This window comes from Moschus berezovskii, chromosome 27 (assembly GCF_049115385.1).
Source record: "Moschus berezovskii isolate FMDL1 chromosome 27, NW_MosBer_1.0, whole genome shotgun sequence".
Classification (NCBI taxonomy): Eukaryota; Metazoa; Chordata; class Mammalia; order Artiodactyla; family Moschidae; genus Moschus; species Moschus berezovskii.
Genome location: NC_142486.1, coordinates 24048097 through 24154022, shown reverse-complemented (window position 1 = coordinate 24154022; position 105926 = coordinate 24048097). Strand labels below are relative to the sequence as shown.

At 43.9% G+C, this 105926-nt stretch overlaps 1 protein-coding gene across 1 annotated transcript; it reads left to right on the top strand.

Annotated features, from left to right (window-relative positions):
* Window positions 1–27968: 27968 nt before the first annotated feature.
* LOC148773674 (acyl-coenzyme A synthetase ACSM5, mitochondrial-like) lies at window positions 27969–59425 on the top strand. The gene is made up of 14 exons (XM_088832919.1): window positions 27969–28102; window positions 30706–30921; window positions 36496–36706; window positions 39608–39815; window positions 43651–43794; window positions 45238–45391; window positions 48005–48084; window positions 50350–50473; window positions 51341–51421; window positions 51557–51658; window positions 55253–55380; window positions 55466–55565; window positions 58180–58299; window positions 58703–59425. The coding sequence occupies exons 2-14, from the start codon at window positions 30718–30720 to the stop codon at window positions 58817–58819; spliced, it is 1773 nt and encodes a 590-aa protein (XP_088689045.1). The 5' UTR covers window positions 27969–28102; window positions 30706–30717; the 3' UTR covers window positions 58820–59425.
* Window positions 59426–105926: the final 46501 nt, after the last annotated feature.

The window sequence follows — 105926 nt, the reverse complement described above, 5'->3', positions numbered from 1 at the left end:
ATTAGGGGAAAAAAAAACACTTCAGCCAGTTTGAACAGGCCCTCACATGGTCATCCTGGCAACCCCTACTGCTGTTAAAGTTATAGGTGTCATCCCTTGGATCCCCCCTACCAGAGTCAAGAAGGCAACTACTTCCTGTGATGAGGATACCTGGAAAGCAGTTTGGGACCCCAAAAACCTCAAGTTCTGGTTCCAAAGACAATGGTCCTCATACAGGAAAGATACTGAGCCCTACTCTAGTCACTCTGGAAGCTGACTAGTCAAAGCACGGCAGAAGCTTGAGGATTCTTCAGTCTTGCTCCAGCCACACTCTGGCAGCTGGCTGGCTAAGGCACGGTGGAAGCTTGAGGATCTGGCTATCAAAATATCGATGGATTTTCATTGTCAACTCTGATCTCTATCCCTAATCAGTATTATTGCTGTGCTTTTCATTACAGGACCAACTAGACTCCCTGGCTGAGGTGGTTTTACAGAATAGGAGAGTGGTAGACCTGCTGACTAAGATCATGGCATCTGGTCCCATCACTTCATGGGAAATAGATGGGGAAACAGTGGAAACAGTGCCAGACTTTATTTTGGGGGCTCCAAAATCACTGCAGATGCTGATTGCAGCCAGGAAATTAAAAGACACTTACTCCTTGGAAGGAAAGTTATGACCAAGCTAGACAACATATTAAAAAGCAGAGACACTACTTACCAACCAAGGTCCGTCTAGTCAAGGCTATGGTTTTTCCCGTGGTCATGTATGGATGTGAGAGTTGGACTGTGAAGAAAGCTGAGTGCTGAAGAATTGATGCTTTTGAAGTGTGGTGCTGGAGAAGACTCTTGAGAGTCCCTTGGACTGCAAGGAGATCCAACCAGTCCATCCTAAAGGAGATCAGTCCTGGGTGTTCATTGGAAGGACTGATGCTGAAGCTGAAACGCCAATACTTCGGCTACCTCATGCAAAGAGAGAGTTGACTCATTGAATAAGACCCTGATGCTGGGAGGGATTGGGGGCAGGAAGAGAAGGGGACAACAGAGAATGAGATGGCTGGATGGCATCACCAACTCAATGGACATGAGTTTGAGTGAACTCTGGGAGTTGGTGATGGACAGGGAGGCCTGGCGTGCTGTGATTCATGGGGTCGCAAAGAGTCATGCGACATGACTGAGCAACTGAACTGAACTGGACTCTGCATATAAGTTAAATAAGCAGGGTGACTATATACAGCCTTGACATACTCTTCTCCCAATTTGGAACCAGTCTGTTGTTCCATGCTCGGTTCTAACTGTTGCTTCTTTTGACCTGCATACAGATTTGTAAGATAGTCTGTTACTCCCATCTCTAAGAATTTTCCACAGTTTGCTGTGATCCACACAGTTGAAGTAGATGTTTTTCTGTAACTCTCTTGCTTTTTCAATGATCTAACAGATGTTTGCAATTGGATCTCTGTTTCCTCTGCCTTTTCTAAATCTAGCTTGAACATCTGGAAGTTCACGTTCATGTATTGTTGAAACCTGGCTTGGAGAATTTTCAGCATTACTTCATTAGCATGTGAGATGAGGGCAATTGTGCAGTAGCTTGAACATTCTTTGCCATTGCTTTTCTTTGGGATTGGAATGAAAACTGACCTTTTCCAGTACTGTTTCCAGGCCACTGCTGAGTTTTCCAAATTTGCTGGCATATTGAATGCAGCACTTTCACAGCATCATCTTTTAGGATTTGAAATAGCTCAACTGCAATTCCATCACTTCCATTAGCTTTGTTCATAGTGATGCTTCCTAAAGCCCACTTGACTTCGCGTTCCAGGATGTCTGGCTCTAGGTGAGTGATCACTCCATAGTGGTTATCTGGGTCATGAAGATCTTTTTTATATAGTTATTCTGTGTGTTCTTGCCATTTCTTACTATCTTCTGCTTCTGGTAGATCCATATAGTTTCTGTCCTTTATTGTGCCCATCTTTGCACAAAATCTTCCCTTGGTGCCTCTAATTTTCTTGAAGAGATTTCTAGTCTTTCCCATTCTGTTTTTTCCCTCTGTTTCTTTGCTTTTTTCACTTAGGAAGGCTTTCTTGTTTCTCCTTGCTATTCTTTGGAACTCTGCATTCAAATGGATATATCTTTCCTTTTTTCCCCTTTACCTTTAGCTTCTCCATATACTTAACACTTTTTAAAAATTAAGACCTACTATGTGTCACACTGAGGCACAAAATTCTTCAAAATTCCCCAACATTAAGATAGGGCTTGAGGGATTTCCCAGATGGTCCAGTGGCTAAGACTCTGTGCTCCTAATGCAGGGAGCCTGGGTTCAATCCCTGGTCAGGGAACTAGATTCCACATGCCACAACTAAGACCCAATGCAGCCAAATAAATAAAAATAAATGAATATTTTTAAAAGATGGGGCTTGACACATGTTCAGTTCAGTTCAGTCGCTCAGTCGTGTCTGACTCTTTGCGACCCCATGAATCACAGCACACCAGGCCTCCCTGTACATCACCAACTCCCGGAGTTCACTCAAACACACCTCCATCGAGTCGTGATGCCATCCAGCCATCTCATTCTCTGTCGTCCCCTTCTCCTCCTGCCCCCAATCCCTCCCAGCACCAGAGTCTTTTCCAGTGAGTCAACTCTTTGCATGAGGTGGCCAAAGTATTGGAGTTTCAGCTTTAGCATCAGTCCTTCCAATGAACACCCAGGACTGATCTCCTTTAGAATGGTCTGGTGTTAGGTTCTTAATAAAAAAGTATGGAATAAGTAGGTGAATGAGTTAATGAAATGGATGGTGACAGAAGCTTTAGCTTCTAGTTTAGTAGTCACCCTGTCCCATACTCATCTTGTTCTAGCACCTCCCAGTCTCCCTTTTGATCAGTCAATGCTTCCTTGGCCTGAGACCCCACCAAGATCATTCTAAAGTGGAAGAGTGCAGTGGGAGTGGGCAGTTAGGTAAGCTGGGAACTCATTCTCTGGTCTTTTTAGTTTAGAAACCATGAACCTCACCGTGCCACCTCGTGTGCCTCCAGGGCCCACCAGCTCAGATATGGTGGAAGTAATTACATGTCCACCAAAATCTATGAAAAAACATCATGATCGTAGAGCAGGGCCATATTTCCCAGCCTTTCAGTTGGGTGGAGCCACACAACAGAACTCAGGTCAATAGGATGAGAATAGAAGTGATATCCACCACCTCCAGGTCTGGGCTATGGACTCCACTGGTGGCACTCCTCTGCCTCCCAGCACTGACTTCTGGCCAGATGCAGAGGGAACACCCAGAGAATCAGAGGTCCTAGGGGAGGACAGTGCCACAGGCTGAAAGGGACTTGGGCCCTTGAAAGATTGTGTGGACCAGGAGTCCCACATCCAACCTTGGTTACAGCTGGGTTCGGTGCAAGCAAGACATAAGCTTATAATTCTGTTAAGACACTGAAGTGCGGATTTTTGTGCTTCCATAGTTAGCATTCCTTTGATTGACACACAAATACCATTACCTTGGCAGCTGATGGGCTGTGATCTGTTGCCCTCAAAAAACAGCTTCAACTCTGGGGCCTTCTTGACATCAAACTCCTTCTGAAGTTCCTTCTCAACTGTGATGTCCACTTTGCCAAAGCCAATCCCATTCTTGCCTTTGCCCATGATCTCCACGGCTTTGCCCAGCTCCTCAGCTAAGCTCCTGGATTGCTTTGAGGATGGGTTATCTGAAAGAGCCAATAAGAAGACAGAACTCACTAGAACCTCTCCTCCATCCCATCTCCCAAGGAGGAGGCTTTGTTTAGTTTAAGCCTTTGTTAAGGCTTTTTTTGAAAGTTAAGGAATGCTTAACTCCTGGGTTTTTCTCATGCTCCACTGCTAATGGGTAGATTCAGAAATGAAATGTGACAGGATATCACAGTTCATGAAACTGATCAGTTTGGGAGATAGGCATCAGGTTTTGGGGGGGTTCAGCAACACTGGAACAATGTAACTTTGGGCAATTTAATTTCTCAAAGACCTACATGCCTCCTCAATAAAGTGGGGAAATAGTGGCGGCCTTGTGAAGCTGAGTCAAAAGATTTAACAATCAATTATATAGTGCTTATTACTTTCAAAGAGGTTTATGTGGATTAAGCCACTGAATCCTCCTAGTACCCCTATGGGTGTGTATGTGTGTGTGTTAGTTGCGCTCAGTTATGTCTGACTCTTTGCAACCCCATGGACTGTAGCCCCCTCTGTCCATGTAATTTTCCAGGCAAGAATACTGGGGTGGGTTGCCATTTCCTTCTCCAGGGGATCTTCCCAACCCAGGGATCAAACCTGGGTCTCTCACATTCTTCGCAGATTCCTTACCATCTGAGCCACCAGAGAAGCCCCTATGGGGTAGGTATGGCTATTATTATCTCACTGTGATAAAGGAGGAAACTGTTGCATAATTGAAATGACTTATTTGCCCAAAGCTACATGGCAATAGGACGTGTAGCAGGATAGGACTCACTCACTCTGGCTTGGGTGCTTGCTCTCTAACCTCCACTGGGCCTTTGCATCAGGCCTGGCACTTGGTCAGTATATAATGCCTTCTTATTAATACTGTTATTATGGTAAAATTTCTATCAGAAATCATAGTAGAGGGAGAGAGAGAGTGAGAGGGAGGTGAGAGAGAAAGAGAGAGAGAAGTGAGTGGGGGGGCATGGAGAGAGAGGGAGAATGAGCACCATCTGCTGGAAATTCCTGGATCTAACAGGACAGGTTCTGCACCTTCATTTGCCCTGTATCTGCATGTAATATGGCAGGGGACATGCTTATGAAAAGGAGGCCAGATGTGAGAAGGGTAAGGGGGTGAGGGGAGGTTATGATGACCCCCTACCCATCCAGCTCATCTCCTTGGTCCAGACCGTTGAAGAGACCTGACACTATTGACCAAGATTCCTTGGCCTCTCACATTGCCAGGCTGGAAGTAGACGTGAGGGGCCCTTTTCCGGAAAGAGCCCCAGGGGACTAGCATGCAATCCCAGCAGCAGTAGAAGACTTCCTGGCCTAAATGGGAGGGGCTAAAAGGCAATCACATTTGTCTCCCTTCCTCCTGATAAGTCGTGAGACTGTAGGCCCCTCACTGGTTCTCACAGCCCAGTGTCTGCAGCAGATGGGTTGAGTCAGGGTAGGGGGTCATTGATTCCCTTTTAAGCCAGAATGCTTTATCTTTCTCAAACTCCCTTGTCCATCTGGAGCACTTGAAACCAGGGCAAGTCATTTCCACTGCCATGGGCAAGTTCCAAGCATAAGACAGAGGGCTTTTGTAAAGCAAAACCCAGAAAACCAGGCCTGGGACAACTGGCATATGCCCCATTGCCAGCCAGTACACTGCTCTGGTGATGGAACCCAAATGTGAATGATCACTTTAACTAAACTCTCAATCAATGGACACAATGTGTGACTTTTCACCTCCCTTGTAGATCAGTGCCTCTCCACTGCCTGCTTTGTCACCAGCATTGCCTTCAATACCCCATCCCTCACCGCCAGCAGGGGTTGGCCTGCTGCCAGCAGCTCTGGCCTGCAGACCTCTCCTCTGGCTTCCTCACAGATTTGGCCATGCCTGGCTCAGGGCTGCTGATTGACGTAGCATCCGAATCTGAGTTTCTAAGCTTGGGACAAGAGAAACACTTGGAATGATTGTCCAAACAGTGGAGTTTTTGAGGTTCCACACATAGCCCAGTGCTTTTTGGTTTCTAACATGGAAGTGAGAGAAAAAGACTGTGACAGCTGGGGCCTGAGAGTTGGATGGATGGGACCTACTAGTTACAGTAATGGGATCCATTCATTCACGCGTCTGACAAATCTTTTTTAGAATCTCCGATGTGCCAGGAAGTATGTTAGGTATTGAGGACTTAACGATGAGCAGACTGAAAAAAATCACTGCTCTCATTGAAAAAGGCAGATAATAAAGTAAAGAAACAGGCTATATTCTATGTTAGATGCTAAGTGCTATGGAGAAAAAAGAAGCAGACATGGAAGTTGGGAGTGTCCGGGAACGGAGTTTAAGTAGGGAGGTACAAGGAGGTCTCACTGAGAAGAGGATAGAACATTTTAATGAAGACTGAAGATGAAGGAACAAGCTGTGTGCTCACTCACAGGAGGGATAGAGTTCCAGGCAAAGAAGCCATATGAGCAAAGGCCTTGAAGTAAGAGAACATGCAACATGTCTGAGGGATGACAAGAAGTCCATGGGTCTGGAGCACAGTGAGCTGGGATGAGGTCAGTTGATACAGGCCTTGTAGACCACTGAATAGACTTTGGTCTTTGCTCTGAAGCTTGTGGAAATGTACTAGAGGATTTGGAGCGGTGTTAGATGTGATGACTCACGTTTTTACTGGATTGTTTTGAATGTTACATGGAGATTAGACCACAGAGGAAAAAGGAGGTCAGCTGGAGGCCACTGTGATAATCCAGGCAAGAAATGTTAATGGCTTGAATCAAGGGAGTGGCAAAGGAGGGGGTGAGAAGTGGTCAGAGCCTCGAGGGGTCTTGAAGGAGGAATTGACAAAGTTCATTGATGGATTGGAGGTGGAATGTAAATGAAAGAAATCAAGGATGACTGACATTTTGACCTGAGCAACCAGAAGGAAGCTAGTGGTGGTGATGGAATTCCAGTTGAGCTATTTCAAGTCTTGAAAGATGATGCTGTGAAACTGCTGCACTCAATATGCCAGCAGATTTGGAAAACTCAGCAGTGGCCACAGGACTGGAAGAGGTCAGTCTTCATTCCAATCCCAAAGAAAGGCAATGCCAAAGAATGCTCAAACTACCGCACAATTGCACTCATCTCACACGCTAGCAAAGTCATGCTCAAAATTCTCCAAGCCAGGCTTCAGCAGTATGTAAACCATGAACTCCCAGATGTTCTAGCAGGTTTTAGAAAAGGCAGAGGCACCAGAGATCAAATTGCCAACATCCGCTGGATCATGGAGAAAGCAAGAGAGTTTCAGAAAAACATCTATTTCTGCTTCATTGACTATGCCAAAGCCTTTGACTGTGTGGATCACAACAAACTGTGGAACATTCTGAAAGAGATGGGAATCCCAGACCACCTGACCTACCTCTTGAGAAACCTGTATGCAGGTCAGGAAGCAACAGTTAGAACTGGACATGGAACAACAGACTGGTTCCAAATAGGAAAAGGTGTATGTCAAGGTTGTATATTGTCACCTTGCTTATTTAACTTATATGCAGAGTACATCATGAGGAACGGTGGGCTGGAAGAAGCACAAGCTGGAATCAAGATTGCTGGGAGAAATATCAATAACCTCAGATATGCAGATGACACCACCCTTATGGCAGAAAGTGAAGAGGAACTCAAAAGCCTCTTGATGAAAGTGAAAGAGGAGAGTGAAAAGGTTGGCTTGAAGCTCAACATTCAGAAAACAAAGATCATGGCATCTGGTCCCATCACTTCATGGGAAATAGATGGAAAAACAGTGGAAACAGTGTCAGACTTTATTTTTTTGGGCTCCAAAATCACTGCAGATGCTGATTGCAGCCATGAAATTAAAAGACGCTTACTCCTTGGAAGGAAAGTTATGACCAACCTAGATAGTATATTAAAAAGCAGAGACATTACTTTGCCAACCAAGGTCCGTCTAGTCAAGGCAATGGTTTTTCCCGTGGTCATGTATGGATGTGAGAGTTGGACTGTGAAGAAAGCTGATCGCCGAAGAATTGATGCTTTTGAAGTGTGGTGCTGGAGAAGACTCTTGAGAGTCCCTTATACTGCAAGGAGATCCAACCAGTCCATTCTAGAGGAGATCAATCCTGGATGTTCATTGAAGGGACTGATGCTAAAGCTGAAGCTGCAATACTTTGGCCACCTCATGCGACGAGTTGACTCACTGGAAAAGACTCTGATGCTGGGAAAGGTTGGGGACGGGAGGAGAAGGGGACGACGGAGAATGAGATGGCTGGATGGCATCACCGACTCTGTGGACATGAGTTTGAGTGAACTCTGGGAGTTGGTGATGGACAGGGAGGCCTGGCGTGCTGTGATTCATGGGGTCGCGGAGAGTCGGACACGACTGAGTGACTGAACTGAACTGAACTGAACTGAACCAGAAGGATGATGATAGTGATGATGATGGTAATGATTGTGATGATGGTGGTAGTATTGATAACAAGATAACATTTATTGGACACTTACTATGCCAAGTACTTTGCTAAGTGCTACGTGCATAATCTTGATTAGTCCTCAGAATAAGCCTAGGAGTCATCTACTATTGTAGATAGTCATCTACTATTACAGGTGAGAAAAGTTAGACAAAGAAACAGAAACCCAGAAGTCTCACAGCTAGTAAGATTTAGGCCAAGACAGCTCCAAGGCTGCTGCTGCTGCTAAGTCGCTTTGGTCGTGTCTGACTCTGTGCAACCCGGTAGACAGCAGCCCACCAGGATCCCCTGTCCCTGAGATTCTCCAGTCAAGAACACTGGAGCGGGTTGCCAGTGAAAGTGAAGTCGCTCAGTCGTTTCCGACTGTTAGCAACCCCATGCACTGCAGCCTACCAGGCTCCTCCGCCCATGGGATTTTCCAGGCAAGAGTACTGGAGTGGGGTGCCATTGCTTTCTCCGGCTCCAAGGCTCGCTGACTCCAAACTCCATGTTCTAACTGACCTTGTAGGCAAGCCAGACTGAAAAAATGCTCTTTTGCCCTGGAGGGGTGAGTTTCCAATCTCCCCTGCTCTGGGTGATTCATATCAGAGTAGATAGACACATTTTATGTCCAGTTATGTTTACTACTTTCTTTTTAAAATTTGCAAATCAGTGTTTACCTCTGGAGCCTTGAATGCCAAGCATGTAAAGGTGAAATAAATGCATATACCCTCAGGTCTTGGTGACTTTGTCTCATGGGGCATGGAGTCAATTCAGCTGTACATTGGAACCTGGGCAAAGCAGTGCCTAGTGGACTGTGGATGGGCAGGGAGCCCTTTGCTGGGAGCTCCTTCAGTTTTAGCCCTCCTTGGGTTCTAACTAGGGTCCATTGCCTGGCACATACTAGATACTCAACAAACATGATTTCCTTAGGTTGCTTCATAAATCAGACAGTTATGGTGGCTTACAGCACCTATGGTCCAGGAAAGGTGTTTTTTAAATATCTCTGAAACTTAGCTTCTTCACCTATAGAATGGGGATAGTGATAGATTCCATACCTTAGAACAAGCCTACATAGTAAGCCAAGGTATGCAAAGCTCTGATACAGAAGTGCCCAATAAACATTAAGCATTATGACATGGGAGAAATTAATGGTCTTGCTCTGACCAGACGTTCTCTGAGGAGGAAGGATCCTATGTAGTTATCAGGATCTTCAGGAAATCTTCTGGTTCCTGGGGAAAGGAAGACAAGGGTGACAAGCTTCCAAAACATGGCTGAGGCCTATTCTGTGGCTCTCTCATGGGTTTGGGGGCTGAGCAAATGGCACCCAGGATCCTATTAGAGTCGGCAGTGGCTCTCAGTGTGCCTAGTGTGTAAATGTGTTAATGGCTAATGGACCTAGAATCAGTGTTTGCCTGGGTCTTTAGTAGGTAACCCCATGCTCCCTTTTCGGAGTAGACAGTGTGGGTCAGGGGAGGGGCTGATGGACGGGGGAGGTGTGAGTGTAGGGACTGGAGATTAGCTCCCAGCACAGGGAGCTGGAGTCTGCCTTTCTTTAGGCTGTGGTTCTCAACCAGGCACATTTGGCCCTATCTGGAGACGTTACTGGTTGTCACATCCGGAATACTACTGGCATCTAGTTGGTAAAAGCAAGGGATGCTACTAAATATCCCACAGTGCACAAGACACCCTTCTCCCCATCTCACACACACACACATGCACACACACACACACACATACATAGAGAGACAGTGCTAAGAATTAGCCAGCAGAAATGTCAACAGTACTAAGGATGAGAAACCCCACTTTAGACCAAGTTCAAGATCAAGCATGGAAAAGGCTTATGAGTACAATACTCTCACCATTCCTTCGGATGCTTTAGGTGCTCATAGGTGATAAGGACTTCAGGATGGTCTCCAGCTCCCAGCTCCTCAGGGTCCAGCCAACAAGGTTCTTTGACCATTGAAAAGGCCTACAAAACTCTACAGATCTGCTCCTTACCCTTCTGATCTTATTTCCCACTACTTTTCTCTTCACAACTCAGCTTAGCCACCTTGCACATTCCCACCTCAGGGCCTTCGCACTCGCTGTTCCTTCTGCCTGAAATTTTCTCAGGTTGCTGTTTTACTGCCATCAGGTCTTTGTTCAATTTCCATCTTCACGGGAAAGCCTTCTCTGGCTACCCTGTACATAACCACAGCCCCACTTGCACCACTCCTTGAACTTCCTAAGGGCTCTGCTCTGTTTTTCTCCATAGTACTTCTACCTATAAGATATGCTACATTTTTCGCTTCTCCATCATTTTATTTTGAGTTTCCTCTCTCCGAGCTTCCCTTGTGGCTCAGCTGGTAAAGAATCCGCCTGCAATGCGGAAGGACCTGGATTTGATTCCTGGGTTGGAAAGATCCCCTGGAGAAGGGAAAGGCTACCCACTCCAGTGTTCTGGCCTGGAGAATTCCAAGGACTGTATAGTCCATGGGGTCCCAGAGTCGGAGACGACTCAGCAATTTTCACTTTCATTTTCACTCACCTCTCCAGGATGAAAGACCTGTAAAGCAAGGGTGTCTGTCTGTTTTGCTTACCACTCAGTGCCTAGAATAGATCTGGCATATAATAAATATTCAATAAGTGTTTAATGAGTGAATGTTTCAATTATCAGCACAGTTTAAGAAGAATTGAGTGTTAGACCTGGTCTGAAATCCTCATCACTTACCATTTGTATAATTTTGGGCAAATCCTAAACCTTCCTGAGACTTTATTTGCCTTATAATATAAGACAGGGACAATGAGAACAAGCCTGGTGCCTGGAATACAGGTCTGAGTAAATGGTCTTCCTTATTTTCATCATGACGATTGTCCACATCATCACCATCATCATCACCATCTCATCTACTATACCATCTACATCATCTAATCTGCTCCCAGGGCAGACTCTTGCCACCTCTGCCTTAGGGATGATTACTAATTAATGAACCTAGAAACAGCTCCTAGTAAGTCTCATTTTGGCCTCCTCCACTAAATGTAGCTTTCCCTTTTCTCTTGTCTCATTTATGGAGAACACTGTGGGCCAAAGGAAAGCTCATTTGTTTACCAACATCTCCAAATGCCTACTGTGCTCCACAATCCTAGATGTTAGCAATCAAGAGATGAATCTGTTTTGACCCCTGTCCCCTGTGGAACTCACAAGTTTAAAAGCAGTTTCAAAGCGGTGTGGCAAATGTTGTAAAAAGCAGGGTGCAGAGGGCTGAGTGAGTATGCCAGAGCCTAGGTGGGAGGGAGGTGAACACAGCCTCTTGACAAGGCAGCTTCATGAACTTAAACTTCACAATCCAGCTGAAGAAATTCAGGAAGGACACTACAGGTAGAGGGAGCCTCAAGTGTAAAGGCCAAAAGGCCCGTGCCAGCGTGACCTACCTGGTAGCAACAGTCAGGTTGTAGAGCACAGACTTCAACTGGAGTGGAAAAGTAGGCCTGGGTTGAATCAAGTGAAAGACACTGTAGCTATATTAAGGAGTTTGGAAACTTCGGGATTTTCAATCAGAAAGCGATCCGATCAGATGTGAGTTTTAGCCTCTAAGAATGATGCTGTCAGTGTAGACATGTTTGATGGTGTGGTGGCCTTCAAAAATTGCTTCTGTTCTTCCTGTTAACATTTTTTCTTTTGAAAAGCTCCAAAGGCTTGCCTTTAAATGCAGGGTGCTAGATCTCTGTGTGGCAAAGCGGTTTTGAAGATTTCATGGTTTTGTTGGACAGCTGGTCACCATATAAAGTGAGCTTAGAGAATATAAATCACCTGTTGCAATGAGCCTGTAACTTAAGTCTCTTGATATTTTCTTGTAAATGTGGCTTCCTTTTTGTTGGCAGTCTTAGAATATTCTGCTATCTCATAATTTAGTCTTTTCCCCTTTGCAAAGAAGCTCCCCAGTGACACTCATTTTTTACTCATTTTGGCTAGAGTTAGCTTGTGAGTTTGCCAAAACTGTGACTGAGACAAGTGCACAGTGTGGAAAAGCAGCAGAGACAGAAGTGGTAAATAAAACATGGGCAGGCCATGCACAGACTAAAATAAGTGTCAGATTCTGACTTAAAGCCTGCCACCAAGATCCAACTGTACAATTGAAGAAATTTACCTAACTTGCCACTATAAAGTCTGCCCCCAGATGCAGCTTAATTGTCTCTTGCCACTCACTGATAGGGTTTTGATGAGTCTGCAAGCAATAGATTTATTACGATCTCTGCCTCAGCTCCACATCAGATCATCAGGCATTAGAGTCTCAGAAGGAACACACACTCTAGACCTCTTGCACGTGCAAGTCACAGTAAGGTTTGTGCTCCTATGAGAATCTAATGCCATCAGTGAGATGACAGAAGGCAGAGCTCAGGCAGTAATGCAAATAACGAGGAGTGGCTGTAAATACAGATGAAGCTTTGCTTGCTCACCCACCGCTCGCCTCCTGCTGTGTGGCCCAGTTCTTACCCCTGATCTAGAAGATGCCACAGTGGTTCAGGGAGAGAATGATGAGGCCATAATGACGGCAGTGGTGGGGGGAATGGGGAGGACTGGAGATTGCAGAGGGCTTTGGGAGGTAGTTTCAATAGGTCTGAGTGAGAGATTAGAGATGAGACTAGAAAGGAGTCAGGAATGATCTGGGATTTCTGACTTTGACATTATAAAGATAGCCATGCTGTCAATCAAGACAGGATGTAAGAAAAAGCAAATCAAGTAAAGATGCTTAGGTCTATTTTGGACACATGTGGCATTGAGATATGTGAGAAATAAAAGAGAAAAGATGCCTCTGAGTGTTGAACCTGGACTTCAACCTGGAGTTCTTGGAGAAATGAGAAACTGGGCAGCAGCTAAGGATTTGATAGTACCAGGACAGTATTTCCCTGGGACAATATTGGAAAGACCTTTTTGTAAAGAGCCATTTACTCCTGGAAAAAATAAAAAACTTTTATAATGCTCGTCCTAAGTGATTCGTTTTTCCAAAGGTCATTTTAAAGGGTCTGCCAGCTTTTGAGAATTCATTTTTATTTAAACTGCGTATTTGAAGGAATCAAATTTTCAAATGAAATGAGTTTGAGTGTCTTTTTAGATAGCATCTCTGCCGGTGTTCACCAAATTGAAATACCTGCTGGTGGGAAGACTTTGAAGTATTCAAATTGGTTGTTATAATTAAAGAATGTAAAATGGATTGACTCCCTTCATAGCCCCAGGTTCAATGTCAATCCCTAAGTTATAAAAAGTCAACATCCCAAAGAACCATGAACTTGCCCTTCTGCCCTGATTAAAGCAGAGTACTCGTGGACAGAGTCTTGCATTCTCACACAGATAGGATAGGTTACCCAGGCTTGTCCATCTGCCGTGTCGTTTTGGAAGCATAAATGAGTGTTGTGGTGTGTGGTGTGTCATGCAAACTGTGTGGCTCTAAATCCTTCAATATCTCCACTGAGGGTCCAGGATTCAGGGATTAAGCCTGCAGCAAAAAAGAGAAGATGGCTTAGATGGCTGACCTGTGCAAACCATTAACTCACAAGCCACAGCAGGTAGAGCAGCTGCAGAGTTCTCAATTCTTCCCTGAGAAAAGAACCGTGAACCAAATGTTCAAGTAGTGACCCAAGTCTAGATGTGGATGAGGGAGGTAGGGAACCAGCTGGAGGAGCAGTTCAGTAAGGTGGAAATCATGTCCTGCTCACAGGCTCCTATGAAGAAAATGGCCTAAACTGGATCTCACCTAGGTCTTGCTCCATGGGCTTGAACCAAAATCAGGTGTGCATTCTGACACTTTGAAGGAAACAAACCATTAACAGCCTGAACTGGATGGAGGTCAGAGGCTTGGAATTATTTTGATAGAACTTTACACAATAGGCACACTTCATGTTCAGTTCAGTTCAGTCGCTCAGTCGTGTCCGACTCTCCGCGACTCCATGAACCGCAGCACGCCAGGCCTCCCTGTCCATCACCAACTCTCAGAGTTTACCCAAACTCATGTCCGTTGAGTCACTGATGCCATCCAACCATCTCGCCCTCTGTCGTCCCCTTCTCCTCCTGCCTTCAATCTTTCACAGTATCAGGGTCTTTTCAAATGAGTCAGCCCTTCGCATCAGGTGGCCAAAGTATTGGAGTTTCAGCTTCAGCATCAGTCCTTCCAATGAACACCCAGGATTGATCTCCTTTAGGATGGACTGGTTGGATCTCCTTGCAGTTCAAGGGACTCTCAAGAGTCTTCTCCAACACCACAGTTCAAAAGCATCAATTCTTCGGCGCTCAGCTTTCTTTATAGTCCAACTCTCACATCCATACATGACTACTGGAAAAACCATAGCTTTGACTAGATGGACCTTTGTTGACAAAGTAATGTCTCTGCTTTTTAATATGCTGTCTAGATTGGTCATAACTTTCTTTCCAAGGAGTAAGCGTCTTTTAATTTCATGGCTGCAATCACCATCTGCAGTGATTTTGGAGCCCCCCAAAATAAAGTCTGACACTGTTTGTGCTGTTTCCCCATCTATTTGCCATGAAGTGATGGGACCTGATGTCATGATCTTAGTTTTCTGAATGTTGAGCTTTAAGGCAACTTTTTAACTCTCCTCTTTCACTTTCATCAAGAAGCTCTTTAGTTCTTCACTTTCTGCCATAAGGATGAAAGTTGGAAGGAGGCAAAATGACCAAATTAAATTTTCTCTCCTGGGAACTACCAAGGTTAAAGGCAAGGTTAAGGTTAAGGTTGTTGTATGTTGCTATGAAGTGGCTGCACAAGTCAGCTGAGGAAGCAATGGGATCCGTGGTAACTGAGCCACTGATACTGTCACAATATGCGGGCTGATGCAAAGACCACCCCGCTGAAGTGGTGCAACTCGGAGAGAATGCATCCAGTGAGGAGAGGCAAGAACTGAGGAAGGAGCCAGGAGGCCTGCATTTCAGGCAGCAGACACAAACGCAAATGCTAGAGGGGTGAGGCTGGGGTATGACTGTTGGGGCTGGCTGACCAGGAATGTGGCAAACTGACAAGTGTGCGGCTTTCTGATCACAAGGGGGAAATTGTCACTTAGCTCCAGACAACTGTCACATTATAGGAATGTAAGCCAGGGCTTCCGGATCTTTCGGTTTTTCAAGAGCAGATGTAAACTGAATTTCAATTATGAAATGTCCCAAATAGGGAGACAAATAGTGGCAGCACACCGGGTGGTTATGAGGAGTATGTGAAAACATTTAGTGGGGCTGTAAGGACAGTTCCCGGCACAGAGTAAGTGCTTGTTATGTGAAAGTTGTTATGAACATCCCTCTCACCCTGTCTCAAAGCACAGATATGGGTCTGTGTCAATGTCTCATGAAAAAGAAGTCTGTTTCCTCCATCAAAATGCCTGCTGATGCAAAATCTGAAGAATAAAAGTGGGCATGCAAAATTCAGATGAAAAAGCTGATGATCTAAAAATCTTCCTTGAGACGGTGCCCATAACTGTGTCCCAGCAACTTATAATATTATTTGGCAACTTAACAACTTATTTTATCTTCACAATACTCCAGTGTGGCACTTGTGTTTATACCCATTTTACAGAGGAGAAAACTAAGGTTCAGAATGGTAAAGACACCTGAAAGTAAATCCTGGCTTCTTGCCTTCAGTGGAACAGAGGCTGCTGCTGCTAAGTCGCTTCAGTCATGTCTGACTCTTTGCGACCCGAGACGGCGGCCCACCAGGCTCCCCCGTCCCTGGGATTCTCCAGGCAAGAACACTGGAGTGGGTTGCCATTTCCTTCTCCAATGCATGAAAGTGAAAAGTGAAAGTGGAGCCAGGTACAAATCAAGACCAAAGAGGCAACATGGTATCTTGCGAATGACTTAGTTTCCCTGGACCTCAGTACTCTCATCTGGGAATTAAGGATGATGCTACTTTTAAAATTATTATTGAAATGTGTTCTCAGGTATTTGTGTTAAGTTGCTTCAATTGTGTCCCACTCTTTGCAGACCCCATGGACTGTAGCCCGCCAGGCTCTTCGACCCATGGGATTTTTCAGGCAAGAATACTGGAGTGGGTTGCCATTTCCTTCTCCAGGGGATCTTCCCAATCCAGGGATCGAACACACCTCTCTTGCGTCTTCTGCCCAGGCAGGCAGGTTCTTTTCCACAATTCCTCTGGCTGCCAGAAGAAAGGGGGCAGGTCTCAGGCCACCCATCACCCATTGCTCAGGAGTGGGGGACACTCACGGAAAAGCACCATCAGGAAGCGCGTCTCGTTGAGCATCTGGGTCAGGCCGGCAGGTGTTAGCACCATCAAGTTTTCCTCCACAAGGATATGCAAGGGCTGGGACATGTCGATGCTCTCCTTCTTGCCATTCATCTCTGGTGAGCCCTGGACAGGGCCGACACGAGAGGCTACTAGCAGCAGAGACATACAGAGCAGCTCCATGGCTGTCCTTCAAGGGCAGAAGAAAGAACAACTCTTATCAACATGGGTGGTGGAGACCCATGCCATCACTCCGTCCCCATCTACTTTCCTAAAAGGTCAGTCCTGATGTGGAGAATATGGCCTCAGCATGCTCCACTGGCTTCCTAGCTATGCCCAGAGCTCAGCAAAGCAAGCTGGTAAAGGAGAGGCAAACTTTGCCAGTGAGGTTAACCTCGGGGCCCATTGAAACTGCACGGGATTGGCTCAGAGCAGCAGGGTCCCACTCGGAGCAACAGAAAGCCAAATCACCAACCAACACTCAAGCCCACTGGCTCCTCAGACACTAGGTAAGAATATTTTTAGATATGAAACTCAGTCCAGAATCCCAAGGTGAGCCTCTGGGTCTCAGAGATGACTAATCCAATCCCTATCACCACCTCTGCTTCATGCTCCCCCAATCCCTGCTTGAATACCTCTTTCGATGGGAAGCTTACTGCTGGCAGTGTACCCCATTTGATTTTTGAGCAAATTTTCTCAAGTGTAAATATTTCTTTCAAAAATAATCGCCATAATGCACACGTGCAAAAATTCCAAGCAACACAATAAAAAAATGTTAAGTAGAAAACAAAAATTTCTCCCATAACCCCACCTCTGAGAAATTGACTCAGTTTGGAATGAATCTTTACCAATGTTGAAAATGCCAGTATGAATGTATATTTAAATGTACATATGTAAACATATTAATAAATGGAATTAGATAGGCAATACTGTTCATTGTCCAACTGTCTTACTCAATGATGTAAAATGTATTCCAGATACCTTTCTGATAAGAGTACATATTAGGTCTATAACATGATTTCCTTTCCTCTTTTCTTTCCCCTCATTTTTTTTCTTTTCCTTTTAATCTTTTCTTTTATAATTCTTATCTGTTCAGGTGGTTTGGGTCAGCAGTTGTCTCTCTTTAAGTGCCACTCTTCCCAATAAGGTTTTCCCTAATAATTTAGAGCATAGGATCACTGTCACGGATCTTTGCGTGTTGTCCTTAAGCACAGAGCCATATTCCTATGTAATGTACAGACTACTCAAGTGTTTTGAACACGGCAAATAGCTGGTCCAGATTAAATTTATAAGGACCTCAATTTCTTTGAATGCTGTATTCCTAGCACTTGGTATTTATGATAGGCAAATAAACAAGAATGAATGAGTGGATATTTGATATCTACCTGGTAAATATGTTTGACACACTATCTGAGGATTCTTTAGAAGTAGATCTTCTAATGTAATTTTTTGGTCTAATACCAGAATAATTGATATTAGATAGTTGGTCACAAGTGTTAAATTTTATAAATACCTGTAGCTACTTGTTAAATTATGTATCAAGTATTAAATTTTTATAAATACCTGTAGCTAAATATACTTGTCATGTATGGCTGTCCTTTGCATTCCATGCCATCATCTCTCCTATGACAATTCTATAAGATAGTAATATTATAATCCCCATTTAGTGAATACAAAATGAGGTGCATTGAGGTTAAATGATTTGTCCAAGGCCATACAGCTAACATGTGACAGCGACAGGATTTAAAACAAGGCAATCTAGCTACAGAATCCGTGTCCTTAACCAGAATGATGTACTGTCTCTCTAGTGCCTCCTGTAAAACTGGTGTAGTGAACAGTGTTTTGAGACAGTAACTGAGGCTCCCTGACTCCAACCACCATCTCTGGTATCCACCATCTAATCACGCTCTGTCTCAGAAGGGGAAGACTAAGGCTGGCAATAGAACAGAATCAAATTTTTGGTTTGGGGTTACAAAACAAGCCTTTAAAACTCAGGAGGGGCTTGCAAGTCAGGGTTCTAATTGCAAGAACTAGGCTTTTCAGGAAAATAAAAAAGGGTTTTTGATTACTCCAAGGTTTATGCTATAAACTCTAGGTAAGGAAGAACACATTGACAGAAGGAACATTTACCTTCCCCAAAGGTGATAAAAGTGAGCCTTCTTATTAGGAGGGAAGAGAGCAGGGAGGAATGGCAAGAGCTTTGATGCTTCCAGGGTCCTGAGAAAGAGTTCTGACCCTCTGTCCCTTCTCTTTTTGCTCACCACTAAGATGCTAAAGCTGAAACTGCAATACTTTGGCCACCTCATGCGACGAGTTGACTCACTGGAAAAGACTCTGATGCTGGGAAAGGTTGGGGGTGGGAGGAGAAGGGGACGACAGAGAATGAGATGGCTGGATGGCATCACCGACTCTGTGGACATGAGTTTGAGTGTACTCCGGGAGTTGGTGATGGACAGGGAGGCCTGGCGTGCTGTGATTCATGGGGTCGCGGAGAGTCGGACACGACTGAGCAACTGAACTGAACTGAACTGAACTACAGTCCCCATCCCCAGTCCCACTCTGGTCACAGTAATAAATCAATCACTGTGTATTAAGCTAACATTTGAGCTTTACACACATCGCCTCATTAATCCTCACAGTAGGTCCATGAGGTAAGTACAATGATGATGCCCAACTTACAAAGGTGGAGACCCACCCTAGAAAAAGGAGCAAGACTTGAGCTCAGGTATATCTAAGCCTAATGCATATGGGTCTAAACCAGGACTCGCAATCTACAGCCCGCTGCCTTTCTTGTAAATACCATGTTAGAGGATTCACAGCTACACCCATTCCATCACTATTGCCTATGGTTGCCTTTATCACAACTACTAGGTTAAGTAGTTGTAATAGACACCCTATGTGGCCAGCACAGCCAAAAATATTTTATTATCTGGCCCTCTTTAGGAAAAGTTTGCTAACCTCGGGTCTAAATCACCATAGCACACTGCCCTCGGGCCACACCTCAGAGTTTGTACTTGGGAAGTGGTCACAGATTCTCAGATTTGCAAAGTCCACTATGCACAGCGCACACAGAGCACAGCGCCTCCCTCTGCAGAATGGGTGAGCAGCCTTTCATCCCAGAGTAGTTGTGGAGATTCATAATGAGCGTGTGCTTGATTAGCACAATGCAGGAGACCCAGTTTCGATTGCTGGGTTGAGAAAATTCCTTGGAGGAGGAGATGGCATCCCCACTCCAGTATTCTTGCCTGGAAAATCCCATGGACAGAGGAACCTGGCAGGCTATAGTCCATAGGGTCGCAGCAAGTTGGACACGACTGAATGGCTAACATGAACTAAGAACCTGGATTCACATTAAAATTCTCTAGGGAGTTTTTAAGGTGATACTGATGCTCCTCTGACCCTTTATTAATTCAAAATTGCTCAAGGTGGGGTCCAGATATCTGTATGTTTTAAAAGCTCTCCAGGTGATTATTTTAACTTTCTATTTGGAAAATTTTGAACATAAAAACAGAATGGTATGGTACAACATACCCCCAAGGTAACTCACCACTCAACCTCAGTTGTCACCCCCAATCATATCTTTTATACTCCTGTCAACCCCCCACCCTGGATTATTTTGAAGCCAGTCCCATGCATCATATTATTTCATCCATAGATATTTCATCATGAATCTCTAAAAGATGAAACTCTGATAATAAAACATAACTACAATGCCATTATCACACAACAAAATTCACTCTAATCCCTCATATCATCAAATATCTAGACAATAAACTACTCTGATTATTTCATAAGTTTTCGGTTTATTTGAATCAGAATCCAACTGAGATTCATATATTGTCATTAACTTTTGAATCTCTTAAGCCTTCCAGGTAATTCTATCCTGCAGCCTGTAGGTTGAGAACTACATGGTCAAATAAAATCAATAAAGGAGAGCTGAGATAAGGATGAAGGCAGAGTGGAGAGCCTGGTTTTCTGGAAAGCTGTGATGCATATCATTCAAATCTACATTTCAGCCAAAGGGCTCATTACTACCACCCAGCCTGAAGGGTACTTAATGATCCCCAGAATCCCAGGACCCACAGATAACATGCCACTTGTTAGTCCTGGGGAAGTCTGGTACAGGGTGATGACTATTAGATGGAGTTTTGTTTTCAGTATTAATTCATCTTTGTTGACTTGGGAAAAAACACATAACATAAGAGCTGTGAGTTGAAGTTAGTGTCCCGTTGAAGACTATAGCCCGGGGAGCCAGCCTCTCAGATGGTCCTGAGAAACTGCTCAGAAGATGAAGGGAAGAGGTCAGTGTGTATATAATTCTGGTGAAGGGGTAACATGTAATCAAACACACTTCTCAGTAGAAGGTTGCTATTGGTCACAAGGAACCAATGTCCTAGTTATTGGTTTTAGTGCTTTTCTAAACATGAGAAAATGCAAGAAATTGGGTTCATAAAAATTTCTCCTAAAAATATCTAACTATTTTGAAGACCTATTCTGCCAGTTATCCCAAAGCACAGAGTACTTCATTCTTCATCTTTGCCCTGAACTCCTTTCAGGGTGTATTGAAGGTCAGCGACTTGCAATGACTAATGACTTAATTCTTATAAAACCAGGTGGTGAGTTCTATTCTTTCATTGGCACCTGTTTGCTTATTTGTTCATTGATTAATTTACTTGCAAGAGAAACTCTCATCTAAATTTCTTTGTCTAGATGGAGGCATTAAAGTGCTAGAGAGTTAACTTTTATTTTACAGACAATCACCAGAATAACCCCTTATCTATTATGTAAACGAAGACAGTGAGAGCCACCCAGAGCCTTTCTGTGACTGACCATTGGTGACCCCTTCCAAACCCCTTGGCACCCAAAATCTCTTGTTTGGCAGGGGTGGGAGGGATTTGCCAAAGTACCAATGGGTCTTCTGGAAAGAAATCTCAAGATTCGAGGTTGTTAGACTCTGAGAGATCCGGATGGCTCTTGTCAGAGGGAAGGGAAGCCTGGGCCAGTGGTCCCACCTCACTCACTCGGGAGAACTGTGCCGTGATAGGAAATTTTTATTAATAAGAACAAGAATAGCTACCACGGAGGGGCTTCCTACCCGCCGTCCGGTGTGCTGAGCACTGTGTGTGTGTTGTCTCCACCAGCATTCCCAGAGAGGCCCCTTGTCCCCGTACTGTCGGCCCTCGTCCAGTTTGAGCAGTGGCCTCCTGTCTGATCCCTCTCCTTATTCCCTTTACTTCCCCTCATCCAGTCCCCTCCCAGCAGTTATCAATTTTCTTTCTAAGCATAATGTAGATCACATTGCTCTCTTACTAAAAGGTCCACGGCTTGCTGTCCTGGACAATCCCACCGCACGTCTGTCCTCTCAGGCCCCTCAGGCCAACTCCGGCCTTCGTGGGTCTTTTCCCCTCTGACACCTGCCCTCCATTCTCCACCCCTATTCACAGGGCACCAGCCACATTGCTTTCCTTTCCTCTCCTCAAAGACACCCTGTCTCCGGGCCTTTGCCTTGGCCTGGTATCCCTCATCCTGATCTTCATTCAGCCTTTTCTGAAGGGTCCGGGTGCAAACACCAGCAACTCAGAAGGGTCTCCACAGGCCACACTGTCTCCCCAAACCCCGACTTTGAGCACTCTCGGTCACATCACAACAGTTTGCTTCAAATTTTGTATTTTTACTTCCCACTGTGTCTTGTTTATAGTTCTAACTTTTTGGAGAAGGAAATGGCAACCCACTCCAGTGTTCTTGCCTGGAGAATCCCAGGGACGGGGGAGCCTGGTGGGCTTCCGTCTATGGGGTCACACAGAGTCGGACACGACTGAAGTGACTTAGCAGCAGCAGCAGCAGCAGCAGTAGCAGCAGTCCTTGTTCATGGCTGTGTCTGTTTCCCCTCCTCCTAGAATGGTGTCCAGACCAGATTTGGAGCTCAAGGACTTTGAATGAATGAATAAATAAATAAGCTAATTTAATTCTCATGTTGACCCCACATGTCTGTCTCAGTGGTTCTCAGCCATGACTCTGCATTTCAGTCTCCCAGAGCACTTAAAAAGAACACTGATGCTTGAACTCAATTACACTGGATTCAATTCCATTGATCTGGAGTGGGATGAGTCTGGGCATCTTTTCTTTTTAAGCCCTCTTGGTCATCTTAATGTGTAACCATTTATGCTGAAATTCACACTTAAATTCGTAACCACCTTGGCAGTAGGAAGGCTGTCAGGGCAGGGCCCTTTAGTCAGAGTTGCCATTTTCACTCAAGTTCATACCTGCAAGAAGCCTGGTTTCTCTCTGGCCTCCTGGGGCTGAGCCAGGGCTGGGGCAACAAACTCTTCTGGCCCTTGAGGAGGGCAGTCGTGGGCTGAAGAGCAGGTTCCTGACTTCTCTTTGTGACCAGAGCAGGAATCAAAAGCAGCTGAGTGTTCGAAAGAAATCTAGAGGCAGAAATGGAGTCCCTTCCTGGACACACTGAGGCCACAGCAGCCGTAGCCTCAGTGTTCTGAGTTCTGGGGTTCTGGAGGACCAGGGTTGGCCTGGGAGAAGAATAGGCCATTGTTGAGTAACAGGGGATCCTCCCCTGCCCATGCTGTGTTGGGGGAGCGGGGCTGAAGGTCACAAAAAGGGCCGGAAACAAAACACACTATGGGGTACTGGGTGTCCATCAAAGGTGCCTGTAGATTGGATCCCAACTCTGTTCCTAAGCATCTGTGTGATCTCAGGAGTGTCACTTAGGCTTTCTGAGGCTAAGTTTTCTCAACAGTAAAATTGAAACTGTTTACTTTAGATTGGGACTTGAACTCACATGACCAGCACTCAAACCCAGCCAAAGCCCACAGTAATGAAGCTCAGGTTCTTGATATCTCATCACAGAAAGAATTCAGTGAGAGACAAAGTGATAGTTAAGAAGTGGCTTTATTCAGAGAGAAACATACTCCATAGACAAAGTGTGGGGGCATTGCTGAGGGTGAAAACGGTGGCCCCAGAATGTGGGGTGGTTAGCTATTATGGGCTGGGCAATTTCATAGGCTAAAGAGTGGGAGGATTATTCTAACTACTTTGGGGAGGGGGTGGAGATTTCCAGGAGTTGGACCACTGACCACTTTTTGGTTTTGATGGTGCCTTGGAACTGTCATGGCACCTCTGGGGGTGTCATTTAGCTTGCTGATTGAGGATCAAAGTTTAGTCAAAGTTGACTTGTCTGCCATCTTGGGCCCATTTGATTCTAATTGGTTTATGTTATATCCATGGGCTATGTCATTCTTTCAAAAGTTGTGCCCTGCCCCCTTTCTTGTTTCAAAATGACATACAACACCTAGAAGGGTTGTAAGTGTTAGATGAGACGATACCTACAGGTAGTATCTAGAAGGCAGGAAACCCTGCCCTGGTAATCACGTACATGTGTATCAAGTCATCACACTGCATACCTAAGTATAAACAATTTCATTTGTCAGTCATACTGAAAACTCCAGGCTGGACATTTAGAATCAGTCAGCCTCCTGAGAGAAGGACAGGTGGGGTCCAGCTGAGGAATTTACAACCAGCCCCCTGTTGACTGGTAAATAGCCAGCCTTAGTCTCTTGTAACAAGAGACTTCCCTGTAGCTCAAATGGTAAAGAATCTGCCTCCATGCAGGAGACCAGGGTTGCATCCCTGGGTCGGGAAGATCCTCTGGCAAAGGGAATGGCAATCCACTCCAGCACTCTTGCCTGGAGAATCCTATAGACAGAGGAGTCTGGTGGGCTACAGTCCACGGGGTTGCAAAAAGTCAGACACAACTGAGCAACTAACACACAGGGAGCTAACATCCAGCATGCCTTGTAGAGCTATATTAAAAAGCAGAGACGTTATTTGCCAACAAAGTTCCATCTAGTCAAAGCTATGGTTTTTTCAGTGTATAGATATGAGAGTTGGGCCTTAAAGAAAGCTGAGCACTGAAGAATTGATGCTTTTGAACTGTGGTGTTGGAGAAGACTCTTAAGAATCCCTTGGACTGCAAGGAAATCCAACCAGTTCATCCTAAAGGAAATCAGTCCTGAATTGGAAGGGCTGATGCTGAAGCTAAAACTCCAATACTTTGGCCACCCGTTGTGAAGACCTGACTCATTGGAAAAGACCCTGATGCTGGGAAAGATTGAAGGCAGGAGAAGGGGATGACAGAGGATGAGATGGTTGGATGGCGTCACAGAATCAATGGACATGAGTTTGAGCAAGCTCCAGGAGTTGATGATGGACAGGGAAGCCTGGAGTGCTACAGTCCATGGGGTTGCAAAGAGTCGGATATGACTAAGCAACTGAACTCAACTGGAGTCTCTTGTAAACACCTCAAGGGAATAATCATGGCAAAGACAAAGAGAAGGAAAAAACCCTGTCTGAGTAAAAAATAAAGGGGACCAACATCTGTTGGACTATCAAAAAAGCAAGAGTTTCAGAAAAACATCTATTTCTGCTTTATTGACTACCACAAAACCTTTGACTGTGTGGATCACTACAGACTGTGGAAAATTCTTGAAGATATGGGAATACCAGACCCCTGACCTGCCTCTTGAGAAATCTGTATGCAGGTCAGGAAGCAACAGTTAGAACTGGACATGGAACAATGGACTGGTTCCAAATAGGGAAAGGAGTATGTCAAGGCTTATATTGTCACCCTGTTGCAGGAAAGGGGACCCCTTCCAGGGCCCGAAACTGGGCTCTTGTTTAACACTTGGAAAAGAATTGTCCGAGGAGACATGTGCTGACAAAGCAAGAAATTTTATTGGGAAAGGGCACCCGGGTGGAGAACTGTAGGGTAAGGGAACCCAGGAGAACTGCTCTGCCACATGACTCGCAGTCTCTGGTTTTATGGTGATGGGATTAGTTTCCGGGTGGTCTTTGGCCAATCATTCTAATTCAGAGTATTTCCTGGCGGCGCACGCATCCCTCAGCCAAGATGGATGCTAGCGAGAGGGATTCTGGGAAGTGGACAGACACCTGGTGTCTCCTTTCCACCTTTCCTGAACTCTTCTGGTTGGTGGTGGCTTATTAATTCCGTATTCCTTATCAGGATCTCCTGTCATAAAACAACTCATGCAAATGGTTACTATAGTGCCTGGCCAGGCTGGGCGGTTTCAATCAGTGTGCTTCCCCTAACAACCCTGCTTATTTAACTTATGTGCAGAGTATATCATGAGAAATGCTGGGCTGGATGAAGCACAAGCTGAAATCAACATTGCTGGGAGAAATATCAATAACCTCAGATATGCAGATGACACCACCCTTACGGCAGAAAGTGAAGAAGAACTAAAGAGCCTCTTGAAGAAAGTGAAAGAGGAGAGTGAAAAAGTTGGCTTAAAGCCGAACATTCAGAAAGCTAAGATCATGACATCTAGTCCCATCACTTCATGACAAATAGATGGGGAAACAGTGGAAACAGTGACAGGTTTTATTTTCTTGGGGTCCAAAATCACTGCAGATGCTGATTGCAGCCATGAAATTAAAAGACGCTTACTCCTTAGAAGAAAAGTTATGACCAGCCTAGACAGCATATTAAAAAGCAGAGACATTACTTTGCCAACAAAGGTCCATCTAGTCAAGGCTATGTTTTTTCCAGTAGTCATGTATGGATGTGAGAGTTGGACTATAAAGAAAGCTGAGCGTTGAAGAATTGATGCTTTTGAACTGTGGTGTTTAAGACTCTTGAGAGTCCCTTGGACTGCAAGGAGATCAAACCAGTCAATCTGAAAAGAAATCAGTCCTGAATATTCATTGGAAGGACTGAAGCTGAGGCTGAAACTCCAATACTTTGGCCCCCTAATGGGAAGAACTGACTCATTTGAAAAGACCCTGATGTTGGGAAAGATTGAAGGTGGGAGGAGAAAGGGATGACAGAGGATGAGATAGTTGGATGGCATCACCAACTCCACAGACATGAGTTTGAATAAATTCTGGGAGCTGGTGATGGACAGGGAGGCCTGGCATGCTACAGTCCATGGGGTCACAAAGAGTTGAACATGACTGAGCAACTGTACTGAACTGAACTGATACATGTACAGAAAGGCTCCTTGGAGTCAAAAGTTGGAGGGTAATTCCAGGCCATAATAAGTCTTGCTCCTCCCAGAAGACTTCACTTTGAGATTCAAATGGTGTGCATGAGATTAGCCACACCTTAATGGTTAAAGTGTACATGTGCACCCCAGGGGAGGGTCCCAAGACAAATTAACCAGTGTGAAACAAAGCAAGGTGACTGAACTGAGGGAAGACAGACCTGGAGAAATGCCCCTTATAAAGGATTTAAACTTCCCAGAGGCTTGACTGTCTCTCTGAGCTCGCCCATGCACTTTTCCGCATGTACTTTTCCTTTCAATAAACTTTTCATTTTACTGTTTACCTTCTGCCTCCTCACCTGAATTCATTCTTGACTAGGCAGGCAAGACTAGGGAATTTAGCCCTAACTGCTGGCCCCCATGGTCCAGGGGTTAGGATTCCAGGCTGGGAAACTAAGACCCTGCTTCCAGCTACCGCTTGCTGCTGCTTGCTGAAAACTGCCACATACTGCTGCAAGCGTCCGGAATCAACACCTCAGTGAAGTTGGAGAAAAATAAAAATATATTTTAACATATATTGACTGTTAGAAAGTGATACATTCTGGGGAGGAAGATGGAGAAGAGAACAGTGAGTCGGAAGCGTCAGATGGGAAAGGATTCCACTTTCGATGAGGGAGTGGGTTGAAGGCTCCATGAGCTGAGCCATGTGGATGGAGCTTCCTGGCAGAAGATCTGAAAGAAGACCTGAAGCCGCATTGGCCAGAGCCAGCCTGAGAGCTTGTTAATATTTAGAAATTTTGCAACTCTGGTCGGTTGAAACTTGTGGGAATCGAAACTGGCCATGGTGGAAATTTTTAACCACAGATACTGGCAAACACTGCAAGTCACTTGTGTGGTTTTTGTTCTCAGAGAACCAGTTTACTAGCAACCCCACCCCAAGCCAGAACTTCAATCCCACAAGGAGACCACAGTGGCTACAGCCCAATAAGCCAGGTGAGAACTGTTTTTGAGACTTTGCCTTTGACTCTGAGTGACACAAGGTGACAGAGGAGGCTTAGTTATTTAGCAGCTTTATTTAGGTATAATTCACATACCAAAAAACTCACTCATTTCAAGTATACAATTATTTGTATTACTATTAATTTCTTTTGGTAAGTTAATGGAGTCCATGGGGTCACAAAGAGTTGGACACGACTGAGCGATAACTGAACTGAACTGAAGTTTATAGAGATATGCAGTCATGGCCATGCTCCAAGTTTAGAACATTTCGAACAAAGAGATCCCTTGTGTCCAGTTCCTCTAGGCAATTGCCAATCTACCTCTTGTCTACTTCCTGTCTCTGGAGGGTTTTACCCAGAAAAGGGACATGATTTAATTTATATTATTGTCACGCTTGTCTCCTTTCTGCCAGAATATAATGCAAGTTCCTGTTCTCTTTCTGGATTAGATGGTGACCTGAATTTTCAGGGAAAATATCCCCTAGGTCCAGGACCCTCCAGGCACTGGGGTTGGAATTGCATCTCCCATCTGTGAAAAAAAGTTGCAGGGCCACTCTCACTGGCTCAAGTGTGCTGACCAGCTGATACCATGTGTCCTCTGCTGACTTCAGGTTCTGCCCTCTCTTGGCTGCATTTGGGGCCAAAGTTCACACGGGAGGCTGAGTTAGCAGATCGCCTTTACCAGAGTTCCTGGGAGCCTGAATGTTTTCAGGCACAAAGGCCTGCATTCCGCTGAAGCAAAACCTGGAAGTCTTCTAATTTCCTGGGTTCAAGAACAAGGTACAGTGAAGAGAAATGCTTCGCAGGAGGTGTCAGCTGCCCCAGGCCTTTACTGATAAAGCCTAAAGGGGACAGGGCCGGGAATGGGGTTTTGATAAACTTAGGAAGGAAGCCTGAGATTCTAACTATCTGCTGTCAAGGGACCCCAGGAATCCAGGAGAGAAAGGCGGGGGAAAGGGATTGGGGCAGAGTTCTGGAGAGGTAAAGAGTAAGGGAGGGAGGTGAAGGAAAGGGAATCCTGAAGCTGCAGCCACCACCTCCAGCCCGCCCTCCGGGGGGCTGGTAGCGACATAGGGACTGAGGTCTAGCTTTCTGGGAGGTGAGACCTGGAAGTCACTTTTCCCCTCCAAGCCTCACTTTCTTTATCTGTAAAATAGAGAACATAACACATTACACAGTTATGAGGATTTAAGGAAGTAACATTTATAAGGCATTTTTCAAATGCTTAAGAAGATGACAGTTATTATTGCTTTTCTGGTTATCCTGGCCCATTATTATTGTTATCTTAGTCATTTTGGCTGCTCTACAAAAATACCATATACTCGGTGGTTTAAACAACATTTGTTTGTCATAGTTCTAGAGGCTGGAAAGTGCAAGATCAAGGCACCATGGACAGATTGGTGTCTGGTGAGGGCCTGTTTCCTGATTCATAGTTCTACCCTCAGCAAGCAGAAGGAAGGAAGGAGTTCTTTGGGGTCTCTTTTATAAGGGCTCCACCCTCATGACCTAATCACCAATCAGCAGCCTCACCTCCTTACACCATTACATTGAAGGTTAGGATTAAATTACATATGAATTTGGGGGGAGCACAAACATTTAGTCTATGGCAGTTATTATTACTGTATTCTATTATTATTATTACTAAGAGGAACTTGGCAGAAAGGAAAGGAATCTGGGGATATAGTCCTGTGGCCACTGCTTCACTTCTTAAACTTTAATGTGCTTAGCTGGCCTGGAGTTCATGTTGAAATGCAGATTCTAATTCCACAGGTCTTGGGTGAGGTCTAAGGTTCTGCCTTTGTAAACTGTTCCCAAGTAATGCTGATGTCACTGGTCCATAGACCACACTCTGAATATACAGATACTAAAACTATTCTGGTCCAATACAGTAGAGACTAGCTACGTGTAGCTTTTGAAGCATTTGAATGTGGCTGGTCTAAGCCGAAGTATGCCTGTAAATGGAAAATGCACATTGGATTTCAAAGACTTAAGAATGACAGAACATAAAATATCTCGCTAATATCTTCTGATATTGATTATATGTTTGAAATTATGGGATACGGCCAGTGTCAACTGAAAAATTAGTCACAACCTGAAAGTAGAGAATTATTTTATTTGGTGGGAATGTTAAGGACTCCCAGCCCAGGAGGCAGCATCTCAGGAGCCCTGAGAAAATTGCTCTGAGGAGGCAGGAAAGGGAGTCAGGCTATATACAAGTTTGGAACAAAGGGGGCAGGCAGTCTGAACATCAAAGATTATTAAGTATGGAAAACCAGATAATTCATTCCTTTCATATGCCCCTCTGGAGGAAATGGCAACCCACTCCAGTAATCTTGCCTGAAGAATTCCATGGACAGAGGAGCCTTGCAAGCTAGAGTCCATGGAGTTGCAAAGAGTCAGGCATGACTGAGCAACTCTCACTCACTCACTCATACGCCCTTCAGCTATCTGGAGCCAAACCCTGTTTCTTGATTGTTTACATCCTTAATTCCTTGTTCACCATAAGGAATGGCAGATGTAGTGGACGGTTGCTTCTTGTATTTCGCACCCTTCCCCAGCTCCTCAGCAATCACCATAGGGAGCGTTGAATCTGCTGGATAGCAGGCATTGCATTCCCTTTGGGGAGCCCCCATTCACATTTGGAGGCCCCAAATCACTGATGGTTGTGACATTTCTTGCCCACTGACATGGCAGGAAGTATTCCATTCCACAAGGGCTTCCCTTGTGGCTCAGCTAGTAAAGAATCTGTCTGCAATGCAGGGTTCAATCCCTGGGTTGGGAAGATCCCTTGGAGAAGGGAACAGCTACCCACTCCAGTATTCTGGCCTGGAGAATCCATGAACTGTATAGCTCATGGGGTCCCAAGAGTCAGACACGACTGAGCGACTTTCACTTCACGTCATTCCATTCCATTCTGCAATAGTTAAATAAAATGTATTCACCTCTTTCTTTCTATTTTTTTTTTTTTTTTGAGTGAAACTACCAGAGAATTGTGCATTACAGGAGGAAGTGTGGTTCATATCACATTTCTTTTGGAAGGTGCTTCTCTGGAACTTTCCTCAGTCTTATCAGGCAAGTTCAGGATTTGCCAAAGGCTTTTTGGGATTCAGTTTGAAGAACTGAGCCTTGGGAGGTGGGCTCTGAGTTCCTGCCCTCCACAGAGACCCAACAGGCCGTGAAAGGTGGAAGAGATGAACCCCAGGCCCAGGGAGGAGAAATGATCAAAATCACACCATGGAAGTCAGATTAAAGCCCAAGACTCTGCCCTACAAGCCAATATTTGCTGTGGTCACCCTAGGGCTGACCATAGGTTTCTCTCCAACCTCAGTGTCTCCCTAAAGCCCAAAATTCATGATGACTTTCTCTCTCTTCTTTGACGACAGGCAGGAGGCAACATGAGGCTATGGCTAAGAGAAATGGTCCTCCAGGCACTGAGAAATGCCCGGGGTATCTCTGGGTCTCATGGGCAGCCCCCGCCTCTTCCTGTCCCTCAGAAGATTGTGGCCACCTGGGAGGCCATCAGCCTGGGCAGGCAGCCAGTGCCTGAGTATTTCAACTTTGCCCGTGATGTGCTGGACGTGTGGAGTCAGCTGGAAAAGGTAAAGCTCACGGTGTCCTAGGGTCCAACTTGGGCATCAGATTCCGCCTTCACAAAACCCCAGTGAGACTCAAGGCTACAAGACATGTGTACATTTTGGCTTGAGAGTTTTGCAAGTCTTAAAATTTAAACTGTGAGCACTTAAGCCTTAGAAAAGCTATTATGACCAAGGTTTTGGGCCTTACACACCCCTGCCTAATCCCTAGTATTCTCACATCCCTAAGCTCAAATTACACAGGGTGAGAGTTTCGCCCCAATTAAATCAATGATTTGATTTCCTTCAAATCATTCTGAGCAAGTGAAGGAGAAGGTTTTGTATTACTACTAATCTGTTTTTAGTATCTTCCTCACATTGCGTCCGTCCCTTTTAAACAAGGAGAGAGCTTGGCTCAGGCTCAAAGCTTTTCACAGATCACAGCAAATACACAGGACTGAATTCAGACGATCTGGATTTCCTTGTGTGTCTCAGTGCGTTTGCTTCCTTCTTTGTCCTCCCTTCCTTGTGTGTCTATTGTGCCTCTCTTCGTACTCCATGTCAAAGATACCTTTTGTTTATAGTAGGAGAATATAAACTTTATCTCAAAGAAATTTATTTATGTTAATTTTAAGAAGAGCTTGTTTAAAGAAAAAAGTAGTATTGTGAGTAGATGTAGTAATAGTCTACTGTTAGTGGATATGGCAAAATGTATGGGGGTGGTATGAGAATGACTGAGATGTAAAAGCAAGTTTTGCTGTCTGATAGATGGGCTTTATCTGCTTGAAGCATGATCTTGAGCAAATTGCTAGGCTTCTTGGATCTCAGTTGTCTCATCTGTAAAAACGGAGTCATACAGTATGCCAACTGGAGCTGTGAGAATTAAATGAGAAGTAAGAGATGGGGTCAGCATGCTCCTTTACTATCTACAAAGTGTAAGATTTAAAAATAAATAAATAAAACCACACTGAGCTCATCCAGTGTTTCCCTGAAATGACCTTCCTGCCAGGCTCTACAGTCCCCTGGATTTCATAAGGTCACAGGATATGTGTATAGCTAAAGTGGCCCCAGCTCCTTGCCTGCAGAGTGGGGATGACAGCAGCTCTCTCCTGCCTTGGAGGAGGCAATGGCAACCCACTCCAGTATTCTTGCCTGGAGAATCCCATGGACAGAGGAGCCTGGTGGGCTACAGTCCATGGGGTCGCAAAGAGCCATATGGGACTGAAGGAACTTAGCATGCATTCATGCAGGTTCATCCTTAGAAGACTTCTCCTAATGAAAAAATCAAACAAAGAGGGTTAAGTCAGAAAAAATGATGGAATAAGGGCTTTCTGAAATTTTATTCTCCATAAAAGCAAAACAAAAAACTTAAGTCATAAGTTTTAAGTCAACTTTTCAGAACTCTCTGTTCAGTTCAGTTGCTCAGTGGTGTCTGACTCTTTGCGACCCCATGAATCACAGCACGCCAGGCCTCCCTGTCCATCATCAACTCCTGGAGTTCACTCAAACTCATGTCCATCGAGTCGGTGATGCTATCCAGCCATCTCATTCTCTGTCGTCCCCTTCTCCTCCCACCCCCAATCCCTCCCAGCATCAGAGTCTTTTCCAGTGAGTCAACTCGACGCATGAGGTGGCCAAAGTATTGGAGTTTCAGCTTTAGCATCAGTCCTTCCAATGAACACCCAGGATTGATCTCCTTTAGAATGGACTGGTTGGAACTCCTTGCAGTCCAAGGGACTCTCAAGAGTCTTCTCCAGCACCACAGTTCAAAAGCATCAATTCTTCAGCGATCAGCTTTCTTCACAGTCCAACTCTCACATCCATACATGACCACGGGAAAAATCATAGCCTTGACTAGACGGACCTTGGTTGGTAAAGTAATATCTTTGCTTTTTAATATACTATCTAGGTTGGTCATAACTTTCCTTCAAAGGAGTAAGCATCTTTTAATTTCATGGCTGCAATCAGCATCCGCAGTGATTTTGGAGCCCAAAAAAATAAAGTCTGACACTGTTTCCACTGTTTCCCCATCTATTTCCCATGAAGTGATGGGACCAGATGCCATGATCTTTGTTTTCTGAATGTTGAGCTTCAAGCCAGCCTTTTCACTCTCCTCTTTCACTTTCATCAAGAGGCGTTTTAGTTCCTCTTCCCTTTCTGCCATAAGGGTGGTGTCATCTGCAGATCTGAGGTTATTGATATTTCTCCCAGCAATCTTGACTCCAGCTTGTGCTTCTTCCAGCCCAGTGTTTCTCATGATGTACTCTGCATATAAGTTAAATAAGCAGGGTGACAATATACAGCCTTGACGTACTCCTTTTCCTATTTGGAATCAGTCTGTTGTTCCATGATCAGTTCTAACTGTTGCTTCCTCACCTGCATACAGGTTTCTCAAGAAGCAGGTCAGGTGGTCTGGGATTCCCATCTCTTTCAGAATGTTCCACAGTTGATTGTGATCCACACAGTCAAAGGTTTTGGCATAGTCAATGAAGCAGAAATAGATGTTTATCTGGAACTCTTTTGCTTTCTCCATGATCCAGTGGATGTTGGCAATTTGATATCTGGTGCCTCTGCCTTTTCTAAAATCTGCTTGAACATCTGGAAGTTCACGGTTCATATATTGTTGAAGCCTGGCTTGGAGAATTTTGAGCATGACTTTACTAGCGTGTAAGATGAGTGCAATTGTGCGGTAGTTTGAGCATTCTTTGGCATTATCTTTCTTTGGGATTGGGATGAAGACTGACCTTTTCCAGGCCTGTGGCCACTGCTGAGTTTTCCAAATTTGCTGGCATATTGAGTGCAGCACTTTCACAGCATCATCTTTCAAGACTTGAAATAGCTCAACTGGAATTCCATTACCTCCACTAGCTTTGTTCGTAGTGACGCTTTCTAAGGCCCACTTGACTTCACATTCCAAGATGTCTGGCTCTAGGTGAGTGATCATGCCATCGTGATTATCTTGGTTGTGAAGATCTTTTTTGTACAGTTCTTCTGTGTATTCTTGACACCTCTTCTTAATATCTTCTGCTTCTGTTAGGTCCACACCATTTCTGTCCTTTTTCAAGCCCCTCTTTGCATGAAATGTTCCCTTGGTATCTCTAGTTTTCTTGAAGAGAGCTCTTGTTTTTCCTATTCTGTTGTTTTCCTCTATTTCTTTGCATTGATCGCTAGAAACTAACTAAAGATTAGAGTAATCCAAGGAATGTATACTAAAGATACTCTGGTTAACATCTGGGTGTATCTCAATGAGAATGCCCCAGAGATATTACCTCATTATGCAAAAATTACATATCTTTTGTGACTATTCTGAAAATGTTAAAATACATCTGATGAAATTTAACATTTAGCAGCCAAGAACTACCAGAGAATAATTATGTATTACATTATGCATACATTTAAAAGCTTACCTGAAGTCTGTTATATAAAGGAATAGTATGGATAAGTTGATCTGTATGTTTTAAAAACTGTTATTAAGGTAGAAATTATAAAGTTGCAAAAAATGACAGTGTATACCAAATTGATCTACATACTCAATTTAAGCTTTATCAACATTCCAGTAGACTTCTTTGCAAAAATATACAGTCTTGTCCAAACAGTCATGTGGGAATGCAAGGGACCCAAAATAACCAAAACAATCTTGAGAAAGAAGCACAAACCTGGTGGACACACACTTTCTTATTTCAAAACCTACTACAAAGTTACAGTAATCAAGCCTGTGTGGGGAAAAAACGAAGAAGACAAACTGGTACTGGCATAAGGATAGGCATAGATGAATGGGATAAACCTAAGAATCAGAAATATATCCATAAATCTACGGTCAATCAGTTTTCAACAAAGGTGCCAAGAAAATTAAGTGGGGAAAGAATTGACCTTCCAATTAATGGTGCAGGCACAACTGGATACTCACATGCAAAAAAAGAAGGTGATCCCTGCCTCACATCACACACAAGAATCAACTCAAAAATGGATCAAAGACCTAAATGAAGGAGAAAAAAGCTATAAAATTCCTAGAAGAAAGTATTGGTGCATATCCTGGATTAGGTAATGGTTTCTAAAGTATAAGCAATGAAAGAAAGTAGATAAATTTAATTTCATGAACATTTCTAGCATTTGTAAGTCAAAATGAAAAGACAACACACAAAATCACATATCTGAGATATATAATTTGTGTATATACATGTGTGTGTTTATATATATATATAGCACATATCTGCAATGTATAAAGAACTGAATTAAAATATTGGCTAAGTATTCAAATAGGCATTTCTCTAAAGAATATTAACAAATTGCCAACAGACACATGGCAAAATGCTTACCATCTTTATTCATTAAGGGAATGCAATCCCAACCACAAAGAGATACAATTTCACACAGAGTGACATGGCTAAAAACAAAAACAGACAAACAAAAAAGTGTTGGGCAAGAAGAAATAAACAGAAACAACAGGAAAACAAAAAACAAAAAGTGTTTGCTAAGAAGTGTTAACAAAGATATAGAGAAATTAGAAACCTCTACAATGTAAAATGGTGCAGATGCTGTGGAAAACAGTTTGGCAATTCCTCATAGAGTTATCATATGACCTAGAACTACTCTCATAGGTGTATATTCCAGAGAAGAGAAGCACATATTCACACAAACACTTATGCATAAATGTTCATAACAACATTATGGAAGTGGAAGTAACCCTAATGTCCATCAACTGATGAACCGATAAACAAAATATGGTCTATCCATGCATATGAATACTATTTGGCCATTAAAAGGAATGTAACACCAATACATGCTACAACATGGATAAACCTTGAAAACATGCTAAGTGAAAGAAACCAGACACAAAAGGCCACATATTGTATAATTCCATTCATGTCAAATAACCAGAATAGGCAAATCCATACAGAAAATAGATTAGTGGTTGCCACGGGCTTGGTAAGGAGAGAATAGGCTGTGACTACTAATCTATAAAACATTTTTTTAGGATAATGAAATTTTTCTGGAGTTAGATAGTAGTGATGGTTACATAACTTAGTGAATATACCAGAAACCCTTGAATTGTGAGCTTCAAAATGGTAAATTTTATGGTAGGAGAATTACATCTCAATTTTATAAAGGGGAGGTCACAGAATAGTGTGACTCTTAGACTATCTTTTGCATTAAAAAGATGGGATGGAAAAAAAGAACATACTTATGTTTGCCTAAAGATTCACTGGAAAGATTTGCAAGAAACTAATAATTGGATGGCATCACCGACTCTGTGGACATGAGTTTGAGTGTGCTCCGGGAGTTGGTGATGGACAGGGAGGCCTGGCGTGCTGTGATTCATGGGGTCGCAGAGAGTCGGACACGACTGAGCGACTGAACTGAACTGAACTGAACTGAATAATATTGGTTGCTCATTGAGACAGGTAAAGTGGGGAGCAGGATAGGCACAGTGTGGAAGAAGCCTTCTCAACACATGCCTTTTCATATCATTTTGATTTTTTAAACCTGTGAATTTAATAACTATTGTAAAAAAAATTAAATTAAAAAAAAAAGAAGAAGAACAAGCAAACAAAAATCATCACCCATCGTTTCCATTTCTTTTTTGCCTATACAACTGTCTAGGCTGGGCACCGACCCCCAATCCCTGCCTTCTGGTGGGTTGATGGTACAGGAGCAGAGGTCAAGTGGAGCTTTGAAGAGCTGGGAGAGCAATCCAGGAAGGCGGCTAATGTGCTGGAGGGTGCGTGTGGCCTGCAGCCTGGAGACAGAATGATGGTGGTGCTCCCACGGCTCCCAGAGTGGTGGCTGGTCAGTGTGGCTTGTATGCGGACAGGTCAGTGAGCCAGGCTGAGACTCCCATTTGGGGCTGATACAACCAGCCTGAGTTTGGGCAGCATCCAAATGTCTGGGAGGTGGAGCAAGTAGAACCTCATGTGTAATTTTGTTTACTTCCCCTTTACCCACCAATCACAACATGATTGTATACAGGGGCCAGATAGCACCATAATTGATCAAAGCAGGTCAGTATGTGTTTTGCTGAACATTTTCACTTTTGTCTCAGGTTCAAAGGATTTGTTAATAAACCACTCGTTAAATGCAAATAAAGAATACAGATATGTATTAGAGAATTATCTAGCTTACTTTCAACATACCAACATGAAAAGAAAAGAGAAATAGAAAGAGCAGAGAATACATCACCAAATTGGGTTTTGACCAACATCCAGACTTAAACAGCACTGGGAAGCCCCGAGTCACAGCACATTTGGAGTCCCAGTTGGGAAAGGGTCCCAGGCAGTGTGTAGACTCCATGGGTGAGACTTCAAAGATTGCAGTTCAGTGTTCTGCTTATAATCCCAGAACTACGAAAACTGACATCGTCATCAATCTGTGACCAAATCGCAAGCCTGGTTTCATGTTAATACTGTTTGTTTTGTCTTGTAAAACTTAGAATGTTGCTAAGCCTGGGGCTTGGTTGGCCAGGCCCCCTCCAGGGGCTCAACAATCTCAAGATTTCTCCCCCATTTTATCTTTGGTGCTGGAAGTCTTACATTCACAGCAAGCAGTCACTCCCAGTCAGGGCAGTGTCCCAGAAGGTTAGAAGCAAGATCAGAGGACTGCTCTGCTTTGTCTCTGAAGCCTAAACAAGACCATTCATTTAATTTCCCTAACAGTGTGAAGCAGCAGGGAGTGCTGAGGACTGTGGTGAACTGGAGCACACATGCCTCACCCATCAGGGATGACTGCTATCTTGAACATATTGATCTTCAGATGGTTCTTTCCACAAAAGAGGGAAGGCCAAAGGATATAGCCCTTAGAGCCCCAAACGCCTCTGCTGGCTCTGTGTTATGCACATGTTGAAAGGGTTGGAGTTTTTAGGCTGATTTTTCAAAAGCAAGACATCTACTTTTGGTGGAGTGCTAGTTTCTCCATCCCCTAGGAACTTTCTACCACTTAGAATGTCATCCACTCCCTTCCAGTCATATCTGTAGAACAATCTACCTGAAATTTATTGTCACAAATGTTTGCAAATCAGTACAAACTCATGTCAGAAAATTAACCTTCCTGTATGATCAAGCTTAATCCAACCATTTTGTGAATAGGTTGTCCTCCCCAACATTTTATTTTTACATATTTCTGGACAATAAATAAAAGTGAGCACCATTAAAGTGTATTCAGCTCTGAAGAAAAGAAACAAGCACACAGGTTTGGGGACTTCTCCATATTCTGCCATGAATATAAAATCCATTTAAATGAGGACTGAGGTAAGGGTGATCCTGAGGACCTGCTATGCTCCAGGCACTCTGTTAGGCACCTTGCATGATCAAAACTTCTCTTTGCAGTATTATTATCATTTTTTTCTGGAATGATAAATGGAAAATGTCTCCAGTTTCCCCAGTTATGCACATACCCTATTTCTTTGTTGTCCAAGTAGCTCAAGGCCATGTTCTCCATCGCCACATCAAGTCTAGCATCCTGTTCATTTCCAAGGCTACACAGCCTGAATGACCTCACATTCTCACATCCCCATGTTCTCCTGATAAGCACTTATCACTTTTCTTCCAGTCTATGGTGTTCACCTCGTTTCTCTTGCTGACAGCTCCAGCTGTCCACCATCTGCCTGGGCCGTCAAAGCTCCGGATAGAACAGACTTGGATTAGAAACAGCTGCAACAGAGAGGTGGAGTGAAGAACCAAACTGCTCAGCTCCCAAAGTGTTCACGCTGGGCTTTAAGTCCTGTAAAGTTTGGGAGATAGAGAGAAGGGAAATGAGGGTTTTGCTTGGACTTCACCCTATTTGGGATTGGCCCTTTCCTCTGACTTCTGTCCTCACTCACTGGGTGGCCGATTATTTTAGGATCTCTTTCTTCTCATCTGTGAAATGAGAATGTTGGACTCAGTGGAGTGTGGAGTGTTTACAGCCTGCGTTCTGAGATGTTCAAGTGGTTTTTCAAGCGTCTGATTAAAATTTGCCCCTGCTTTCTGCTTCCTTATCACTTCCCCTTGAGAGTAGATGAACTCAACTACTATAGAGTGGTTTTGTTTGAAGTTATATGGGGCCATGCAGCCCCCACTGCTATCCCCTTGCTGCTGCCCCAAGTGACCCACACCCAATGCTAAGATTCACTACAGCCTTTTGTTTGAAAGGCCTGAAAAAGCATTGAACTAGGTAATCTCTGTGTGTGTGTTTGCTAATTCACTTCAGTTGTGTCCGACTCTTTGAGACCCTATAGACTGTAGCCTGCCAGGCTCCTCTTTCCATGGGATTCTCCAGGCAAGTATAATGGAGTGGGTTGCCATTTCTTTATCCAGGTAATTTCTAGGCCAATGTAATACAATGTTCAAGATCATGGAGTCTTAAGGTTACCACTGCCTGGGTTCACAGTCACAGCTCTACAATATTTTAGCTGTGTGATCCTGGGCTAGTTAATTTATTTAAGGCATAAAGGTCTAGGTCTCAGTGTTTTGAATCTGCCAAATGGGTTTAATGATAACATCTACTTTCCAGGGTTGTAAGAATTAAATGAAATAATGCATGCAAAGTTCTTAACATGTGTAAATGCTCTGTAAACATTCTCTGAATTTCAATATTTTATCATTAATAGTGCCTCTTCCAGTTCAGGCATTCTAAGTATCTCTGGCCCTTTCCTGCTTCTATCTGGGAATATCTGGTCTGGATCTGTTCACAGGGATCTTCCCTGTCACCCAGTCAACTTTCCCTCTCTGTGTGGTATCAGGGACCATCATGATTCCCGGCATCTCTCAGCTGACAGAAAAAGACCTTAAATTTCGGCTGCAGGCATCCAGACCCAAGGCCATTATCACCAGTGACTCCTTGGCTCCACGGGTGGATGCCATTAGCGCCGCCTGCCCTTCCCTTCAGACCAAGCTGCTTGTGTCAGACAGCTATCGGCCAGGCTGGATGAACTTCAGGGAACTCCTCTGGTAAGTTGGAACTCTCCAGAGGAGAGCATGAAAATGAGGCCACAGCATTTCTCCCCTGCGTAAAAAGAATGCATTTCTAATTGCACATGGAGAGAGTGAATCAGAAAGGTGAATCACTTTGGAAGCCAAACGGACCTGAGACTTAATCCCAGTTACTACCTGAAGTTCCTTCAGTGTTACTCACTTAGTCAGTACTGGAATTATCACTAGATTTTTTGTGCATTTGTCTCTATGATGTAATAAATACAGATTATCAGCTGGAGTAAATGAGATGATTTACATGTTGCACTTAGTACATAGTAGGTGGTCAATTAATAATCTAATTTCTTCCATATATTGAGTGCTAAATGTATTCTGAACTGTGGTGTTGGAGAAGACTCTTGAGAGTCCCTTGGACTGCAGGGAGAGCCAACCAGTCCATCCTAAAGGAAATCAGTCCTGAATATTCATTGGAAGGACTGATATTGAAGCTGAAACTCCAATACTTTGGCCACCTGATGCGAAGAACTGACTCATTAGAAAAGACCCTGGTGCTGGGATAGTTTGAAGGCGGGAGGAGAAGGGAACGACAGAGGATGAGATGGTTGGATGGCATCACCGACTCAATGGACATGAGTTTGGGTGGACTCCGGGAGTTGGTGTGAACAGGGAGGCCTGGTGTGCTGTGGTCCATGGGGGTTGCAAAGAGGCAGACACAATGGAGCGACTGAACTGAACTGAACTGAATGTATTCTAGGTGTTGTGCTGGGTTAGCATTCACCTGCATTCAATCTTGCAACAAAAACTTAGTGAACACCTGTTTTGTGACAAGCATGAATAATGCTTGTCAATAATGAATAATGAATTCAATAATTCATTGAAACAATAATGAATCAGCATTGTCTTATTCAATCCTTGAAAAACCCTATAAAGTGCACTTTACCCTAATTTTCCAGATAATGAAACTGAGACCTGGAAAGATAAAATGACGTGTTTGAGATGATGATAAATAATGAAGTTAAGGTTGGGACAGAACCGAAGCCATTTGCCTTTCAGCGGAGAAGGCAATGGCAAGCCACTCCAGTTCTCTTGCCTAGAAAATCACATGGACAGAGGAGCCAGGTGGGCTGCAGTCCATGGGGTCGCTACTAGTCGGACATGACTGAGCGACTTCACTTTCACTTTTCACTTTCACACATTGGAGAAGGAAATGGCAACCCACTCCAGTGTTCTTGCCTGGAGAATCTCAGGGACGGCGGAACCTGGTCAGCTGCCATCTATGGGGTCACACAGAGTCGGACACGACTGAAGCAACTTAGCAGCAGCAGCAGCAGCAAAGACTCATGGAAATCTAACTGGGCATTTTAGACTTTGTCTTGACTGGAGGCCAGAACTAAAATGGGTCCTTCACCCGGGCCTGCACTGTTAAGTCACAAATGCTTGTCTTCATAGATCAGGGGCACCAGATTCACCTGCTATTTTACTTTTTTTTTTTTTGACTAATCTCAGCATTTGTCTCTTGTCCCTAGCTTAAAAGAAAACTTTGTGTCACTTGCATTTAATTGTATTATAATTTTTAGGACTATAAGACTCACAAGCATAGGTTATAAATAATGTGTCCTGTATTTTATAAAATATTATATTTCCAACATATGGCATTGTCTATACTTTCCTTCTATTCCAATATAATCATAAGCAGCTGAAAGTTGAACAGAAAATAATCAATATATGTAAGAAATATAGTTAGATACAAAGATATATTTAAAAGCTTAAGGACATGGTAAATGCTTTTTTGAATGTCCTTTCCTACACTAGAATATTAACTTTCCACCATAAAATAATGGGAAATTATTTATTTATTTATTTGAGTGTATGCTTAGTCACTTCCATTGTGTCTGACTCTTTGTGACCCTATGGACTGTAGTCCACCAGGCTCTTCTGTCCATGGGATTCTCTAGGCAAGATACTGGAGTAGGTTGCCATGCCCTCTTCCAGGGGATCTTCCTGATCCAGTGATCGAAAGCTCATCTCTCATGTCTCCTGCATGGGCAGGCAGGTTCTTTACCACTAGCGCCACCTGGGAAGCCCCATTTATTTATTTATTTTGGGGTGAGGTTTGAAATACAGATTTTAAGGTCCCACATCTGACCTACTTAACCAGACATATCTGAACAAGGGCCCAGATCCTTATATTCAGTGATCTGCCCACGTGATTTTGATGAGCTGTCAGGTTGGTCTGAATCAGCAGGCTCTTAATTTTGGCAGTCATTAGAATTATGTAAGGAACTTAGAAAAATTACGAAAAAAAATGTTCAATTCCAGAAAAATAAACGACCCATCAAAAAATGGGCCCAAGAACTAAACAAACATTTCTCCAAAGAAGACATACAGATGGCTAACAAACATATGAAAAGATGCTCAACATCACTCACTATCAGAGAAATGTAAATCAAAACCACAATGAGATACCATTTCACGCCAGTAATAATGGCTGCTATCCAAAAATCTACAAGCAATAAATGCTGGAGGGGGTGTGGAGAAAAGGGAACCCTCTCACACTGTTGGTGGGAATGCAAACTAGTACAGCCACTATGGAGAAATGTGTAGAGATTCCTTAAAAATCTGGAAATAGCACTGCCATATGACCCAGCAATCCCACTTCTGGGCATATATACCAAGGAAACCAGAATTGAAAGAAACATGTGTACCCCAATGTTCACTGCAGCACTGTTTATAATAGCCAAGACATGGAAGCAACCTAGATGTCCATCAGCAGATGAATGGATAAGAAAGCTGTGGTACATATACACAATGGAGTATTACTCAGCAATTAAAAAGAATACATTTGAATCAGTTCTAAAGAGGTGGATGAAACTGGAGCCTATTATATAGAGTGAAGTAAGCCAGAAAGAAAAACACCAATACAGTTTACTAACACATATATATGGAATTTAGAAAGATGGTAACGATAACCCTGTATGCGAGACAGCAAAAGAGACACAGATGTATAGAACAGTCTTTGGACTCTGTGGGAGAGGGCGAGGGTGGGATGATTTGGGAGAATGGCATTGAAACATGTATATTATCATATGTGAAATGAATCACCAGTCCAGGTTCGATGCATGATACAGGATGCTTGGGGCTGGTGCACTGGGGTGACCCAGAGGGATGGTATGGGGAGGGAGGTGGGAGGGGGGTTCAGGATGGGGTTCAGGATGGGGAACACATGTACACCCGAGGTGGATTCATGTCAATGTATGGCAAAACCAATACAATATTGTAAAGTAATTGGCCTCCAATTAAAATAAATAAATTTATATTAAAAAAAACCAAAACTGTGCCCAGGCCCACCAACAAAGATTCTGATTCCATTTTCTTCAACTTGGAGCCCAGGAAACAGTATTTCTTTCAAAAAACCTATCAGGTGATCCTAAGATGCAGCCAGGATTGAAAAACAGTGAATTAGAACATTCTCCAGATCACAAAACTTTTAGGAATTACCCACATCTCAAAACTCCAAATTTAGGGAACACTTAGGAAAACAACTCTAAATTACCAGGAACTGAGGTAGAACTCAAAAATGCTGGTTCCCCCAGAAGGTCTCATGCCTTGATAAAAGCACAGGTTTTTTTGAGTGAGTCATTTAATTATTCTGAGCCTCAATTTCCTTATGTGCAAATGGTTATAACCCCATGAGATGATTGTAGGGGTCAGAGATAACTCAAGCTGGAGCTTCCAGCAGGTTCCTGACACATGGTATTTATCAAATGTAGCCTGTCTTGTTGTTGTAGATATTACTGTGACTATGACTGTTGGCACTGCTAGCAGTACCCCTGTAATATTTTTATATTTACAGGGAGGCATCCACAGAACACAACTGTGCAAGGACCAGGAGTCAAGACCCAGTGGCCATCTACTTCACAAGCGGCACGACTGGGACCCCCAAGATGGTCGAGCACACCCAGGCCAGCTATGGACTGGGTTTTGTGGCCAGTGGGAGGTACCAGGGGTCAGCTTGTCTGGTGGGTCCAAGGAACAGAAAAGTAGGTGGATGAGCTGGAGGAGAGTGGATGATGGGGAAAGTGGCAGGAGTTGAAGTTAGGAGCTAACAAGGGGTCAAATCAGGTAAGGATCAGAAGGCTTTGGGCTTTACTTTGAGTGAAGTGAGAAACAATTGGAGGTGTTTCTGTTTTTTTTTTTAAGTGTGGTAAACTACACGTACCATTAAATTTACCACTTTAAATATTTTAAGTATATAGTTCAGTGTCATTAAGTAAATTCACATTTTTGTGCAATCGTTCCCACCATTCAGCTGCAAAACTTTTTCATCTTGCAAATCTGAAACCCTGTACCCATTGTACAAAAGCTCCCTAATGCCTCCTACCCCCAGCCCTGAAACAACCATTCTACTTTCTGTCTTAATGAATTTCACTCCTCTGGGAACCTCATAAAAGTAGAATCATACAATATTTTTTCTTTTGTGTCTTACTTACTTTACTAAGCATAATGCCTTCAAGGTTTATTCATGTTGTAGCCTATGTAAGAATCGCCTTCTTTTTTAGAACTGAATAATGTTCCTTGTGTCTATACTAATATTGCTTATCCGTTGCTTATCCACTGATGGACACTTGGATTGCTCCCACCTTTTAGCTGTTGTCAATACTGCTGCTATGAACACGGGTGTACAAATATCCATTCAATTCTTCTGGATATATAATCAGAAGTAGAATTGCTGGATAATATGGTGAGCCTATGTAATTTTTTGAGGAACATTGGAGTGTTCTGAGCAGAGGAGTGACAAGATCTGATTTGCTTTTTTTTTTAAAGGATAACTCAGAATATTGGGTTAAGAATAAACTGTAGAAATCAAAGGTGAAGCAGAGGGCCACTTAAGAGGCCAGTGCATTGAGAGGCAAAGGTGGAGGCTTGCCTGGGGGAATAGCAGTGGAAGGAGTGAGAGGAAGCGTGATCCTGAAAGTATTTTGAATGCGGACCTAATAAGATTTGATGGGAGGTGACAGACAAACCTCAAGGATGATGCCAAGTTTATGCCTATACTTACTAAACTATAAGCCCCTCCAAGCAAGACTAATCATTCATTTCTCTATCCCCAGTGGTAAGGGCAGGATAAATACTGAATAAATACTGACTGAACAAATAAAGTGCCCTTCCACATTATATTGAGATTACTTGTTCCTTTATATATCACTCTCAGTAGACTGCGAAGTGTTTGGAAGCAGCACATTTGTTTTTTTTATTCTAGCCTAGGATATAGGAATATAGAAGATGCTCAATAAATGCTTTGGAGGCAGTTTGGCTTTATGGTTCTTATACAGATATGACAAGTGTAAGTGAGTGAGTAAGGCTCCAAATAGGAGAACAGACTAATGTAATTCTTTTTAAAACACTGCTGAGGGTTCTGATTTTCTCCAATTTTTGGCAGGAGGTGGGTGGCCTTGAGCAAATCAGACATCTTCTGGAACTCAACTGACACTGGCTGGGCGAAGGCGGCCTGGACTCTCTTCTCTGCCTGGCCTAATGGGTCTTGCATTTTTGTGCATGAGTTGCCCCGGGTTGATGCCAAACTTATCTTAAATGTAAGAGACAAAAACACCTCTTCTGTGTCGGGTATAAGTTAGATGAGTGGGATATAGGTTTTGAGTGTGCAGGATAAAAGGCATGAACCGGTGACTACAAAGTTTCTTTGACATTAACCCAAAAGTCTCCCAGGACCTTCCATAATCTGGTTCATGCCCTCCTGGTTGTCTTGAATCATTGCCCATCCTCTAACTATATTCCTAGACATAAGGCCACTTAACATCTCCAAACCTTTGCATGTTCTATTTGGTTTTCTGTGGGGTGCCTTTTCTGATACTGCTTTCTTCCTTGTGCTCTTGTCAAAACCTTGGGGGAAAATTACAACCTACTCCTCAACATTGTGTGCTGCTGCCCATGATGCAGAGCATAGACAGTTCACCCAATCCTTGACTCTCCAGCCCATCCTTCCAGGGTTTTCTCATCATCAGTGTCCCCAGTGAAGATACAGGGCATCTTTCTTCTGCCCTCCACATCCTAACCACAACTTTTTAAAATATCAGAGGAACCATCTGCCCATGCTCTTTGCATTGAGGCAAGCTGTATAACATGGTGGTTAATAGAACAGGCTGGGCCATTAGTCAGACCTGGCCTTTGATCCTACATCTTCCGTTTGCTCGCTTTGTTTTCTTGGGAAAGTCACATAATCTCCTTTAGCCTCATGTTTCTCATTGGCAGGGAAGAAAGGGATAATATGGCTCTAGAGAGCTGTTATGAGAATTAAATAATATTAGGCCTATGGCCTGGCACGTAGTAGGTTCTTAACATATATTAATTATTTTATCATCATTAGCAAACTCACCATCATTATTACTCGTCCAGGGCTTGATAGGCCAACGTGTGCCTTCTCCCTCCACTTCCCCCTACTCTGAAGCAGTATGTCAGTCGTCTACTGCTGTGTAGTAAATTACTCCAAAATATATTAATTAAAAAGGGGTTTCCCTGGTGGCTCAGTGGTAAAGAATCCACCTTCCAGTCCCTGAGTTGGGGAGATCACCTGGAGAAGGAAATGGTAACCCAGTCCAGTATTCTTGCCTCAAAAGAATCAGACACAACTTAGTGACTAAAACAACATAGAAATTTAAAGCACAAATATTTATTATCTCACAGTTTCTGATGATCAGGAATCTGGGATCAGCTTCCAGGTGGTTCTGGATCTGGGTTTCTCAAAGGGTTGCAGTCAAGATGTCAGAAAGCTATACTCATGTTGACAGTGGCATTATTCATAATTGTTAAAAGGTGGAAGCAATCCAAGTTCTAGCAACCCAGATAAAATGTGACACATACTTGCAATGGATTATTATTCTGCCTTTAAAAAGAAGGAAATTCTGCTATATACTACATCATGTTGAAAACATTATGTTAAGTGATATAATATATAAGACAGAAGGACAAATAATATATAAATACCTGAAAGTGAAGTCGCTCAGTCGTGTCCGACTCTTTGCGACCCCGTGGACTGTAGCCTACCAGGCTTCTCTGTCCATGGGATTCTCCAGGGAAGAATACTGGAGTGGTTACCATTTCCTTCTCCAGGGGATCTTCCCGATCCAGGGATTGAACCCGGGTCTCCTGCATTGGAGGCAGATGCTTTAACCTCTGAGCCACCAGGGAAGCCCATATAAAAATACCCATATATACATGCCTATATATAAATACCTAGAATATTCAAATTCATGGAAACAAAGTAGATGGTCAGAGGATGGGGGTAGGGGAAATAAGGAGTTATCATGTAACAGGTAGGGAGTTTTAGTTTGGGAAGATTACAAAAAGTCTTAGAGGTGAACGGTGGTGATGACTGCAAAAGAGCATGAATTTACTTAATACCGCTGGACCGTACTTAAAAATAGTTAAAATGGTAAATTTTCTGTTATGTTTATCACAAAAATAAGAAAAAAGATGTCAGCTAGGGCTGCAGCTGTCTTGATATTTGACTGGGATTGGAGATTATGTTTTAAACTGCACTTATGTAGGTTTTAGAAAATTCCAATTTCTCACTGCTTCTTTGCCAGAAGCTTCAGTTGCTCACTACAAGAACTTGTCCATTGGACGACTAGAGTGTACTCACAACACAGCAGCTTGTCTTTCCCAGAGTGAGGGAGCCAAGAGATGGAGAGACAGTGACAGTGCCCCAGGTGAAAGCTGTGGTCCTAATGCCACATCTGTGTTAGGCTATTGGTCACATAGACCAAATGTGGTACATTGTGGAAGGGGATCGAGTTTAAATACTGGTAGGTGGAAATGGTGACTCAGATGGTAAAGCATCTGCCTCCAATGCGGGAGACCCGGGTTCGATCCCTGGGTTGGGATGATCTCCTGGAGAAGGAAACGGCAACCCACTCCAGTACTCTTGCCTGGAGAATCCCACAGACGGAGAAGCCTGGTAGGCTACAGTCCATGGGGTCGCAAAGAGTCAGACACGACTGAGCGACTTCACTCACTCACTCACTCAGGTGGAAATCATTCCAGGCCATCTTGGAGGCTGGGTACCACATGGCGTTTTCAACTTTTCTCCTCTGGTGATGGGAATATAAAGACCTGATTCACCCACTCCCCCTCCGTGAAATCCCACCCTCTTAACTCTAAAAAGATCTCCACACTTTGTTTTTGTTTAGACTCTGTCCAGGTTCCCGATCACCACCCTCTGTTGTGTCCCCACCATCTTCCGTCTGCTTGTGCAGGAGGATCTAACCAGGTATGGCCCATCTTTTTGGTGCTGTGGTGCTTTTAGATACCCAAGTATCTAAATTTATAGCGCAATTCAGTTCAGTTCAGTTCAGTCACTCAGTTGTGTCCGACTCTTTGCGACCCCATGAATCGCAGCACGCCAGGCCTCCCTGTCCATCACCAACTCCCGGAGTTCACTCAAACTCACATCCATTGAGTCAGTGATGCCATCCAGCCATCTCATTCTCTGTCATCCCCTTCTCCTCCTGCTCCCAATCCCTCCCAGCATCAGAGTCTTTTTCCAGTGAATCAACTCGTCACATGAGGTGGCCAAAGTATTGCAGTTTCAGCTTTATCGTCAGTCCTTCCAATGAACACCCAGGACTGATCCCTTTAGAATGGACTGGTTGGATCTCCTTGCAGGCCAAGGGACTCTCAAGAGTCTTCTCCAACACCACAGTTCAAAAGCGTCAGTTCTTCGGTGATCAGCTTTCTTCACAGTCCAACTCTCACATCCATACATGACCACAGGAAAAACCATAACCTTGACTAGACAGACCTTGGTTGGCAAAGTGATGTCTCTGCTTTTTAATATGCTGTCTAGGTTGGTCATAACTTTCCTTCCAGGTACCCCTGATAACACGTGCCTCTCTTATTCCAGTTTTCTTTCTCTCAGTGTCTCTCTCACACACATGTACACAAATACTCACAAGCATATACACACATATCCTTTGTAGACACCTCTTAGGAATGAACTTCTGGCCCCCAGGAATTTGCAACCAAATGGAACTGAACTGAGTAGAACTAAACAGTCTGAAATTTTGGTGCTTACACCCATATACCCATAGGCCATTCCCTCAGCAATGAGATTATAAAAATTGATGGATAATTGTTAATCACCTGTGGAATAGGTTTGTGGCCAGAGCCTTAGGTCTGGTGGGACTAACAAGTCCACCACAATGGAAGCTCCATCCCTAGTCCCATACTAACTCCAGCCAGCCATTCTCAAGTGAATGCCACTGGGCACCCAACAGAAAGTGACAAGACACTTCAAATGGCTCCCATCTTGGGTGAATCCAAAGCAACATCTTCTGGTAGGGCAAGTTTCACTGCTGGGGTGGGTAGAGAGAGGTCCATGCCCATTGGTCACCTGCTGACCCTCATCTCTGTCTCCCTTGTCTATTCTCTCCCAAATAATGGGAGTTGCCCCAACCCCCTTATCTTCCCTAATCCCATATATCTGGTCATAAAGTGCCTAAGAGAGTAAGTTCTTCCATGATTCTCAAGGTTAATTCTTCTATGATGTAAGAATTCTTCATATCCATTGATCTATTGTGAATATTTACACAGCATGATTTGATCAAAAGCAGACTTAGAATGATTTGTTCAAGCATAAAGTGATTGAAAGATACTTGGTAATATTAGGTAATAGCCAAACCAATTTAATCCAAAGGGGAAAATGATCACAAACTTATCTACAGTCTCTGATCTTTCACATTTTGAATAATTTGTTGAATACTTTTGCAATATATTTAATATCTGTCAGAATTTTGGGGTTTCTAAAGGGCTACTGGAGAAGACTCTTGAGAGTCCCTTGTACTGCAAGGAGATCCAACCAGTCCATTCTAAGGGAGATCAATCCTGGGTGTTCATTGGAAGGACTGATGCTAAAGCTGAAATTGCAATACTTTGGCCACCTCATGCGACGAGTGACTCACTGGAAAAGACTCTGATGCTGGGAAAGGTTGGGGGCGGGAGGAGAAGGGGACGACAGAGAATGAGATGGCTGGATGGCATCACCGACTCTGTGGACATGAGTTTGAGTGAACTCCGGGAGTTGGTGATGGACAGGGAGGCCTGGCGTGCTGTGATTCATGGGGTCACGGAGAGTCGGACACGACTGAGTGAATGAACTGAACTGAACTGAACCAAAAGGGCTACTTTCTATCTTCTTAGTTGTTAATTGATTTCTCTTTTTCAGAGATGGTTGTCCTAACCAACTTATTATCAATCTGTTTGCAACGAAATCATTTTGACCAATTCACATGGAATTCACCATTGTTATGCCAAAACCTATTGTATGAGGTTCTGATTTTATTTCAAACTCAGATAAGATTTTTTTTTAAGTTTTTTGTCCATACCTGCAAGGTCAGGGCACTTGGGGCAGATTTATAACCTTTATAAGTATAGCAGCCTATGCTTTAGTGCCTCAAGGTGTCTGCCAGCTGTGCTAGAGTATGAGGTTGGGCATGGGGATTCTGACATATGTGGCCTTGTTTTTTGGCTGAGAAAGATACCAGTTTCAGAGCTTGAGACACTGTGTGACCGGAGGGGAGGCTCTGACTCCTGATGTGAGGGAAAAGTGGAAGAGCCAGACGGGCCTGGAGCTGCACGAAGGCTATGGTCAGTCTGAAACCGTGAGTGTTGCCAGGCCAGTCCCTGCCCAGGTCACCTCCATCTGAGCCCTCAGCCAGTCAGTAGGGATAACTTGTCTGTAGGGACAGCTGGTCTGCAGAGCCTCCTGCGTTTCTGGCTGTCGTCTCTGTGACACCTTCAGGGACTGCCCTGTACACAAGGAGGAGAAGAGAAGTCGCTCAGTTGTGTCCAACTCTTTGCGACCCCATGGACTGTAGCCTACCAGGCTCCTCCATCCATGGGGTTTTCCAGACAAGAGTACTGGAGTGGGGTGCCATTTCCTTCTCCAGGGGATCTTCCCAACCCAGGGATCGAACCCAGGTCTCCTGCATTGCAGTCAGACGCTTTACGATCTGAGCCAGCAGGGAAATCCATTCCCCATTCACAAGGAAGAGAAGCTAGTAACAAAATACTAACTTTTGTTAAAAACAGAATCGGCCTTTCCTTCCTTTTGTTTTAAAGGTAATTTAATTTCACAATGACACCATAGCCAGCAAACTAATGCTCATGGCTGAGGTATTTGTCTCCACCAGGACAACCCATGTCTGTCTCTGGTCAGAGTCTGGTCTTAAACAGCATTCTCTACAGCCACCTGGGCACAGATTTGGTGATCAGTTGAGTCTTTTAGCTTCGTGACAGCTTAAGTTCTTTATGTGTGAGTGTCCATTTGAGTGTTCAGTAAGTGTTTGTTCTTTATGGAAAGAACTGAAGGAAGAAAGGAAGGAAAGGGAGAGAAGGAAGGAAGGGAAGATGAAAGGAAGAGGAAGAAAGAGGGAGACAGTTTGAAGCCAGAGTGAAAGGAAAGGCATGGACCAGGAAGGAGACTAAGGAGATAAGCCTCCTCCTTATTGGTTCTGGTTTCTCTTCAGGTTCTAATCTGTGCCAATCCAAAAGGGATGAAAATCAAGTCAGGATCCATGGGGAAAGCGTCCCCACCATATGATGTGCAGGTAGGCAGCCTCTCCCAACTGTTGATAAGGCTTGATAAGAGCAAACACACATATCTGGATTAGCAATAGCTGACAGCTGGCAGGGTGGCCTGGCTGTATAAATATCAAGACACCATCCTGTGATCTCTCTGCCAGGTTGTAGATGAGGAGGGCAACGTCTTACCTCCTGGAGAAGAAGGGATTGTTGCTATCCGTGTCAGACCCACCAGGCCCTTCTGTTTCTTCACTTGCTATTTGGTAAGTAACAGAAAATGGCCATTTTCACAACAATTGCACTGTGCCAAGCATGGTGCTCCATGCTTTATAAGTATTTATTTGTTTAGCTTTTGCAATAACCGTATGAGTTGGCACTAATATTGATAAGACGTTATTATCAATAAGGAAGCTGTTATAGAAAGATGAAGGGACTTATCCAATATCGATCACTTAGTATTAATATGTACAGGACATGGGATTTAAATGTGGTGTGTCTAAGGGTACATGCCATCATTTTAATGATGAGATAAGGGCAACTCAATCATTTTAATGATGATAAAATCAAGGTTCAGAGAAGGGAAGGGACTTATCAAAGGTCAAATTAAAATTTCTTATAAGAACCTAGTTTTCAGAACTCTTTGCCTTGAGTCTTGTGTGGATAAGGGTTTGCTGTCAGGGCTTGTGTCCTGGGTTTCCAGTCCAAGTTTCTGTGATAATTCAGTAATTAATTCTCCCTTATACCCACCTTGGGTGGTGCTTGTGACAGATTCTGTTTTCTCCAAACTCTTCTCTACAAAACTCTGCTGACCTGGTTCTCAATCCTGCTCATTAGTAGCAGCTTGGAAGCTTCACACATTACTGATACTCAAGTTCCAAGTCAGTGAAAGGCAACTTTCTGAGAATGGGCATCAGCTCCCCAGGTGATCCATATGTGTGGCCCAGCTTTATAGGAACTCCATCTTCTGAGCAACAATATTGGAAGAAGCAGATGAAAAGCAATCCATTTGTTTTTCAAATGCTGTACATGTATTTTATGACTTTTCTGTGATTACAAGAGGAAAATCTTTCATGATATTCCATTTAAAGTGATAGAAAGCAACCTACAAAACAACAACAAGATAATAATTCCATCAAGCAGAGATGATGTGAAAATTTAAATGTATTTCCTTCTAATCACTTTTGTAAACAAAAGTAAATCCTTGACTTTCCTGAAGAATTTATTCCGTATTCACTGAGTACCTACTTCAAGCCAGCATTGGACAGGAAAGATAAGACCCTTGTTCTCGTAGGGCTTTCATACAGGACTTTTGTGAGCCTGTGATCATGCCATTGAGAGTCAATGTAAAGTTTTTTCCTAACAAGAACATTTCCTTTCTTCAACTTTTTCATTTCATCTTAGCACTAGCTGTTAGTTTTGTTTCTGGGTGATTTTTAGCAAAGAAAATTCTGAAAGCATTTAATCTCTTCATGAGAATCATGGAACATTGAAAATTAATAGAGGTTGTCAGGCCAGAGTTGCTCTGTGAATGCTGGGTTGTCAGTAGGACTGACCAGGTAAGCTCATCCCCCTTCATTAGTGTGTATATTCCAAATAGCTGAGATTGTACTTGTCAATTAACTAATGTGCCTACGTTAATTTTATGCCCAGTGTAAGGAATTTACTTATTTTCCTATGGAAACAAATTGTCAAATGCCAGATGTTCATTAGAGAATGGTTTATAATAGACAAAAAAATGTGGATGTACTATCTGAATTTCTAACAGTGGGAAATTAGTTACATAAATGATATAGCACTGCATATAAAAAAAAAGAAGAAGGAGAGAGAGAGAAAGATAGAAAAAGAAGAAAAAGGAAAGGGAAAGGACTAAAAAGAAAACGAATCCAGTTTCTAATAACATAAAATTGTTTAAATAAATAATATTGCAGTCACACGGGAATATTATGCAATTATTTTATATTTCATTAGACTTTTTATTATTCTGAAAAGATGCTCATGATATATTGTTAACTAAAGTAAAACTGGATTTTAGGAATACATAGAACAGAATATTTTGTATTCACACAAATGTGTATATGTGTAGAATCACAGATAAGCCACGAAAAGTTACCATACACAAGATCAAATTTTTAGCCTTAGTTATCCTAATAGTGAGACTGATCTCTTGTCATCCTTCATCTTTATTTTGTATTTATTCTATAAGAAATATATGATTATATAATATAGAAATGATAAATTTTTTTAAAATGAAAGGGTCCTCAAGTGTAATTTCACATATATAATTGGTACCACACCATACCACAACTTTGTACTGTGTACTTTTTAACATTATGTCATGAGTCTTTTTTGTGGCACTCAGTATGTTGGGAAAAATTCATTTTTTATGACTACTTAGAGGTCCCCCACTTTGGGAGTAATATGATTATTAAGCTTTGTGTAGCACATTCCCTTCTGAGGGCCTTGGCTCTGATGGCAGCACATTGAATACATCCCTGTGCCCAGCCTGACAACAAGCATAATTACCCTGAGAAAGTTAGAGACTTATTCACAAAAACATTATCATAAGTCTCAATATCTAATAGAACAAGTTTCTCCTTCTTAACTTCTTTAGAAATGTTTTACCTACTTACTCTTATTTCTCTTTTCTTTCACAGTCAGTTTGGAATCAACTTGCCAAGTTCTCTAGAAACTGTTAGCATTTTAGTTGGAGTTGCATTGTGTATAGATCAATCTGTGGATAATTAACATCTTTATGATATTAAGTGTATCTTTCCAGTCATGCATATCTTCTTTGATGTTCTATAGAGTTTTATATTTTCTGTATACGCTTCTTACAGATTTTGTGTTAGATTTATTTTTAGGTGTTGCTAGCTTAGCTTTTTCTTTATTTTTCAGAATGCATGTTTAAAATTAAAGTATAACTTACATACAGTGAAATGCCCCTATGTTACATGTACAGATCAATGACTTTTGACCTGTGTAACCACCATGGCAATTAAGATATAGAACATTTTTTATTTCCCCCAAAAGTTCTGTTGTGCCCTTTTGCAGTCAACTCCTAGACTCCAGGCAATTGCTAAATTGCTTGTCATCACTGAAGAATAATTTTCCCCCTTTTTTTAAAAAAGAACTTTATGTAAATAGAATCAAAGCATTAATTTGTGTGTATCTGCTTTCTTTTTCTCAGCACACGTTTTTGAGATTCATTGCAGGTGCCAATAACTTGTTCCTTTTTCCTGGTGAGCAGTAGCTTTTACTTTAAAGCTTTGAGAATCAGAATTTGATGTTTTATTTCTTTCCTCTACCTTTGCTTTTGCCAACCACCCCCTTTCTATTTTCGGTGATTGCTGAGCACAAAGAGTATCAGTGCGCTCCTTTGTCCTGAAAAAACAGAGCTCAGACCAGGACTTGGAAACAACCTAGAGGAGTGGGATGGGGAGGGAGGAGGGAGGGAGATCCCAGAGGGAGGGGACATATGTACACCTATGGCTGATCATGTCGACCTTTGACAGAAACCAACACAATTCTGTAAAGCAGTTATCCTTCAATTGAAACTTTAATTAATTAAAAAAAAAAAACAGAGCTAACAGCTCTGTGCCCACCCCCCTGCCCACAAGTATGCTGCCTAGACACTTCCAGGGATGGTAGTGAGTGTCTGTCCTTAATCATTTTCTGATAGCTCCCTTTCAGTTAAAAAAGGGAAAACCCACAGATTCACAGCTCCCCGTCCAGCAGTGACTTCTGGCCACTGGATTTCCTGTTGAGGGGTCCTCAGACATCTGCAAGGGACTGCTCAGGCCATATGTACTGGGTGACTGTGTTCAGATGGCCCTTAATGGGCTCACTGTGTCTTTCAGGACAACCCTGAGAAGACAGCAGCATCAGAACGAGGGGACTTCTACCTGACGGGGGACCGAGCCCACATGGACAAGGATGGCTACTTTTGGTTCATGGGAAGAAGTGATGACGTGATCAATTCCTCAAGGTCAAGTTGTCTACACTTGCCTTCTTCCTTTGAAGCTTCGTAGCAGAGAGGAGGACCCTTGAAAGAGTTTGTTTTTCTCTTCCAGCTACCGGATCGGGCCTGTTGAGGTGGAGAGTGCACTTGCTGAGCACCCAGCTGTCCTGGAGTCTGCTGTGGTCAGCAGCCCGGACCCCATCAGAGGGGAGGTAACTAGTCCAACCAAGAGCATTCTCCTGGTTCTGTACCTGCCAGCACCCAGCAGAGTAACCTGGAAGGCCCAGGTTCCCCCATATCTCACTCCATCCAGGTACTGCAAAGCCTGAAATGCTACCGTCAGACAAATACACATGTCTTTTGGTTAAGCATTGCCTTCATGTCTTTAAGGATACAAATACTCTCCAGAGGGACACCGTAGGAAGATATAAACACTTTGGTGTCAACTGGACATGGAACTGGATCCAAAAGGGGCTATTAGATGGAGATGTTGGTGACAGGTGCAGGCTTTGTCATTCATCCTGTCCAATAAAAGGTCCTTTTCCATTTGCAGATGAGAGTATAGTAAGCAAACCAAACATGGTCACTGTTGCCTGTGACTTGATAGGGATAACCAACTTGAGGGATGACAAAATAAGTATCCCAAGTGACCTTGATATGTCAGATGTGCTCAGTCACGTCTGACATTTTGCAGCCCCATAGACTGTAGCCTGTCAGATTCCTCTGCCCATGGAATTTTCCAGGCAAGAATACTGGAGTGGGGCACCCTTTTCTACTTCAAGAGATCTTCCGAACCCAGGGACCAAGCCTGCATCTCTTGTGTCTCCTGCATTGGCAAGCAGATTCTTTACCATTAATACCATCTGGGAAGTACATGATATATCAGAAAGATAAGCCAATTTTAATAAATTGGCCTTTCTCAGGAAATATGCAAATACCTTCCAATGGGTCCCAGAAGAAGGGACAGTATGACAGAAATAAACTCATAGGCAGACCTATGAAATTTTCAGTGGCTGTAAATCCAACATAATCCTAAAGTATAATGTAGTTACTTTATGAAAGTTAGTACAAGATCAAGCTACATCCTCAGAAGCCTCAGGAGAGAGGAGTGATTTGCAAAGTCTGGACCCTGGACTGCTCACAGCTTCATCTTCTGGGAGTTTTGTTTAAAATACAGATTTCTAGACTTAAAGTGAGACTTGTAGAATCAAAGTGATTGGGGATGCAGCCTTAAGGAATCTTCATTTTGACCAGAAGGCCCTAGCCAAGTGATTCTGATACCCACTAAAATTTGAGACCACTAATATACAGTGAAGGAGGTACAGAAATTGTAGCTGGAAAAGTATGACTAGTCCTGCATACCCCAAATTAACTGGGGCTGTGACAAATGCCTGTGTGTTCAAAGTTAAGCCAAGTACGGTGCTCAGAATAGAACCTGGCACATAGAAACTGTTTGATAAATGCTCAGTAGTTTTAACAGTAAGAGAAGGCCCTTCCTAAAAGCCAGATCTATCTGCACCTGAAATGGTATGAGATGCCCACCACTGGAATGTATGTAAAGACAATGAACCACTGCCTAGGGTATTGTTGGCAGAGTTGTATACTGGCCTTTTGAACTCTTCCATGAACTCTTCCATGGTTTCCATCAGAAACCATGTTCTGTTGTGCGTGAGTTTGGGACTGTTTCTTGTCCTTAGCAAGAGGCAACCTGCAAGAAAGATCTGGGCAGAGAGAGCCAAGGTGCAGAATGTCCAGGATGTTTCAGGATGCCTGAAACAGCTGTGCAGCAAAATGCTTGCTGATTGCAAATACTCACACATGCAGTCTCAGTAAGACCCACCATCCCTTGAAATGGTATGAATTTTCCCCCAGCCCTGCCTCTACAACCCTATTCCTAGCTGCCTTCCTAATTCCCTGGTGGCTCAGTTCAGTTCAGTTCAGTTCAGTCACTCAGTCGTGTCCGACTCTTTGTGACCCCATGAATCACAGCACGCCAGGCCTCCCTGTCCATCACCAACTCCCGGAGTTCACTCAAACTCATGTCCATTGAGTCGGTGATGCCATCCAGCCATCTCATTCTCTGTTGTCCCCTTCTCCTCCTGCCTCCAATCCCTCCCAGCATCAGAGTCTTTTCCAATGAGGTGGCCAAAGTATTGGAGTTTCAGCTTTAGCATCAGTCCTTCCAATGAACACCCAGGACTGATCTCCTTTAGAATGGACTGGTTGGATCTCCTTGCAATCCAAGGGACTCTCAAGAGGCTCAGACGGTTAAAAAAAAAAAATCTGCCTGCAATGCAAGAGACCTGGGTTCAATCCCTGAGTTGGGAAGATTCCTGGAAAAGGGAATGGCTATCCACTCCAGTACCCTTGCCTGGAAAATTCCATGCACACAGGAGCCTGGTGGACCACAGTCTGTGGAGTCACAAAGAGTCAGTCACAACTGAGTAACTAAACAAACACAGGCTCACTATGAGCCCTAAGGAGTCTGTGAAACTCCTCTCTCCAAGGTATTGTCATCTTAAGAGAAGCATGTTGGCTTCTAACTGTCATTTCATGTATGGGGAAGAGTTTGGTAAATAGGATTCTAAATCATTCTATAAAAGCCATAATTCCCAATAATTACTCCCAATAATTGATCCTAACAAAGCAGACAACAGAAAAAAATTGGTGTCCAATTTGCAGGCCAAGTCCAAGTCACTGGTAAGTTTCATGTTGAGCTGGTAAATGTAAGCACTTATTCACAAGGCTAGGTTAAAGAGAAAAGAGTCGTTATATGGGGACTGATTCTTTGTTTTTTCCTTTGTTTGGTTTTGGTTTTTTCAACAGGTGGTAAAGGCATTTATAGTTCTTTCTCCAGCCTACTCCTCGCATGATCCAGAGAAACTAACCCAAGAACTCCAGGAGCATGTGAAAAGGGTGACTGCTCCATACAAGTACCCCAGGAAGGTAAACATCTAGGAGTTCTAGGACTTGAAAAGCTGGGAAATCAAATGGGAATGTGCTCCCTGCACTCCTACTCAGGGCCAGGCACTAGGAGTGTGAAGACTGTGTAACTCTGGCTGCTTCACCCATTTCTCCCTGTTTCTTCACTGGGCCTTCCTTATAGCACACTGTGTGCCCACACTCAGAGTTGGCATAAACAAGATTCAGTGGGTGGTACTGAAATGCTTCTGGAAAGTGCATGTATTCCAGGCCAGCTGTTTTTATTGTTGCCATTTGGGGAAAACAAGGAATCATGGATGCTTTCCAATGACATGTCAGAGGGTAATGATTCTTTCAGGACAGAAGTCTTGCTGTGAAATGATCACTGTAAAGAGTTCTTTTGTTTTTTTGTTTTTATGGTCACTAGATAGCCTTTGTTTCAGAACTTCCGAAGACAGTTTCTGGGAAGATTCAAAGGAGTAAATTGAGAAGTCAAGAGTGGGGAAATGAGAAGCAACCCCAGAAAGGTCCTATAAGTCACTGAAACTTCCAAGAGGAACTGGTGGAATCACTGGTTAATCCCCACTTGGAGCATCATCCTTTCAACCCTACTGAAATCAAAGGCTTGCAGTCTCCAAATGGGCATCTTTAGCATCATTGGATGACCCTGGAAGAAAGCAGAGAACATCATTAACCACCAGTTCAGAGCCACTGCCCGGTCTAGCAACTGTTCGGTGGCTTGGCTTCCTCATCTGTCGGGAGGTATCCTCAGTAGCTGCCCACTGGTATTACTTCCTAATAAGCTTTTAGCTAACCCTCCAATGGACAGGTCACCAGAGTGTTGGAGGCACTTGTGATCTTACTGCCAGGGGCAGTGTAACCACTTGACCCTTTTGATAAAACTATTTGGTAATCATATCCAGGGCCACAAAAATTAATCATACCTTTAGTTCAGAAACTCCATCTTTGGAAATCACTACAAAACAAAATATTCAAGAGATAGTTACTGTAGAATTGTTTAAAACAGTGACAATTTGGGGGAAAAAATTAATGCCTAAGTAATAGGGCAATGATTAACTAACTAAACTGTGGTAGATTAACTCAATAACATGTTTTGTAGCTGGCCATTAAAAATATGTGTTGGGAAAAACAGGCTAAATTCATTTTGTCAGAATAAAAATAATATATGTATAGTGGAGAACCACAACTTTCTATGATAAAGGAAAATCTACAGAAGAAAAGAGACTGGAGGGAAACATACTAAATGTTAACAGCAATTTTCTTGAGTATTGAAAATAATGGGTGATAGATTTTTTCCTTTCTCTGCTGCTGCTAAGTCGCTTCAGTCATGTCCGACTCTGTGTGACCCCATAGATGGCAGCCCACCAGGCTCCCCCGTCCCTGGGATTCTCCAGGCAAGAGTACTGGAGTGGGGTGCCATTGCCTTCTCCGTTCCTTTCTCTACATGTCTCTATTTTCCAAGTTTTTCAGTGAGTATATTTAACTCTTTTAATTAAAAAAAAAATATTTTTGAGAAATGATCACTGAATATCACACTCTGCCTCATATCTTGTTCTTCCTCCACATACAAACACATCACCTCCAAATGCAAGCATGTTGTCTCACCCAGGAAAAATACAGGGACCTGAAGTCACGTCTCAGAAGCCCAGAAACGGAAAGGGTGGCTCTGGGCAGCTGAAACCAACCATGCAGAGGAGAAGCAGGTAGAAACTGATCCTAGCACTGCTACCTGGCTCTCAGCACTTTCATTCACTCCTTGATCAATGTTCATTGAGTGCCTACTCAGTCCTGGACTGGGGACACACAAGGATAAGCAAAGCCAACTGGTCATTATCTGTATTAGTCTGCTTGGGCTTTTATAACAAAGTACCATGATCTGGGCAGCTTTAATAAAAGAGATTTATTCTCTCAGTTCTTCATCCTATAAATCCCAGATCAAGGTGTTGGCAGGGTTGGTTTCAGTCTGAGGCCTCTCTCCTTGGTTTGTAGATGGCTACCTTCTCATGGGTCTTCACATAGCCCCTTCTTTGTGCATGTCTGTATCCCAATCTCTTCTTATAAGAACAGTAGTTATATTGTTGACTTTATTTTATGACTTCATTTTATGACAATTTATGACTTCATTTTAGCTTAATCACCTTTTTAGACCACCATCTGTGAATACAACTACCTTCAGAGGTCTGGGGGTTAGGACTTCAGCATATAAATTTTAAGGGGACATAATTTGGCCCATCGGAGAAGGCAATGGCACCCCACTCCAGTGTTCTTGGCTGGAGAATCCCAGGGGTGGCAGAGCATGGTGGGCTGCTGTCAGTGGGGTCATACAGAGTCGGACATGACTGAAGTGACTTAGCAGCAGCAGCAGTTTGGCCCATGACACTGTTATAGCCACGCATTCCAGGAAACAAACTCATTCAGAAGGACAATGCAGATAGTGGAGTGCGATTTATTACACTGGCAGGCCCAAGGCAGAGTCTCCTCTTAGCCAAGGACCCTGACCAGTTTTTGTGAAAACTTTATATACCCTAAGTGTATATGCCCAAACCCACCTCCCCAAATTCCCTGAAACTAGTCTGAACAAAGGAAAAGAAAGATACAATCAAAGATAACCTGTGATTCTTATGCCTTAGGCCTAGGTAGTTAACAGTTGGACAATTATCAATAGGCCTGTGGTCAAACCCCAATAAGCATACTAGAATTTATGATTCTATTCAGTTACACAGATAATTAGGGTATTCTTTGGTGACGGAGAGTCTAGGTATGAGCCCTGGGGCTCTTCCATCCCAGGGATCTGGTTTTCCAGTTTGTATGTCATTTCCATAGATACTGGGAATATAGATCAAAGTCCATAGTCCAGCCCAAGATGGAGCCCTGCTTTCAAGATGGAGCCTGTTCTGTCTCTTTCCTCCTTCATTCCCCCCTCTTGATGCTCTTAACTCATAGTATGAGCATCACTCATAGGTGTATATTGCACCCTAGCTCTCTGACTGCCAATTTGGGAGAATGACACCAACCTTTGGGTTACAAAGTTCATAATACATTGTAAAATGGAGGGTCCACAAAGCAGAACTATCAAGGCAACTATCAGTTCAGTTCAGTTCAGTTCAGTTGCTTAGTCGTGTCCGACTCTTTGTGACCCCATGAACCACAGCATGCCAGGCCTCCCTGTCCATCACCAACTCCCGGAGTTCACTCAAACTCATGTCCATCGAGTCGGTGATGCCATCCAGCCATCTCATTCTCAGTCGTCCCCGTCTCCTCCCACCCCCAACCCCTCCTAGCATCAGACTCTTTTCCAGTGAGTCAACTCATCTCATGAGGTGGCCAAAGTATTGGAGTTTCAGCTTTAGCATCAGTCCTTCCAATGAACAGCCAGGATTGATCTCCTTTAGAATGGACTGGTTGGATCTCCTTGCAGTCCAAGGGACACTCAAGAGTCTTCTCCAGCACCACAGTTCAAAAGCATCAATTCTTCGGCGATCAGCTTTCTTCACAGTCCAACTCTCACATCCATACATGACCACGGGAAAAACCATAGCCTTGACTACAAGGACCTTGGTTGGCAAAGTAATGTCTCTGCTTTTTAATATGCTGTCTAGGTTGGTCATAACTTTCCTTCCAAGGAGTAAGCATCTTTTAATTTCATGGCTGCAATCAGCATCCGCAGTGATTTTGGAGCCCAAAAAAATAAAGTCTGACACTGTTTCCACTGTTTCCCCATCTATTTCCCATGAAGTGATGGGACCAGGTGTCATGATCTTCGTTTTCAGAATGTTGAGCTTCAAGCCAACCTTTTCACTCTCCTCTTTCACTTTCATCAAGAGGCCTTTGAGTTCCTCTTCACTTTCTGCCATAAGTGTGGTGTCATTTGCAATAGGCAACTATAACAATGGTAAATATAGTTTTCCACCAATAACCCTTCACCCAAGGTAGGACCGAAGTTCAAAAAAGAATATTATCATCAGACATAGCTTTTACCTGACCTTTCATGTCACCTAGGGTGGCTGATATATTGACAGATAAATCAGAAATATACACACAACATTCAACTTTAATTACAGCACAGGTCCCTCCTTGTGCTGAAACTATAGTTAGTCTCAAGATGATACCAGCAAGTCCTTGTAGCAGCAGCTGACTGTAGAGCTTCATCTCCTTTTCTTCTTTAAAATGATCTTGGTTTCACGGGGATCAGTGGGGTTTCCCAGGGTCCTTTTGTGTAGTCCACTTGGCATCCTCCGGGTCTGCGTGGTATGCTCTCTACACCCTCACGTGGTGGAACCAGGGAGTGACACCTGCAACTTTAACTGCTGTAGGGGTGGTTAGAACAACAGTATGTGGGCCCTTCCAACGTGGTGCCAAGGAGTTGTGTTTCCAGTCCTTGACCCACACCCGATCACCAGGCACAAATTTGTGAATCTGTTCCCCAAGGGGGAACGTCACACTTTCTTGTACACAGTTCAGTTCAGTTGCTCAGTCGTGTCCGACTCTTTGCTGATTTATTATCTTACCCAGTTGTTCCATCTGTTGGGAAATCTCATCCCCCCTTACCTGAGGCAAATTTGTTGACACTTCTTTTATTATGGGAGGGGATCTCCCATACACAGTTTCACATGGAGAATAGCCATGGGACCATGGGGTCATCCTGAGTCTGAGCAGAGCCATTGGAAGCAAGTCCACCCAAGAGCAGTCAGTCTCTATCATCCATTTGGAGAGCATCTCTTTAAGTGTCCGGTTGGTTCATTCCATCATCCCAGAACTCTGGGGCCTATATTCAGTGTGTAGTTTCCACTTGATATTTAGAGTTTACATACCTATTAAATTAAGTCGGCTACTAATACAGGGCCTTATACTGTCTGATCCTATACTGGTTGGGAACCCGAATCTGGGGATTATTTCCTGAAGCAGACAGGGATCCACTTCATTTGCTTTTTCCATTCATGTGGGGAAGGTCTCTACCCATCCTGAGAAGGTACATACCATGACCAGTAAATAACGATAGTGTCTGCAGGGTTTCATCTCAGTAAAGTCCACTTCTAAATGTTCAAAGGGTAGAGTGCCTTTTACCTGTATTCCTGGAGGTTTTTGTTTATGTCCAGGGGCAGCATTGACCTGTGAGCAAGCAGAACAGTTCCAGGATTCCATTCTACATAAGGAGGAAAGTCATAAAATTAAGAGATATTTTTTAATTAATTATTCCTGTCATGTCCCAAGTGAGTTGCCTGGTGTACCTGAGATACCAGTGTGGGGGGCTAATGCCTCGGGTACCAGTAACCTGCCATCCGGCAGTTCCCACCAACCTTTTTCATTTTTGGTGGCCCTTTCTGCTTCCGCCAGCTGGTCTTGGGCCGGGGTATACTGTGGGAGAGTCAAAGTTAACTCTGGCATTTTTGAGAGTACAAAGGTTCTAATGATCTCCCACCAGCAGCCCCAAATTTCTCAGCTGTATGTTTTGCAGCTTTATCTGCTAGTCAGTTTCCCCGTGTTTGTGGAGTGTCTTCCTTTTGGTGACCCCAACAATGCATCACTGCTACCTTTTCAGGTTCCCATACAGCATCTAATAGAGTCAAGGTTTCTTCTTTGCTTTTAATATCATTTTCACTAGATGTCAAAAGGCTTCTCTCCTTATACAGAGCCCCACGTACATGTAGTGTGGCAAAAGCATATCTGGAGTCTGTGTAAATGTTTGTCTTCTTACCTTTTGACAGCTGGAGGGCCCAGATTAGAGCATATAGTTTGGCCCATTGAGCAGACCAATGTGATGGCAGAGAGCTAGCCTCAGTGATGGTTTCTTCCGTGACTACTGCATGTCCTGACAGTCACTGTCCTTGTTTCACCAGGCTGGTGCCATTGGTATACAGGACCAAATCTGGGTCTTGGATTGACTGGTCTCTCAAGTCAGATCTGCTGGCATAAACATCTTCTAGGATTTCCTTGCAATCATTTGAGGGCCCACCTTCTCCCACAGGAAGGAGAGTGGCCAGCTTCAGGGCCTGACAAGGCTCAATAGTAACATGGGAGTTCTCACATAACAGTCCCTGATATTGATTAATCCGGGATGTCGACAACCATTTAAGGGTGGGGTCCCCTCACAAGAGAGTGTTGACTTCATGCAGGACTTTTACTATCAAATCTTGGCCCAAAGTCAGCTTGGTTGCCTCCCGGACCAGTAAGGCAACCACAACAACTGCCCACCATCCTGGCCACCCAGTGGCAACATTGTCCAGCCGATTCAAAAGACAAGCCATGGGTCTGTCCCATTCCCCATAGTCTGGGACAACACTCCCTTATCCATTTTGTCCTTTGCAGTCACATAAACAGTAAATGACTTAGCAAGGTCTGGCAGGCCCAAGGCGAATGCTGATGTAATTGTACTGGGTTTGAGTTCTAGTACCACTGGGACTTGTTGTTCTGCAAGCCTGGGGGGTTGTCTTCCACCCAGACCTCAGGGAATTGTTGAGTTAACTCTTTCTCTCTCTGTTTAGCCAGTCCGGTTTCCCTTCTGGGAGATTGTGCAACCTCCATTCATCTCGAGGGGTTAGTTACTGAGAGGGAGAGTAAATAGTTGGTTGAGCCCACTCGAAGAGTGGATGTTTCATTATGGGGGTGAGGTCACTTGTGCCCCCCAGTTTAGACAGCAAGTCTCTTCCTAACAAAGGTACTGGACATTCAGGAATGTATAAAAATTCATGAGTCATTTGATGTCCCCCCATCTGACATTTTTGGGGTAGGCTTGAGACACAAAGGCTGCATTTATCACCATCTGAGACATCTGGTCTCAGATCTATTGGCATGTAAAGTCTATAGGCCTTGCACAGTCTTTCATAGAACTCAGAGGGTGATTCAGTTTCCCTTTGAATCATTTCAGAGGGTTTTGCCATTCTCATAGGTTTTCGGGCCCCCCTCTTGAGGCCTTGTAAAATAACTGCCTGTTATCTCTCCAGATGGCCCCGCCCTTCCTCTGTGTTACAGTCCCAATTGGGCCTCTCATCGGGGGTGGCTAGTTCTGCCCACCGCTGCGGGTTTGCAGTACCCCGGATGACATTTCTCTTACCCATTTTCTGGCCTCAGTTAGGATCTTGTATCTTTCCTCAGTGCTGAAAAGGGAGACTAGTAGTTGGATTATGTCATCCCACGTAGGGCTGTGGGTTCGAAAAACAGTCTCCTTTAGCCTAATCATGGTTTGTGGCTCCCCCAAGTATGGTGGAACGTGTCTCTTCCAGTTTAATACATCCGTGGAGGAAAATGGCTGGTACTAACAGGCTACAGGGGGCTGATGGTAGTGCCCCATGCGTCCTGAACTGGAGCTGTTGCAGCTCTCTGAGGGGCATCTGTAGTGGGATTCTTTCCCCCTGTTCCTTGGCAGAGTGCAGCCTCTGTCTAATCGCTATTTTCTTCCCCCTTCCCATCAGTGCTCACCAGGAGAGGTGGATACAATCTAGGAGGTCCGGCTGAGGTGGAATCCTGGGGGTGTTGACCAGAGGTCTCCATCACTGGGATCAGAGCCTGCTGAAATGGCGGCTCTACCATCTCTGGGAGAGCTGGTGGAGGAGCAGCAGCTGCTGCAGGAACTTCACCTGGCCCTGGATTGGGCATGAAGGCGGCCTCTGGTTCTGGTGAAACACTGGATGGCAGGGGCGTCATTATCCAGTATGGGGGAGGGGGCAGGTCATCCCCATCCAAATCCTGTAGAATTTTCTTTTTTATCATCAGTCAATTTTTGTGCCATTAATATTTTTCCTTTCCCTTCTGGATACAGAATCTTGTCCAAGTAGGAGGGTCTTGAGCTAACCCTAGCCATGAGTCGGTATATGGATATTGATCCGGGTGTCCTGGCTCTCCTGTGACTATTGTATAGACTGCTTCCACTATTTTTAAGTTCATGGTGTTCTCTGGTGGCCATGGTCTCCTACTCCCATAGGGGGCCATTCGACCTCACAGAGTCTGTGGAGGTGGTTAGGTGTCATCTTCACCCCATAGCCTCCTCCAAATCCCTTTAAATTTTTAATCATGCACTCCAATACAGTTGCGTTAGATTCACTTCCCCCCATCTTGCTTACCTTCTCAGACCTTCTTCTACTTTTCCTTTTCGTTCTGTCTACAAAGTTCTCGGTACCCTATGTACTTCTGATATTTCCACTCAAAGAAACACTTATATTGCCATTTCGCCTCCTTCCTAATTGGGGTGAGAAGAGCCTTACCTGCCAGATCCCAGAGGGAGAAGGGGGATCGGCGTGTCTTCACCTGCCAGTTGGCATGGACAAACCAGAACACCGCGTGGTCTAAGACTGTTTCTCCCTTAACTTTTAAAGTCTGTTCTGCCTTGGTGGGTTTGATCAGGTGCAGATGAAAACACAGATGGGTTAAATATCCTACATCCCAGGCCATCTCCAGAAAAGCCAATTCGTATTCACTTATGTATCCCCCACCTTCTAGCCTGACAATTCCTAGGGGGTCAAGAGTTTCACAGCAGATGGGACACCTCCTTGGGGGGTGCAGAATACAAGCATACAAAGACCAAGTTTCTTCTCTTAACAATCCCCTGGCCATCACTTGGTAATAATTTTCCCTAAGACAGCATGGACACCACCTCCTAAATGACATTCACAAATTTCCTTCCTAAGCCCTAACACGCTCATCAACCTGTGTACCAAGCAATTTCCGCCACCTGCCTCTTCCAGTCTCCTGTGGGTCCGTGCCCCTTCTAGTCCCTCCAGGGGGGTGATCAGGCCCCTCTTCCACCCTGCCTGAGGGGTTCCTCCTCACCTGAGCGCTCACCTCCCCTGCTGCCATCCACTACCTGCTAACATAAAGGTCTGGGTGATGAGAAGCAGAATCCTTCCAGAAGGGCGAGGCGCCATCCGCCTTGTAGAAGATTCAAGCCGCAAGGCCTCGGAGTATTCCCAAATGGGAGCTGTATCCTCAAAGTGAGGAGTTTCCCAACCAATGCACCAAATGTTGTAGCCACATGTTCCGGGAAACACTCACTCAGAAGGACAATGCAGATAATGGAGTGCAGTTTATTACACCGGTGGGCCCAAGGCAGAGTCTCCTCTTAGCCAAGGACCCTGACCAGTTTTTGTGAAAACCTTATATACCCTAAGTGTATGTGCCCAAACCCATCTCCCCAAATTTCCTGAAGCTAGTCTGAACAAAGAAAAGAAAGATACAATCAAAGTTAACCCCTGATTCATATGCCTTAGGCCTAGGTAGTTAATAGTGGACAATTATCAATAGGCCTGTGGTCATACACCAACAAGCATAATAGAATTTATGATTCTGTTCGGTTACACAGACAATTAGGGTATTCTTTTAGGTGATGGAGAGTCTAGGTATGAGCCCTGGGACTCTTCCATCCAGGGGGTCTGGTTTTCCAGTTGGTATATCTTTTCTGTAGATACTGGACATATAGCTCAAAGTCCACTGTCTGGCCCAAGATGGAGTCCTGCTTTCAAGATGGAGCCTGTTCTGTTTCCCCCTTCAACACTACCTTTGCGGAGTTTACAGTCTAATGGTGAGGTTGATATTATCCATCAAAGAATAATGCAAATAAGGCGTGGATGTGAAAAATGTCATGAAGCAGAGAGTACTGTTAAAACACAGATTGGGAGACTGACCAAGAATAAAGAGGACTCAGGGTTTTGAGATCAATTTCTGTAAGGAAGTTCCCAGTGAGCTGGTATCAAAGGAAAAGTGGAAGGAAACTAAGAAAATTAGGAATGAGCTTTCTGAACACAGGATTCAGCATGTGCCAAGAGCTTGGTTTGGAAAGACAGGTTTTATGTTTCTAATTGAAGGAGGAAACAGAGCTGGCTCCATCTTAGGCCAAGCTGCGAACATTAGGCTACATGCATGGTCAACCTCCCAATGGACTCTGAACTTTGTGTCCGGTGTCTATAGAAGCGGCATACCAATGGGAAACCAGACCCCCGGATAAAAGAGCCTCAGGACTTGTACTTGGACTCTCTGGTGCCTAAAAGAATATGCTAATTATCTCTGTAACAGAACAAAGTGGTAAATTCCATTATGTTTATCGGGATATGACCACAGGCCTATTGATAAGTGTCCACTGTTTATCCGGTCTTGTGACATATGAATCATAGGTTAACTTTTATCGTATCTCTCTTTTACCTTGTCCAGACTATTTTCAAGGAATTTGGGAAGGTGGGTTTGAGCAAGTACACTTAGGGTATATAAGGTTTTCACAAAAATTGGTCAGGATCCTTGGCTAAGAGGAGACTCTGCCTTGGGCCCACCGGTGTAATAAACTGCACTCCACTATCTGCATTGTCCTTCTGAGTGAGTTTGTTTCCCAAAGCGCATGTCTACAACATAGTAACAGCTCACACTCAGCTCAATTCTAAATTTTTAAATTCTCAACCATCCTGTCAAGCAGGTATTGATAATACTCTCATTTTATAGATATGTCAATTGAAATAAAAATGTATGTAAAAACTGTAAATTTCAGTTTTATTTGGAGACTTACTGAGGACTATAGCCCAGGGGAAGTCTCTCAGATTGTTTTGAGGAACTGCTCAGAAGTAGTGGGGAGGTCAGTACATATATAAGATTTTGGTGAAAGGGTATGTGCACACAAGTGCACATCTCAGCTTAAGATTGCTGCTAGTCATGAGGAAAACATATCTGCTACTGATTCACGGTTGATTCAGGATAACCTAGTTCAGGAATTTTGTTCTTCTGTGAGTGCTAGGGAGACACTGAAGGTTTACGGCAGAGAAACATACCTCCTAAAATTTCAGTAGTCCTTAAAAAAGAAAAAACTTGACTTTCCTGGACTGGGCAAATTTGCTTTATTATTGCATGAAGGTGGAAGTTCAGAGGACTTTGGCAATTTGCACAACAGCTAACAGGAGGGGTCACCGGAGGCAAAGAAAACATGCATGTCCAACTCACATCACCAGTGCTCTAGTACTGAGGCTTGTTGTCTTGGATGGGTGCTCCTGGAATTCCTAATAAGCTCCAAAATGTCAGTTCCATGAAAGCCTGGAAATCACACCTGGGGAGGCAGCACCTATCATTTCTGGCATTGTGGTTATACTGCTTTCTTCTCTAAGCCTCAGCTGCCTTGCATGCCGGGTTGATATTCTCTGAGCTCCACTTCCCTACACCCTGGGCTGAAGCTGTCTGTTCTCCACTTGTATTCAAAGCTCTCCACCCAGGACCCCTTTCCAGACTTCAGTCTGAACTAGGCAAAGATAATAAAGGGTGGAGGAAACCCAGTTCCCTTCCCTTTCCCTTAGGACCACTCGTCCTCCCCTCCTCCAACACAACGAGCCCCTCAGTCAATTCTCTCACAGTAACCGCAGCCCAGTTCGGCTTCAAAAAATAAGAAGCACAGCTCTCAACTGCCTTACCAGCACACTGACTCAGAAATCATTGGTAGTGACACAATAGCAAATGTGATCACTTTATCAGCAATTTAGTCCATGCAGAGCATTGTGCTAGAGGCTCTGCCAAAATCCTCACCTCAATCTTTACTCATTCCTATTCTACCATCAAATCCCTTATGATTATACAGTGGAAGTGAGAAATAGATTTAAGAGACTAGATCTGATTGATAGAGTGCCTGATGAACTCTGGACAGAGGTTCGTGGCACTGTACAGGAGACAGGGACCAAGACCATCCCCATGGAAAAGAAATGCAAAAGAGCAAAATGGCTGTCTGAGGAGGCCTTACAAATAGCTGTGAAAAGAAGAGAAGCGAAAAGCGAAGGAGAAAAGGAAAGATATAAGCATCTGAATGCAGAGTTCCAAAGAATAGCAAGGAGAGATAAGAAAGACTTCCTCAGTGATCAGTGCAAAGAAATAGAGGAAAACAACAGAATAGGAAAAACAAGAGACCTCTTCAAGAAAATTAGAGATTCCAAGGGAACATTTCATGCAAAGATGGGCTCGATAAAGGACAGAAATGGTATGGACCTAACAGAAGCAGAAGATATTAAGAAGAGGTGGCAAGAATACACAGAAGAACTGTACAAAAAAGATCTTCACAACCAAGATAGTCACGATAACGTGATCACTAACCTAGAGCCAGACATCCTGGAATGTGAAGTCAAGTGGGCCTTAGAAAGCATCACGAAGAACAAAGCTAGTGGAGGTGATGGAATTCCAGTTGAGCTATTTCAAGTCTTGAAAGATGATGCTGTGAAAGTGCTGCACTCAATATGCCAGCAGATTTGGAAAACTCAGCAGTGGCCACAGGACTGGAAGAGGTCAGTCTTCATTCCAATCCCAAAGAAAGGCAATGCCAAAGAATGCTCAAACTACCGCACAATTGCACTCATCTCACACGCTAGTAAAGTCATGCTCAAAATTCTCCAAGCCAGGCTTCAGCAGTATGTAAACCATGAACTCCCAGATGTTCAAGTAGGTTTTAGAAAAGGCAGAGGCACCAGAGATCAAATTGCCAACATCCGCTGGATCATGGAGAAAGCAAGAGAGTTTCAGAAAAACATCTATTTCTGCTTCATTGACTATGCCAAAGCCTTTGACTGTGTGGATCACAATAAACTGTGGAACATTCTGAAAGAGATGGGAATCCCAGACCACCTGACCTGCCTCTTGAGAAACCTGTATGAAGGTCAGGAAGCAACAGTCAGAACTGTACATGGAACAACAGACTGGTTCCAAATAGGAAAAGGTGTACGTCAAGGTTGTATATTGTCACCTTGCTTATTTAACTTATATGCAGAGTACATCATGAGGAACGCTGGGCTGGAAGAAGCACAAGCTGGAATCAAGATTGCTGGGAGAAATATCAATAACTTCAGATATGCAGATGACACTACCCTTATGGCAGAAAGTGAAGAGGAACTCAAAAGCCTCTTGATGAAAGTAAAAGAGGAGAGTGAAAATGTTGGCTTGAAGCTCAACATTCAGAAAACAAAGATCATGGCATCTGGTCCCATCACTTCATGGGAAATAGATGGAAAAACAGTGGAAACAGTGTCAGACTTTATTTTTGGGGGCTCCAAAGTCACGGCAGATGCTGATTGCAGCCATGAAATTAAAAGACGCTTGCTCCTTGGAAGGAAAGTTATGACCAACCTAGATAGTATATTAAAAAGCAGAGACATTACTTTGCCAACAAAGGTCCATCTAGTCAAGGCAATGGTTTTTCCCGTGGTCATGTATGGATGTGAGTTGGACTGTGAAGAAAGCTGATCGCCAAAGAATCGATGCTTTTGAACTGTGGTGTTGGAGAAGACTCTTGAGAGTCCCTTATACTGCAAGGAGATCCAACCAGTCCATTCTAAAGGAGATCAATCCTGGGTGTTCATTGGAGGGACTGATGCTAAAGCTGAAACTGCAATACTTTGGCCACCTCATGCGACGAGTTGACTCACTGGAAAAGACTCTGATGCTTGGAAAGGTTGGGGGCGGGAGGAGAAGGGGACGACGGAGAATGAGATGGCTGGATGGCATCACTGACTCTGTGGACATGAGTTTGAGTGAACTCCGGGAGTTGGTGATGGACAGGGAGGCCTGGCGTGCTGTGATTCATGGGGTCGCGGAGAGTCGGACACGACTGAGCGACTGAACTGAACTGATTCTACCATCAGGATTGTAGCTTTAGCCACACACCATCTGTGCTGGAAATGAACTCACCTTTCAACGCACACATCTAAACCCTAAGCAATATATTATGCTTTAAAAGAGGAATCTGTAGCTCTGTTAGCTTTTTTTCTAATGCAGATTGTCAACTATAAATGGCATTTGCTGTCTACTTCTACAAGGGTTAAATCATGTGCTGCTGAGGCTGATGATCTTCAACAAGTCCCAGAGGGAGTTTAGAGTGGAGATTAAGACTGAGACATTCTGTGCTTTGGAAAACTGACAGAATGGGTCTTCAGATAGTTTGATATGTTTAGGAGAAGATTTTAATGAGCCCAATTCTTGCATCTGCTCTTATCTGGAAAAGCACTAAATTCCTTTGTTGCAGGAAAAACCCCATTCTGGCTCCCTGTTGGAACTGTTTCATTGACTTGCTTTCTTTTGCTTTTGTTATTATAATCATACAAAATATCCTGCCTCAGAGAATCCTGCCCCTCTGCCCGACTGGAACTAAAGTGCCTTTTTTCAGCTCACAGAGAAATAATCTGACCCTGCCACCTGTGAATAGCTGCAAGAAAGAAGAGATTAATACATCCCTTCCTTGAGGCTGGCTGTTCCCAGAGACGTTTTGCAAGACTTATGGAACTTTTACTTTCTCATTGTCTATTTTGCCTTTTTGCTTTATTTTCTCACCTCCCCCCATCTCGGTTCTATAAAAGAATCTGGTATCCAGCCTCTAGTAAGATGGCTATTTTGAGATACTACTCTTCAATCTACTCATTCAGCTGGCTTTCCAAAGTCATATTCCTTGCCCCAATACCTTGTGTTTCAGATTCATGTGGCGAGCAGAGGGAGCTGGGACTTGGTAACACTTTGATGGTGACATCTGCTCCTCGTGACTAACTGAATCTTCTGCAAAAATATGTGTTTGATTACATAAACTTCTCCTTCACCAAAATCACATACCTCTTTGGAGCAGTTTCTCAGAGCTGTGTGAGGTTCTAAGAAACTGTTCCAAATGTTGCAGAGAAGAAGCCAATTCTGACTTCATGTTGGAACCTGTTTCTTTGGCTTGCTTTTTGTTGCTTTTGTTATTTTAAATAGAGGCTTGCTTAAAAGGACCCTGCCACTCTGCCTATTTGTAAACTAAAGTGCCTATGTTAATCTTATAGGGAGATAAACTGACGCTGCCAAACTTTGAATAGAGGAGATTAACACACCCCTTCTGAAGACTGGCCATTCCTTGGAGATTGTTTTGCAAGACCATTTCACTTTACTTCCCCACTGCCTCTCCCTCTCTCGTCTGCCTTTGGACTTTAGTTCCATACTGCTTCCTTCTCTCTGACTCTACCAAAGGACTTGGCATCCAGATCCCAGCAAGATGGCTCTTTTGAGGCACTAGCCTGCTATTTTCTTGGTCAGTGACTCCCTGAGTAAAGTCTCTTCCTTGACTCAACCCATCATCTCTCAGATTTATTGGCCTACTATGTGGTGAACAGAGTCAGCTTGGACTCTATAACACAAAGAGATGAGGGAGTTCCATGCAATCAAGTGTTTCTTTTACAAAAACTTTTCTGTTAGTCAAGAGGAGCTGGAGTCACCATGAAATGATTTAGTGCTTTTCTGAAGAGGAAAAGTTAAAATTTTACATAACCTCCTGCTCGTTCTGCCTCTGTAACTCAGCTTGCTCCTTGCAAAGTCTGGATCACGTAGGTCACATAGTCTCAGAAAGTGGGGACTTACAATGCTAGGAACTGAAGCTTATCTTATTCACCCTTGCCCTGCTCTTTGCAATTGCCCGGCCCCTGAGAACGTGGTTAATCATCCCTGTCAGGCATCCCCCTCCCCATCTTGACTGCTGCTCCTGCATGCGAAACCCCTTAGTTTAAACCAGCCTACTAGCAGCTAGTGTGGCCCACTAGTGTCTGTCTATAAAAACGCTTGGTTCAGGGCTCAGAGCTTGGAGTGCTAACTCCTCTGGGCCCACCGGCATAATAAACCTGAGTTCTCCAACTCTCTGAGTATGATGCTTGGTTTCTCAATTACTGGTTTCTGCAACATTTCTGGAGGCCCCAGTGAGATTCCAACCACGCCAGCCCCTTGAGCCGCCAAATTGGTGGCTCAGCCAGGCTGGAGAGAAGGAACCCGAGACAAACAAGGAGGCCTACCACCTGACAGTATTCTGGGTTCTCTTTCAGACCAGTGTTTTGACTTTCTAGAAGGCTGAGCCCTGACTGGACTGATTGGAGGGACAGACCAACTCACCAGGAATGGCCACAGGATCAGGTAAGGCCCTGGGGCCAGTCCCCAGGTAGGTTCTACCCCAATGGGTAGAAGATACCTCCCAGCAGGTACCTCCCAGAAAGACTGAGCTCCCAGGAAAGGTGCATCAGAGAGAGAGAACTGAGGACTCAGGAGAAGGGAGGCATTGTGACTAATAACCCCTTTGGAGCTCCCAAGAAGGGAGCAACAGTTAAGGAAACCTGGGTGCTCAGGAAAAGGAAGGCATTGTGACTGATAAGCTCCTTGGAGCTCCCAGGAAGGGAGCAACAGTTAAGGAAACCTGGGGACTCAGGAGAAGGGAGGCACTGTGATAGCCACTGAATGATTGTGAGTGTGTGATTGCTGATTGAACAGAGTAAGAGAAATTTTTCCTTTTGGAAACTGGAAAAGCAATTGTTTTTGCATATGCAATTAAAAACAACTAGCTTGTTAAAAGGCCTGCCTAGGAAAAAGCTTGAAGTTAACCCTTTCCATGTCCTTGAAATACACAGCCCACTTTGCCTGAGACCTCAGCCTTGGGCAAATTACAACTTCAAGCAAAGAAAAAAAGAGTCAAAGAGATATTTTAAATTTCAAACAGAAAACTATAAGATCTCTGTCTGTTTGGATTTATGTATGTTTCAGTGTATGTCTTTTTTTTCTGATAATATTGTTGAAGTTGTAAATGAGTTCTCATTTAATTGACCTAAAGAAAAGTAAACGCTTACAAATCAAACAATTCTAAATACAAGAAAAATTAACCTAAATAAATTTCAGGTTAACGTAAACTGGGAAATATTCAATATTAAATATCTAGTATTAATGTTTGTTTGCTAATCTAATAAGGAAGTAAGATGCATGTTTTTAATAAAGAAGATATAAAAAACAAAATTACATTTTATAAAGGGAAGAGAAAGTAAGTCTGACTTACAGGTGGCTGTTACAGAAAGTAATTAAAAGGTTTGTGGAAAATGGACCCTAAAAAAGTTTTGTGCGTGGTTCAGCTCAGTTCAGTTCAGTCACTCAGTCGTGTCCGACTCTTTGCGACCCCATGAATCACAGCATGCCAGGCCTCCCTGTCCATCACCAACTCCCGGAGTTCACTCAAACTCATGTCCACAGAGTCGGTGTAGGACTAAGTTTAAAATAAATTTAATTAAGTTTACCTAAATGAGTTTAAAGTAAGCAGGTGCAAAACTTGAATTTGGCCTGTCTCTCTGTTAAAAGGATATACTTTCTTCAGATGTTGAACAGCTTTTAATAATAGATTTAAGTTTCTTTATCTCTTAATTGATCTGTTCTATATTTACCTTTAAAATCTTTTGTTAACTTTGGCTAAGTAAATAACTATTATTTCACAGTAACTTATATGATCCTACCTGACTGAGTGTTATAAACCCTTTTGACATTTATTGACAAAATTTCCTAAATAACTTGACTTCTAGCTGACTTTGGGATGCTTCAGAGGGCCCCTGAGACATCCCAAAGTGCTATTAAGCTAGCTTGGTTCATTGGACATGTTAAATCAAATGGTAAGTACTGTTAAATGGGTGATAAATCTTTTCACATTATACTGTAAGGTTGATGTTACTAATATAGATATCCTAAAATTATGTGAAATTCATATAGATCTGATATGCCCTGATAAAATATGGTCAATTATAATTCTAGTTATCATGTTAAAGTGTTATGACCAGGTTTCTTTGTCAATTGCAATAGAATCAGATTTTAAACATGCCTTCTATGGTTTTACTCTCATACCTTTAGAAAAATACTGCTAGTTCTTCAAGATTTATGAAAAAGACTTTCTAAGATTAAGCAGATAAACAAATTTTGTTATTAACAGTAAGCTGGTACCAGATTGAAATTTGGTCTTCTCTCTTTTTAGAGAACAGTTTTCTTAAAATACAGCTTTCAATAACAGATTATGAATTTTTTTTCCTTTAAGTGATTTATATTTATTTTAAAATCTTTTTATTACTTTGGCAAAGTAAATAAACATTATTTAAGATTATGGTACACGTAGACAAAGCTTATTCTGCTTCAACAACAAAAATAACCCCTCACACTTAGACTTTTGCTATCCTGATGTCCTTAAAACATGGCAATAGTCTGGTCCTATATCAGGAAATTAAAAATGGATGAACAACAGCTGAAAATCAAAGAGCCAGGTCTATGGGAAATCCAAGACAACCGCTTGGCTTTTCCTGGCTCCCTGACAGACTCCATTTTTATTTGATGGGTTAAAGCCTTACCTGGCTACAGTGTTAATGACCTCACAATGAATTCTCCAAAAAAAGAAAAAGTTATGTTTCACTGAATATTAAATTCTAGTTTTGTTAATTAAGGTCTGTGCTTACTAAGACTCACTTCTGAGATAGTTCCTTGTTATGTTATATTGCTAAAAGGCTTAATTAAGTTATTAAAAAGGACACTCTAAGATTTTTTCTAAAGCTTATCTCAGTAACCAATCTTTGGATAAAGGTCAGATGCTCCATGATGTACAACCAGGAGTTTAACACTTTTCTATAATCATTTAACTAAGTCAGATGACCTGGGGTATACTGGGCTATATCCAATGAAAGTTCTTGACTTAAATTCTTGCTTGTGACTTTACTAATAACTGCTAGCTATTTTATTTTCTATGTAGCTTGCTTCAGAAGATAATTTCTTATGTTACCAAATGTGTGACTGAGGCTGTGTAGAATGCTGATATGCAGATCCATATGAGATCAATAATTGTAATAATGTATCTCTAGATGTGGGAAGAAACAACAAGAGGAAATATTTTCCTGGACCAAGAGGCTAGTTTAAGACAGGTATGGTCCAGAGACTTTTGTTGCTTACAAGGCCTGGTCTAGTGATAATACATTGAGTGGCCTGTCAACGGAATCTTTGTTAGATCTGGGAATAAGCCTTCCCAGCACCATGGGACACAGTGACTATGAAATGCCCCCAAAACATTGTCAAATATGTGGCTATGAAGGGGCCCTGCTGACTGGAAGTTGGCCCTTGCCAGCTGCCTCTACAAAGATTAAATATGACCACTATAAGATGCTGACCTTCAACACCCCCTTGAAAGGCGTTCAGGGTGGAGACAAAAAATAAGGCACTCTGTGCTCTGGGAAAACCCTGGAAAAGCAGGCCTTCAGATAGTCAAATGTTTTCAGGTAAAGATTTTTATGAGTCCAGATTCTTGCATCTTCCCACACATCAGTTCAGTTCAGTTCAGTCGCTCAGTCGTGTCCGACTCTCCGCGACCCCATGAACCACAGCACGCCAGGCCTCCCTGACCATCACCAACTCCCGGAGTTCACTCAAACTCATGTCCACAGAGTCGGTGATGCCATCCAGCCATCTCATTCTCCGTCGTCCCCTTCTCCTCCCGCCCCCAACCTTTCCAAGCATCAGAGTCTTTTCCAGTGAGTCAACTTGTCGCATGAGGTGGCCAAAGTATTGCAGTTTCAGCTTTAGCATCAGTCCCTCCAATGAACATCCAGGATTGATCTCCTTTAGAATGGACTGGTTGGATCTCCTTGCAGTATAAGGGACTCTCAAGAGTCTTCTCCAACACCACAGTTCAAAAGCATCGATTCTTCGGCGATCAGCTTTCTTCACAGTCCAACTCTCACATCCATACATGACCACGGGAAAAACCATTGCCTTGACTAGACGGACCTTGGTTGGCAAAGTAATGTCTCTGCTTTTTAATATACTATCTAGGTTGGTCATAACTTTCCTTCCAAGGAGCAAGCGTCTTTTAATTTCATGGCTGCAATCAGCATCTGCAGTGACTTTGGAGCCCAGAAAAATAAAGTCTGACACTGTTTCCACTGTTTTTCCATCTATTTCCCATGAAGTGATGGGACCAGATGCCATGATCTTTGTTTTCTGAATGTTGAGCTTCAAGCCAACCTTTTCACTCTCCTCTTTCACTTTCATCAAGAGGTTTTGAGTTCCTCTTCACTTTCTGCCATAAGGGTGGTGTCATCTGCATATCTGAGGTTATTGATATTTCTCCCAGCAATCTTGATTCCAGCTTGTGCTTCTTCCAGCCCAGCGTTCCTCATGATGTACTCTGCATATAAGTTAGAGAAACACTAATGTCACAAACCAATGTCTGGACCTGGTTTTCCTGGCTAGCCCCCCAGCAGCTCTCCTACTTCTATTAATCTTAACTTTATTAGTTAGTTTCTCCAAGTAGGAGTACGACAAGAATACCCCCTGGCCAACACCCAGACAGTGCTAGAACAAGCTGCCTTATCATTCTGTGGACTCTCATCTCCCTCTGTAAATGCACCGCAAGGTCCTCAGGCTATTTGTCCATTTGAGATCTTATATGGGAGACCACCCCTAATAATAAAAATGTTAGGGGAAGCACACTGATTGAAACCGCCCAGCCTGGCCAGGCACCATAGTAACCATTTGCATGAGTTGTTTTATGACAGGAGATTCTGATAAGGAATAGGGAACTAATAAGCCACCATCAACCGGAAGAGTTTGGGAAAGGTGGAAAGGAGACACTGGGTGTACGTCCACTTCCCATAATCCTCTCGCTAGCATCCATCTTGGCTGAGGGATACGTGTGCCACCAGGAAAGACTCTGAATTAGAATGATTGGCCAAAGACCACCCGGAAACTAATCCCATTACCATAAAACCAAAGACTGCGAGCCACGTGGCAGAGCAGTTCTCCTGGGTTCCCTTACCCTACTGCTCTCCACTCGGGTGCCCTTTCCCAATAAAGTCTCTTGCTTTGTCAGCATGTGTCTCCTTGGACAATTCTTTTCCGAGTGTTAGACAAGAGCCCAGTTTGGGGCCCTGGAAGGGGTCCCCTTTCCTGCAACAAAAATGCTCAAGGGAGATCACCAACAACTAGCTGAAATGGAGATGCCCCAACATCTCCAGGCCCTGGAAAAGTCTTCTGCCATATCACCCAAGAAAACTTAGAAAGGACACCCAGTCCTTTGGGCAATTGGGTTCATCCCTATCATCCAGGAGATGAGGTCTGATTAGAGGGTTAAAGGTCTGATGAGGGTTAAAGATTAGGGGAAAAAAAAACACTTCAGCCAGTTTGAACAGGCCCTCACATGGTCATCCTGGCAACCCCTACTGCTGTTAAAGTTATAGGTGTCATCCCTTGGATCCCCCCTACCAGAGTCAAGAAGGCAACTACTTCCTGTGATGAGGATACCTGGAAAGCAGTTTGGGACCCCAAAAACCTCAAGTTCTGGTTCCAAAGACAATGGTCCTCATACAGGAAAGATACTGAGCCCTACTCTAGTCACTCTGGAAGCTGACTAGTCAAAGCACGGCAGAAGCTTGAGGATTCTTCAGTCTTGCTCCAGCCACACTCTGGCAGCTGGCTGGCTAAGGCACGGTGGAAGCTTGAGGATCTGGCTATCAAAATATCGATGGATTTTCATTGTCAACTCTGATCTCTATCCCTAATCAGTATTATTGCTGTGCTTTTCATTACAGGACCAACTAGACTCCCTGGCTGAGGTGGTTTTACAGAATAGGAGAGTGGTAGACCTGCTGACTAAGATCATGGCATCTGGTCCCATCACTTCATGGGAAATAGATGGGGAAACAGTGGAAACAGTGCCAGACTTTATTTTGGGGGCTCCAAAATCACTGCAGATGCTGATTGCAGCCAGGAAATTAAAAGACACTTACTCCTTGGAAGGAAAGTTATGACCAAGCTAGACAACATATTAAAAAGCAGAGACACTACTTACCAACCAAGGTCCGTCTAGTCAAGGCTATGGTTTTTCCCGTGGTCATGTATGGATGTGAGAGTTGGACTGTGAAGAAAGCTGAGTGCTGAAGAATTGATGCTTTTGAAGTGTGGTGCTGGAGAAGACTCTTGAGAGTCCCTTGGACTGCAAGGAGATCCAACCAGTCCATCCTAAAGGAGATCAGTCCTGGGTGTTCATTGGAAGGACTGATGCTGAAGCTGAAACGCCAATACTTCGGCTACCTCATGCAAAGAGAGAGTTGACTCATTGAATAAGACCCTGATGCTGGGAGGGATTGGGGGCAGGAAGAGAAGGGGACAACAGAGAATGAGATGGCTGGATGGCATCACCAACTCAATGGACATGAGTTTGAGTGAACTCTGGGAGTTGGTGATGGACAGGGAGGCCTGGCGTGCTGTGATTCATGGGGTCGCAAAGAGTCATGCGACATGACTGAGCAACTGAACTGAACTGGACTCTGCATATAAGTTAAATAAGCAGGGTGACTATATACAGCCTTGACATACTCTTCTCCCAATTTGGAACCAGTCTGTTGTTCCATGCTCGGTTCTAACTGTTGCTTCTTTTGACCTGCATACAGATTTGTAAGATAGTCTGTTACTCCCATCTCTAAGAATTTTCCACAGTTTGCTGTGATCCACACAGTTGAAGTAGATGTTTTTCTGTAACTCTCTTGCTTTTTCAATGATCTAACAGATGTTTGCAATTGGATCTCTGTTTCCTCTGCCTTTTCTAAATCTAGCTTGAACATCTGGAAGTTCACGTTCATGTATTGTTGAAACCTGGCTTGGAGAATTTTCAGCATTACTTCATTAGCATGTGAGATGAGGGCAATTGTGCAGTAGCTTGAACATTCTTTGCCATTGCTTTTCTTTGGGATTGGAATGAAAACTGACCTTTTCCAGTACTGTTTCCAGGCCACTGCTGAGTTTTCCAAATTTGCTGGCATATTGAATGCAGCACTTTCACAGCATCATCTTTTAGGATTTGAAATAGCTCAACTGCAATTCCATCACTTCCATTAGCTTTGTTCATAGTGATGCTTCCTAAAGCCCACTTGACTTCGCGTTCCAGGATGTCTGGCTCTAGGTGAGTGATCACTCCATAGTGGTTATCTGGGTCATGAAGATCTTTTTTATATAGTTATTCTGTGTGTTCTTGCCATTTCTTACTATCTTCTGCTTCTGGTAGATCCATATAGTTTCTGTCCTTTATTGTGCCCATCTTTGCACAAAATCTTCCCTTGGTGCCTCTAATTTTCTTGAAGAGATTTCTAGTCTTTCCCATTCTGTTTTTTCCCTCTGTTTCTTTGCTTTTTTCACTTAGGAAGGCTTTCTTGTTTCTCCTTGCTATTCTTTGGAACTCTGCATTCAAATGGATATATCTTTCCTTTTTTCCCCTTTACCTTTAGCTTCTCCATATACTTAACACTTTTTAAAAATTAAGACCTACTATGTGTCACACTGAGGCACAAAATTCTTCAAAATTCCCCAACATTAAGATAGGGCTTGAGGGATTTCCCAGATGGTCCAGTGGCTAAGACTCTGTGCTCCTAATGCAGGGAGCCTGGGTTCAATCCCTGGTCAGGGAACTAGATTCCACATGCCACAACTAAGACCCAATGCAGCCAAATAAATAAAAATAAATGAATATTTTTAAAAGATGGGGCTTGACACATGTTCAGTTCAGTTCAGTCGCTCAGTCGTGTCTGACTCTTTGCGACCCCATGAATCACAGCACACCAGGCCTCCCTGTACATCACCAACTCCCGGAGTTCACTCAAACACACCTCCATCGAGTCGTGATGCCATCCAGCCATCTCATTCTCTGTCGTCCCCTTCTCCTCCTGCCCCCAATCCCTCCCAGCACCAGAGTCTTTTCCAGTGAGTCAACTCTTTGCATGAGGTGGCCAAAGTATTGGAGTTTCAGCTTTAGCATCAGTCCTTCCAATGAACACCCAGGACTGATCTCCTTTAGAATGGTCTGGTGTTAGGTTCTTAATAAAAAAGTATGGAATAAGTAGGTGAATGAGTTAATGAAATGGATGGTGACAGAAGCTTTAGCTTCTAGTTTAGTAGTCACCCTGTCCCATACTCATCTTGTTCTAGCACCTCCCAGTCTCCCTTTTGATCAGTCAATGCTTCCTTGGCCTGAGACCCCACCAAGATCATTCTAAAGTGGAAGAGTGCAGTGGGAGTGGGCAGTTAGGTAAGCTGGGAACTCATTCTCTGGTCTTTTTAGTTTAGAAACCATGAACCTCACCGTGCCACCTCGTGTGCCTCCAGGGCCCACCAGCTCAGATATGGTGGAAGTAATTACATGTCCACCAAAATCTATGAAAAAACATCATGATCGTAGAGCAGGGCCATATTTCCCAGCCTTTCAGTTGGGTGGAGCCACACAACAGAACTCAGGTCAATAGGATGAGAATAGAAGTGATATCCACCACCTCCAGGTCTGGGCTATGGACTCCACTGGTGGCACTCCTCTGCCTCCCAGCACTGACTTCTGGCCAGATGCAGAGGGAACACCCAGAGAATCAGAGGTCCTAGGGGAGGACAGTGCCACAGGCTGAAAGGGACTTGGGCCCTTGAAAGATTGTGTGGACCAGGAGTCCCACATCCAACCTTGGTTACAGCTGGGTTCGGTGCAAGCAAGACATAAGCTTATAATTCTGTTAAGACACTGAAGTGCGGATTTTTGTGCTTCCATAGTTAGCATTCCTTTGATTGACACACAAATACCATTACCTTGGCAGCTGATGGGCTGTGATCTGTTGCCCTCAAAAAACAGCTTCAACTCTGGGGCCTTCTTGACATCAAACTCCTTCTGAAGTTCCTTCTCAACTGTGATGTCCACTTTGCCAAAGCCAATCCCATTCTTGCCTTTGCCCATGATCTCCACGGCTTTGCCCAGCTCCTCAGCTAAGCTCCTGGATTGCTTTGAGGATGGGTTATCTGAAAGAGCCAATAAGAAGACAGAACTCACTAGAACCTCTCCTCCATCCCATCTCCCAAGGAGGAGGCTTTGTTTAGTTTAAGCCTTTGTTAAGGCTTTTTTTGAAAGTTAAGGAATGCTTAACTCCTGGGTTTTTCTCATGCTCCACTGCTAATGGGTAGATTCAGAAATGAAATGTGACAGGATATCACAGTTCATGAAACTGATCAGTTTGGGAGATAGGCATCAGGTTTTGGGGGGGTTCAGCAACACTGGAACAATGTAACTTTGGGCAATTTAATTTCTCAAAGACCTACATGCCTCCTCAATAAAGTGGGGAAATAGTGGCGGCCTTGTGAAGCTGAGTCAAAAGATTTAACAATCAATTATATAGTGCTTATTACTTTCAAAGAGGTTTATGTGGATTAAGCCACTGAATCCTCCTAGTACCCCTATGGGTGTGTATGTGTGTGTGTTAGTTGCGCTCAGTTATGTCTGACTCTTTGCAACCCCATGGACTGTAGCCCCCTCTGTCCATGTAATTTTCCAGGCAAGAATACTGGGGTGGGTTGCCATTTCCTTCTCCAGGGGATCTTCCCAACCCAGGGATCAAACCTGGGTCTCTCACATTCTTCGCAGATTCCTTACCATCTGAGCCACCAGAGAAGCCCCTATGGGGTAGGTATGGCTATTATTATCTCACTGTGATAAAGGAGGAAACTGTTGCATAATTGAAATGACTTATTTGCCCAAAGCTACATGGCAATAGGACGTGTAGCAGGATAGGACTCACTCACTCTGGCTTGGGTGCTTGCTCTCTAACCTCCACTGGGCCTTTGCATCAGGCCTGGCACTTGGTCAGTATATAATGCCTTCTTATTAATACTGTTATTATGGTAAAATTTCTATCAGAAATCATAGTAGAGGGAGAGAGAGAGTGAGAGGGAGGTGAGAGAGAAAGAGAGAGAGAAGTGAGTGGGGGGGCATGGAGAGAGAGGGAGAATGAGCACCATCTGCTGGAAATTCCTGGATCTAACAGGACAGGTTCTGCACCTTCATTTGCCCTGTATCTGCATGTAATATGGCAGGGGACATGCTTATGAAAAGGAGGCCAGATGTGAGAAGGGTAAGGGGGTGAGGGGAGGTTATGATGACCCCCTACCCATCCAGCTCATCTCCTTGGTCCAGACCGTTGAAGAGACCTGACACTATTGACCAAGATTCCTTGGCCTCTCACATTGCCAGGCTGGAAGTAGACGTGAGGGGCCCTTTTCCGGAAAGAGCCCCAGGGGACTAGCATGCAATCCCAGCAGCAGTAGAAGACTTCCTGGCCTAAATGGGAGGGGCTAAAAGGCAATCACATTTGTCTCCCTTCCTCCTGATAAGTCGTGAGACTGTAGGCCCCTCACTGGTTCTCACAGCCCAGTGTCTGCAGCAGATGGGTTGAGTCAGGGTAGGGGGTCATTGATTCCCTTTTAAGCCAGAATGCTTTATCTTTCTCAAACTCCCTTGTCCATCTGGAGCACTTGAAACCAGGGCAAGTCATTTCCACTGCCATGGGCAAGTTCCAAGCATAAGACAGAGGGCTTTTGTAAAGCAAAACCCAGAAAACCAGGCCTGGGACAACTGGCATATGCCCCATTGCCAGCCAGTACACTGCTCTGGTGATGGAACCCAAATGTGAATGATCACTTTAACTAAACTCTCAATCAATGGACACAATGTGTGACTTTTCACCTCCCTTGTAGATCAGTGCCTCTCCACTGCCTGCTTTGTCACCAGCATTGCCTTCAATACCCCATCCCTCACCGCCAGCAGGGGTTGGCCTGCTGCCAGCAGCTCTGGCCTGCAGACCTCTCCTCTGGCTTCCTCACAGATTTGGCCATGCCTGGCTCAGGGCTGCTGATTGACATAGCATCCGAATCTGAGTTTCTAAGCTTGGGACAAGAGAAACACTTGGAATGATTGTCCAAACAGTGGAGTTTTTGAGGTTCCACACATAGCCCAGTGCTTTTTGGTTTCTAACATGGAAGTGAGAGAAAAAGACTGTGACAGCTGGGGCCTGAGAGTTGGATGGATGGGACCTACTAGTTACAGTAATGGGATCCATTCATTCACGCGTCTGACAAATCTTTTTTAGAATCTCCGATGTGCCAGGAAGTATGTTAGGTATTGAGGACTTAACGATGAGCAGACTGAAAAAAATCACTGCTCTCATTGAAAAAGGCAGATAATAAAGTAAAGAAACAGGCTATATTCTATGTTAGATGCTAAGTGCTATGGAGAAAAAAGAAGCAGACATGGAAGTTGGGAGTGTCCGGGAACGGAGTTTAAGTAGGGAGGTACAAGGAGGTCTCACTGAGAAGAGGATAGAACATTTTAATGAAGACTGAAGATGAAGGAACAAGCTGTGTGCTCACTCACAGGAGGGATAGAGTTCCAGGCAAAGAAGCCATATGAGCAAAGGCCTTGAAGTAAGAGAACATGCAACATGTCTGAGGGATGACAAGAAGTCCATGGGTCTGGAGCACAGTGAGCTGGGATGAGGTCAGTTGATACAGGCCTTGTAGACCACTGAATAGACTTTGGTCTTTGCTCTGAAGCTTGTGGAAATGTACTAGAGGATTTGGAGCGGTGTTAGATGTGATGACTCACGTTTTTACTGGATTGTTTTGAATGTTACATGGAGATTAGACCACAGAGGAAAAAGGAGGTCAGCTGGAGGCCACTGTGATAATCCAGGCAAGAAATGTTAATGGCTTGAATCAAGGGAGTGGCAAAGGAGGGGGTGAGAAGTGGTCAGAGCCTCGAGGGGTCTTGAAGGAGGAATTGACAAAGTTCATTGATGGATTGGAGGTGGAATGTAAATGAAAGAAATCAAGGATGACTGACATTTTGACCTGAGCAACCAGAAGGAAGCTAGTGGTGGTGATGGAATTCCAGTTGAGCTATTTCAAGTCTTGAAAGATGATGCTGTGAAACTGCTGCACTCAATATGCCAGCAGATTTGGAAAACTCAGCAGTGGCCACAGGACTGGAAGAGGTCAGTCTTCATTCCAATCCCAAAGAAAGGCAATGCCAAAGAATGCTCAAACTACCGCACAATTGCACTCATCTCACACGCTAGCAAAGTCATGCTCAAAATTCTCCAAGCCAGGCTTCAGCAGTATGTAAACCATGAACTCCCAGATGTTCTAGCAGGTTTTAGAAAAGGCAGAGGCACCAGAGATCAAATTGCCAACATCCGCTGGATCATGGAGAAAGCAAGAGAGTTTCAGAAAAACATCTATTTCTGCTTCATTGACTATGCCAAAGCCTTTGACTGTGTGGATCACAACAAACTGTGGAACATTCTGAAAGAGATGGGAATCCCAGACCACCTGACCTACCTCTTGAGAAACCTGTATGCAGGTCAGGAAGCAACAGTTAGAACTGGACATGGAACAACAGACTGGTTCCAAATAGGAAAAGGTGTATGTCAAGGTTGTATATTGTCACCTTGCTTATTTAACTTATATGCAGAGTACATCATGAGGAACGGTGGGCTGGAAGAAGCACAAGCTGGAATCAAGATTGCTGGGAGAAATATCAATAACCTCAGATATGCAGATGACACCACCCTTATGGCAGAAAGTGAAGAGGAACTCAAAAGCCTCTTGATGAAAGTGAAAGAGGAGAGTGAAAAGGTTGGCTTGAAGCTCAACATTCAGAAAACAAAGATCATGGCATCTGGTCCCATCACTTCATGGGAAATAGATGGAAAAACAGTGGAAACAGTGTCAGACTTTATTTTTTTGGGCTCCAAAATCACTGCAGATGCTGATTGCAGCCATGAAATTAAAAGACGCTTACTCCTTGGAAGGAAAGTTATGACCAACCTAGATAGTATATTAAAAAGCAGAGACATTACTTTGCCAACCAAGGTCCGTCTAGTCAAGGCAATGGTTTTTCCCGTGGTCATGTATGGATGTGAGAGTTGGACTGTGAAGAAAGCTGATCGCCGAAGAATTGATGCTTTTGAAGTGTGGTGCTGGAGAAGACTCTTGAGAGTCCCTTATACTGCAAGGAGATCCAACCAGTCCATTCTAGAGGAGATCAATCCTGGATGTTCATTGAAGGGACTGATGCTAAAGCTGAAGCTGCAATACTTTGGCCACCTCATGCGACGAGTTGACTCACTGGAAAAGACTCTGATGCTGGGAAAGGTTGGGGACGGGAGGAGAAGGGGACGACGGAGAATGAGATGGCTGGATGGCATCACCGACTCTGTGGACATGAGTTTGAGTGAACTCTGGGAGTTGGTGATGGACAGGGAGGCCTGGCGTGCTGTGATTCATGGGGTCGCGGAGAGTCGGACACGACTGAGTGACTGAACTGAACTGAACTGAACTGAACCAGAAGGATGATGATAGTGATGATGATGGTAATGATTGTGATGATGGTGGTAGTATTGATAACAAGATAACATTTATTGGACACTTACTATGCCAAGTACTTTGCTAAGTGCTACGTGCATAATCTTGATTAGTCCTCAGAATAAGCCTAGGAGTCATCTACTATTGTAGATAGTCATCTACTATTACAGGTGAGAAAAGTTAGACAAAGAAACAGAAACCCAGAAGTCTCACAGCTAGTAAGATTTAGGCCAAGACAGCTCCAAGGCTGCTGCTGCTGCTAAGTCGCTTTGGTCGTGTCTGACTCTGTGCAACCCGGTAGACAGCAGCCCACCAGGATCCCCTGTCCCTGAGATTCTCCAGTCAAGAACACTGGAGCGGGTTGCCAGTGAAAGTGAAGTCGCTCAGTCGTTTCCGACTGTTAGCAACCCCATGCACTGCAGCCTACCAGGCTCCTCCGCCCATGGGATTTTCCAGGCAAGAGTACTGGAGTGGGGTGCCATTGCTTTCTCCGGCTCCAAGGCTCGCTGACTCCAAACTCCATGTTCTAACTGACCTTGTAGGCAAGCCAGACTGAAAAAATGCTCTTTTGCCCTGGAGGGGTGAGTTTCCAATCTCCCCTGCTCTGGGTGATTCATATCAGAGTAGATAGACACATTTTATGTCCAGTTATGTTTACTACTTTCTTTTTAAAATTTGCAAATCAGTGTTTACCTCTGGAGCCTTGAATGCCAAGCATGTAAAGGTGAAATAAATGCATATACCCTCAGGTCTTGGTGACTTTGTCTCATGGGGCATGGAGTCAATTCAGCTGTACATTGGAACCTGGGCAAAGCAGTGCCTAGTGGACTGTGGATGGGCAGGGAGCCCTTTGCTGGGAGCTCCTTCAGTTTTAGCCCTCCTTGGGTTCTAACTAGGGTCCATTGCCTGGCACATACTAGATACTCAACAAACATGATTTCCTTAGGTTGCTTCATAAATCAGACAGTTATGGTGGCTTACAGCACCTATGGTCCAGGAAAGGTGTTTTTTAAATATCTCTGAAACTTAGCTTCTTCACCTATAGAATGGGGATAGTGATAGATTCCATACCTTAGAACAAGCCTACATAGTAAGCCAAGGTATGCAAAGCTCTGATACAGAAGTGCCCAATAAACATTAAGCATTATGACATGGGAGAAATTAATGGTCTTGCTCTGACCAGACGTTCTCTGAGGAGGAAGGATCCTATGTAGTTATCAGGATCTTCAGGAAATCTTCTGGTTCCTGGGGAAAGGAAGACAAGGGTGACAAGCTTCCAAAACATGGCTGAGGCCTATTCTGTGGCTCTCTCATGGGTTTGGGGGCTGAGCAAATGGCACCCAGGATCCTATTAGAGTCGGCAGTGGCTCTCAGTGTGCCTAGTGTGTAAATGTGTTAATGGCTAATGGACCTAGAATCAGTGTTTGCCTGGGTCTTTAGTAGGTAACCCCATGCTCCCTTTTCGGAGTAGACAGTGTGGGTCAGGGGAGGGGCTGATGGACGGGGGAGGTGTGAGTGTAGGGACTGGAGATTAGCTCCCAGCACAGGGAGCTGGAGTCTGCCTTTCTTTAGGCTGTGGTTCTCAACCAGGCACATTTGGCCCTATCTGGAGACGTTACTGGTTGTCACATCCGGAATACTACTGGCATCTAGTTGGTAAAAGCAAGGGATGCTACTAAATATCCCACAGTGCACAAGACACCCTTCTCCCCATCTCACACACACACACATGCACACACACACACACACATACATAGAGAGACAGTGCTAAGAATTAGCCAGCAGAAATGTCAACAGTACTAAGGATGAGAAACCCCACTTTAGACCAAGTTCAAGATCAAGCATGGAAAAGGCTTATGAGTACAATACTCTCACCATTCCTTCGGATGCTTTAGGTGCTCATAGGTGATAAGGACTTCAGGATGGTCTCCAGCTCCCAGCTCCTCAGGGTCCAGCCAACAAGGTTCTTTGACCATTGAAAAGGCCTACAAAACTCTACAGATCTGCTCCTTACCCTTCTGATCTTATTTCCCACTACTTTTCTCTTCACAACTCAGCTTAGCCACCTTGCACATTCCCACCTCAGGGCCTTCGCACTCGCTGTTCCTTCTGCCTGAAATTTTCTCAGGTTGCTGTTTTACTGCCATCAGGTCTTTGTTCAATTTCCATCTTCACGGGAAAGCCTTCTCTGGCTACCCTGTACATAACCACAGCCCCACTTGCACCACTCCTTGAACTTCCTAAGGGCTCTGCTCTGTTTTTCTCCATAGTACTTCTACCTATAAGATATGCTACATTTTTCGCTTCTCCATCATTTTATTTTGAGTTTCCTCTCTCCGAGCTTCCCTTGTGGCTCAGCTGGTAAAGAATCCGCCTGCAATGCGGAAGGACCTGGATTTGATTCCTGGGTTGGAAAGATCCCCTGGAGAAGGGAAAGGCTACCCACTCCAGTGTTCTGGCCTGGAGAATTCCAAGGACTGTATAGTCCATGGGGTCCCAGAGTCGGAGACGACTCAGCAATTTTCACTTTCATTTTCACTCACCTCTCCAGGATGAAAGACCTGTAAAGCAAGGGTGTCTGTCTGTTTTGCTTACCACTCAGTGCCTAGAATAGATCTGGCATATAATAAATATTCAATAAGTGTTTAATGAGTGAATGTTTCAATTATCAGCACAGTTTAAGAAGAATTGAGTGTTAGACCTGGTCTGAAATCCTCATCACTTACCATTTGTATAATTTTGGGCAAATCCTAAACCTTCCTGAGACTTTATTTGCCTTATAATATAAGACAGGGACAATGAGAACAAGCCTGGTGCCTGGAATACAGGTCTGAGTAAATGGTCTTCCTTATTTTCATCATGACGATTGTCCACATCATCACCATCATCATCACCATCTCATCTACTATACCATCTACATCATCTAATCTGCTCCCAGGGCAGACTCTTGCCACCTCTGCCTTAGGGATGATTACTAATTAATGAACCTAGAAACAGCTCCTAGTAAGTCTCATTTTGGCCTCCTCCACTAAATGTAGCTTTCCCTTTTCTCTTGTCTCATTTATGGAGAACACTGTGGGCCAAAGGAAAGCTCATTTGTTTACCAACATCTCCAAATGCCTACTGTGCTCCACAATCCTAGATGTTAGCAATCAAGAGATGAATCTGTTTTGACCCCTGTCCCCTGTGGAACTCACAAGTTTAAAAGCAGTTTCAAAGCGGTGTGGCAAATGTTGTGAAAAGCAGGGTGCAGAGGGCTGAGTGAGTATGCCAGAGCCTAGGTGGGAGGGAGGTGAACACAGCCTCTTGACAAGGCAGCTTCATGAACTTAAACTTCACAATCCAGCTGAAGAAATTCAGGAAGGACACTACAGGTAGAGGGAGCCTCAAGTGTAAAGGCCAAAAGGCCCGTGCCAGCGTGACCTACCTGGTAGCAACAGTCAGGTTGTAGAGCACAGACTTCAACTGGAGTGGAAAAGTAGGCCTGGGTTGAATCAAGTGAAAGACACTGTAGCTATATTAAGGAGTTTGGAAACTTCGGGATTTTCAATCAGAAAGCGATCCGATCAGATGTGAGTTTTAGCCTCTAAGAATGATGCTGTCAGTGTAGACATGTTTGATGGTGTGGTGGCCTTCAAAAATTGCTTCTGTTCTTCCTGTTAACATTTTTTCTTTTGAAAAGCTCCAAAGGCTTGCCTTTAAATGCAGGGTGCTAGATCTCTGTGTGGCAAAGCGGTTTTGAAGATTTCATGGTTTTGTTGGACAGCTGGTCACCATATAAAGTGAGCTTAGAGAATATAAATCACCTGTTGCAATGAGCCTGTAACTTAAGTCTCTTGATATTTTCTTGTAAATGTGGCTTCCTTTTTGTTGGCAGTCTTAGAATATTCTGCTATCTCATAATTTAGTCTTTTCCCCTTTGCAAAGAAGCTCCCCAGTGACACTCATTTTTTACTCATTTTGGCTAGAGTTAGCTTGTGAGTTTGCCAAAACTGTGACTGAGACAAGTGCACAGTGTGGAAAAGCAGCAGAGACAGAAGTGGTAAATAAAACATGGGCAGGCCATGCACAGACTAAAATAAGTGTCAGATTCTGACTTAAAGCCTGCCACCAAGATCCAACTGTACAATTGAAGAAATTTACCTAACTTGCCACTATAAAGTCTGCCCCCAGATGCAGCTTAATTGTCTCTTGCCACTCACTGATAGGGTTTTGATGAGTCTGCAAGCAATAGATTTATTACGATCTCTGCCTCAGCTCCACATCAGATTCTCAGAAGAAACACACACTCTAGACCCCTTGCATGTGCAATTCACAGTCGGGTTTGTGCTCCTATGAGAATCTAATGCCATCAGTGAGATGACAGAAGGCAGAGCTCAGGCAGTAATGCAAATAACGAGGAGTGGCTGTAAATACAGATGAAGCTTTGCTTGCTCACCCACCGCTCGCCTCCTGGTGTGTGGCCCAGTTCTTACCCCTGATCTAGAAGATGCCACAGTGGTTCAGGGAAAGAATGATGAGGCCATAATGACGGCAGTGGAGGGGGGAATGGGGAGGACTGGAGATTGCAGAGGGCTTTGGGAGGTAGTTTCAATAGGTCTGAGTGAGAGATTAGAGAGGAGACTAGAAAGGAGTCAAGAATGATCTGGGATTTCTGACTTTGACATTATAAAGATAGCCATGCTGTCAATCAAGACAGGATGTGAGAAAAAGGAAATCAAGTAAAGATGCTGAGGTCTATTTTGGACACATGTGGCACTGAGATATGTGAGAAATAAAAGAGAAAAGATGCCTCTGAGTGTTGAACCTGGAGTTCAACCTGGAGTCCTTGGAGAAATGAGAAACTGGGCAGCAGCTAAGGATTTGATAGTTACCAGGACAGTATTTCCCTGGGACAATATTGGAAAGACCTTTTTGTAAAGAGCCATTTACTCCTGGAAAAAATAAAAAACTTTTATAATGCTCGTCCTAAGTGATTCGTTTTTCCAAAGGTCATTTTAAAGGGTCTGCCAGCTTTTGAGAATTCATTTTTATTTAAACTGCGTATTTGAAGGAATCAAATTTTCAAATGAAATGAGTTTGAGTGTCTCTTTAGATAGCATCTCTGCCGGTGTTCACCAAATTGAAATACCTGCTGGTGGGAAGACTTTGAAGTATTCAAATTGGTTGTTATAATTAAAGAATGTAAAATGGATTGACTCCCTTCATAGCCCCAGGTTCAATGTCAATCCCTAAGTTATAAAAAGTCAACATCCCAAAGAACCTTGAACTTGCCCTTCTGCCCTGATTAAAGCAGAGTACTCGTGGACAGAGTCTTGCATTCTCACACAGATAGGATAGGTTACCCAGGCTTGTCCATCTGCCGTGTCGTTTTGGAAGCATAAATGAGTGTTGTGGTGTGTGGTGTGTCATGCAAACTGTGTGGCTCTAAATCCTTCAATATCTCCACTGAGGGTCCAGGATTCAGGGATTAAGCCTGCAGCAAAAAAGAGAAGATGGCTTAGATGGCTGACCTGTGCAAACCATTAACTCACAAGCCATAGCAGGTAGAGCAGCTGCAGAGTTCTCAATTCTTCCCTGAGAAAAGAACCGTGAACCAAATGTTCAAGTAGTGACCCAAGTCTAGATGTGGATGAGGGAGGTAGGGAACCAGCTGGAGGAGCAGTTCAGTAAGGTGGAAATCATGTCCTGCTCATAGGCTCCTATGAAGAAAATGGCCTAAACTGGATCTCACCTAGGTCTTGCTCCATGGGCTTGAACCAAAATCAGGTGTGCATTCTGACACTTTGAAGGAAACAAACCATTAACAGCCTGAACTGGATGGAGGTCAGAGGCTTGGAATTATTTTGATAGAACTTTACACAATAGGCACACTTCATGTTCAGTTCAGTTCAGTCGCTCAGTCGTGTCCGACTCTCCGCGACTCCATGAACCACAGCATGCCAGGCCTCCCTGTCCATCACCAACTCTCAGAGTTTACCCAAACTCATGTCCGTTGAGTCACTGATGCCATCCAACCATCTCGCCCTCTGTCGTCCCCTTCTCCTCCTGCCTTCAATCTTTTGCAGTATCAGGGTCTTTTCAAATGAGTCAGCCCTTCGCATCAGGTGGCCAAAGTATTGGAGTTTCAGCTTCAGCATCAGTCCTTCCAATGAACACCCAGGACTGATCTCCTTTAGGATGGACTGGTTGGATCTCCTTGCAGTTCAAGGGACTCTCAAGAGTCTTCTCCAACACCAATAGTTCAAAAGCATCAATTCTTCGGCACTCAGCTTTCTTTATAGTCCAACTCTCACATCCATACATGACTACTGGAAAAACCATAGCTTTGACTAGATGGACCTTTGTTGACAAAGTAATGTCTCTGCTTTTTAATATGCTGTCTAGATTGGTTATAACTTTCTTTCCAAGGAGTAAGCATCTTTTAATTTCACGGCTGCAATCACCATATGCAGTGATTTTGGAGCCCAGAAAAATAAAGTCTGACACTGTTTGTGCTGTTTCCCCATCGATTTGCCATGAAGTGATGGGACCTGATGCCATGATCTTAGTTTTCTGAATGTTGAGCTGTAAGGCAACTTTTTAACTCTCCTCTTTCACTTTCATCAAGAGGCTCTTTAGTTCTTCACTTTCTGCCATAAGGATGAAAGTTGGAAGGAGGCAAAATGACCAAATTAAATTTTCTCTCCTGGGAACTACCAAGGTTAAAGGCAAGGTTAAGGTTAAGCTTGTTGTATGTTGCTATGAAGTGGCTGTACAAGTCAGCTGAGGAAGCAATGGGATCCGTGGGAAATGAGCCACTGATACTGTCACAATATGCGGGCTGATGCAAAGACCACCCCGCTGAAGTGGTGCAACTCGGAGAGAATGCATCCAGTGAGGAGAGGCAAGAACTGAGGAAGGAGTCAGGAGGCCTGCATTTCAGGCAGCAGACACAAACGCAAATGCTAGAGGGGTGAGGCTGGGGTATGACTGTTGGGGCTGGCTGACTAGGAATGTGGCAAACTGACAAGTGTGCGGCTTTCTGATCACAAGGGGGAAATTGTCACTTAGCTCCAGACAACTGTCACATTATAGGAACGTAAGCTAGGGCTTCCGGATCTTTCAGTTTTTCAAGAGCAGATGTAAACTGAATTTCAATTATGAAATGTCCCCAAATAGGAAAACAAATAGTGGCAGCACACCGGGTGGTTATGAGGAGTATGTGAGAACATTTAGTGGGGCTGTAAGGACAGTTCCCAGCACAGAGTAAGTGCTCGTTATGTGAAAGTTCTTATGAACATCCCTTCCATCCTGTCTCAAAGCACAGACATGGGTCTGTGTCAATGTCTAAGGAAAAAGAAGTCTGTTTCCTCCATCAAAATGCCTGCTGATGCAAAATCTGAAGAATAAAAGTGGGCATGCAAAATTCAGATGAAAAAGCTGATGATCTAAAAATCTTCCTTGAGACGGTGCCCATAACTGTGTCCCAGCAACTTACAATATTATTTGGCAACTTAACAACTTATTTTATCTTCACAATAATCCAGTGTGGCGCTTGTGTTTATACCCATTTTACAGAGAAGAAAACTAAGGTTCAGAATGGTAAAGACACCTGAAAGTAAATCCTGGCTTCTTGCCTTCAGTGGAACAGAGACTGCTGCTGCTGCTGCTAAGTCGCTTCAGTCATGTCCGACTCTTTGCGACCCGAGACGCGGCCCACCAGGCTCCCCCGTCCCTGGGATTCTCCAGGCAAGAACACTGGAGTGGGTTGCCATTTCCTTCTCCAATGCATGAAAGAGAAAAGTGAAAGTGGAGCCAGGTACAAATCAAGACCAAAGAGGCAACATGGTATCTTGCGAATGACTTAGTTTCCCTGGACGTCAGTACTCTCATCTGGGAATTAAGGATGATGCTACTTTTAAAATTATTATTGAAATGTGTTCTCAGGTATTTGTGCTAAGTTGCTTCAATTGTGTCCCACTCTTTGCAGACCCCATGGACTGTAGTTCGCCAGGCTCTTCGACCCATGGGATTTTTCAGGCAAGAATACTGGAGTGGGTTGCCATTTCCTTCTCCAGGGGATCTTCCCAACCCAGGGATCGAACACACGTCTCTTGCGTCTTCTGCCCAGGAAGGCAGGTTCTTTTCCACAATTCCTCTGGCTGCCAGAAGAAAGGGGGCAGGTCTCAGGCCACCCATCACCCATTGCCCAGGAGTGGGGGACACTCACGGAAAAGCACCATCAGGAAGCGCGTCTCGTTGAGCATCTGGGTCAGGCTGGCAGGTGTTAGCACCATCAAGTTTTCCTCCACAAGGATATGCAAGGGCTGGGACATGTCGATGCTCTCCTTCTTGCCATTCATCTCTGGTGAGCCCTGGACAGGGCCAACACGAGAGGCTACCAGCAGCAGAGACATACAGAGCAGCTCCATGGCTGTCCTTCAAGGGCAGGAGAAAGAACAACTCTTATCAACATGGGTGGTGGGGACCCATGCCATCACTCCGTCCCCTTCTCCTTTCCTAAAAGGTCAGTCCTGATGTGGAGAATATGGCTTCAGCATGCTCCACTGGCTTCCTAGCTGTGCCCAGAGCTCAGCAAAGCAAGCTGGTAAAGGAGAGGCAAACTTTGCCAGTGAGGTTAACCTCGGGGCCCATTGAAACTGCACGGGATTAGCTCAGAGCAGCAGGGTCCCACTCGGAGCAACAGAAAGCCAAATCACCAACCAACACTCAAGCCCGCTGGCTCCCCAGACGCTAGGTAAGAATATTTTTAGATATGAAACTCAGTCCAGAATCCCAAGGTGAGCCTCTGGGTCTCAGAGATGGCTAATCCAATCCCTATCACCGCCTCTGCTTCATGCTCCCCCAATCCCTGCTTGAATACATCTTTTGATGGGAAGCTTACTGCTGGCAGTGTACCCCATTTGATTTTTGAGCAAATTTTCTCAAGTGTAAATATTTCTTTCAAAAATAATCCCCATAATGCACACGTGCAAAAATTCCAAGCAACACAATAAAAAAATGTTAAGTAGAAAACAAAAATTTCTCCCATAACCCCGCCTCTGAGAAATTGACTCAGTTTGGAATGAATCTTTACCAATGTTGAAAATGCCAGTATGAATGTATATTTAAATGTACATATGTAAACATATTAATAAATGGAATTAGATAGGCAATACTGTTCATTGTCCAACTGTCTTACTCAATGATGTAAAATATATTCCAGATACCTTTCTGATAAGAGTACATATTAGGTCTATAACATGATTTCCTTTCCTCTTTTCTTTCCCTTAATTTTTTTTCTTTTCCTTTTAATCTTTTCTTTTATAATTCTTATCTGTTCAGGTGGTTTGGGTCAGCAGTTGTCTCTCTTTAAGTGCCACTCTTCCCAATAAGGTTTTCCCTAATAATTTAGAGCATAGGATCACTGTCACAGATCTTTGCGTGTTGTCCTTAAGCACAGAGCCATATTCCTATGTAGCGTACAGACTACTCAAGTGTTTTGAACACGGCAAATAGCTGGTCCAGATTAAATTTATAAGGACCTCAATTTCTTTGAATGCTGTATTCCTAGCACTTGGTATTTATGATAGGCAAATAAACAAGAATGAATGAGTGGATATTTGATATCTACCTGGTAAATATGTTTGGCACACTATCTGAAGATTCTTCAGAAGTAGATCTTCTAATGTAATTTTTTGGTCTAATACCAGAATAATTGGTATTAGATAGTTGGTCACAAGTGTTAAATTTTATAAATACCTATAGCTAACCATACTTGTTAAATTATGTATCAAGTATTAAATTTTTATAAATACCTGTAGCTAAATATACTTGTCATGTATGGCTGTCCTTTGCATTCCATGCCATCATCTCTCCTATGACAATTCTATAAGATAGTAATATTATAATCCCCATTTAGTGAGTACAAAATGAGGCGCATTGAGGTTAAGTGATTTGTCCAAGGCCATACAGCTAACATGTGACAGCGACAGGATTTCAAACAAGGCAATCTAGCTACAGAATCCATGTCCTTAACCAGAATGATGTACTGTCTCTCTAGTGCCTCCTGTAAAACTGGTGTAGTGAACAGTGTTTTGAGACAGTAACTGAGGCTCCCTGACTCCAACCACCGTCTCTGGTATCCACCATCTAATCACGCTCTGTCTCAGAAGGGGAAGACTAAGGCTGGTAATAGAACAGAATCAAATTTTTGGTTTGGGGTTACAAAACAAGCCTTTAAAACTCAGGAGGGGCTTGCAAGTCAGGGTTCTAATTGCAAGAACTAGGCTTTTCAGGAAAATAAAAAAGGGTTTTTGATTACTCCAAGTTTTATGCTATAAACTCTAGGTAAGGAAGAACACATTGACAGAAGGAACGTTTACCTTCCCCAAAGGTGATAAAAGTGAGCCTTTTTATTAGGAGGGAAGAGAGCAGGGAGGAATGGCAAGAGCTCTGATGCTTCCAGGGTCCTGAGAAAGGGTTCTGACCCTCTGTCCCTTCTCTTTTTGCTCACCACTACAGTCCCCATCCCCAGTCCCACTCTGGTCACAGTAATAAATCAATCACTGTGTATTAAGCTAGCATTTGAGCTTTACACACATCACCTCATTAATCCTCACAGTAGGTCCGTGAGGTAAGTACAATGATGATGCCCAACTTACAAAGGTGGAGACCCACCCTAGAAGAAGGAGCAAGACTTGAGCTCAGGTATATCTAAGCCTAATGCATATGGGTCTAAACCAGGACTCGCAATCTACAGCCCGCTGCCTTTCTTGTAAATACCATGTTAGAGGATTCACAGCTACACCCATTCCATCACTATTGCCTATGGTTGCCTTTATCACAACTACTAGGTTAAGTAGTTGTAATAGACACCCTATGTGGCCAGCACAGCCAAAAATATTTTATTATCTGGCCCTCTTTAGGAAAAGTTTGCTAACCTCGGGTCTAAATCACCATAGCACACTGCCCTCGGGCCACACCTCAGAGTTTGTACTTGGGAAGTGGTCACAGATTCTCAGATTTGCAAAGTCCACTATGCACAGCGCACACAGAGCACAGCGCCTCCCTCTGCAGAATGGGTGAGCAGCCTTTCATCCCAGAGTAGTTGTGGAGATTCATAATGAGCGTGTGCTTGATTAGCACAATGCAGGAGACCCAGTTTCGATTGCTGGGTTGAGAAAATTCCTTGGAGGAGGAGATGGCATCCCCACTCCAGTATTCTTGCCTGGAAAATCCCATGGACAGAGGAACCTGGCAGGCTATAGTCCATAGGGTCGCAGCAAGTTGGACACGACTGAATGGCTAACATGAACTAAGAACCTGGATTCACATTAAAATTCTCTAGGGAGTTTTTAAGGTGATACTGATGCTCCTCTGACCCTTTATTAATTCAAAATTGCTCAAGGTGGGGTCCAGATATCTGTATGTTTTAAAAGCTCTCCAGGTGATTATTTTAACTTTCTATTTGGAAAATTTTGAACATAAAAACAGAATGGTATGGTACAACATACCCCCAAGGTAACTCACCACTCAACCTCAGTTGTCACCCCCAATCATATCTTTTATACTCCTGTCAACCCCCCACCCTGGATTATTTTGAAGCCAGTCCCATGCATCATATTATTTCATCCATAGATATTTCATCATGAATCTCTAAAAGATGAAACTCTGATAATAAAACATAACTACAATGCCATTATCACACAACAAAATTCACTCTAATCCCTCATATCATCAAATATCTAGACAATAAACTACTCTGATTATTTCATAAGTTTTCGGTTTATTTGAATCAGAATCCAACTGAGATTCATATATTGTCATTAACTTTTGAATCTCTTAAGCCTTCCAGGTAATTCTATCCTGCAGCCTGTAGGTTGAGAACTACATGGTCAAATAAAATCAATAAAGGAGAGCTGAGATAAGGATGAAGGCAGAGTGGAGAGCCTGGTTTTCTGGAAAGCTGTGATGCATATCATTCAAATCTACATTTCAGCCAAAGGGCTCATTACTACCACCCAGCCTGAAGGGTACTTAATGATCCCCAGAATCCCAGGACCCACAGATAACATGCCACTTGTTAGTCCTGGGGAAGTCTGGTACAGGGTGATGACTATTAGATGGAGTTTTGTTTTCAGTATTAATTCATCTTTGTTGACTTGGGAAAAAACACAAAACATAAGAGCTGTGAGTTGAAGTTAGTGTCTCGTTGAAGACTATAGCCCGGGGAGCCAGCCTCTCAGATGGTTCTGAGAAACTGCTCAGAAGATGAAGGGAAGAGGTCAGTGTGTATATAATTCTGGTGAAGGGGTAACATGTAATCAAACGCACTTCTCAGTAGAAGGTTGCTATTGGTCACAAGGAACCAATGTCCTAGTTATTGGTTTTAGTGCTTTTCTAAACATGAGAAAATGCAAGAAATTGGGTTCATAAAAATTTCTCCTAAAAATATCTAACTATTTTGAAGACCTATTCTGCCAGTTATCCCAAAGCACAGAGTACTTCATTCTTCATCTTTGCCCTGAACTCCTTTCAGGGTGTATTGAAGGTCAGCGACTTGCAATGACTAATGACTTAATTCTTATAAAACCAGGTGGTGAGCTCTATTCTTTCATTGGCACCTGTTTGCTTATTTGTTCATTGATTAATTTACTTGCAAGAGAAACTCTCATCTAAATTTCTTTGTCTAGATGGAGGCATTAAAGTGCTAGAGAGTTAACTTTTATTTTACAGACAATCACCAGAATAACCCCTTATCTATTATGTAAACGAAGACAGTGAGAGCCACCCAGAGCCTTTCTGTGACTGACCATTGGTGACCCCTTCCAAACCCCTTGGCACCCAAAATCTCTTGTTTGGCAGGGGTGGGAGGGATTTGCCAAAGTACCAATGGGTCTTCTGGAAAGAAATCTCAAGATTCGAGGTTGTTAGACTCTGAGAGATCCGGATGGCTCTTGTCAGAGGGAAGGGAAGCCTGGGCCAGTGGTCCCACCTCACTCACTCGGGAGAACTGTGCCGTGATAGGAAATTTTTATTAATAAGAACAAGAATAGCTACCACGGAGGGGCTTCCTACCCGCCGTCCGGTGTGCTGAGCACTGTGTGTGTGTTGTCTCCACCAGCATTCCCAGAGAGGCCCCTTGTCCCCGTACTGTCGGCCCTCGTCCAGTTTGAGCAGTGGCCTCCTGTCTGATCCCTCTCCTTATTCCCTTTACTTCCCCTCATCCAGTCCCCTCCCAGCAGTTATCAATTTTCTTTCTAAGCATAATGTAGATCACATTGTTCTCTTACTAAAAGGTCCACGGCTTGCTGTCCTGGACAATCCCACCGCACGTCTGTCCTCTCAGGCCCCTCAGGCCAACTCCGGCCTTCGTGGGTCTTTTCCCCTCTGACACCTGCCCTCCATTCTCCACCCCTATTCACAGGGCACCAGCCACATTGCTTTCCTTTCCTCTCCTCAAAGACACCCTGTCTCCGGGCCTTTGCCTTGGCCTGGTATCCCTCATCCTGATCTTCATTCAGCCTTTTCTGAAGGGTCCGGGTGCAAACACCAGCAACTCAGAAGGGTCTCCACAGGCCACACTGTCTCCCCAAACCCCGACTTTGAGCACTCTCGGTCACATCACAACAGTTTGCTTCAAATTTTGTATTTTTACTTCCCACTGTGTCTTGTTTATAGTTCTAACTTTTTGGAGAAGGATATGGCAACCCACTCCAGTGTTCTTGCCTGGAGAATCCCAGGGACGGGGGAGCCTGGTGGGCTTCCGTCTATGGGGGTCACACAGAGTCGGACACGACTGAAGTGACTTAGCAGCAGCAGCAGCAGCAGCAGTAGCAGCAGTCCTTGTTCATGGCTGTGTCTGTTTCCCCTCCTCCTAGAATGGTGTCCAGACCAGATTTGGAGCTCAAGGACTTTGAATGAATGAATAAATAAATAAGCTAATTTAATTCTCATGTTGACCCCACATGTCTGTCTCAGTGGTTCTCAGCCATGACTCTGCATTTCAGTCTCCCAGAGCACTTAAAAAGAACACTGATGCTTGAACTCAATTACACTGGATTCAATTCCATTGATCTGGAGTGGGATGAGTCTGGGCATCTTTTCTTTTTAAGCCCTCTTGGTCATCTTAATGTGTAACCATTTATGCTGAAATTCACACTTAAATTCGTAACCACCTTGGCAGTAGGAAGGCTGTCAGGGCAGGGCCCTTTAGTCAGAGTTGCCATTTTCACTCAAGTTCATACCTGCAAGAAGCCTGGTTTCTCTCTGGCCTCCTGGGGCTGAGCCAGGGCTGGGGCAACAAACTCTTCTGGCCCTTGAGGAGGGCAGTCGTGGGCTGAAGAGCAGGTTCCTGACTTCTCTTTGTGACCAGAGCAGGAATCAAAAGCAGCTGAGTGTTCGAAAGAAATCTAGAGGCAGAAATGGAGTCCCTTCCTGGACACACTGAGGCCACAGCAGCCGTAGCCTCAGTGTTCTGAGTTCTGGGGTTCTGGAGGACCAGGGTTGGCCTGGGAGAAGAATAGGCCATTGTTGAGTAAGAGGGGATCCTCCCCTGCCCATGCTGTGTTGGGGGAGCGGGGCTGAAGGTCACAAAAAGGGCCGGAAACAAAACACACTATGGGGTACTGGGTGTCCATCAAAGGTGCCTGTAGATTGGATCCCAACTCTGTTCCTAAGCATCTGTGTGATCTCAGGAGTGTCACTTAGGCTTTCTGAGGCTAAGTTTTCTCAACAGTAAAATTGAAACTGTTTACTTTAGATTGGGACTTGAACTCACATGACCAGCACTCAAACCCAGCCAAAGCCCACAGTAATGAAGCTCAGGTTCTTGATATCTCATCACAGAAAGAATTCAGTGAGAGACAAAGTGATAGTTAAGAAGTGGCTTTATTCAGAGAGAAACATACTCCATAGACAAAGTGTGGGGGCATTGCTGAGGGTGAAAACGGTGGCCCCAGAATGTGGGGTGGTTAGCTATTATGGGCTGGGCAATTTCATAGGCTAAAGAGTCGGAGGATTATTCTAACTACTTTGGGGAGGGGGTGGAGATTTCCAGGAGTTGGACCACTGACCACTTTTTGGTTTTGATGGTGCCTTGGAACTGTCATGGCACCTCTGGGGGTGTCATTTAGCTTGCTGATTGAGAATCAAAGTTTAGTCGAAGTTGACTTGTCTGCCATCTTGGGCCCATTTGATTCTAATTGGTTTATGTTATATCCATGGGCTATGTCATTCTTTCAAAAGTTGTGCCCTGCCCCCTTTCTTGTTTCAAAATGACATACAACACCTAGAAGGGTTGTAAGTGTTAGATGAGACGATACCTACAGGTAGTATCTAGAAGGCAGGAAACCCTGCCCTGGTAATCACATACATGTGTATCAAGTCATCACACTGCATACCTAAGTATAAACAATTTCATTTGTCAGTCATACTGAAAACTCCAGGCTGGACATTTAGAATCAGTCAGCCTCCTGAGAGAAGGACAGGTGGGGTCCAGCTGAGGAATTTACAACCAGCCCCCTGTTGACTGGTAAATAGCCAGCCTTAGTCTCTTGTAACAAGAGACTTCCCTGTAGCTCAAATGGTAAAGAATCTGCCTCCATGCAGGAGACCAGGGTTGCATCCCTGGGTCGGGAAGATCCTCTGGCAAAGGGAATGGCAATCCACTCCAGCACTCTTGCCTGGAGAATCCTATAGACAGAGGAGTCTGGTGGGCTACAGTCCACGGGGTTGCAAAAAGTCAGACACAACTGAGCAACTAACACACAGGGAGCTAACATCCAGCATGCCTTGTAGAGCTATATTAAAAAGCAGAGACGTTATTTGCCAACAAAGTTCCATCTAGTCAAAGCTATGGTTTTTTCAGTGTATAGATATGAGAGTTGGGCCTTAAAGAAAGCTGAGCACCGAAGAATTGATGCTTTTGAACTGTGGTGTTGGAGAAGACTCTTAAGAATCCCTTGGACTGCAAGGAAATCCAACCAGTTCATCCTAAAGGAAATCAGTCCTGAATTGGAAGGGCTGATGCTGAAGCTAAAACTCCAATACTTTGGCCACCCGTTGTGAAGACCTGACTCATTGGAAAAGACCCTGATGCTGGGAAAGATTGAAGGCAGGAGAAGGGGATGACAGAGGATGAGATGGTTGGATGGCGTCACAGAATCAATGGACATGAGTTTGAGCAAGCTCCAGGAGTTGATGATGGACAGGGAAGCCTGGAGTGCTACAGTCCATGGGGTTGCAAAGAGTCGGATATGACTAAGCAACTGAACTCAACTGGAGTCTCTTGTAAACACCTCAAGGGAATAATCATGGCAAAGACAAAGAGAAGGAAAAAACCCTGTCTGAGTAAAAAATAAAGGGGACCAACATCTGTTGGACTATCAAAAAAGCAAGAGTTTCAGAAAAACATCTATTTCTGCTTTATTGACTACCACAAAACCTTTGACTGTGTGGATCACTACAGACTGTGGAAAATTCTTGAAGATATGGGAATACCAGACCCCTGACCTGCCTCTTGAGAAATCTGTATGCAGGTCAGGAAGCAACAGTTAGAACTGGACATGGAACAATGGACTGGTTCCAAATAGGGAAAGGAGTATGTCAAGGCTTATATTGTCACCCTCTTGCAGGAAAGGGGACCCCTTCCAGGGCCCGAAACTGGGCTCTTGTTTAACACTTGGAAAAGAATTGTCCGAGGAGACATGTGCTGACAAAGCAAGAAATTTTACTGGGAAAGGGCACCCGGGTGGAGAACTGTAGGGTAAGGGAACCCAGGAGAACTGCTCTGCCACATGACTCGCAGTCTCTGGTTTTATGGTGATGGGATTAGTTTCCGGGTGGTCTTTGGCCAATCATTCTAATTCAGAGTATTTCCTGGCGGCGCACGCATCCCTCAGCCAAGATGGATGCTAGCGAGAGGGATTCTGGGAAGTGGACAGACACCTGGTGTCTCCTTTCCACCTTTCCTGAACTCTTCTGGTTGGTGGTGGCTTATTAATTCCGTATTCCTTATCAGGATCTCCTGTCATAAAACAACTCATGCAAATGGTTACTATAGTGCCTGGCCAGGCTGGGCGGTTTCAATCAGTGTGCTTCCCCTAACAACCCTGCTTATTTAACTTATGTGCAGAGTATATCATGAGAAATGCTGGGCTGGATGAAGCACAAGCTGAAATCAACATTGCTGGGAGAAATATCAATAACCTCAGATATGCAGATGACACCACCCTTACGGCAGAAAGTGAAGAAGAACTAAAGAGCCTCTTGAAGAAAGTGAAAGAGGAGAGTGAAAAAGTTGGCTTAAAGCCGAACATTCAGAAAGCTAAGATCATGACATCTAGTCCCATCACTTCATGACAAATAGATGGGGAAACAGTGGAAACAGTGACAGATTTTATTTTCTTGGGGTCCAAAATCACTGCAGATGCTGATTGCAGCCATGAAATTAAAAGACGCTTACTCCTTAGAAGAAAAGTTATGACCAGCCTAGACAGCATATTAAAAAGCAGAGACATTACTTTGCCAACAAAGGTCCATCTAGTCAAGGCTATGGTTTTTCCAGTAGTCATGTATGGATGTGAGAGTTGGACTATAAAGAAAGCTGAGCGTTGAAGAATTGATGCTTTTGAACTGTGGTGTTTAAGACTCTTGAGAGTCCCTTGGACTGCAAGGAGATCAAACCAGTCAATCTGAAAAGAAATCAGTCCTGAATATTCATTGGAAGGACTGAAGCTGAGGCTGAAACTCCAATACTTTGGCCCCCTAATGGGAAGAACTGACTCATTTGAAAAGACCCTGATGTTGGGAAAGATTGAAGGTGGGAGGAGAAAGGGATGACAGAGGATGAGATAGTTGGATGGCATCACCAACTCCACAGACATGAGTTTGAATAAATTCTGGGAGCTGGTGATGGACAGGGAGGCCTGGCATGCTACAGTCCATGGGGTCACAAAGAGTTGAACATGACTGAGCAACTGTACTGAACTGAACTGATACATGTACAGAAAGGCTCCTTGGAGTCAAAAGTTGGAGGGTAATTCCAGGCCATAATAAGTCTTGCTCCTCCCAGAAGACTTCACTTTGAGATTCAAATGGTGTGCATGAGATTAGCCACACCTTAATGGTTAAAGTGTACATGTGCACCCCAGGGGAGGGTCCCAAGACAAATTAACCAGTGTGAAACAAAGCAAGGTGACTGAACTGAGGGAAGACAGACCTGGAGAAATGCCCCTTATAAAGGATTTAAACTTCCCAGAGGCTTGACTGTCTCTCTGAGCTCGCCCATGCACCTTTCCGCATGTACTTTTCCTTTCAATAAACTTTTCATTTTACTGTTTACCTTCTGCCTCCTCGCCTGAATTCATTCTTGACTAGGCAGGCAAGACTAGGGAATTTAGCCCTAACTGCTGGCCCCCATGGTCCAGGGGTTAGGATTCCAGGCTGGGAAACTAAGACCCTGCTTCCAGCTACCGCTTGCTGCTGCTTGCTGAAAACTGCCACATACTGCTGCAAGCGTCCGGAATCAACACCTCAGTGAAGTTGGAGAAAAATAAAAATATATTTTAACATATATTGACTGTTAGAAAGTGATACATCCTGGGGAGGAAGATGGAGAAGAGAACAGTGAGTCGGAAGCGTCAGATGGGAAAGGATTCCACTTTCGATGAGGGAGTGGGTTGAAGGCTCCATGAGCT

Bases quoted from the DNA above. Each gene is read 5' to 3' on its own strand.
- LOC148773674 (XM_088832919.1), top strand. From the start codon at position 30,718: ATGAGGCTATGGCTAAGAGAAATGGTCCTCCAGGCACTGAGAAATGCC. The intron at 36,707-39,607 runs GTCAGTGAGCCA...GTGTGGTATCAG, and splicing joins TGTGGCTTGTATGCGGACAG to GGACCATCATGATTCCCGGC. The intron at 55,381-55,465 runs GTCAAGTTGTCT...TTTCTCTTCCAG, and splicing joins GACGTGATCAATTCCTCAAG to CTACCGGATCGGGCCTGTTG.